Below are 121896 nucleotides of genomic sequence, written 5' to 3'. Positions count from 1 at the left end.
TTGCAGTAACAAAGGGGAAACTTGCTTCCCGGTTCTGGTTAGGTATTGCTTTTCTCTCATGTACTGAGCATAGGAAAGCCTGCAACCTTTTAACCTCAGCCAGAAAGTAATCTTGCATATATTCATCATGTACCTGCAACATTCAGGCATCTACAACAAAGGGTTGTCCCTTCCAACCCCAACTATCCTATAGGTGTTCAAGGTCTTGATTGTTGCTGAAAACTTGTATTAAGTCATAGAATAGTTCGGGTTGGAGGGGACCATTAAAGGTCATCCAAGCCCCCTGCAGTGAGCAGGGACATCTTCAACTCGATCGGGTTGCTCAGAGCCCCGTCCAACCTGACTTTGAATGTTTCCAGGGATGGGGCATCTACCACCACTCTGGGCAACCTGTGCCAGTGTTTCACCACCCTCATCGTAAAACATTTCTTCCTTCTATATAGTCTGAATCTGCCCTCTTTTAGTTTAAAACCATCACCCCTCGTCCTATCACAACAGATCCTGCTAAAAAGTCTGTCCCCATCTTTCTTATAAGCCCCCTTTAAGTACTCAAGGGCTGCAATAAGGTGTCCCCAGAGCCTTTTCTTCTCCAGGCTGAACCACCCCAACTCTCTCAGCCTGTCCTCATAGAAGAGGTGTTCCAGCCCCCTGATCATTTTTGCAGCCTTCTCTGGATCCGCTCCAACAGGTCCCTGTCTTTCCTGTGCTGAGGGCTCCAGAGCTGGATGCAGGGCAATTACATATTATGCAATACAGTATTTTTATTTTCATGAATCAGTTTTAAATGTGCTGCTCTTTAATTTTCTTGTGAGTTCCTTTTCATTGGGAAAGGCACATGGGTGAGTTCAGTTTTGTTGTTGTGTACTACTATTTTAAATCCTTTCATTACATCAGGTTTATCATGTTACAGTTCCACTAAGGCAGTGCTTACTCCAGCCTCATGCTGGTGCAACACACACCTTTTCTTCCTCCCTCTTGTTTTCCAGTTTACTTGCATTGCTTTATCCCTGACCACTGGGCTGATAGAGGCATCCAAGAGGATACTGAACATCTTTATACCGACCGCTTGCAGCTCATCACAAACCAGCCACTTAAAGTTTCACCTTTGTGCCCAAAATACTGAGTGGGGTCAGCAGTTCCTACATCATCTTCGCTCTTTCTGGTTCTGAACAACTGATGTAATTCTGCATTTTCTTATAACACCAGCACAAACACGTAAAATGCTACCTGTATCTCTCCCAAGTTAATTACACTGTATAGCCCAGTCAGTGCAATGCTGTGCCAGGCAAAGTAGGACAAGGAATTCTTCCTGATTTCAAAAGAAACATTTCATTTTCACCCCCACCTCTCCATGGTTTCCTTATCTCAACTTCACCAATTTGTTTTCCACAGTGAAAACTTTTCCTGTGAAGAAGGAAACTATCTATACCTATGTATTTAGCTACGTTACCTCACAGTCCTTGTAAGAAGCCTCCCAGTTTCATGAAAAAAAAAAATCTTGCCAAATCTCCTAACAGGGACTAGAAACATAGATAAATTAAATTTTTGGCCTTTAGTCTGTCCTAGGTGACTCTTAAATATGCAGGAATATAGTAAAATGTTTATTTCCATGGAACTCGGATAATGGATTACATTAAACTCTGGTAAAATTTGGTTTTGCCATGCAGTAATCAATCACAAGCCAAACAAGATGAATGGATGCACACCAGACTAACTCCCCTCGTCTCCTGTGTCATCGCTATTGCTACAGAGATGTACCAATTGTGAGATGTATTCCAGTCTCTTAGTCTGGAATACAAATGTCTACATGCAGATTTATTTTGAGATCATCCTAATTTATAACGAATTTTGACAGAGTTCTCTCTCCCCACCCAGAAAAGAAAAAGAAGGAAGAAAAGCCACAGGAATCCCACACCTGCAACTACAACTGCAGTGTAGCTGGGACATTTGCCCCTGACAGTTTGCCTGTATTAGATGTAACTTAGCATTTAAAACTGCACATTAATCAGTATGAGTGCCCTCATGCAAAAAAAAAAAAAAAAAAAAAAACTTTTTATAGACCAGCATCCAAACTTATTTCTTCCCTATCAAGCACTATATCAGTGAAAGGTCTCCAAATCTGCTCTAGAGAAATGCCCTGAAGAAGGCAGAACTTTGCTAAGAGGTTTTTTTTTTTTTAGTTGTTTCTGCAATAGAGTGAGATGGGCTAGTACCAGGAACAAGGACTGAAGCATTTGTTAATGCTTTGGACTGCTTAATGTTGACCGTATCCTGTAAAAATGAAAGATATTCAATGCAGAGTTTGAGATGAATCAAAAACTAAGGTGGCAGTTAGGCAGCAGACTCAACAGACAGCAGGATATCTTTGATGAAAGAATCAGACAAATCTTAACAGTGAGATGAAGACACTACATGAACGCTCATTTTACGATGAGGTGACTACGGCATCATAAACGCAGTATTATAGAGAAGAGTGCCCTGAGCACCTGGGTAGATGCGTGAAAAACATCTGGTTTAAAATTACCACCAAGCATGCATTAAGCTATTTGCCAAAAATCCTCACGCTCATTCGCAACAAGTTACACTATGGTGTTTCTTGCTTTAGCAATAGCTCCTCACCAGCCTCTGTTCTTACACCTAGACATGCAATTACTTCATTAACATATAATCATACTAACATTAAAAAAGCCAATTAATGCTCCACACAGTGCAGTTATGGTCTGTTTGCAAGCTGATGCTTTTGTCTGTATTTTTCATAGACCAGCACTTTCATGACAGCAGTTCTAATCTCATTGAAGGCTGCTGTTTGTGGGTCAAACACCAATGTGACACATTAATCAAGAGATCCTTCAATCCAGATTTCCCCAATTCATGCCAAAACACACAGCACTGTTCTTCTAAGGAGCAATTCCTGAATTGGCTCACATTGACATCCAAAGGAAGTTTTGGTATCCCTCATTTGTCTATTTTTCTAACTCCTATATAATATTTAAATAATATAAACCTATGTATTCTCTTTGCCACAAAGAGCACGTGAAGACAAGAGTAACTTCCAGGAAATACTCTGAGATCTCCCTAACTATTGTTCAAGCTTCCATCCCCTTAATGTATGGGAAATACAATCTTTTCTAACCAATTTTTGTTTCATTACTGAGAAGACCAAGACAGAGACGCATGACATGATCCAATTTTTGTTATTTTGCAATGAAATAAAATTTAGTTTGGTTGGTTTTTGTTTAAAACAGCAAACGCACCCACACCCCTAGATAAATCAGTTTTATACTACTGAAAAGTATAATTTTCATTAGGATAAATAAGCCTCAACTGGTCTGCAGTATTTATTTACTAAACCATGGCAGAAGGCTGTCTCAGAAGATTAATTCATTTTCTTTTAAGACTGTCTTCTCTGTTCAATGCATAAACAAACAGTATTGATCAAACAGGTAAAACCACAGACTTGGTATCGCGATATGCAGTCTGGAGTTCCACGTGTGTTTTTAAACACGCCCTTTGACGCACTGAAACCAGGACGCCCTTTTAACATTCCTTCAACAATCTGGCCAATTACCAATCCCTGCTAGATTCTTTGTCTTGAAACACAGGAACATTTGCTTGCTATGGCAAAGAGGGAAGTTTTCCCATTGCTATCCACATTGTAGATTTGGAATACATACCAAAAGATACCTGGGGGAGAGTGTTGGCTGGGTTGGTGGTGGTTTTGTTTGGGGTTTGTTTTTCCTGCATTTCCTGAGTATAATTATCCAGATGAAAAGAAGGAGTTATGGTCTTCCTGAATATAGCTCGCTCTCTCCTACCAGTGCTGCTGGACCAGAATAAAAAAGAAAGTTGTATTTTTTGGTTTTCTTTACAGCTCTGTAATAAAACAATTCAAACATGACATTTCTGAGGAAATTTCCTCCTCCTCCTCCCCTTCTTCTCACAAGATCTTCAACCTAATCCTTCATCCTACTTGTGAACTCTTTAAAAAAAAACCTGAACACTGTTCTTCAAAACCCAAGTGCAACAGCATAGGTTTCACCTTTGTTCCATACCACACCTAGACCTTTAATATAAAGAGCGGCAAGACAGCATGAAAGACTCTTCTCTCATATTTACATAATTGAACCTTCCCATTAGAGGTATTGCCTTCTTTCTTGGAAAACAGAGAGTATTAGCATTCCAGGGAACCACAAATGCAAGTATTTGATAGTACTACAGCCCACTTTTTGCAGGCACGTGCACCGTTTATCCCAATACACAAGCTAAAACAACACAGGCAATTTCTTGTATAATATTGGATTTGTTATATCCACCCTTAAATACACATTCCCTCCACACCCCAAAATAAAAACACATCTCAAAGAAAAAAAAAATTATGTGATCTCATTGCAGGAAAAATTACAGTATCTTCATGTCAAAAATTATGTCACTTGAAAGAAGAATCACATCTCATTTGTTGACCACTAGCCATCTCTAGTTTCGTACAGCAAGTAAGACAGGAATCATTTGTCAAGACACCACAAAACCCCAAAAGTTTATTAAAAGTGTTGATGTCTTCTGAAAAATCACCAAAGCAAACAAACCACAGCTCAGCTTCAGAAGGAATCAAACGGCCTTCTTCTGTTTCTTACTAACACAGATGTGCACACTTAGGTTTCACATACCAGTTAGACCCACTTGTAGGTACCCACACAAATTAAGGGGGAAAACTTAGCACCCTGGAAATAACAGGGTTAAAATTTTGCTTAAATGTATGCATGCATGCACTAGTATTTTAATTGTCTCTCCACTACAGGTGTACAGATCAGACTAGCTACAGCAAATACTGCATACTTACCACACCATAGAATAAAATCAGAACATAATCAACTTCATGAAAAGCGGTATCTTTCAAGAACATCAAAAAGAGATTAACACAGAATAGTATTAAAATCTGATTTTGCAAGTGATCTGGGAAGCAAGAAAAAAAACCACTAGCACATTCATTCATTTCCTTAAACTCCAAATACTTGATAACCATCTCCAGAACCTACTTCCATAGGTGATAATTAAACTGTCTTGTTTTTATGGCTGCTTTCTTCTTGAATCATTGAGCTACTCAAAGGAAATCAGAAAGCAGAATACTAAAACCTACAGCAAGTGCCCAAGTGTCTCAAGCTTCTTTGAAGATCTTTATGCAAGTGGCACACATCTTCTATACTTCTTATTGTGGCTATTTCTTGTCTGCTAGTTTTGCCCACAGAATATTTTATCCCAGTCACTCCAATTACCTTTCTTTTTATACACAGATATTTGGGAGAGCAATGAAGCCCATTTAGAAAGCTGCATGAGGGCTGCAGGTTACAGAGCTGCGCTGTGCTGCCTGGGGACTTCTGCGCACCTGCCCCAGGAACAGCTAAAAAGTGAATGATTTTTGCACCAGTTTTACTCTCCTCCCATCAGACATGTTTTGTGGAAAGGTTCCCCCCACACCATTATCCACCCACTTCGTCCAATACAGGTTCCTGTGATACTGCAGGGAGCTGAAACGAAAAGTAACTACAATATCAGATCGTATTTGAACTTAGAAGAAAGTAACTTTGAACAAAACAGGTATTTCTATAGTTTCGGTGGATCAGACCCACCTAGAAGTTTGGTAATACAATTAATAATGCAGCAACTTCCTCTTTTTGCAATTGAATTGAAGCATGCTTGTATCAAAAGAGACTATTCAGGAATCCATCGTCTAATATAGCTGCGAAAAATCTTTTGGTGTTGCTTTCTAGGAAATAGGCATAACTTAACACACACCAAAAACCCCACACTTTACCAGGAATGTTTGCATAAACTTTGAAAAATTTTAACGGCCATAAAAAAAGAAAATCTGGTTAAGCATTCCATCTTTCAATTGATTCAACACTCCTACAGGAAATAGATCCACATTCACTAAATATAATAATAATTGATTTGAAATACATATAATGCATCATGGTATATACTGAGAAGAAAGAATTTGTGTATCCTAATAAGCATCCATTTATATACACTCACACACACTGGGTACTTGAAAATAAACAGCATTATTTGAATAAAAATGTACTTCCAACAACAGAATTTCTCTATTAAATCCATGTTTATTGCTTAAGTTTTATCACAGTGGAGATTAAATTATGCTTAATCATCCGGTCAGTGCTTTTGTACCTTCTTCAATGCCAAAAAAAAATCATTTAAACCAAGTCATTCATACACTCGAAATCTTGTTACCATCCCACCATTCATCGCCTCTGTGTGCTCCTTTAGTTGCCACGAACTGCAAGATTGTAAAAAGGTATAGCTAATACACTTATTTATAATACCATTTTCTTCAAGTATTCAGAAAGCAGTACAAGTAGCTGTACTGTATATTAGAAACATATCTGTACTGTTATTTATTGCTATAGGATAGAGGCTCCTGATGGAATGATAGTGAAATATTGCATCACTGTGTATGAAGATGATCTCAGCATCCTGTAATCATCACAACTCTTCCCATGTTAGTGAACAACACTAGGTAAATGGGTTTCTTTCCTTTCTCTTTCAGGCATGGGATTTCAAACTACAAATAAATAAAGCATACACTCACAACGTGTGTAGTGCAAATTCCAAGTAAACAGAATGACATGGAGATAAACTCATAGTTGCCAACTCTGGTTCCGCAGGGCAGTTATGATTTTATGCCCAGCGCCCTGCATCCCCGCCCTCGGTGCACACCACCGCCAGCGTCCCATGTCGGCGACAATGATTGAAAGAGATTGTTGCAGGGAGGGGCCGTAGCAGGGGAAGGGGGAAGACGACCACCTCTGCAAACCTCGCACTCGGGTGGCCAGGCTTCACCCGCCGCGTCCCACCGGACCTGGGGAGGAAGGCTGGTCGCCCACCCGGAGAGCAGCCTCCCGTCCCGCATCGGAGAATTTGTATTGGCAACTATGTGAAACATGGATTGCGTGGCCCAGACTAATAGAAGGTAATATTTTTCCAGATACAACCATTGAAAGAGAACATCTACAACATAGCGATTTAGAAGGAACTTAATAATAATGAGAATTAATAGGGAAGACATTCAACTTTAGGGTGGGGGGGTGGTGGTTGGTTGTTTTTTAAACAAACCCCAAATAGTGGTTTGATTCTGCTCAGCTCTGGGCCATTACAAAACCTTCTGCATTAAGCACAGGGCTAGATTTTCTTTTTGTTGTTGTTGTTGGTTTCGTTTATTTTTCTTAATTATGCAAATCTACTTCCCACACAGCCACATTTTAAACTGAAACAGAAGTCCCTAATATTTTCATGGCAGAAATTATATATGCAGAGTAAGGCAACAAATAAAATTTCATATAAATTAAAAATTAAGACATATTGTAGACTTGCTCAAGACCCTTTCCTCCAAAGTACTGGTAGTGAGCATAAGAGTCATGCAGCTTATCAGTAAAAGGAGTACATATTTTTGCCATTTTTCTTCAGTGCTCATTTTAAGATTATTTTTTTATGCCTGTGTTCTCAGTCCACAACTTGCTAGTTCTTGCACAAAGACTGGGAAAAATTGTTTTTTAAACAGCATTCTTACACAAAGTGTTGAACCTTCAACAAAAGAAACACAGAGCTAGCACTAAAGTTCTCTCAGCTAAAAGATGGCTATATTAAAATAAAAAATAAAAAGAAAAAACCTCTGCAAATAAAAAGAAACCTCTCCTCATTCGGGACACACACATTTAACTTTTAAAAAATGAAAATTCATAAATATGGTCATTGTGTAACTTCAGAGAATTAAGGCTTCTAAAAACTTCAGTGCCAAAATAACCTCTCTGCATCAGTATTAAGAATAAAATATTTTCCATTTTAGGTTGTGCTTGCCTTTTTTTTTAAAGACTTTTCTTAGTTCCGTAGAATTTTGTCACATAATATTACATACTGAGGGGAGTGTTAGAACTGCTTATTGAGGTTTTAAGTAGTTGTTAGACTAAGTTACAGCGATAAAATTCGATTACTGATCTGATTCATTACTACTTTACATGGGGCAGTTGGCTCATTTCACCTTTTTTTCATGCTTAATGTGGCCATTTCTTCTATACTTGCCATTTGGTATCCCATTCTGGTAATGTCCATTAACAGCGCTATGTTCATCATTTGACCAAAGGTGTTTGCTTTGTTTGCGGATAAATTTTGTTATCCTGGCCAAAATATAATAAAGTAAGGCAGCACCCACTAGTACAACAAAGGCAATATCCAGTAAGAAATACTGATATAAAGAGATGCTGTAAACAGCGGCACGTAGATGTTGGGCTCCGTTATGACGGAGGATGTAATTAATCCAGTATACAGTTCGGTTAACGGGATGACCAGGTTGGTCTTTGTGAATCTCAGACAGCCTCTGGGCCCGCTGCCGGTAGCTGCGGGGAAGAAAAAGAGAACGAAAAGAGAAGAGAGGGAAAATCGTCAGCACACTCTGAGCAATGCAAGCCTGCAAACACGTAAATATACTTAAGCCTCTTCAGATCAAAAAGCATATTACTGCAGGACTCTCGCAGCCACCGGCATACAGAGGGCTAAACACGGCAGATAATCTGTCTTGAAATTAGTCCTTACAGCTTGTTGATGAAGAATGACTAGAAAAGCAGACCCGTGCGTGACTAAAGGCAGAAATCCGCCCTCCAGCAAAGCTATGAAGAGCTAAGCTGCCAGAGGGGCATCTTATCTAATCCAAAAATGAACCCTATTGAGCAAGGCACATTTGCTCTTCCCACTGCAGAGTGGCAACATACCCTAAGACACCACTTGCTTATGTTATTGCGCAATTGAATTACTAGAGAAACACAGAACAAAGCAAGAAACTCTGTTTTGATTGCGCAATAGACTATTTCTACTTGGGTCCAGAGTTCAACCTAAAACTTCTTCTCAACAGGCCATCCCCAGCAGCCCATCAGGTCAAATTCCTTCTCTCCCCGCTCACCACAGCTGCGGGGTCAACAGGTTATTTATGCAGGACTTGCCTTTCTACTAAGGATAATTGCACAAGAGAAAGGTGATGCAACAGATGTTAGCAACATTCCCCTTCGGTGCAGTTCTGCTGCTCGCTCCTTACAGGTTTCTCCTTTCCCAAGGCAAACATCGCTTACAGACTTTGCTCCCGTGAAAGCAAGAAGCATTGTCAGCACTGTACTTCAAAACGGCGGTTAGCCCAATACAATAAACCATCAGCTAACACGTCATTATTTTTAATCTGGAGATGGTCTGAACATCACAGATGTGTAACACACAGCAGTTCGGAACAAACTTGTGAAGTGATTGTCCTCACACTTAAGTATCCCTGAGCAAATTTTTTTGGTGGTATTAGAAAGTTATGAAACCCAGTTCATGGGCTTTTACTTATTCCACCTGAGTGGCAGAATTCACAAAAAAACAGACTGGAGTCCTCATATTGATAACAATTTGTTAGAATATTGTCATTGCAACAAACACAAATGACCTTCCTGACCTTAAGAGAGGTAATACTGGCCAGAACAGGAAGATTTTTTTTTTTTAATCAAATCATGGGACTTTAGGAAAGAGTCACTTTAACACCTCCATATTTTTAGCTAGAATCCAAACATGCCACCCTACCATCGTATAGGTGTATTTTGCTCCAGGCCCCTTAGGCAGCACAACAGACTGCTAAATATGGAGTAATCAAGACACACAAAAAGAAACACTGGTCTGCAACAAGCAATAAATCAGGACAGGGTTGTTTCTATAACCTTTCTGCCCTTCACGTGGCAACTGTCACAAGAAGCAAGACAATTGAGTTTCAGTACAGTGAGCAACGAGCTTAGCATCTACACAGAAGCGTTATCAATTGCATAATCTTGTGAAATGGGACAACCATCCAAAGACTTGCCCCAACTGTACACACAAATAAACCCCAACATGCATTTTTTCCCCTTGCACAAAGGTTCTGTATATGCCTATTTATCTCATAACAATAACTTAAAAAAAAGGCAAGAAACAATCACTCATTCCATACCTGGGATCATTAATAACTTTTACTAGGGCTTCATACAATTCGGTCTCAGTGACGGTCTTCCAGTTCAACAATATTCCCATGCCTTTGGCCTGCACACGAGTCATAGTATCATAATGGTCTCCAAAAAGTGGAATCCCCACCACCGGGACCCCATGGTACATGGTTTCAAAAATGCTGTTCAAACCTCCGTGACTAAGAAAAGCTTTAATGTTAGAGTGACCTGAAAACAGAAGAGGCATGAAGATAAAAATATATTTACATCTCCTTAATGTAAATTTATTGAAGCACCTGGGTAAACAACACATTTGTCACCATGCTTCTACAGCTGCAATTCAGGAAGGCAAAAATGAATGCAACTTTTTCTGAAGTTCTCCTCATTAAACCACTTCACTGAAATTTCGCATGCATTAGATGATTTCCTTATACACTAAGAGAGAGAAAATAGCCAACACGAAGAAAATTCTCACGTACACAAGTTGTGTAAAATTATTAATAGAGTAACTAATATACATTGTTTACTCCTGAGTAGCTGCAGGTGGTGACTACAACCAGTTTAGCAGTACATGAGCCAGGGAGAGAGTGTTTTTCCTCATTATTCATATGAAATACAAGCTATTTAATGACAGGACAACTGATGTTACATTCTCTCTAAAGCTTCACATGCCTTACTTCAGGCTACCAAGATCTGACAATAACGATAACAACCTTATGTAGTGGAAAAATGAGACTGCCTCAGAGCAATTTAGTAACCAAAACAAAATCTACCTGGTTTAAAAGTAATTTGCCTAATCAGTACATTATGATAAATACTCCAGCTGACACGCACACACACTGATGCACACACATGCTTAACACATCATCAGCACTCATCATAGCACTGGAACTGTTTTGCAAACACAAACATCCAGGTATCCCAGAGACAACCATAAATATTCTCTGGCCCCTCAGAGCTGCAATATATTCAGCCACCCTTCAACAGGGAAGGAAGGGAAAAACCAACATATGTAGACTCTAACACAGTCTTTACCAAAAGATGGAAGAATATCAAGTTTCATCTCTGCACCTGAGAACCTGGAGTACCTCAGGTTAAACAGAAAGGCCATCAGCTTGCAATGCATGCCCAAGTTTGTTAGAGCTTTCTTTGAAGAAAAAATAAATATGTATGTATTCAGCAGTATGTACAGAGCCCTAAGACTTGTTTGGATGCACTGTGAACAAATTTTGTATGCTCAAGTTCCATGACTCTTGACCAGTGAACGCCATGCCATGCTTTTTCATAACAGAGAAATTAACAGTTAGAGTCATCAGTTCTCCAAAACAGCAGATTCAAGAAAATTCCTACTTATTTATCTTTAATAATGGTTTTTTCCTCAAACTGTATAGCTCCCATGGTATAGAAGACACTTAAAAAAAATTTCCCCATTTACTAGGCCAAATAGTCTCTGGAATAACTATGTCCTTCTCCACACAATTAACTTATGGAAAATATGGCATTAGTACCAGGGAAAGATAATTAGTATCAGAAAGGTGTTTGATTTTATCATCTTGAAATTCTGACTAATTCTATATTCTTGTTCTATGACTTCCATTACAGAAATTATCCTAGATGTACAGCGACTGCTAATTCAGTAGAATATGGTTGGAAGAGCAACCCGAACTTGAGTGAGAACAAGTGATATATGATCAAAATAGATACTCACCAAGGAGGTCATTTTGTGGTAACCATTCTATAAGCTTCGTATTGTTGCCTAAATTCCTTGGTTTGTTTCCTGAAAACCTAAAATAAAAATCAAATTGAAGCTGAGTTATCAAGACCTCCAAAAATCAATAAACTCAAACCAGGGAATCAAACCAAATGATCCATGAGCCCTAAGCAGATCTTCAGTTACATGGGGATGCTGTTTCCTCACTATTACAAGACAACAAAATAGGCTCAACCGAAATGCTGTAAATAGCTAATAACTTCCAACTGCATGTTTTCATCATTCAGTTTCCTTGCAACCTGGCTTGAAATGCAGTGTTTTCTGTTAACATAATGGCAACATAGTTCCTTCTCAAAGCACATATAGCTCTTACCACTGACCAGCAGGAGGTTTTATAACCTCCCTGTGGCTCCAAGGCCTTTGCTTTACTGAAAACTCTGGCTGGTACTAGATAAATAACTCCACCAAGAACATCCCATCAGCACACAAATAATAATCCCTACCATCAACACCAGGCATTCCCTTTCAGTTGGCCAGTCTCCTGTAGCTCTTGATAATTGACACCGTCTTATTTTAAAAAGAGTTACTAATACCAGGAAGGGAAAGGCTGACAGCTCGGGCAAGAAGCTACTGATGAAAAGTTTAGGATCAGACCAAGACAAGTGTATTTTTCTTACTTGCTCAGCTGCCTGAAACCCAATGGCAACATCTTTCTCACCTGAGGTTGCTGGAACAGTTTAGCCCATAAAATACAGGCTCAAAGTACAAACTGATTTACATATTAATGTTATATGCCATTAATATAGAAAGTTAAATATATTCTAAACAGAAAAGTAACAGGGGAAAAAATTACCAGTGACTACTAGAGGATAGAACTGTTTTGTGACAGCTCTATCAAACAACTTCAAAATATTCTGGTTATTAGGGAGCATTAGAACTATAACTTCATAAAGAATCACCTACATATTCCCAATTAAGCAAGCCATACATCTTTACAACTGGCTTGTACATTCTAGACATTGAAAAAAGCCTGTGTTATTTATGCCAACTTATATAAAAGCAAATAAACTGTTACTGGTTTTGGCTCTAACTAATCTCCATAATCAGAAGAGTATGAAGAACTACAAAGATTTTCTTGATTTGCCGGTGACGTAAGACTGCCAAGCAGCACTACCTTTCTCATTTTCAGAAATATCTAGTATAAAAACCACTTGCATCCAACACAGACCATAGGTCAATGATCTGAAGAACAAAAAAAATCAAAGTGAAGTTGGACTCAATTTCATATTTAGGTATTTAATTATGGATCTCAAATTCCCACTGAGGTGACAAAGCCACTTGCTCAGCTCTCCCAAAGACCATGTCTTACACCTAGTCCCAGGGACATATTCCCATTCCATAAATCATGATGGAAAGAAACAGCAGGTGGGTTCCCTTATCCAAAAAGCCATTCAGCAGATAATAGATTGCTGATAACAAAACCAGAACAGAAAAAGGCATAACAAAAGCACACTAGTAAGGAAATGCTACTGAGGAAAACTAAAAATTTTAAAAGGCGGCTTCAACTGAAATTGTTGCTTTCACATTAAAGAAGTTATCCCCAAGAAAAATCCATTAGAATTTCTTTATTTACTACAGAAAGTGGATGCTTCCTACAGAAAACCACTCCAGGGACAATGTGATAAAAGGATAAAACAAAAAAAAAAAAGCAGTAAGATCAACCAGGACTAATAATTAATTACAAGCCAAGTAGTGTTGCAGGCTTCCTAAGAAACAAACATATAGCAGCTCTACCCCAAAGAAAAACTGATGAGATCTTTACTAAAACTACCAAAGGTTCTGTGCCACAGCCTGAAGAATTTCCATTTTGCTGTTCAGTAGTGGGGTTCACTAATTACACACAGCAATGAAAACAGTCCCTAAGAGACAGCGAGGAACAGGATGCTAAATAGGCTGCTAATACAACTCCAAAAGTGCATCAAGTGCAGCAGTCAAATTGTAAGACACTGATTATTTGGAAACGAATGGTTCACATGAAATCCTCAATTATATTCCAGAGCGAAGCCCCATGTGAAGCAGAGCTGACTTAACAGTTCTTGGATTTTTACAGTAAGTTTAGAGAGCCACTCAAGATGTTTTGAGGCAAGAAAGCTTATTACTGGTTTTTATTCCCACAGATTTTTCTTCCTCCAATTTCTCACAGATAAAGACAAGTGAGAAGAGCAACTATGAAAGACTATTTACAGATAAAAGAGGAGAAGGAGTCCAAAAAAGAGAAGAAAATGAAAGATAAAGAGGAAAGAAAACCTAAGGTTAAATCAGCAAGATGTCATTCTTGCTCCCTATGGTGGCTTCTATCAAAAATTGTGACAGTATGTCACAAATGTTATGACCTCAGACTCTCTTCACTGTCCCCAATCCTTTTAGCATATAAACTCAGCATTGGAGTATAACCTATGCCTTCTTCTGCCACAAAAATCATTGTTCCTCCTTATTACCAGGGGACCGCAACTTTTTCACAAAGAGCATCTTTCAAAAGAGTCAGGCCCTCTGTGCCACCCAGACTGTCTATTTCAGCTTCCGCAACTCTAGATCAAGATGGCACAATAGGAAATGAGTATGCTTCAAATCACCCCAAGTACATCTATCATTGCACTTACCTCCAAATAACTCTCTGAGGCAGTCTCGCCAGAGCATGTGCTAACTTATTTGCTATATCTTCTGACAGGTATTTCACTCCAGCTCCAAACGAGACCAGGACAAAGCCATTTTCGTTAGCACCATTCACCCACGTCTGCAGATCCTGTTAAAGGGAAAATTTATACTGAGCACTGCAGAAGCATAGGTAAACCACAAAAACAGATTAAATAAACATTGCTTAGGAAGAACAGTTGTTGGTCCTGATGTTACCTCACAAGCCGAGTTTCAAAAGTCAAACATTTTAGAAGTTAGCAAGTACAATGACTCCATGATTGAGAATCCACGGTCCAGGCTACGAACAGCAAAATTCTTCTGGGTTTGTTTTAGCTTCCATATTAACAATCAGTTTCATAAGACAATTTGCCCTTTCTTAACTGATCAGTTGACACACATTCACATGTTCACACATTACATTTCTAACTCAGCAAAATGTAAATAGCTCTATCTCATAGTATCAGCCTGGAAGTACAGCACAGGAAATACATGAGTGAGGTCTGGGACTCAGCTGTGTGATCTCTAGCCTTAAATAAAGTGAGAGTACTTCAAAAGGGTGGGTTTTCTTTCATTTATATAAAAACACTAAACACAACTTGAAAAAAGCCAGATCTTCAAAAAACACTTTCAGTTTCCACTGCTCCAATATTTCAAGGAGCAAGGAAAAACATTGCATCTGTATGGAAAGCACAGGGTGGACGTCCCTCTTTCTTGGACCTATGTACTTTATCTTACTTAGACCTAACTGCGTGCCTCTTCCACAGCAAGTTACCAGTATTACATTAAATATACACAAGTCTAACAAAGGCCAAAGCCCTTTACATCCTGAAGCTCATCCTCCTCCTGTAATTACTCCAAAATCAAGTCTCTTGCAACACAATTTTTGCTGACTCTCTTGATCCAAGGGCTGCCTCAACCTAGGCAAGGAAGGCAACGATGCCAAAAGCAGAGATCAGCAGTACTGCCCTGCTCCGAAGCACTCAAAGCAGAACATCAATCTCCTGGGGGCAACCTGACAGCCACGCTGTGAGATTCAAGTTTGGAGGCAGCAGCTTTTACAGCAGGGCACCCTGTGACGCTGCTTCTGCAGCCGGGTCAGGTCTCCTGCACAGGGCTTTGGGGCTTTCACCAAGAGATGCTCAGCCCACACGTGGTCACCAGTGGGAGCACACCATGCACAACCACAGCTGGTCCAGGGTTTCACTGCACTAAACACCTCGGTGCCCTGGGTCCAGCCACAAGTAATTCCTTCACAGCTGATGCTTCAGGCAAGTCCCAGTTAAGTTGCAAAGGAGACCCGCAACATCCAAACCCTGGGGCTCACTTGGTGGAAACAGGGTTGGTGTCACTGACGACAAGGCAAGCCAGCAGATGCCACCACCAACTGCCACCAAGACAGCAGGGCTCTGCAGGGTCGGAGGAAAAACCATCCTAGCATACGAGAGAGTGCAGAGCTGCCAGCTAAACAAATCTTGGACACAAGAACGTCATTTGGCTTCGGGGAGGAAATGATGGAACAGAAATAGGTAAAAGCCTCAGTGTACCCTTTGCTTTTGGAAAGGTAGATTTAAATTCTATTTTTCCAATGCAACTGTTGGCAGTAGAAACTGAAAAAATTATACCACTGACATACAGATATGTCAGTCTGCCAAAGAATAACTTCTCTTTCCCAGGATACAGTTTAATCCTGGTCTCACCAAATTTAGGCATAAGCCTGCTCAACTCCAGTACAGCAATAGGAAGTGAGTAAAAGGAAAATTAAGAGCCCTGTTCACAATGCGCTTCTTGTGCTGGTAATAAATAGCAGGCCCGACAGTAATAGAGTAATGCTGTGCTATCGTATCTGAGCACAAAACCACAAAAGCCACCACAAAAAACAGCAGGCATAACGAAGACCTGCACATTACACTGGTGGCTGTACACTAGTCTCTGCTATGCAGCGGAAAAGGGATTTCCATTTTCTCTAGAATCCACACTTCATTTTTCTTCATCCTTTTCCAGCGCACTTTCTTCTCCATTTTTTTCTGTCTGTGGAGAGAGGGGGAAGAAGGGAAATGAGGGGAAGTGTCTGCGACCTGCCTTGAAGCTGAATCATTTATTATGAGCTGAACTTCTGACATGGAAGTTTCCAAGTGGTTTTGTGATTTATTTAAAGTTTGGCCTTGAATTTTACTTAAGGACCTAAGGCATGCTGCAAATGTAATTATATTATAGTCACTTTTACTTAGTGGTTCAACTAGTCACATCTTGACCTGTTTCCTATTTGTTGTTTAAAGCTAAATAGAAAATAATTTTGTGGGCTCCAGGACAAGCCATTCTGAAAAGCAATAAAGTACCATGCTGTAGAAGACAGCTCTCCGCCCATTTGTGACATTTGATCAAGCTATATTCTGAGAGCCAAAGTCACCTGTTACAAGGTGGTTTCCTTCCAACAACTGGAAGAAGCCCAACATTGACAGGCTCTGGTCTTCATAGGGGCACTTACCCACCCTGATACCTGCTGGAGGAGTAGAAACCTGGAGGTTTCTGGAGTGCCTTTTGATGACAACTCCATAACATAGGTGCTCAAGAAGCCAACAAGAGGAGAGACACTCTGCTGGACCTCGTACATGCAAACAAGGAAGACCTTGTCTGGGATGCAAAGGTCGGGGCAGCCTTGGCTGCAGTGACCATGAGATGGAGGAATTCAGGATACTGAGAGGACAAGGAAGACAACAGCAGCATCTCCTGGATGGAGGGAGACCTGGTGACAGAAAACACGGTAAAGGCCAAGGTACTTAATGCTTTCTTCAACACAGCCTTTACTGGTAAGGCTGACCTTCAGCCATCTGAGGTCCCTCAGACCAGAGGGAAAGTCTGTAGCAAAGACGACCTACCCTCAGTGGAAGATCAGGCTAGGCTACTTTTAATGATGAACTGGGCATACACAAGTATATGGGACCTGATAGGATGCACCCAGAAGTGCCAGTAGGTGACCAGGAGCTGGCCAGTATCACTGCAAGGCCACTCTTCACTATCTTTGAAAGGTCAGGCCAATTGGACAAGGTATCTGTGGACTGGGGCAGGGGGAAAGAAAAAGAAAAATCAATTGCCACTTGCATTTTCACAAAGAAGGATCCAGGGAATGGGCTGCTCAGCCTCACCTTAATCCCTGGAAGGTGACAGAGCAAATAATCATGGAGGTCATTTCCAAGCATATTAAGGACAACATGAATGGAGCAGTCAGCATGGATTTACGGAAGGAAAATCAGCTTGATCAACCTGATAGCCTTCTACAGTGAGAAAACTGGCTCGGTGAATGAGGTGAGAGCAGTGGATGTTATTTACCTTGAGCTGAGCAAGGCTTTCCTTACCTCCCACCACAGCCTCACAGACGAGCTGATGAGGTACTAGCTACACAAACGGACAGTGAGGAGGGACTGAGAACTGGCTAAACTGCAGGGCCCAAACAGTTGTGATCAGTGGCAAAGTCCAGCTGGAAGCATGTTTGCTTTTTAGTAAGGACAAAAACAGGACAGCTGGCACTACTACTCAAATATTTCTCATTCAGCCTCGGGAAGTCCTACCCATGAGTACTTACGCTTGGTCAGACACGCGGTTTCTGATCAGTCTGTTCTAGCTGAGGAATGGCTCCCAAGGCTACTGCTCTGGGCTTAATTAGCAATTCTGTGAGACTTGACAACTCTGATGTATTCGCACAATAATCATTATACATCATTATGTAAATATAGAGGAGGTATAAAATATTTCCTTATAATGGAATTTCTAAAATAGTATTCAAAATCCCCATGTATAGTAACAAATAGCTATTAAGTACTTAGAATTTTACGTAGAGGGAAAAAAGAAAGCACCTTTACTACATACCATGGAATTAGAATCACCCTACAAACAGGCTTTTGCATTTTATTGTTGTGCAACAGCAAAGCAACCTGCTTCATGTTATGACAGCTGATTTCATAGCCAAACCTCTGTAACCCTTCCCTTTGAAGGTAATCCCACTGCTTCAATGGAACATAGCACGTACAAAGGGGAACTTAAAATCTTGACAGGCAAGAACAGATCCTGCCATCAGGCTCAAAAGACAGGATTTGTTTGCCATATGAAATGGGATTACATTAAAAAAATCAGAATACAAACTGTTTTGTCTAAACTGAGGCTTATTATCTGAGTGCTCCCTCTCCTTACCCACTTCCTAAGCATGGCAACACACAAATGCACACTCACAAGCTCTCAAACTGGGATCCAAGCAACAGAAGTTTACGTGGAAAGCTTTTCATTAACTTCAGAAGTCAGGCATGCTTCCCCTACAGACAGGCCCACACAAGGAAGAGAAGAGAAGTGAGGTTTGCCCTGCTCCGAGTTGGTCAGGGGCAAATCAGCTCTGATCCAACAGGTACATAACGATTAACCACAAGTGCAACAGGCAGGGACTTAGCTCAGACAGAACAACTGCCTACTTGGCTACCATGGGCTTCCAGACCAGAGCCAGATGATGCCTGGCCAACCCAAATCAGAAGCAAAAGGAACTGAAGTTGTCCTCGAGGTTCCTTTTAGGATGCTACATTAGGAAGAATACGATTTTTATTCCTCACACAGTCAGGGTCAAAGCTGTCCTGTGCTAACCTTGAGAAGATCAGAAGAATTTCAACTCAGCCTGTTGTAATTTGAAATCAACCGAAAGGTTCTTTTTTTCCCCACTGAAATTATTTCTCCTGACAGCTTTTTAGTACAGACTTTTAAACTGAAGATCTAGCAAAACTGAATCCAAGTGAGTGGCATTCATAGGTCTTTGGTTGCAAGACAGATCCGAACGCCCTGGTACAAAGGGCCATGGCACAAAGGCTCAGTATTTCCTTGTACTTTCCTGTTCTTTATGTTGCATACAAGGTATAGAAGTAATACTCACAGTAGATAAAAGCAGGCTATGATGCTGGCACATGAAAGAGACTAAATACTTCCTCAGCATTATTACTATAGCTATGTATGTCACTTAATTAACACATATACATTCCTAAAGTAAACATTAGGAAGCACACCAGCGATTGGGATGCAGGACAAGCAGTACAAAACAGAGGCTTTGAGCAATTCTCACAAAACCTGAATTGTGGCAGAGAACACACTGATGCCACAGGACAATTTTGCTCCCCTACAATTTCAGCCTATCTAGCCACTATAGCCTTTAGTCACCTTCTTACCTTTCTATTCATTAAGGTCATATTAGCCCTAACACCCTAAGTACCAGTCTCAATGAAACTACCACTCCAACACCGTACACTAAAGTTTCACAGACACCTAGGCTCATCCACTACAAATTCACCCCTTATTCTTAAATCCACTTACACTTTTGACCTCCAGCACATTCTGTCTTCCCAATCTAATTACGCACCATATGAAAACACACCGAGTCAGGGTGAGTCATTAGAGCTGCCTTCATTAAAGGCAGCGCTCCCTGTTCGGGCAGCATTTTACAGCTCCTCACTGACAGAAAAGCAACCTCCTTTTGCTCAGTTTAAATAATGTTCAAGGTTCACTGTAAATTCAGTGTGATTTTTTTAATATAAGGAAAGGATACTTAATACTTGAAGTTACTATGTTTGATGTCTAAAACTACAGTAAAGGTCTGGGGAGGGGGGCTATTACATGACAACCTGCATTACTGAGCCTTCCTCAAACTCTTCAAACTTAACTGAACACTTAAGAAAGAAGGAAACACCTTTGACTTCTGCAGTTAATTCAAATTTTACATACACATTGTAGTGACAAGCACTTGTTTAAATGGTTCTCTTTCAGTGACTGTAACAGAGCACCTGATGACTTTTTTCCAAATTCAAGTATTTTCAGTTTTTGTTGTGTAGAAAGCAAAACTCTTGCCTCAATTACTTGGAGTCCTAGCATAGCCAGCAGATAACAGTTGCTTCACTGAGGGTACCCTGCAAACTTGACAAACTGACTTGGCTTTCCCCTTCCAAACCAGGAATCAAACATCAAACAATTTTAACTCCCAAGCCTTGATGTACTTGAAAGCAAAATTTTCAACAGAATTTCCAAAAAAACTTAGATCAGGCACTCACATAACTTGTAGTTGAAGAAGCATTAGAAATTTAATTATTCTTCTTTGTAAGGTCACACTGAAAACAAGCTGATATTACTGAAGTATTAAGCCAGAAACACAGGTGCACACTTGCCAAATTTTAAGACATTTAAACACAGCTGAAAAGTCTGGGATTGGAGAGGTATTTGCAAAAGTGATCTGAGTGAGGGAGGCTGTTTACTCCAGGCTATCTCAACAGTCAGTGGAGAGGCTCATCCAAAGGATAAGTCTGAGCACCTGCAGCTAGACACATCCCAGCTCTTCTTGCCCACTCCCATCTCCTCAGCAGGCACAGGATGACCCCAGATGAGGTTAGCCCACCTGAAAGACAGAACACCTGACAAGTCTGCTATAGCACATGTTCAGTTTCTGAACTGAATTGTGAACTATATTTTCTAATTGAATTTTGTTTTTCATCCAATTATAGCTTTATATACAACCCCAACAAAATATCACCTAATACAGACATTAATTAATTACCATTTTCACTTAAGTGATAAGAAAATTAACGCATGCTAAGGTATGAAATGCTTAAGGGAAACTCAATTACAACACTGTGCCAAACCCTGTCAGGCCTCTGCCTGTTTTCATGTTAACTTCTGTGCAAATGCATGTTCTTTGGGCAAAGTAGTAGAAGAGGAAGAGACTGAAACGATAAAATTCCTTTTGAAGCTCCCTACCTGTTCATTCAAATCTCTAGTTTCATTTATGTTGACTGACTGATCCTGGCACACCAATCCCAGAAGAGGTACCAATTCATCTTCGACCCTATTCCACATCAGATGCGCTTTCTAAACTCTTTTAATAAACGATAATTAAATGCACTTACAGGCCTCACAGAGGTATGGCACTTGCACAGATCAAGCAAAGGCAGTCAGAGCACTACTATGCCCTTCCTTACCCAGAGCTCCCACACAGCAGGGGACTGGCCTTGTGGCCATTTTACCCCTCTCGGAAGTTGCATGCTTGCTTTTAAAACACTGCATTAAGTTTGTCATATACACTGTTCAAAGGCTGCCTAAGCAGGCTTCATCTTCAACATGGGTAGTATTCATTGCAGTGCAAGCTTTGCACAGGAACAGACACTACAACCTTGCCTTACTCTCTTTTCCAAGTTTGGTTGCCTACGAGTAGCAATTTCTGCATGACATTACGTTACAGAAGAGTGAAAGGTTTTGAGCATGTACTGGTCTTTTACCAAGGATCTCCCTGTGCTTGGATATGGAGAATAAGCACTTATTGATCTATGCTGTACTATAGGTGTGAGGGGAGGAGGAGGAGGAATAAAAAAATAAAGCTTTTTACCATTCTCAGACAGGAATGCTATTGTGCCAACCCTACTATGTGAGCTTTGTTCTGTTTGATTTTCTAATTAGCTATTCTTAGCAGGCTTAGATGCTAAATGCACAGCTGTGACTATAGAGTGAGGACCCAGCTGGCAGTAACCAGTGGTGCCTAATACTGAGCTTTGTTTCAGATAAACAAAGTACACAAATACAAACATAACCGGGTTTAATACCCGAAGCTTTCCCTGTTCAGCTGCTCGATTCAAATGTGTAATAGCACAAATGTCTCTTCTTTGAATATGGTTGCAAACCACCATTCCCCAATGGAGAGCACAGGCATACTATGCAACTTTACTACAAAATGCTGCTCAGAGTGGACAAAACCAGATCTATTTCAAAATAAATAAATAAGAAGCCACATGAAGTGATCTTTAGAAAGGAGATACTCACTGATAAATAAACAGAAAGGTACACAGACCATTTTTATTAGTGTCCTAACTTCTCCGGCATTTTCTAAATAGTACTTCCCTCATGTGAAATATTTAAATGCTATATTAATACATTTTTAACCTCATTTCAAATTTTACTGAAAAACAATGTTTCAGCACAGGCATTTAAAGGTCATATAGATGCCATTATGTGGCCATTACTATCACTGAACAGAGTCTTATCATATCATCTGAATCATATAAAAAAACCATGTCAGTCTACAGCAAACCCAGAGAAACACCATCCCTTTAGGCAAAGTATGCTGCTTGGATTTACTTGCCATGAGTTTCTAAATCAGTTTCCAACCAAAAATAGGGTTTGTTTTTTTTTTTTTTATTTGCTCTAACAAGCAAAGGACATGGGACACCACTGCAAATGCCCGACTGCACAGAGCAGAGGATGGCTCGCACCTCCCTGACTCAACACATCCAGCTGCCTTCTGCTGGCTCAGCCGAACATCTCCGCATCGGCTGGCGCATGTGTCACACTCTGAAGGTTATTTTTCCACTAACTAAATTCCTGCCTTTGAAAAGCAATGGCCACAAGGCAAATGTGCTCGTCCCATTTTATCAGGGTTGGTTCCTTTTCATATCAGGCTCAGTCAGTTCAATGAGCAGCCACTCCGCTTCCAAGCGGGACAAGATCCTTCCCCACCCCACCATTTCCCTCTGGGTTAATTGCAAGTTAATTGTTCTCTTTTCTCAGGTACAAGTTGCCACCAGCCACCAACCTCCTCTCTGTTACAAACTTGTAACTAAACATATATTTTTCTGGTCTCTCCTCTCCATTTATTCTCCTGTCTGAAGTCAAACCAACTTCTAAAAATGAAACAGAGAAGGTGGGGTATTTGTAAAGCCTCAGTAAATTTATATCTTGTCTTCCCTAGATATACTGATCTTGGCTGTCCTGCACCATATACTATTAAGATGCTGATAAATCTCATTCTGTTAATGAGATCTACCATACACAAAGCCCATGTGGTTAATATTCACATTATGTTTTCATATTTTGTAGTCTGCATTAGCATATAGAATAAGATAATTCCAAAACAATACTTTGTAGGCATGAAAAAAAGCATACTCAGATTATGGCATCAGACAAAATTCCCCTATTTTCTTGCTGGTTAAAGCCATGCTAACACTCTGTTGTGAAAGACCGGAACTGTTTTCTATTAGGACCCCAAGCACTACTAAGTGCACTGTCATCCCATGTTAATCTAACAATGCTGTTGATGAAGTGCTTCTTCAATAGTATTAGACACAGATTCAGCTCTGTTGAAATACAGACTTTTTCCTTTTATGTTTCTCACTAATTATTTTGTGTATATATATATACACACACACTCTGCATATTTGGCTTATCAAAATGCATTGGGGGGGGAAATGTTTTTAAAGCCTTATGAAGCTTTTCAATGTCTAAAATGTTGCATACTCCTGTCCCTGACCTCTACTGCCTTTTCCCATTTAATATCCAATACCAACAGAATGTTTAAGGCCATTTAACTTTAAAGAGGAATGAAATTCAGACTCAAAAACGCAGGCAAGAAATACAGTACCACAAGCCTTTGTCTTTTCTCCCCTATCTCAGCCGTCTCTAGAGTTACAGGCGTATCCAATAAAGCCTCCGAGAACACAGTCTCCCTAAAACTAGAGGTCGACCAGAAAACTGCCGCGCAAGTACTTCCCTGATGCAACATTCTCCGTCAAAAATTCATTACTCACTGGACCTTTGGCAAGCACCCTGGGAAAGCAACCTTGCCTTTCAAATGAATGGAAGATAGTCGAAAATAAGAGGCTTGCCCTTCAAGAGAGGTTATTAAAATCACTGCATAGAGTAGCAGGTGCAGCAGAGGTATCCTCAAATCCAGGATTCAAATTAGAAACCTTGTTGACATTACCCCAGAGGCAATATTCTGTTAAAAAATACAAAAAACCTCATTCACTTTGCTAAGCATGAAGCCCTGTCCTATAACTTGCAAGCATACATAGTAAAGTTTATGATTATTAAACATAAATACAAATGAAGGTTTTGCCAATCCTCCTACACTTTCAGTAACTGCATATGTAGTAGAAAAGCTGTACAAGTAACAGTTAAGAAAAGACAGTTTTAAGTATGGAGACCGTTTTTACTTACTCCTTCTATAGAAGATTGGGTCAAATTAAATTACAGCAAACACAGTAAGAAGAAAACTCAGAAGTAGTGAATTTTAACCCAGACCTCTGCATTACAGATACTCACAAATAGCCCCATCCATAAATCCACATTATAAATTAATTTAGGTGGGAACTTTTGGTTTTTGTTGTTCCAGTATGACACCTGTGCTCTGTGGATGGTCGGAGATACAATTCTAACCTGCAGCTTTGATTTAATAATGGCAAATTCTTCTTCATTTCCTCTTCAGATTAAAGAGCTTCTCTTTTTCCCTGGAGCTTACCTCCTCCCTTCTCTCTTTTTTTAATATTTATATATATACATGCATATATATGTATATACACAGATATACACAGACATAATATACATATTTTTATACAACATTTATGTATTTTAAACAGGCCATCAGTCATCACCCCTTCTTTAATAATCTTAAGATCAGCTGGCTTCTGAGCCTGTGTTGAAGTGATAAGGTCTCACATCCTTTAATAAGACCTTCCTAATCTCCCCTTCTGCTCCTCCACTTGGTTGGGGTCACCAGAAACTCAGAAACTCCTAGGAGGGCCCCATTTACATGTGTTTGTCCCCCCACCTTCATAGGAAAAGCAGAAAGAGAGACCAAGCACCACAGCAGCACTCGCTGAGCAATTCCCCGTTTTCACCTCTTCCAGGGCCCCTGCTCCCACTGGGTCTGGATGCAGGATGAATCCCCACAGCAGCTGCCAGGTATCCTGCCTCCACCTCCCCAGACCAGGGTTATCCGACCCTGGCACAGCATGCTGCCATGCAGCATCCCCTGGGTGGGCTGCATGCAGCCTGGGAAAAGTCCAGGAGATGCAATGGAGCTACAACCAGCAGCAGAACAGCAGGTGAAGGCTAATACTCAATTACAGAGGTGTACCACTGTGTTAAAAAAATAAATCTACTCAAAAGTCTTAAAAAATAAAATAAAAACATTAGGACAACATTGTTAATAACAAAACTTCTGATCAAGGTGCTGTTGTGACCTACAAGCAGCTCACTGTCAGGATATGAAAGGAGACTTTATTTCAGGTCATCTGTAAAGTAAATCCACTGAACCTGGGCACTGAAAAAAGTTACTGTACACCAGGTTTCAGCCAGACATGAATTGACTCCCTGAAACTATGATTCCCTTGAAGGCAAGCTTTTAACAAGAATAGCATTATTTGGAAGACAGATGCTTTTTTAGGCAGAGAAGCTGAAGATAAATTACTGATTTTCCCAGCACTCTTCAAAAGGTCAGGTAAGAGCTGCTTGAAGCCACACCATGGAAGAGGTTACATACCACCTTCTCTCAGCCACCAGCACCGAGGCAGGGAGCCAGGCACAGGACCATCCCTTCTCCTCCCCACCCGTCACATTCAGTTCTTCCTCAGAAGCCTCCATCCTCTCCTGGAGGCCCCTGCCACAGACACCTCGCCGCCCCAAACAACGGATGCTGTCTAACACTGACCCAGCCACAGGATATATAAATGCCCAAACAGATTATTAGCGAAACACGAATTATCCACTTCACTTAAATAACCTTTAAGCAGCTAGAACATTTGAAAAGAAACATTAGCTTGATTATTAGTTTTTTTCTCAAGTCAGTAATAATAATAATTAGGCTTGTTGCTCTTAAACATCAGCTTTGAACACATCCCAGTTTCCCAAATTAAAAGTATGCCTTTGGAAATAAGTTCTTATCTTCTGTTTCTCTACATAATGTTAGAAGTTATCCTACAACATGCTAGAGAAGTAGACCATGGAAAAAACACTAGCTCATTATTTGTCCTACATACAGGTCAGTCTTACAAATTTGCAAGTGACACTCACAGTTAAAGCACTGCACATTACCAAAGTCAGTAAGTCTTGTTGATTTGTGCATTCCAATGCAGAAATGATGAATTAGAATATTTAAAACCAGAAAACCTGTTTATGGTAGTAGCTTATATTAACCTGTTTGATTTTTTTGTAACTAAACAAATATAGTACAATAACTTCTGTTGCTTTTAGCTTTCATAACTTGACCTATGCAACATCCAAGGTCTGAAGCTTGCATTTTCCATTGCCAATAAACAAAAGTATTTGACCTGAATTAAAACCACCTCATGCTACCATCCATGAACCAAGTAAACTTGCTTTTTGATGGAAAGCACAGGCTTGCTGAAGAGGTTTGGTGTTCATTCATCAGATCGCTGGATGCCAGCTTACGTTTAGCATGTGTACTTGGAGGACCTGCCTTCGTGACCAAGTTTTACTGGAGATACTTAACTGACTTCTGTAATCAGCCCTGCATCCTCTTCCCCTGTGTCTCACACTACACAGGTAGACGCTAAGCCACTTATCTTCCCAAATTTAAAATGCAGCAGTACAGCAGGAATAGACATGGTTCGTCAACCTAGCCATACTGGAGCATCTGAGACTGGAGACTATGGCAGTTTCATGACTGTGGGTACCTGAAGAGCTCAGGCAAGGCTTACTTGTGCAGCAAAAGATTAATTTTCGGGGTGAGGAAGAAACTGTATGCCCAAATATATTTCAGAGCCAAAATACATGATAATATGGTTCAGCACAGAATTTACACAGTGCCCCATAATCTCCATCATCCTTAAAAAGACTTTTTGCCTCCCCAGCTGACAATCACATGCATTTTAAAAACAACTCTAGAATTGCTTCACATCACCAGAAATTTACTGTCAAAAGTAGCTCTATAAGAGCTATTTCCCAGACTTAAAAACAAAATGATGGTGCTATGCCATGTGCAAAAATCTACTGCTACAGTCTGCAAGAGCTTATAGACAGTGTCCTTGAATTTGAATGAAGGAGAAAAATCTGATCTGAGGAATAAATATGTCTCTTTACTCTTCCACCTAATTTTAAAGCTAAATACCAGCATCAGCTAACACACACATAGTAAACACAACTGTCAGCAAGCCTCAGGAAAAAAAAATTTAGTGAGGATATTTCAAAGCCACCAATTTGTTACATAAATCTAGATCTATATAACAACAAGATTAGATAAGAGATCTACAGGGAGGAGTAAGTTACTGTAATTAATATTTGTTGACAGCTATGGCTGAAAGGACAGCTTCTACTTATGAAACGGTAACACCCTCCCTTGTAGCATAAGTTAAGTTTACTCAGGTACAGAAGAATTAAAAAAGTGAACTGTCATTTGTTTCTTTTCCTGTCAAAGATAAATGGCATTCAGTCCAAAGTACCAACTCAAGATCAGCATTGAAAAAAGCATAGTGTTACACAGAGGTAGTTATGAAACTTCAAAAACTGTACAGATATGAAAAAGAAGCATCAATTTACAAACTACAGGGTATGCGTCATTTTAGTTTGGGATCTTTTTTTGTAAACACTGACACAGATTATCTCAAGTACAACTGTATCCAAACTGCAGGATCCAACCTATGTCCCAAAGCACCTAAATCATCAGCTAGTTGATGGAAAGGAACCACTGTTCAGCTGCTTTTCTTGCAGCAAAGATGCCTGCTCATTTCAACTGCCCTCTGCCCCCTCCTCACCAGGGCCCAGGTATTTCTTAAGGCAGCTGCTTGTAGCACCCCATCAGGTTTCTACCCTGATTCAAGGGCATATCTTATCAGGCTGATTAATGCCTAACTACATAACAACCTAGTCACAGGATAGATATGCCACAGCAGAGGTTTCCCCATTGTTTCTTAAAGTGTATGTTACTCCTAAAAGCCAGCTTCATTCAGCTTCACAAGATCCCTCCAGAGAAGTGTAATAAGGAGGAGGCAGAGGAGACTTTTGCTTCCCTAATGGCCACTGACAGTTAGCTGGAAAATAATGCCAGGTAACACCGTACACTTAATAGTTTAAGTCAGCAATGACCTTAAAGACTTGATATTTGGTCTGTCTCTAGCTTTTGATCTTTTAAGGCTAATTCTGCTCGCACTGTCCTCTATGGAATTCAAAGTACATTCTTTTTGGAGTTAACTATACAAACTCTGGACTCTTTCCCACATGCATGTAAGATTTTTATTCACTTAACGGTAATGGGTGCAGCCACATTAACCATCTCCTAGTCTTTTACAGAGCACACTATTTATGGAAGAACCTTCTAAATCGATGCACTTTAACCAATGGAAGTAGCACATTAGCTACCACAGAAAACCATTTCTAACTGTGCCGTGTCTACTGCCTATACTGAGCTCTGCGAAGCAACCATCAGGCCTTCCACCACAATGAAATACAGTGACACAAGCTCTGCTCAGCTCCATCCACCTGCAGCAGGGATCAGAAGAGCAGAAGGGAGAAAACATGCCATCGTCTGGCATTTCAGTCACTGACTGACATCTCTGTAAAGGGCAAGACTAACCCTGCTATGCCGAGGAGAAAGCTCCCAGCTGCCCGCACCGTGCCGCAAGGCACTGCAGGAAGCTGGGCAGAGGGGTGACCTCCAAAGGACCCGCTGCTCTCCTCACCGGCTCTTGGCTCCTGCTCCTCGGCATGCTGATCACCGCAACCATGCTGAGGGACACTGCGTCAAGCCCAGACCAACATCGAGGAGCTGCTTTAGAATGAGAGCAAAAAGGAGGATTGGAGCCTGGTGAAGGCTTCCCAAGGCATCTGGGCAGGCTGCAACTCGAATACACATTTGCAGTTTGCGTACCACAGCCAGGTGCTGCACACTGCAGCCGTAATTGCTACAGAGCTCAGCAGCAGCTAAAAATCATGCCCACCACACGAGCTAACTGCATAATCAGCTACTGCTGGTTTCTGATCTGTGCCCAGCAGTTAAGGATACACCCTGGTAAGGCCAGTTCCCTTCACAGGTGACGTACGAGATGCATGGCTAAGACACAGTCCCTGCAGGGACTGCAGGCTGCCCCTACCTGAGCACCGTGCCAGCAAGGCAGGGCTCTGCATATACGCTGTGCACGTTTCAGCAGCTTGACTTTGGCTACGTCTATTGCGGTCCCCGACCTGAGCATCCCGCCACGAAGCACATCACTTAAAGCCCTCCAAAATGCCAAGCACTGCTACAGACCCTTATGTCTCCTAGCAGACACCAGCAAGCATTTGGTTTGCAGGTGAAATAAAGCTTCCAGCGTAACGACCTCCAAAAATCTAGTTTACCTGCACCAAAAATACTCTACAAAGGGAACCTGCATGCACTAAGTGGGAATGATTGGGGGACTCGGAAAACCTTTCCATTGCCCTGAGCCTAAATACTAACATAAATGGGACAGAGCAAATCAAGAGTCAGGTTTGTTTCCTCTCACACACACCAGTGCATTCCATGACACAGACATTCAGCACCCCCTGATATGTGCTACCTTTAAAAGTTGTGTTTTTTCTAACTTTTCTTCAAAGAAAGTTTAAGGAAAACACACAGTGCTGACTGAGCAACCACATCCCCTAGACTTAAACAACAGCCATGCCATAACAGTTTCAAAGGCCTTGACCTTTGTCTCCTCTTTGATTGTTTAATTATTACTCTCTACCTTTTCTTTTTAAGATATTACTTATAAGCAGAAAAGTAGAGCTTTTCAGTTATGTGTAAGTATTCCGATTTGGTTAAACAAACTACTTCTTCCCCCCCCCCCCCTTTTTTTTTTGCTTCTGGCTTACCTTAATGCACCAGGCTAAAAGCTTCAGAAAATAAGTTAGCAAAGGTACAGCAATCAGAGATGCAGCAATAGCTGAAAACAGTTGCAGCACTAGCATCCAATTTTATTCTACCAGAATAAAGCAATAGTCATGAATGTTACCTAACTGTTCAGTAGAAACAAGCTGCCCAATAATTTACCTACAATACATACCACAGTGGATTATGTGTAACAGGTTAGGCATGGACAAATTATATGATAAAAGATGAACACACTGTCTCTCTCACATTCAATCAAATCCTGTGCTTAGACCATTGTAAGAATGAATTACCCAGTGAAACTGAAGAGACAGTAAATAATGTCTCAGTTCACAAATAACTACAGGGTTTTTCCCCCCCCTCTGCAGTAAGTATTGCCAGCATGTACTCTACCTACAGGTCACTGTCAGTCTGGTTGTATTAAACATTTTAGTTAACATTCCACTTTCTTGCATCTTAAGATGTTTTAACGGGTTAACATCTGTGTTTCCAGAGTAAATTTAGAAAGCACACAAAAATATATTCTCAAAAGGCTCCAAATATATATATTTATATATGTGTGTACAAATACATCTCTATATCTAGACACACACACATCCCTATAGCACAACACTGAAAGAAAACTGCTCCTTTCATTTTCTTCCACTCCATTTTATAGCAAAGAAGGTATCTGCTTTTGAGGACAGTTAACTTTTTACCCTAAAGACCAATCTACAGAGACAAAAAATAGATAATGTTGATGTAGTCTCCAAGTTTATCATGCAAAGACATTTTTCTTCTTACAGAAAAATAAAATATGCGTTTGTAAAGTGAAGAGCTGAAGCTCAATCCAGCCAGCAAGGTTTTCCTGGAGGAAACAGGGCTGAACTTGGTTTAGAGAGCACAGGGCTACCTTTAGTCTGCTTTCTCAGGATCTCCACACACTTTCTAAACACAGACACATCAATGTACACACAGGAAGAACCAGTTAGAAGCAGCACTGTTATGGTCACCCACGATGACACCTTGGAGAACTGACATGACTATATGTTGGGATATAACCACTAGCATTTTCAGAGTGAGATGCAAGTGCCTGCCTTCATTCAGCTCAGATGCATTTAAAAGTTGAACGGGGCAGGAAAAAAAAGATGAGGGAATTGGCTCAGTGCTCCACATCCTGCAGCCCAAATCAGAGAATTTTCTCATGTATTCTGACTTGGTGAAAAAAGGTACTGCTAAGTCAAGACACTACCAACAGTGCAAAGAATAAAGAAAACCACAAAACAAAAAAACTCCAGCCTTCCACAACCAATTTTCAGGCTAAAACAAATGAAAAGTGGGCCTGGCAATTTTCATTGTAAAAGCAAAGGCTGAACAAGGCATTTTTAGAACCAAATTGTGGAGCGCTGCAGGTCTACCTACCTATTTATCACCCAGCCAGAAGCATCCATTAATAATTATCTCCAACTCAAGATCTATTTGTTTATGTATACATAAATAGAAGTGTAAATGACATGGTTTTCTGTGAAATTTTGTTTTGCCTGTCATTTACCATTGTGCTGCTGAACAGAGGCATTCTTGGATATCCGGTATCAAAGATCACACAGTACGCTGAAGTAATCAAACTTAATCATTAATCCGTGCAGCCAGAATTTCTGGAATCAATCCAGTCACTATCACTATTTCAGTCTGAAGTTCAGTACCTGATGGCTAGGAAGTGTGGAATGAAAATTCATACCCAAGTACAGTAGTGGTGCCATTTATGTCAACTCACATCATCTCCATTTTCTGGCCTATACACAGTTTCTTCATGTTTATATACACCTAGCTTTAAAGACATTTTTACTTATCAAACCAAGGGAAGCAAACGCTCCATAAAACCACTAATACCATGAAATTAGATAGCATAACCTATCAGCAGGCTTCTTTAAGCATAAGCAGTATTCATCCGTTCTCCCTTCTTCCCATTTTAACCCACACTTGGTTAGAAGCTACAGATGTCGTTTCCAAGATAGCATGCACTGGTTTTTCCTCTACTGTACCATTAAGCGCCTTACTCAAAAGCGAAATACTTCCTGCAACCACATAAAGATTCATTTTGATGAGTTTGTGTCCAACAGTTCCCCTCACCACCACCCCAAGCTACTTCCAGTGACTTCAAGGGTACATTTCTTCAAGCAAGAGACAAGACACTGGATCCCTTTTGAAAATTCATTTGAAATTCACTGCTTAAAAACTGCCACTCATCATATGAAGTCAAGCAGATACCACAGAAATTACTGTAAAGCTCAGCAAACCTTACTTCTGGCAGAGGGCTGGCTGGTTTGGTTAGGATTCCTCCCACATAAACAACATTGGGTAGCGTAGGTCTCGGAAACTCCAGTGCTACGTCAGTACAAAGCATCCACAGGCTGGATCCATGAACCAAGTCATACATGGACCGTTCTGGCAGAACCTTGTATTTCTGCATTATCCTTTCATATTTTGGCAGAACCAAAAAACTGACTCCAAATCTTGAAATAAGATAAACAACAGTATTTTTAATCCTCTCAAATAGGTTCATGTGATCTGTGAGCAGCGAGTTAAATTCTGGAACATAAGACAGGGGAGCTGGAGCACCCACTTCTGCTGGATACCAGAGGCCAGTGGAAAAGACGGCATATTTAACCCCTAAAAGATGAGCTATAACAAATCCACACATCTCATTGGGATCTACCAGGAGCAGGTCAAATTTTTCCTGTTTCAGGGCATGCATGAGGTTTCGGTTGCCAACGATCATGTCACAGTTCTTGGAATAGTGGTCCAGGATATCGAACAGTTCGAGGGCCGTCAGTCTCCCAGAGAAGATGCTCCTCATCTTGGACTGGAGAAAATCATCCGAGGTGCTGCTGTTAAAGATCCCTGGGTAGCGCTGAAGTCTGTAGTGATTAGATGGAGGAATCTCTCTGCCCTCAGAGAGGAGAAACACTGTCTGGTGACCTTGGTCATGCAAGGCTGAGGCCAGAGTCTTGAAAATATAAAGATGGCTTTCAAACATAATTGGCGGCACAACAACAATTTTGGCAGCCCTCGCTATCCCGACAGCACTCCACAGGAGAATGAAAGCTGGAGCGTACGGCTTCATAGCTGAAATGAGAAATAAAAGCATTACATCAACAGAAAACAGGTTTGTATGCTACACGGGAATTTAAAGGAGTTATTATGTAGCTGTCCCACGAAAGCTAATCACATCTCCCTATTTCAAAAACATCTTTGCAGTGGTCACAGGGAACAAGAGAGCCACTCAGCTTCAGAGCACATTTGGTAATGCTGGATTTCCAGCAAGGTCTGCCTTTTACCCTCCCCTCCCTTTCCATCTGGCATTAAGGGTAGACAAGATACTTCTTCCAACACAGATACCGAGATGGCACCTGCACTAAATGGCAGGAAAACCAACTGAGACAGCAAGGTTGGCACCCTCCATGGAGATACCGCGTGCACCGCTTCCGAATTATATATAGACACACCATCCAAGAGCTCTAAGTAAGAGCTTGAAGTCAGCTCAAAGCAAGATCCTACTACGTTTGGGATTACATTTAAAAGTACAACTGCATTATTGTCCTTGTAATGTATTAAGTGAATAAGAAAGACGCCAAGTTCAAAGACCCAAAGGCTAAAATCCTGTATTTATTCACACCTGAGACCCAAAGGACACACTGGTGATTTTCAGTGCATAGGATATAAGATTATTCTTCTATAAATACAATTCAGTCTTGCCCCTTCAACTAGAACTCCTAATATGTCCATTTTAATTTTATAGTTTGAGCACACCATACTTCACATTATTGTTAACATGGTTATGAGCACTTCTACTGCAAGGTCTTGCCTGATAGCCACCCACAGCTTTCAACCTGTCCTTCACATTGCAACTCTCTATTCTGATTTAAGGATAGCATTTTCTGCTGCTTTGTTTTCATATCAGCCAAAGGCAATAGAGAAGATTTTTCTTCCTCCTAAAAGGACATACAAATTCATGCAATGTTTTTCTTTAGTATCAACACTGATCAGACACATGGGGGTGGAAAGTCAAAATTGGGCAGGAAGATGAGAACCAACTTAACTACTTTGAGCTTTCAAAAATTACACTTTGTGTATGAGAACAAGTGAAACAATGGGAGTTAGTACTACATACGTGAACATTGCAACTTCCACTGAAGCACTTTTAGACGTACTTGACTCTGAATCTACTTAAATCAGGACTTGAGCATGCACTCAAGCACAAACTCTAAACTATGCCGAAAACCCCACTTCCGTCCTACACACACACACACATTTCCTGACAGTAGCAGGCTGCTGGGGAAAGGGAAAATACTCCCCCCCCCCCCCCCTTGTTTTGGCGAGTAAAGCCTATAAAACACTGTATGCACCAGATGAAAGCAAAGCGCATTAGAAGCACAGGAAGGGCATGTCAGAAAGCTCCTCAGTTACTTTAACTCTCCTAGGACAGAGAAACAAATGCAAGCCAAACCAAACAATCTGCTCTTTTCTCATGCCAAACCAATCCACGTGGAAACCCGAGTCTGTTGCAGTGTCCTTTATCAAAAAGCACAACAGAAGCAGATAACATTGCTACTCAGTCCTTGTTATCTCCTTACAGTGTAGTCTTACAACCTTCCAACAACTGATTGCTCAGGACTTTTTTCTTTAGATTTTTTTTCATGTTATGCAGATTACCAGCTCACCAACAGGGCATCTCATATTTGTATTGCTACTACATAATACTGAGCTTTCTGGATGATGCCCCAATTTTCTCCTACTCCAGCTTCTGCAAGTGGCTTGACTTTGAACCATTTATAAGCATGCACCAAGCCCAAGTGAAGCTGGAAAATCACTACAAGGTACATTGATCATTTAAATCAAGTTCCTTGTGTGAAAATTTTTCTTACTGATTTGAAACCTCCTCCACACTCGTCTTCAGAAGGTGTTAGCCACTGCCTAGGAGATTACCAACCATCACTTAGAGAACTCTACCCATTTTAAATTAATTACCACCAGCAGTAGTATGTGCACACGCACATATGTATGCACAAAAAAGTTGATTAGGGCAGATGCTTTTTTTGTGGGTTTTGCTTTTTTCTTTCCCAAGACACAGCCAACAGCATAAAGATGCACAGTAAAACCTTACGGTACCCATGGGCAAGTAATCATGAACTAAGACATGGAGAATTTATTGAGATCTCCACACCACCACCACATTCACAGGCTGACATAGTGTTCTGGGAAGTACTCAGAGGCTTCACTGTTTCTGGGCACAAAGCTCAGTTTTACAGAGATAACACTTCAGGGGAAGAGGGAGGAAATGACTTGCTGCAAATATTACCAGTAGTATGAGATCTTCCCTATACTGCACCATTGTCTGACATCAGGAGAGATCAGTTTCTTTTTTAAGCTGCTTCAGTTAGGGTGATGGGGATTACCCTAAAAGATCTCCTCCTCAGCAAATAGTAGTAGTTTAATTGAACTAAACAGCAATCCTATTCACTTTCCAAAGCATTCTTACTACTCAAGAAACAGCTTTCCTCCCAGCATGAAGGCCTGACCTGCCAGCAAGTGTAAGGTATTAAATTGCCTTTTTAGTTCAGTCCTTTGCTTTCACTGGAGGCTTCTAGAGAACCGCAGCACCCCACAGAGCTCAGCGGCCCTCCCAGAAGCTCCTGTTCAAAGGACATGCCAGCACTGAGCCCCGCTCACCATTCCACTTTGCTCCCACCCGTAAAACACAGGTTTCAAGCCGCAGCAGAGGGTTGTACAACTGCAGAAGTACACAGGCTTGGCATAGCATTCAATATTGGTACCAACAAGCCATGCTCAGCTATCTTCAACAGGGCCCCACTGGAGGATAACATTCATTAGGTAAGTGCGGTTTTAAAAAAAATAATTAAATAATGGTTCGTCATTAAAATATCCAAGAAAAATGATTAATCACACTTGGAAGTAACCCATTATTGATTACATCTCCCTATGCTATAAGCATTCCCACGGTATTAAGTTACTGCTCCTGTCAACAATAGCAGTGTTACAAAACCATGAATGGAGGTGTAGGATTGGGAAACTCAAACAGTTAACATTTCTATCAGTGGCATGAATCAAAGGTACCAGGAGCCTAAGGGCTAGTCATGATCCAGGCATTGCCAGGTGCAGGCATGCCAGCTGTACTTTTATCTCCTAACCCAATACAGGCCCAGAGCATAGCGCAGGAAGATACAATCCTTAGCCCTAAGGCCTATTTTCCTCAGCCAGGGTTACACACATGCCACCAAAAGCCATGGGAGCTACAGCTGTACTTCACTGGGATGATGACAGGACCACCCCACCACTTCCTATCCCCACCCTCACCAAACATCAACCTTTTAAGCAGAAATCACATTGGATATTTCACTCTTTATGAAGGTACTATAAAGCACTACCTACCCAATGTGAAAATCTGTCTATATAACTACAATCAATTTACTAAACATTAATTTTTCTCCTCTTGAGGTCTATCAGCATCAAGAGACAATACAACACACTTCACCAGGAGTCTGTAGCTTGCAGTATCTTCAGAACTGATAATACATTTTTGAGAAGTGATTATTTTTTTTATGCATTTTCAAAGCATCTTCCACAGGTACAGGAAGAAGTATGTACAGGATCTGCCAAGCCATAGAGAGATTAAACACGTGATGCTATTAGAGAAACAGAGATTAAACACATGATGCTATTAGAGAAATGCCAATTACATAGACATTTTTACTGAGAAAAATGGCCTTAATTTTATATTGAACTTTGGCAGGAACCTGCAGGATGAAGCCTCATCATTTCACCCCCTGGCCAGTCAGAAGCAGGGAGCTTGGAAGGTTTGTATTTAGCAGGAACAAGGGCAATATGTAACAGCACTATGTCATCACGAGCATAACTCCCATTTGGCAGACTGGGAGGGGGGAAGACATAGGTGGTCAGTACCATCAGTAGGGCAAAAACATAAAACTACACAAGCTCAGCTCCAGATGCCCCTTCACTCCAACCGTCCTCAGCAATGAACTCCTCCAGCACATCAGGCATTTCCACCAAGACAGGGAGAGCTGCGGAAGCTTGCCTATTTCAATGGGAATTTCTGATTCGGCTCATCCCCAAACAGAACGAGCAGCACCTAGGCAGAGGGGGCTTTACAGGGGCCAGGAAAATGAGGAGGTGGTGCTCGGCTGGAAGCCAGCTAATGAAAACCAGGGCACAAGGACTCTTCCCACTAACTTCCAGTCATATTCCAGGGGGGAACTCCCAGAATAAATCACTTGCCAAAAATAAATAAAAAGGATCAACGTCCAACACAACTGCTTTCTGTTTCTGAATACCAGGAGCATGAAAAAGAACTCTCAAGTGTGCTGACAGAAAAAAAAGAAAACCCAAAGCCAGAGGAGGATGCATTTCTTCAAGGTTGTTACCAATATAAAACCATTTCCTACCTCTATCTTAAGTACTTCTGCTTAGGATTTGCCTCCATTAAATAAGATGGTTTCAGTGTCTGAGCTGGTATATAACATCCTTTTATAATAGAGGGTGAAAAGAAAAATCCAAATTTTCTCAAGTTTCAGGAAAAAAAAGCACCAACACCCCACAAAATTACCACTGAACTGAAGCCATTACTACTTTCAGCCAAAAAGCCCTGAAAGCAATGGTATGGAGAAAAAAAAACAGATGCAGAGTGGCTTTGTATGAGTGAAACCAATTGCCAACTGCAAACAGTTCACCTATTGGAGTGCAGCAAGTTAAATATTAAAGAGGTTAAACATTAAACCTATACCAACAGCTTCTCATAATGACCTACATGTGTTTTTTTCAAATGAAAGAGAAAGTATGAGTTTTAAAGTGTGTTACAGAAAACCAAATACATCCACAGAGAACTGCTGGAGGGATCTTTTCAGCTGACCAAAACAGTCCTAAACACCTTTTTTTTAAGAAGTATTCATCCAGAAAGACCAAGCAGGATCTAGAAAAAGTGTGACTACACAAAAATTGGTGACTTTCAGAGGAGAAAAATAAGAAGGAAAATCCTTCCCCCCCATTGTTCACAAAGGCCTGACACTTGAAAATTGGGCAACATCGAAAGAAACTGAATGGCATTTACTTTTATATAAATTGTATGAAACTCTTATGTTTAAATTAATATTATAAAACTAAATACAGTTTATATTTCAACCTTAAAAAATGGTTTTAAAATAATGCCAATTATTAATTTATGTAACAGTCAATTACAGTACTGGAATACATACCAAAGATTAGATTTAATGCCAATCCTTAATAATCTGCTAATCACTCTATAATTAAAACTTTTAGGCATGTTTGGTGTTTTCTTCTGCTTTGTATCACTGGCTGTCTACCTACTATTTCTGAACCTCACAGAAGTAACCATTTTCAAGCCAGCAATACCATTGTCAGCGTTTTCCTCCATTGTGGTGAGATCTAGAAGCAAAAGAGGCTCTCAAGCACCTCCATATGCAGCACAGCTTGAATTCAAACTGCACAAGTATTTATCACTACTCAAAAAAGTAAACAGTTCTTACATACTTACATGTACCATAATGATAAAGAGTCTTTTTTATTCATTAGTAACACATAACACTCCCGGCTTCTAAAGCAGCAAACGAAGTTTTACAGAGATTGAATTCAGTGATGCTATTAGTTTTTTCAAGTTCCTCCCTTCTTTTCAGCCTTTCTTTAGATTTGCTAAGGTTTGTTGAGTTTACCTGGGCAGTTTGGTCGGAAGACTGGGACCTCTGCCTAGAATGGTGCCCTTCATACCCAACAGCAGCGCTGTACTGACAGCAAAGGAGCAATCCTTCTACCTGCTGATCACTCTCACCTTACCCAAAGAGCTCAAATTACTCATTACAATTTAACAGATACCAGGACACATTAAAAGGAGCAGGCTGACCAACTAGACTTCCACCTCTGCAAACCCAAGCATTGATGCTAATTAGCACCAAAATGACTATGCCCAAATGGAAAGCTAATCATGTGCATCACAGGAGTATCATTATCAAAAGGGCAGAAATTTGAGATTTGTACGCATTTCAGCAAACGGTGCTACTGCAAACTGCCACCAGAGTTCTGGTAACATGCAGATTTATTACTTGATCTTGCTCAGAGTGTTGTCCTCTCTCTTCACTACCAGTTCACTACACAAAGCTCAGTATTTTAGAAGGCAGAACACAAACCCTGCTTTTAGGGCTGTCAACTCCCCAAAATTTCACATTAGTGATCTCAGCCAATTAGAACAAAAGGCAGAAAAACAGAAGACTTTTTTGGACTGAAAAGAAAAGATATTTTATCAGCAACTAAACTTTTAATAGAAGTTGCAAATCTGATGCAGTTTCCACATAGGAAGAGGGGATTTTGACCAGCTCTTAATAAAAGGAAGCATTAAAGAGGAGAAAGAAATGAGTACGGATCTCAGATTGTTATCTGTGTTATTTGGTTTATTGAAGCTCCAGTTCTGCCCTGCCTACTCAAAATCCCATTGGCATTAACTTATTTTATGCGCAAATCTGTTTGCTTTAGCTGTTATTAAACACAGTTTTACAGATAAAAGCATGGTATCCAACCTTCACAGACTTGTAAACATTTCAGTTAAACAAATACAGAACCAAGCCCTAGAATGCTAGTTGCATGACCAAAGGCCCTGTAAGCAAAGCATTTTATCAAGCCTAAGATAGCAAGGAACGACTAACAAAAAGCACTTACAGTTAGTATAAAGCTGAACAAGGCAGAAAATATTCCAGGACAAACAAAAGCTTCTCTAACACTGCTTACAGGATTATTCAGTGATAAAAATACATGCACCCAAACCAAATCTCAGCTGTATCAGCCACATGCAAGCAGCTGGTATTGAAGACAAAAATACATACATACACACAAGCATGACTGCAATGCATTGATTCCAAATTGGGGAAGAGTGGACAGAAAAGAAGTAGTTTTTCTTTCTATTTGTGACATCCCCCAAAACACCTCTTGAAACAATACAAATAATTTCTCAAGTCCCCCTCAAGACATTTTCTTTAAAATTTAATACCAGTCCACATCAGTATCTTTTTGTGAATCACGAGAGTAAGGAAATGCTACCTATACGAGGAAATGCACTGATCAAATTATGTATAACAATGTATCTCTGAAGACAATCAAATTATCACCGACACAGGAAGATTTTAATTAGTGGCATAACAGACAACAGTAAGAAAGACTACCTTCTTCAAGCTAAAAGTACAGCTTCACTCCTAAACCCTTTAAGCTGGCAATTGTAAACTATGTTCTTAATCCATAATACCGCTTGCTGTACTCTACATATTCCGTAGGTAATAGGAAATACTACTCCACAATCCTTTAGGAGCATTAAAGTAAATCAGGCCCATAAGCTGACTTCAGGCAGCAAACTGCAGTTTAAGATTAAGAAGCAGTTGCTACTAAGCAACCCATGTGCTTTAAAACAGATGAAAGCATCAGAAACGTGTGAACGCACAGAGCCTTGGAGCAGCAAGCCATTGTATTATCTAGGAAGGGACTCTGATAACAGGCATTGCACAACCTTTGGATTTATATTTTTACATTTCTCCTATCACACATCTTGTTACTAATTGCTGAGGTAGTGCATTCTATGATTGTCATTTTGTGTCGCAATGTTTCAGAAAAGTGGCAAGATTTAGCTTGTAACTACAGGCTTTTATTACAACCAAATGAATAAATCAAGAAATGAGTAGAAATCTTAGTAAGAAGTCTTGTGCACATAAACAAGGGTAGGCTTTTGCATTTATTTTGTACAGTTTCTTGAACAACTACATCCTTCCATTCAACGACTGAAGCATTTCAACAAGGACAAGAATGTCACATCTACAGATAAGAGAGGAAGAATTATAGGCATGACAATGTCGCTGTAATCATCTGCCAGAGACTTACTGTGCCAGTTATGCAAACAACAAAGGAGTTATTAAGAGCGAGTCAAAAGGATATGCAATTTATGAAACACCTTTTAGTAACAACTTATTTGTGTAACAGCTTTTATCAAACACTGCAGGATTTGACCTAAGTTTTTGCACTCATGAGCTGTGGAAAAACAATTTTAAAAAAACCTCACTCAAAAGGCAGCAAAGTAGAGAAGAGATACTTCTCTTTCAAAATATAGGTTTTACAGTTAGTACACAAAATATTTTCAACAAACACGCTAGCAGATAGGTCTTTTTTAACAAGTTACATGGGAACAGATTATGCAAGGCATAATGTCCTATTAATATGAATTGATAGCAAGTAACCAAGGTATAACATTCTTGCTAGCACTTTGCCACTGGCTTTCTAAAAGAAGGACTTTAAATGAGTCTTCGCAGTTATGGAAAACCATCCTAAACTTCTGAAAAGACTGATTATATCTAGGAAGATGAAAGATTTACAAAGATTGCCTTTGTTATTCTATGAATAGATTCTAAATTTAGACAAGATTTCTAAAGTTATAACAGTAATACATTCAATCTTTTAAACCAAGTCACTTATAAACCATAGCAAGGCCTGCATACTTTGGGATAATACTGCAGCATTGACAGCAACAGTCAAAAAGAGATTTACCTGAGGGTAAAGCCTAATTAAATGTTTTCATAACATGAAGTATATTACAACAGGGCAAAGGCACATCCCCCTTCACATGACTTACATTTCTTAACACTATGCACTAGAACTGAGCAAACAGTATTCAGTTAAAAATATAACTGTATTGAATGTCACTATTGTACCAGTATCTGTTTTCAAGATTCAGTCCAACTAACTGCATGAAAGTGAGTTTCGTAAACATTTTACACCCTATGAAACACTAATGTTCACAGACCTACCAGATAAGGTAGTTAAACCAATTCAAAATGCCTCAAGAATATATTTTTAATAACCCAAATCAAAGTAAAAAGGGCAAGAAGACCAAGTTCTTCTTCAAGTGTTTTAAGATCCTTATCATCTATAAGCCTTTCACCTTACATAGTAGGGATTAGCATTTGCAAATACTAGTCTACCTGTCAATGCTTTGGTAAAACTGAGTGCTACTGCAAAATCCTTCTGTGAGGCTTAGCCAGGCCTAGAAACTCTCCATGAAGAAAAACCTCATCCTTTCTGCCACTGGCCTAGGTCCAAAGCAGCATAGCAAGACCAGAACAGGCTACCAGCCCCAGCACCTCAGCAGCTGCACTGTACCCCCAGAACTAGGAGCAGGGGAGAAAATGGTGTAGAGGCACATCACTAGGACAGCTCAGGTCAGGCTGTGCTTATTACTTCGGGCCCCACACCAGAGCAAAGCTGACCACGTACAGCACAGGGCGCTGCAATGGAGCTGATGGGCCATTCCCGACCTCAGGACAGAAATGAAGCACAGTACAGAAACCTGAGAAGCAAAAGCCTGCTCCGAAACCTAGGCACCTTCAACCGAATGCAACCTGACTCTGTGTGCAAGCGACTCAGATTTCTCCACATTGGTGCTATTATGCAGGTCTTGTCCTTGCTGCCCATGGTTACTCCCCTCCCAGCACCTTGGCAAGGTAAATGCTGACTACATATAATGAAAAAGCCATCTATTTGGAAGTCAGACACTTACATTCCTTGTGGAGAGATTTGTCTAGTCTATCCAAACCAACGTGAGAATGCTTTCTGACAAATTATACATCTTCCTTATGGCTACTGTGAATTCACAGAAGACACAGTATTTTGGTATATAACATACAAGCCCCTTAGCAGAGTCCCCTCAACTTCTGGAGACCTTTACTCAAATACCAAGATCTGAAAGCAATGTTTCTCAACCTGCTACAGCCATTTTGCACCAGAAAGCAAGCAACTAGAAATAATGTTGTGACATCGAGGGGTGGGAGTATTAACACAGAGAAGTCAACAGGTTACTCCACATTTCCCAGAGACGCCAGTGCCGTGTAAAATGTTATTTACAAACTGCTGGCCCTGCTCCTGCTGTGGGACAGCACACTGCCCAGAAGAAGCCAGTAACACAATAACTTACCGCAACATGCTTCACACTGCACAGTCAAGACCTACAGGAGTAAGTGCAGAAAGGAAAAGAAAAGCTTCTACCTGCAGAAAGGAGGGGACACAAGTGCCACAGCAGCTGATGGAGATAAAGATGCCTCCACTGAGGGGTCGAAGGTGCCCAGGAAGCCTTCTCTTTCACACTGGCATCAAAAGACAGGTTGAAATACTGGCTGAATGAAGTATCAAAGAGAAAAAAGGAAAAAAACTGTCCAATTTTAAACCCTTTTGTCAATGACAGATTCTCCTTTGATAAAAGGACTCTCCAAAGAAGGGGCTGGCAGAAATTGGAGAGCACAACTTTGTAGTAAGCTTAATTTGTTGGTGTAACAAACACAAACTATACTTATACACTGCCATCACACAAGCATGAATGAACCTCAGAATCTGAAACAACATTAGTCTTAAACACATTTTACTGGGATTTTATTTTAACTTTAATAGTTGTTTGGAGGGATGCTTCATTTCTCACTACAGCTAGCTTCAGCTTGGTACAAGCTCTCCCTGGTCACGCCATCACATGACACCTAGAAGCACTGAATGAATTTCTTTGTTCCATTTCTGACTTCATCCTATAGCAAATAACTACATTTTAACAAGCCACACAAACAGAACCACAAGGGAAACTATAGTAGGTTTGTTTCTGCAATGGGAAATACAACTTTATTCAAAGTTAAAATACTTGATTTAATAATGTTTTGCTCTTATTCAGCTCAATTAAAATAGCTAAATTGCTCAAGACTGCAGCAACAACACATACTCCAACAACATTGAGCTTGTTCAGTCTGTTCATCATTAGGTTCTATTCTGAAATTTAGAGGTAGGATTTTTCTAAAGCAAATTGTCTTTCGCTTTCAGATTTGCGTTTTGTAGCATCTGCTTTGAACTATGCCCTAGAAGAATTTAGTTGTTAGAATAAGGATAGAAGTGCTGTATGTAACAGCTTTTCCCTCTGTGTAGTTTAAGCCTCAGACTCTGACTTTATGAGCAAGACCACATCACTTAGAGTGAGAGGCAACAAAAATTAACTCAGGAACCTTCTAAAAAGTGCAGACTACACTCCTGTAAGGGGTAAGAAAAGACAGGTTTTTCTGCAGTGGTTGTGTAACAATTTTTAAATATGCAGAGACTTCCTGCCAATTTCTATTATCAGTAGTTGACTAAGACTGGATTATAACTTCAGGAAGGAAAGGGTCTAAAGATAGGGTTTGTGGATTTTCAAAGACAATCTGAGGATTAAGTTAATTTTCAAATATTAAAAAAAAAGACATAGATCCAAAGGTTGCAGAGGGTCAAGATAAAGGTAATTCACAGCTCTAAGACTATAATTCACAGAGGATGATCTGGGTGTAAAGCCAAAACAAATCAATAATAAGTCATCTAAATGCACATCAAGTGCTTCTCCATGTGCACGTGTCTGTTCCTACCCACTGAAATTGCACTTTCTGGGAGATGAGAGGATCCTCCTCCACTTGGAAAGCAAATAACTTTTTGAACACTATCACTATATAATACCAAATATCCGATGGGGGTTTATAACAAAAGTGTGTTCTCTTAACTGCAGCCCTGCTATAAGCTGTCAAGTTATTTTACTAGTAAGTAGCTCAATGCAAGATTGACTGCTTCATAAAAAGTGTAGTTGAGATTAAATTATTTGGAATACTGCAATCTTCTTGAGCATACCTTCATGAAAATAAAGCTAATTGATAAATAAGCTAAACAATTACCACAGTATCAAAAACCAGAGTAATTAAAGATTCATCACTATGAACCATTAAAGAAATATGGCAGCTTTAGGTTACACTCTTAAATTTGACACAGAGTACACCACACTTGGATCTATTTTACAAAATTCTCAACTTAGAAAGAAAAATTAGGATACTCATCAACCATCCTTGGGCAAGATTCAATCTGCGTCCTCACAAGATTCACACCAACAGCTCACATTTACAGACTTTCAGGCCCCACAAGCAATGGATGCCCCAAACACTAGACTGGCCTATCCAGCCACATTACTAAAAACCACCTGAAATTTTCCACTTCAGAGCACTGGGAAGAAAAATGTGTGTAAACAAAACTTCCCACAAGTATTTTATGCTCAATTTCTTATGAGATACTTCTGCACCCAGGAAGCAAACACCATACATACCAACAAACACCTCCCAAAGTTCAGTTTCTTTGAACCCAGGGACAAGAAAAAAAAACCACATTCTTCCAAGGACCAGCAAGGCTTAATCAAGGGTCTAGTTCTCCAACAAATCTTTCTCGGTATTTACAGTACACTGGTGTACAAGTTTTATTTAGACTACCATGACAGTCTCCTCCAAGTTCACTCAGGCATAAGACTCTTAGTGGAAGAGAACCCTAGAAGAACGCAGAAGAGATTGAGATCTTTCTTGCCAGCAAGGTATGCAGCAGCAAGATTCCCATGGCCTGTAGCTCACTTAAAATATCAGCACAGCAGGCTTCCCGTGTGAAAAACTGACCCACCTCTTACCCCACAAGAACATTTGCAGCCAGCAGTACCTATGGCCTACAAGCTATATACACAATTTCAGCTGGTGCCCTGAGGATTATCAGGAACAGACACAAGCCTGACTTGGGAACCAGGCAGCAACCTCATAGAAACAATAGTTTTCAAAAAAACGGGAGCGATCAGAGCATGCATTTGTTTCCAGCTTAGCCAATCCACCTTGTCAGATCTCCCCATTTAGCTTCATAGCCAAATTCCTGGGCTATCAGTTTGCCATTACTGGAGGGAACAGTAATTGCAGCTTAAAACTGGCACAAGAAAGTCTTTTCCTTTGGAAGAGTAGTGTGGCACTGGAAAAGGTTACCAGAGAAGACAGGGAACCTCTGTCCTTGCAGGTATTCGGCACATGCACGAAGAGCAGCCACAGCTAACCCGATCTTATACTGCCAACAATTCTGTATTGAGTGGAAATTTGTACAAGACCTTCCAGAGACCCTTCTAGCCAACATTTCTGACCTACTGACTCCGTAGGCACCAGAGTTGGTTAATCCTTTCACTCCCCCAAGGGCAACTCCTGCAAAGGCAGTGCTGCCTGCAGCACTTACTCTATCCTGAGTACTGCCAACGCCAAACCTCATCTGTGAGCTCTTCACTTGCAGCAATCCTCTAGCCAAGAATGCTCTTGAGAAAGATACTGCTACCAAGGTCCAAGTTTAACATCTCAGCACACCCATGTTATAAAAAGTGCTTTTCAGCACCTGTTTGCATTACAATAAATTGGCAGAACTGGCTTCCCAAGCAAACTTAAACAAACATTTAACTACTTGCATACAGCATCTACATTCTCTAACAACTATGCCATTTAAAAAAAGCACTAAATCTAATTAATCTGAAACAGATACAATGTAAACTACTACCACAGCTCAGTAACAGCTTTCAAAGTGAGAAGGGAGAAACCAAATTAAGTGCTCACTTGAAAGAATATTTCATTGTAGAATTCCCAACAGTATGAAACATTTATGTATTTGGCACAAGATGTCCTATGTTTGCATTCTTATTCCTAAGTCTATTTGCCATGTTTCGTCTTAGACAAATAATATTTAATCAAATTGTGGTAGGGGGAGGGAAATCATTATTGTCCACAAAACAAAACAGATACAAATTAGTAACTAAATCTGCATTCTCAATTAGTTCGAGGACAGGTGTAGCTAAGAGGAGAGACAGACAACCGCATCCACAAGAGCAGATTCCCTCTCCAGGCACTGCACACTGCAGAAAGCGCATCCCACTACTCTGCTGGGTTTGACAGCTGCAGCGGGCTCCTCAGCCACACTTCCCACTTCACCTCAAAAGTGAACTGTGCATCTACATGTCATTTAAATTATTCTCATGTTTAAAGCAGTATTCTGGCCAAAATTCCTCTTCCTAACCCAGATTTCATTCAGAGAGATATGCTTCTTTGATCCCATTCATAGTGTAAGCTAGGAAATACCTGACTTCCCTCTGAATTTGAGAATTTCTAATTTTAAACATTAAATTGGGAGGACAACAATGATGCCCTGAAAAGAAAGTTAAAGGCAAGTAAGTAACAACACATGAGTACTGGCCACAGTGGGTTTTTTTAATGCTAGTACTTTACTTTTGTTGAAAGTTTTTACAGTTCTTTTTTCAATACCTTCATTTTATGAATTGGTGTTCTCGGCATTAAAGCACGAAGCTTTATTCGTTTGACTTAAGTAACTTCCAACATCCAGGAGGGGGGGGAAATCAAATTCAGCATATGTAATCGCACTTTAATCAAAATCTTCACAACTGAGGCCTTGAATTTCAGAATTTAATGTCTGAAGGTTGGGCTCCAGCTACACACTCAATCCTCATGTGTAACAAATGTATGAAATAACTTTCTAAACACTGGTGTTGATGTATGGGTGAAAACAATATCTCTGATAGAATACAGTGTCTTAATTTAAGGAACTCAGAAGGTCCTCCACCTTTTATGTCCACACTGCTACCTCCCCTTAAATACACTGAAAGACAACCTTGAAAATTTTTTGGTTTGATATTTAAAAGCACAATGCTTCACCAGGGCATCAAGGCTCATTTCCAACTCAGTTCAGAATCTAAAGCTGACCCAAGATTTCCCATTAACTCTCTCTTCAGTTATTGAGTAGGAAGGGAAAATAGTCTTAAGTCACTTATTTCTCATGAAGCTGAACCATCCATTCATAGGAGGAAAGAAAAGCATAGAGCAAAGAAGAAAGGTATACTTGTTCCCCTACACAAATAAAATTATGTGCATGACAACTGTCCTACTTAAAAGAAATTGTCATAACAAATCAGGTTACAACTACTTTTTGCAACTTTTAACTGTATAATTTAGAAAACAGTTATCTACATTGTCTTTCAAATCCCTTAAATCATAACTATTACATTTACAGTTTGTAAAAATGCAAAGTTTGGTAGTATTTTTTCCATTTATCATCACTTCTTCCCATATAAAAACCACCTTTTTGAACTGGGCTAGTAGCTATTCTATTTCTAAAAAAGAAAAAAACCCACAATCTACTGATCAAAGAGTTCAAGACTTAGCAAGAATATAACAGTATTTAGTCCCAGGTATAGTCAGTGAGGTGTACTGTTTCTCACAGCTAAACATTTAAGTTATTCCATAAAACCACAGGTAGTGTTGTCAATTCTTCCCATATTTAGGAATTAAGAATATACACAAAATTCTATATTAAAAAGTAAAAATTTCAGAAGCTTCCAAAAAGAAGGACTCACTACTACTCCAACACATGGGCTCCAAGTCAAGAACTGTAGCACAAAATCTTTCATTTAATTAGCAAAATAAAAAATAATTCAAAAATAGCACGGTGGATTATGTAACAGCAAAAAGGAGAGCCGAAAATTATTCTCCTATTAGATGATAAAACATTATGAACAAAAATATTTTAATGGACTTGCAATGAAAAATAAAGGTGATCAATTCCCTAGAGGTTTTCTTGACAAAGCTACAGACAACGTAAAGACTACTTCATTTCAAGGAGTATTAACAGGACCTCACACACTGAGCATTTAAGAGATATATATCCCAAGCATCATAAAACACTACAAATATTTTGTCAAAGGCTTCAAGAAACCTCATGTCACAAATCTTGGAAATTCATTCCAAGCATAGTTTCCCTGGGAGAAAAACCACAGCACATTTCAGGACACAGAATTATATTAAATGGTTCTAGTGTGTTTTACTTACTGGAAAACAGGAAGAGCAGCCCTCTACAATGCCTATTCATAAACACTTTGAGCTGTATCGGAATGTCACTTTTCAGCCCAAAGATACTTTCTAAAACAAACAAAAATGATAAATCCACACTGAAAATTTTTCAAAGAATAAAAATCCCAACAAAAGAAGGTGAATGATTTCAACTGCTTCTAATGTATCAGCATTTCTCAAACACAATCCTATTCTCTTCTTAAATAGCAGTCTATAATACTGAAACAGACATAAAAGCATTTCTGTTCAGAGTTAGGATCTGGAGAGAAAAAGTATTTCATTTAGTAAGCATCTCTTGAATATGATCTTACAACAAATATCTCAATAGCTTTTAATACCATAGTGTGATTTTTCTAGTAAGTAGCTGACAAGGGACTCAACCAAGATGGAGTAAACCAAGATTAATTCTCAGAACTAATCTAAAGGAAGCAACCTGACTAAAACAACGATGTGGAAAGAAGCACTTTAAAGAGCCCAAAGTGGAAAACACAAAGGAAAGTAGGTGTGGGCAATAAAATGCTTGGCAGTTAGTCAGAAATAACATAGTTCATGCTCAGGAAGGTCAATTAGAAAATAATCAAGTCAGAATCGGCATTGTTGTTACAGTTATTGGTGTAATTAATTACAAAACATTTTTGAAGTGGTAGGGGGAGTGTTGCAGCAAAACACATCCTCTGTAGAAGTCTCAACAGGTACAGAAATGGCCATACACAAAGCCATGCTCAGTGTCACTCTTTTATGCACGATGAGGCTTAACACAGTACCTTCTCACCCAATGTCCGCACATGTAGTAACACACCTACCACATGAAGACAAGATTGATAAGTTTGATTCTGCCCCCCCATTCCTGGGAATAAAACATATTGCTAGAAATCAACTAAGTCAACCTGTAGCAAATTCTATACAGCAGAGAATTATGGCAGGTTCTCTTACTTTTTCTTTTCAAACTAATTAGACCATGTTGTCATGATCCACAGCACCCCGGCATTCATCTCCTAACCCTATACAGTTCCTCCAAGTGAGCAGACTAACACATTTCATTCCAAAGGGCTGATTTAGATATAACAACCTTTGAAGTGTTTTAGATATGATAAATACGGCGTCAAAGTTTCAAGAACATGGTAGTTTGACTCCCTGCAATTTCTCTAAACCATAACTAAAACAGCTAAGTTTATCATACAGTACCAATCCAGAGTCACGACAGAGTCCTGCCTTGATCACAGGCCAAGCCCAAGCTGTAGCTGCAATGGCTGCCAAAGAACTACAACAGCTAGTAGCCATTCACTAAGTTGAAGTTGCCACCAGTGTGTAAGACCAACCCACTGCTTCATTACCACTTCCTTAGTGAGTCAGCTGCCCTCCACTCCACTCCCACAGGCAAGGAGAAGACTCTCACAAAGCTCAGGTGACACCACCCTGCGCAGAATGAGGATACAGGGATTGTCTCAGGTGCCCTCTCCTCAAGCCCTCGTAAGTCCCATAGGCTTCTCCATCCAAATCCTGCTTTCAGAACAACACAACTGCTTAGAGCACTCTAAGAATATAAAATGTAAGGCATGTTTACAAAGTACTCTAACATGATTCTCACCTTGGAGTCTATATACTTAATAGAGGCATATCACAAAAAGTTTTCTTTTCTTGCTTCCTGCAAGGAGCTTATGTTGACGACAAATGTTGTGCAAAAGGCAAAAATAAAATGCAAGCATCTCAGACCAAGTACTCACTTCTTTGTACCTCAACAAATATTTTCACAACAGCATGAAAGCCATCTGAAAGAACATAAGACTCTAGCACGAACTAGTTAGTAGTTTTGAAAAAAACAGCCACTGCAGTATCCCATGTTCAGCCTGGATCAATGACCAAAACAAAAGAACAAAAACAAGGAAATGTGAACTAAAGGTTAATTACACACTACATTGTGTTGCTGTTATAAAACTAGCTCAGCTAAAATATATAAGTGACCTTGTGTGATAATTGCTTGGAAAAACAGGCAAGCAGCTTCAGATAGGAAACGTGACCATGACGATTTTTAGAATAAATGTCTAGAAACAAGGGATATTACTCCCAAAACTAAGTCATTTAGTCATAAGACAAAAAAACAAAAATACTACTTTCAAGGTGTTTGCTTTGGAGGGGGGACACCTTCAAGGATCTCTACTGTTAAAGTTACCACTGCTGCTCATCCCCAGGCAACTCTGCTGAGCATGCAAAACGGGCTGCTTATTTTTTAATGATTTCCTACTGTTCCATAGCCAGTACTAAAACGAATATGTAAACAAGTCATAAAAGACAAGATACCATTTAATATCTGCTTAAATACCACAACTTTATTGACATATTGCCTTAAAAGTCTATGCTGAACCGTTTTCCTTCTTTTTAACCCCACAGGGGAGGCACAGCAGCAATTATGCAATGTTCTTCCTTCAAAGGCAAGGCAGCTTTGATCGAAACTCAGTTAAACATTGACGGAAAGCACACCTAGGCTAAATTCTCACATGAAGTTCCTCACGTTACACCTTCGAGTTTGCAGCCGGTAATACAAATATTTACTGGGTATCCACAAGCAAATGTGGCTGCCCTACTTACGTAACTTTGGAAGGGCTGTCGGCGACAGCCCCTCACGGCGATACCAGGGGCCGAGCAACCGCTCCGATTAGTTCATGTAGAAGGGGCAAAGCGAAACGCAAGGCTGAACTAAGCCGAAGTCGGTGTCCGAAAGACAGCGCCCCCCCCCCGCCCCGGGGCCTGCGGCATCGCCTGCCCCATCACCCCGCTCCCGCCACGTACTGTCACCGCCTGCTTCATCCCCCGAGCTCCTCCGAAGTGCCTGCCCTCCGCTGAGGAACGGCACGAGCGAGCCTTCGCCTCGGCCCCGGCCCCCTCCTCCTCCTCCTCCTCACAGGACTCGGGGCGCTCAACTTCCTCAGGGCGCAGCGCGGGCACCTGCCGGGCCTCGGGCGGCGGCGCGAGGCGAGCCCGCGCCTCTCCCCGCTGCGGCGCCTGAGGCGAAGGGCGGGCGGCGGAGGGACCGCCCGGCTCCCGCCCGCCCGCACAGGTGCCCCGCACCGGCGGGCAGAAACCCTCTCCTACGGACGGTCGCGCTCCCCGCCGCCCCCAAACCCCTCTTCTCCTCACAGCAGCGGCTCAGGGTAAGGGCGGGGAAAGGGGGGTGTCCTTTTCTCGCCCAAAGATGTCTCCCCTCAGCACCCCCCGCAAGGACGCGGCGCTTCCCCCCACACGCTCCCAGGTCACACCGTCCCCTCCGCGCCGCTCCCCTTGCTCAGGGACACCGCATCGCCACGGCCTCCCGCTCCCCTGCGGCTTCTTTCCAGTCAGTCCACGGCTCTATCCCCCCTCCCCGCCATCGCTCTCCCTCCTCCCGCCCCACCGCACCCTCTCCCCCAGACTCTCCGCCGCGGGGTGATGCAAGGCGCCCAGGGCTTCCTCTTGCGTTACGGGAGGGAGGGAAGGAGGAAGGAAAGAAAGCAAGAGGGGGGAACTGAAAAAAAATCATCAAGGTGAAAGGAGAGCCTACCACCTCCCCGCCGCCCGGGCAGGGACCCTCCGCCCCCCGCCTCAGAGAGGGGCGGCGGAGCCGGGCCCGCCTCGCCCCGCTGCCCCCGGGGGCATTCCCGAGCTCCCTCACCGCTCTCCCTTCAGGGCCGTTTCTCCACGTCGCTGCCTCTGGTAACGAGCCGAAAAGCGGAGCCAGCCGCTGGCCGCTGCTCGCAGCTCCGCTTGCCGCTCTTTTCCTTCAGTCGAACGGGGGCTGCGCGGCTCCGTCCGGCCCGGCCTGAGGCCCTGCTCCCGCCGGAGCCCCTCCGCTGCGGCGCCGGGAGCGCCGGGCCCGCCTGTCCCCTCCGCCCAGGCTCTGCTGCACCTGCTGCGGCGCCGGCCAGGGAGAGGAGAGGGCACCCTCGGCTCCGTCCTCCCTCAACTTCTCATCACTTTCCTCTGCCCCGCTGCCGTCCCGGCACCCCACCGCCCGCATACACCGGCGCTGCCGTCGACCCCCGCGGAGATACTGCCACCGGGTCCCTCGCTCAGACGAGGAAAGGCTCCCCTCACCGGCCCGGAGAGCTGCCGTCCGGGTCCCCGCTCGCCCTCCCGCCCCATGCACTGCCCCGGCTCCCAGGACAGCGGGGAGCTCCCGGCGGGGCAGGTCCCCTGAGCCCGCCTCCGGCGGGGTGGGACCGGGGCCGCCCTCCGCCAATCAGCCCGGGCGCGGCGGAAGGCGGGAAGAGGCCCTGCCCCTGAGGTGCTGCGGCCGCCCGCCGCCGTCTCTCATGCCGGCAGGCCGCTGAGCACGCTGCCCTCCGCGCTGCGAGGCGCGGGGGATTTACGAGGCGCAAGCTCTACGGGAATCTTCACCTCCGCCTGCCGCAGCCCTGAGGGGTACGCCGACAGAGCCATGCCCTAACGTCAGTCCTCTGTTTCCAGTACCAGCTGGCTTTGGTTAAAAACAAAACACCCAAGCACTCAAAAACGCCACAGCTTTCCCCCCTACCCCTTCATTAATACATGCATTAATACATAATGTATTAGCTAAATACAGTTGCGTAATTAATCCCGACTATTAAAGTGATATTACTTTCTCCTCCTGCTAAACAAGCCACTCAGATTCCTACTGCTCCAGTCCCTGCTTAGAGAAGGCTGACTAAAAGGGATGCAATCCACCTGTCCTCCATCATCCTGGAAAAAACCTACCAGCAGCCTTCCAAGCTATCACCTGACAAAGGTTTAAATACTAACGGTAATTCTCCAATTAGCTTTTTGTGTTTGTCCTTTAGGTGGGGGGAGGTTTGGGTGGGGCTTTTTTTTCTGTTATTCACTTATTATATAATAAAAGTGTAATTTCACAGCTGATAGACAACAAAGTTCTTCAAAAGAAGAACATTTGACCCCCACCTGCCACACACTTTTTAAAATCCAAACTTTACCCCTGCTTACTTTTAAGTTACAAATTCAGAAGTGGTTTATGGACCCACCAAGGTAAATGCTTCTTTCACTGAAGTTTTTGTAACGATCTTCAAAGGAAAAGAAGTTTCAGACAGTCTTTCTGATTTAACAGATCAAGTTACTCCTTTAATAAAAGTGAAGGTTTAAGTTTCATCAGACAAAACAAGAAAGTTAATGAAATTTGAATGATAAGTTAATTAAATGCATGATAAGAAAACTGAACATAAGCTTTAACTTGATCTTCATTCTAGTAAAGATGGCTTAGAAAAGAAAATGAAACCTTACTTTCATTCAAATCAATCCAATTTATTTGGGACATAGAACTTCTCATGATATTCATTATAGAGCCTTTTAAAAGCTCTTCTGTTTGTCACATATAAAACAAATCATTAAAGTTTCTCAAATCTGGTGCCCCATTTGACATCTAGTTAACATTAAATTAGGTGTTAGGTTTTAGCAGGTGATACTCAAATCCTACAAGCTAATAGTGGCCTTTGGCTTTGAGGTAAGTATTGAGCTTCTAAAAATGAGGTTCTGAAGTTAAATGTCTCAGAATCAAGCATACAGACCCACCATTGTGTTGAAAGTTTTAGTTACTTCCAGGTAAAATAAATTTAAAACTGTAACGCCAATTGAAGACAGTAGGTAATCATTGCATAAATTCATCTCCTTTGCGTATCTGAACTACTTTCTTATTCCACTGGTAACTCATTTAGTAAAATCCAAATAGAGCAGAACCATTCTTAGGTTAACAGTGGGCTTAAGTCTAGATTTGAACCAAGTGTAAATTTTATTCAGGCTTCCCTGAGATATGTTGGTATCTCCTCCATGTTTACGCGTATTCTTTTTGTTTCTTGGGTCACAGCTTTAATAAAGCTGTTCTTGCTGTGGAAGTAGCAATGCTGAAAAGTAGCAATTGGTGCAATTATCTGAGGAATTTTTATTAAAATTATTTATCAGACCCTCGTAAAAAAAATTAAGAGTCTTTTCATGGAATGTTGTACTGCAAATGTCTCACAGTGATGGTAGTATTTTGAATTTAACTACTGTATATTATTTAATACTAACTCAGGAGAGAACGTTACTTCTAGGAGCTTTTATATTCATCCCCAAACCTTCCACCTTTCCTGTCAGCAAGTCAGAGTTGCTTGATTTTATCAATGTTCTGCCTTCCCAGTTTCCTATCTTCAGCAGACCGACATAAGTCAGGTAAAACAGTTTATTGAAAATTAATGTGTTCAGAGTTAATTATTTCCTCATAACATTGTACATTTATTGTAACATGACCTAGTGATTTTTCTTTGGTGCAAATATTTAAACTCAAAGTATGTGGTATTGTCCTGTCTTTGCCTGTTACAGTTACATGCTGTTGCAAAACTTTTTTTATTTCAAACTCCAGATATGCATATAATTTTGTATTTAACAATTCTGTATTTCTTTCAAAGACGATCTTTTTTCATTTGAAGCAAGTACTGAAATGTATGGTACCTAAAGTTACAATAGCACCTGCTCTCAGGGAGACTGACGTTTGGATTGGAAAAGTATCTTCAAACTTGAACACTCAGTTAGTATCATCTCCGTTTACTGTTTTCTAGGCAGCTAATCCTGTAATGCATTTGTTTTCTTTGACTAGTTCGGGAAAAGCAACTTCAAATAGTGACTGTAGTTGGATATCTTCTCAATGGTTTCCTGGTATAGAAGACTCCAGATGTACTAAATGTTGATTGTCTTGCCTTCAGTGTACATTTTAAGTACGGAGATACAGAGCAGTTTGGGGTGAAACCTTCTAAAGTTCCATATCACAATAATTTTCCAAAGTAATTGAAACCAGAATTATTAACTTGTGTGATACAATTATTAATGTGTAATACCAAGTTTCAACTTGTCACAATTTAATATCTCTTGGAAATACTGGGCACTCCCAGAGACTCAACTTATGGGGTCTTGGCAGACAAAGTAGTATTTTACGCCGCAATATTGATGTCTTGTACATGCCAGCTCCAATCTTTTATTGCCCGACTTGATATTTTAATAAACAATATAGTGATGTTCATGTACTTCTTTTATCATTAAAGAGATGCAAGTGAACCGTAGATTGTTTTCGGAATAAGAAGTGTGCAAAACGTGAAGTAGTTGGGTTTTTTTCTGTGTTTAACTGTTTGTTGTATTTGTTACTTGCTGCATACTTATAGCAACCCAGCTGTGGAGACAGTAACTATAAGATTAATTATTAATTAAGCTATTATCATAAATCTAAGGTATATAAGGTATACAGTCCAATACTGAAACATGGCATTTTTGTTCTCCAGTAAATTCCAGAATGTAACACAGAAATTCTGTGTTGCAAAAATTTTGGAATCTTGGAATTCCAAATTCTGATAAGGAAATCAAATTCAAATAAAATAATAAAAAGTCACAAAATGCCATAAATATGAAGCATTTTTAATTTTCATTAACGTTTTACAGGGCTAATAAACACTTCAGAAGTGTTTTTGAATAACCTTCTATTGTTGTCCAAAGGGACACCTTCATATTACTTTTCAAGAGAGAAATTTATTTCATTTGCTTTTAAGTCGGACACTGATGTTGTCAGTGGTTTTTACTGAGGAACAAGAAATGCAGCTTGACATGGAATGTTTCTCTGAGGGATTCAGAACTTGATTCTGTTGGATGAAGGCAAGAGTGCAGCAGTTGGAGAGCACTGTTTCCTGTTGTGTTTTCCTCCCACTAGAGTTTTTATCACACTCATAGGAATATAGAAATATTACACTGTTAATTCCAGATTTGTGTTTCTTCAAATCTACTTGATTGGACTGGACAGTGTATGTAAGTTAAATTGAAGATTATGTCCCTCCTGCTTTTCTCCTGATTTGCGCTGGTCTGTTGGCAAAAGAGAGAGTAATTTCTCCAGCAGATTTCTGGACCACGATGGTCCACGTACAGTTCTTTAAGTGTTTTTTTTCCTAGTGCCTTGATTGTTTTGACTATACGTGCACATACTTCAAGGGTTTCTACAGAGCAAAGTAGAATTATAACCTTCCTTGTAAGTCATCTAAGACAGTGTTAGCTAATTTTGCTTGTTAATTGGTATGAGATCATAAGCAGCCAAACTAATTTATTTAAAGAAGGTTTTTTGTTCTATTGCCTTACCAATTTGCCAGATGGAACTAATCATCTGAAATGTATATTACCTATTTTAACTGCAGTGTTACCAGACAACCGTATCTTCCAGATCTGCTTGCCATGTCTTGTGGCCCCGTTCACAGATTCCCCATAAACACAATAAAGGTGTACAGAAGAGTCTGCCTTTGCTGTAGGCAACTGTTGGCCTTATTATCTCACATAATTGATGCTAACACAAAAGTAGCATTTATTCTACCTATATGGGTGACACCCATAATTGTATATTACAGCTATGAATGGTGGTTCCCAACAGAAAATAACTACTGTGTGATCACACCACATTTTGTGGATCTTGTAAGTGTGAAATGGTAATTTGTAGTGAACTGATGTATAGCTGGGTAGCAGCGGAACATGGGGTGTCCCAATCAGTTTTTCACTTAGAGGAGAAAGCTGTGATGCAGCTGCAGTTGTTCTCTCAGTGCAGCCTGTGTGCTGACAAAACATAATGTTCCATGTCCTTGAGCAGAAATTTTAACAAAGGAAGAAAGAATGATTTATAAACAAACTTAAGTGCGATCTCATCTCTTATTATTCCTTGTCTGGCAGTACTGTAACTTTTTGAGGAAATTTTTGTCCTGGGTGTTTGTTGACCATAGGCTCAGAGCATTTTCATGTAGAAAAGTGTTAAAACCATTAATGGCACTTCACTGTGCCTTGTTATAAAGGACATACTGTGGTTAGAGAAGGCACAGGGAAGAGCACTTAAAGTGTTTAAGGGGATTGAGCAGAGATGAGTAGAGACTGAAGAAGCTGTAACTCGTCTGTCTGGAAAGGAAAAAGCTGAGGGAGGATATGGTCAAGATTTGCAAAACCGTGAAGGGAGTAGAGGCGAGAGATACACAGCTGTTATTCACTAGATCCTGTAATCCAAGAACCAGGTGACACCAACTGCAGCAAGTATCAAACCAGATTGAACAGGTGAAAGGAAGCTCTTCTGGAGAAGCAGCTGACCTTGATTTTTCTGATTACCCCAGGAAGTTACGGAGGCAGGCTGTTCTAGCAGCTTCAGGAAGGGAGTAAGCAGCTTCATGGGCAGCAAGTCTATAAACAGTCATTAAAGGTAGGGATTTATCCTCTAACTGTTGAAACACGATAACTGAACGTCCTGGGTGAGTAATAAGGGAATTGAGTATAGGATATGGCTGCGCTCTCTCTGAAGGGCATTTTATTTTCTCGCTCTTAAAAACGGAGTAGTGGCCTAGAGGGGCTTTGTTCACCCATGTGGTATTTCTTGTGTCGAGAATTCTCAACTAGAGAGCATACAAACTCATGAATTGAGTTCTTTTTTTGTTAGTTTTCAACTGATTTAAAGAGAGTTCTGTATATGAGATTGTAGTTGGAAAATCTAAAGACTCTTTTTTTTTTTGTTTTGTTTTTTTTTTGGTCTTGTCCCCTGGTAGTAAATGGAGGGGTGTGTGTGTGTTTGCAAAATTTGGTTCTGGAAAGTTAAGCTATATTTATTCCTGAGCACTTTAAAGGCTTAAGGCAGTATAGATGTTAGGTTGAACTGTAATAAGCAGGTATGAAGTGCTAGGTGTGGTGTAGATGCTTGTTGATTGAGTAGGGTTTTGCTTATGTTACCTTTTTTGGTGACTTTTTGTCTGTTTGTTCTATACTTACTTATGATTCACTGAAGCCAGTTCAAAACCTGTGCAACTCTCTGTATCATTCTCATGTTCTAATAGTACTCTTCTGACATTGCACACTCAGTTGCTTTTTAAATTGTATAATAACCACTTTCTCCTTATGCTTTTAAAAAGAAATGCAGAAATAGCAAGATGGATATTTGTGTTCACATTCTGAGAAAATTGTTTGCTTTAAATTCATTTTCAGAAGAAAAGTCATTAAGTATATAAAAAATCTGCACATGAAATATCATGACAAGGTTTTATTTATTATTGTTTCTATCTATAAATTTCTCATTTCTGTTGTGATGTTTTCTTTAATTCTTTGGGAGTTGAAATTAGAGCTGAAAATTGGAAAGCCACTGGTATCATTCAGATGAAGGTTTAAATGCCGGATGATTGTTATATCTCTGATGAAGCCGATTCCTATAAACTCACAAACCATCTGTGTGGATTTAACCTGGTTAAAAGACTGTATTTTTAGTTGTAATTAAAAATGTTTTCTTACTTACAAATGTAATTTGTTATTTCGCAGGTTTCTAAACTATGTGCAAATAATGCCATTTATAGCCAACCTTATTGCTCTTAAAATTGTAGCCCTTATCTTCTTTTATCTCTTTAAGCTTGAGGAGGAGAACGTATATATTAGTGAGAGTCTTCTGTCATTTTAAAATATCAAAAGGTATTTGAAGTCTATTACCTGATGGGGCTTGCTTAATCTGATTAGTTTGTTAGACATGAAGAAGCAATTACAAAATGCTTTTAAATACTTAGCACAGTTTGGAGCTAGTGCTAATTTTATACCTAACCAATGCAAGTTGCTTCTTCAGAACCAACTGACATTCTTCTGGTCCATATTATCTACATGTCTTAACAAGTACTGAGTTCAAAATCTGACTGCAGAGAGAGTAAATCAATCCAACAAGATGCCTGAATGTACTTTGTTTTTATGTTTCTTGATAAGTGACTTTAGGAAGTACTGATTAGGCTTGCAGATACAGTTATAACTTAAATCGTACATAAGGGTAAGCTGTGATTGATGTAACTTTCCTGTGTAAGCACAAAAGGTTAGTAGTGTGTGACCATAAATAAGATAATTAACAGTGCTTGGATACTCTACTAAAACATGTTGCTGTTTGAAAGCAGAAAAAAAAAAGGCAACAAAACAAACAAGGGTATTACTCCAGCAGTATTTTATTATATTTGGTTCTTGCAACATTTCTCATTAATAAGAGCACAGCCTTACCACACCTACTAAAAAAAAAAAAAAAAAAATCCAACCAAAACCAAAACCACCAAACCCAAAAAGCTCTGTTAATCTTGTTTGTTCTCCTTACCTCATCTGAAAGGCAAGAGTAATGAATAGAGCTAAGGAGTAGAACCTCAATAGGGACTCAAGGAAGTAGTTAACTGAACTGAGTTCTAGCTGGTCGTTTGATACTGGGACAATTGACAGGGGTGTGGTATGGTGTGTGTGTGTGTATGTGTGGTTCAGTTTTCTGTTTTCTAAATGGTTGTTAGGAGGGTATTCATAAACTTAATTGTAGGCTAGCAAAAGCTTGACAAAACAAATAGTTACTAATCTCCTTTAAATGGAGTTCTGCATGTCCTCTCTGTCTCATGCAGGTGGGCAGTTTTCCTTTTTTCCTTCTCCGCTCCCCTCTTTGTCAGAGGTAAGGGAAGGTGGATAGGCCATATTGGGCTCAGTGTTGTATCTTTGTGGTCAAAGAAGACACTAAGCAGTAGGCTGAAAAAGTTTGCTAAGCACCATTGGGGTCTGCAGAAAAGAATTCAAGTCCTTCCTTCCTTAGATGTCTGAACACATTTTCTGTCTCCTAGGATGGTTCTCTAGGTGCGTGCTTATAGGTGCTACTTGGTGAACTAATAACGACTGTAACCTCTTGTACCTTTTCCATTTGTTGTAAAAGTACTCTGTTTTTAAGATGAGCTTGATTAAGTCTATGAAGGACATTGTAGGACTGAGTTCCTGCAGTAGTAGGATAATAGTCTCAAGCCAGGAGGTCCCTTTCAATCCTAAATTGCTGATTAGAGACTTATAAGACCTGAGAGAGCAAAAAAACAGAACAGGACTTTTCAGCCTTCTTTTTGGGACATTTGCAAGGGGTGCAGGGCAAAGATTGCGAGTTCAAGCTCCAGTGCCAGGTGACAATTTAATATAAATATAGTCTTGCTTATATACAAAGCTAGGAGAGGTAGGGAACAGTGATTTCCAGCAACTGATATGAAACAAAATAATCCAACAGTATGATTAATCAAAACTGCTAAAGTAATAAAGTATGGCCACTGGTGCAAGTCCACAGAGCATGGAGAGAATACGGCGTTTGAAGTGCCATGAGCATGTCTCAACAACTCTGCAGTACTTTGGTAAGTCAGTAACTTCTAGTATTAAATTGTTCGCGACAGCTTTGAGCCTTCACTAGCAATGCCTGTTAATCTTGTTTTAACTCTTGCATTGGGTGTGATGGGAAGCATGCCAAAATTGCTCTATTTACCTATCGCATACTGAGAAGTTGTTTCCCGATGTTTGGGTAGCCACCACAACATCCTCACGCCAGGTATTCAAAACAAATTCCTCATTTGTGTATCTGTGTGTTCCTTTCTGCAAACATTATGATGTCCTCTTAGAATGTCATACTGGAATCACCACCATCCACCATTTCAAAAATCAGAGGACATGTTTGTGTTTCATCTAGAGAAGTCTTTCTGGAAAGTTATTCCTTTTTGTTCTTCGGTTTCTACAGTAATAAACACCTTCACAGAATTTTCTTGTCCCTATTTCATCTTTGTGCATTCCTGTGCATCTTAGGAACTATTTGCTATCTTCCTTGCTTTTAAGCAGCCCTAGTAGTAAAAGCATTTTGTCAAGCCCTCTTCTGAATGCTGCAGACGCCTTTTTTTATCTTGCACCAAATATCAGTCCCTCTTTCTTCATCACATCTACATGCTCCAGGCATCATAGCGGGTGCCATTTCTTTCACTCATATCTAAGAAATGTATCCATACTCTGCAATTGCACCCTCAAAATCTGTTTTAGAGACCACAGCCATTTGCAACTAAGGCTGTCTCTCATTTTTATAACTATCCCTTTTGGAATACCTGCGGTGTGATTTTACATTGCCCCTTCTGTACAAGTGGCTTTACAATTTCTTACAAATACAGTGTGTAACTATTCAAATATTAATTCTGTACTGCTTTATCTGTTTTTAAGAGCGTATCTGGTACCATTTCCTAAAATGTTATGTTTTTCCCTGTTCCTCTTCCACCTATTTTATGTTGTCCGTGGGCTTACAGCAACCAGGAGGCTTGTAGGCCTGAATGTAGAGAATGATTCATTTAGGGTAGGGGGTCTGCTTTGGAACAGAGAGCAAATTGAAAGTCCTTTTCTCTCCAAACTGTTCTCATTAATTTAGTTTTCAGTGTAGCCCTTATATTTAGCAGGTGAACTAAATACCAGGAGAAGGATGGGAAAGAAACTTCTAAGAAGATCAAGAATCCATTTCTTTCCAAACTAGAGAAAAGAATAGTATTAACAAATTAGAACTCTGACAAGCTATAAAGAGAATTGAAAATTGTAATTGTATATGTAATATGTCTATAGATACTGGAAATCTGTTGGTTTGCTGTCTCCCCCTCCCATTGATGGCGTACTTACCGTTTTTCTTTCAGGTCAAAGGTCTCAAATGAGTAATCATATGTATACTTGTCCATGTTTTTTTGTGAATATCCCATGCACTAACCTTTGACCTTATTTCGTACGTTTAATAGATTTGATGTAATTCTGAACAGCATAATGTCAAAAGCCTGTATTAAAATGAGTATTAAATAGACCAAGGAAATTATTTTTAAACAAGTAGAATATATGTGTCACTGATGCTGATATTCTATAAAAACTAACTCTAAAAAATTAGTTTTAAACAATTGCAAAAAATAACTAATATTTTGCGTTATTGAAATGTGTTATACTGCCTTTTCAAATACGCATTTTGTCTGCTTTTATTTTCCAGGTATCTTTTCCCTGGAAGGGAAATTGGCCTTGTATTAATTCTTTCAGTTTATTTTCTTTGCGTTGTCTTTCTATTAATACGTTCTCAAATGTAGTTGTCTGGATATGGAACTGCTCAGCTTCTATCTTGCTTGTATCTATGACCTATGGAGAATTTCATTAATCACTTCTAATAAGCATGGCTCTGTATCTCCTACGCTGATTAATACTTAAGGTTTTCTTGAAACTGCAGTTGCTTTCCTGTAACTTTACAGTTAAATGTTGTTGTAATCATGTAATCAGGAATCCTAGCCAGATGCTATGTCTAAGTTACCTTAGTTTCCTTTTTGGTAAACCTGCTAGAGCAACTCAGTTTGTATCTTGTTTTTTCTTCTAAAAAAGTGGCAAGCGTACATTTTCTGTTCCTTACTTAGAGAGTAAGATGGACTAGATGTATTAATTTGAATGCAGTGAGGGCTTACTTCTTAAATCTGAAGTCCTGTAAGATCTAGAACCAGAAAATTCGAGCTTTATTTTGTTTTGCTTGAAATGAAAGGAGGAACAAGAGAAGAATTTATTTTCTACCCAACACTGGCATCTCTGCTTAGAAACAGTCAGTTATTATGTAACCCCATCTGTGCTTATGAACTACCAGGGAAACCAAAATTGGACAGGAACAGTAGCACGGATAGAGAATTGCTGACAGAGACGTGTTGGCCCTAACTTGTGATGGAGGGGAGAGCAGACGCACCATTTCTCAGTACAGAAATCTTCTAGCTCCTCTGCGGTCCTGTGTTGATGCCGTCATATAATGATACATTTCCTGTGTTTTCCTCCTCATATGCTCTTCTTCTGCAGGGCCTCGTCCTTTACTGAACCTTCAGTGATTTAATTGAAGCTATTAAGTGTCTCTCACTCTGTGTGTTTATATTAAAGCTCTCTTGGGAACCTTGAATAATATATTGAATGTTTTCCTAAGGGAAATTGAATCTCCTTAGTTTCATTCCAAGACTGTGATAAATATATGCAAGAGGATCAAGATGTTTGGAGCAGTGACCTGTTACGCTTTCATTTGTCCCATTATCCTATTAATCTAGCAGGAATGACTGAACACCAGCCAATCAAAAGTGTTTAGGGAAGAAAATCTGTCACTTAATGAATAATCTCTCCTACACTGTAGTTCTACCAGCTGTTTTGAAAGGTTGGTTCTTTTATTGGTAATGTATAGCAAAGCTTGATCAGTTTGCAGTTAATGTAATTTTTCTTTTCTCTATGGTGAGAGTTTTGGTGGTTTGTTCGTTTTGTTTTTTCTTCCCCATGCATCATTATCAACTGAGATTTTTGAGTTTGTGTGCTGCGGATGGAGAAGTGTACCAAATCCATTACAGAAATGTTTTGCATCTTGATTTGAATATTTGGAAGCCTTAGTGAATCTTTCCTCTGCAGAAGAGGGTCTGCTGCTTCATGTTGCCCCTGTAGAAGTTTTGGAATAAAGTTCTGGAAGTTCTGTGTATCCAGAGTAGCTGCAGAGAGATCCTTGAGCATGGGAACCGTAAAATAATTTAGGTTGGAAGGTATGTCTGGAGGTCATCTAGTTTAACCCCTGTCCAGAGCAGGTCATACTAGTTCTGGGTGCTTAGGGCCTGACCGCTTGAATTTTGAACATTTCTAAGGATGAAGATTCCGCAGCCTATCTGGGCAACCTTTTCCAGTGTTTGACCACGCTTATGATAACAGGTTTTTTCCAGGTATCTACAGATTTTTCCTGTGTTTGGCCTCTGTGTACATTGCCTCTCATACTATCACTGTGCACTTCCAAAAAGAGCCTGGCTCCTTCTTTATAGCATCCTATTAGATAGCTGAAGACAGCAATAAGGCCTCCCCTCAGCATTTTCTTGAGATACAGGATATTACAGAAGCTATTCATCTGCATTCTTTCCATCTTTGCCTGAGTGTGGATTTTGGGCGGCAGTGTGCAAATATCCCTCCACACCTACTCAAATCTTGGACCTATTTTGTAAATCTGGGTACAGAGGGGTTTACGTGGAACAGAAACAGTGATTCCCAGCAGGACAGTGTTTGGAGACAGAATTGAAATCCGATGTTCTTGACTCAGATCAGATCTCAAAATCTGCAAAGGTTGGAGGGAAGACAGAAGTGGTTTTTCCCTTTGATTTATTTCATACCTGTGAAATAGCTGAGAAAGCACTCCTGAAGGACCTCATTGCAGAGGAGGCAGTTTGTGGGATGCAATAAAAATTAAAAAAAAAAAAAAAGACAGGGTTAGTGAAAATAAAGGCATTGGTAGTAGCAGGGCACCACCAAAAGTGAAGTATACATGATGCAAATGCAAAGACCAGACTGGAACAACTACTGTGTGGTGGGCAAATGGTCACAGAAATCACTGTGTACATCTTAACGGGCTCGGGCTTTCATGGATCTAAGTCACAGAGGAGCAGGAAACTACTTTTTTTTTTTTAACTCCACAGTAATTTATTTGTGGACAAGATAAAAGTAACAAAAGAAAAATACAAATATTGCAAGAGAGGAGTTATGAAAACCATTGAGTTGCATTTCTCTAGAGCAGTGGGGGAAGATTATTGGTAGAAGGGGGAGGAGTCGTTTGCTTTTCAGCCACTGCTTTGAATAATGAAATATTTATTCCCTGGGAGAAGAAAAGCAGGAACAATAGAGCTGTGTTTATAGAAAAATGGTCATTTGTCCAGACTCTGATTTCTGGTTCATCAATACCTCTTTGTGAGAGGTACTTCCCTGAAATATGCCTTTGTTTTGAATGGAATGCAACCAGGGCGTATAGTGCAAGGAGTCTCAGTTGGACAGGCTTAAACAAACAATAAGACAGTGCAAAGGCTGACATTAAAATGTATATATTTTTTTCTGTGCCCTGTTCTATTCATTACCTGATTAAAGCACAAGGCGAAACAATACGACTTGAAGCTTCCAACCATATAAATTGTATGCCTGTACAGCAATGCTAGATGTTTTTTTTCACTTAAAACAAAATACAACATCATTCAAAAGGCAATTGCCAAGCTTTTCATACTGTTTGTTTGGCGAGGTTTGAAATGATGGAAATAACCAGCAAAGCTCTCTTAATTTCTTCATAAGGACAAACACCAAGTTTTTCCTCTTTTTCCCAGACCACTGAGCCCAGGAATCCAGTGTGATACTTGGAGGGGATATGACAGGTGGTCACTGAGATGGCTTTAGGTCACTTTCAGTGTAATACATCTATGTTCTCAAAATGACATCTGCTTGCCCAGAGGCAGCACTAGTTTATTTTCTTCTCTCCATGCCCCAGTATTGTTTGTTGAAAGCAATTAAGAGCTAGGAATATTTATTAATACATTGTTGTTGGTCACATCCCTGTTGTGATGACAGTGTGTGTTAAGGCTTCCTTTCTCTGTCACAGAACCGCAATGTGGCCTAGTCATAGCAGAAATTTAGGATTGGTAGTTTAATGCCATATGGGATATGCTTCTAGTTTGATTTGTTGTACCTTTTTTTTTCTTTCCATGCTGGCACGTTGACCTTGGCTGGTATTTTGACGTTCGTTGTTTGATTCTTTTTGAAAGCATCATCTAGTGGTAAAAACTCACAAGGAGATTTAGGAATAGGGTTCTGTTTCTGCTTCAGTACTTTCTTTCCGTGGTACATCTGTCTCTCTTGGTTTTTCCCTTGCTAAAAATAAGGCTCAAGAGCGTTTCCCAGGATTCCTCTCCAGCCTAGCTCACATTTGGAAACCAATTGACTGCATCCCACCTCTGTGTTGCTTACTTTTGCCAGAAGCTTAAGTAAAATGGAATGATCACCCAGAATTGATCTACAATAAGTATAAAAGACGATTGCTGTGTTTCAGTCAGGTAAACAGGTGGTACTGTACCAATGGAACCATGTATCTCCTCTAGAGGCAGATTAGCCTGCAGCAGGGCTAGACAGAGGAGAGCTGCTGTTCTGTCAACTGTTTGGATTTTTTGAGTAAAGTGATTCATGTGTATTTTTGATACAACAAAGTAGTAAACAAGATGCAAGGATATTGCGATCTCCCCAGCAAGGAGACAGGTTCCAGAAAGGTGTCTTCCAAGGCACAATGTGTGCACAGCTGAGAAGCAAGATGTGAAATAAGGCCAAGGACGGCACTCAGGGGAGAGATGGCTTCTGCCACCTATTGTAAAAGCAACAAGTGCCATAGGATAGAATGATAGAAATGACCAAAAACCAGAAAGTAAGGAACTATGTGAATGGTAAACCATGGAGTATATGAATGTGAAGGCAGTGAATTAAAAGCAGCTGAATACAATAGTGGTTATGCACGGAGAGTTCATTGAGAAGTCAGGACAAGCCATCAAAGCATTTGTGAAATGACTTGCACATGTTCATAGCAAGGTTGGCAATAGTTGCTTTATTGTATCCATATGACAGCCTGGTTTCAACAGTATGAACATCATTATCTCTGCACAAATAATCAATTTGTTCTGGTCACTGAACAAAATACAAATATATGCAGCCCAATGAAATGAGAAATGTTTTATTTTGACTACTTAAATATAAAAAAAAATTAGGGTTTTTCTAATGAAACAGAAGAAATGTTTATGAACAGCTAAATTTCATTATCATAGATGACCACAGTGAGGAACAGATGGTGTCACACCTTGCTGTCTTGCCTGGATCAAATACTTCGTCTGAGTAATGGGTTGTTGAAAATCTATCCCTCCCTCCCAGAATAACACTACCTTCTCTTCTTGTCATCACCATATTATAGAGTACCAGAGCCTTCTTGCAATTTCATTAAAAATATAAAGGAAAAAGTGTTTTTTGATGATCAGTGAGTATTCAAATACAGAAGTGCAGCATCTTAACAAATAAATCATGAAAGACTTATCCTATAGTATGGTATGACCTGCTCTTTTGAGTGTTTGGAGAGGAAAATAGGAGCTTGAGCTTCTTTAAGTAGGAAGGGGTTTGAAATCCTGTCTCTTTTTTGACCCAGGAAAATGGCACGTAATTACTAAGATTAAAATAAGATCTGTAATGTTGTTGATTCTAGAAATATTTTCAGGCTAACCTGCATTCAGTTTTGAACAAACTGATACCATGTTTCTTGTATAATGAAGAATCAACAATGAAAGAAAAAAGTTGCTGTGTTGTCATTACTGTGCTGCCTGCAATACATCTAAAATGCAGGGAGGCAAAACGCTCCTCGGTTTTATGCTTGCCTATCACAGCTATTTGTTACAACAGAGGTATAACACAGAGAGAGAGATGTGAACTTAGACATAGGATTCATTGTTAGCATAAAGATTTCAATGAGTTCTGTCATAATACTGTAAAATTGTATTGCCAGATATCTTCCAGGCACAGATGTGGAAAAGGGTGAAAGACCCTGTAGGTACCTCCTCCTGTTTGAGTAAGGTGCTGTGGTGCAGTTGCTTCTCTTTAAAATACGTAGCAAGAGAAACATTACCAACAGGCCTGTTTCTATCTGCTGTGGGATAAAAATCTCATAAACTTTTTTTAAGTCGTAAAAGAGGGTGTATTCTCACAGCATGAAACTTTGAGCTATCACCAGATCTTAATTCTTGGCTTAGCCATCAGAAAGGATCAGTCGTTTCTTGGCAGAACAGATGGGACAGAGGCAAAAGCTGCTTGAATAAGTCAGCAAAGCAGGTAATGAAATGGTGTCTTTACAATATGTGACGAGTAAGGACACGATACTGATAGTGACTCAGAAATTCTTTTGCAACCCATGATGCACTGTGTTGATTAGAAATAACCCTCAAAAACTTGCCTCCAAATTATAGTTAGGTGTGAAATATCACACAAACCTTAAGGCATCTGTGAAACAGCGTGCAAGCATGATGATTCATGTGGTGATTGTGTAGTCAACTGCAACGGTGAATTCTGGACAGGCGCTGCTGAAATGCTTTTAAGTTGCACAGTAAACACATGAAATTAAACTTATGTTGCATGTGACTTCTGATGTGTAATGTGTGGTTATAGCTTATGTTGATAAAACCGTGTACGTGGAGTTGAGCGAGTAGTCCAAACAGTAAGAAAGCATTGCAATCTGTTTCTTGAGCATCAGTGATGAGATTCTACACAGCAAGTGTCACGCTTCTACTTAGCTGGAAACATTTGCAGATTGTAGTACTCCTATATATTCTGTGCCTAGTGAGTGGCTATGGCGCTTAGCGCAATTAAATACAGTGTTAGGGGTGCTCCAAACAAATTTCTGCATGATAGTAGTTGACTCCACTTTAAAATTATATTGCAAGCTTTGCTAGGTCACTGAACTTTCTAAGTGCAGGAAACGGAGGTTTAACTAACTCTTGCATTATTGATCGTTAACATTGTCTAATGGGGGGTTTAAAAAGGACTGTGTACGAAAACAGACAATGACTCTTGGACTAGGATCTTTAAGGCTCCTTACCACAGAGGCAAAAACCTGTAAACCCTCTGGTCCCAGCCTGTAGGTGTAAGTGTGAATGAAAATCTAGGCTCAGTTTGCCTTCTGACAGTCAGATACATTTCCATGCATTTTATGTTTCAAAAGAAATTTTAAAATATTAGTACATTATCAGAAAATACTTTGTTTAAAATGAATTAACAGTTTTTCAGTGAAAAAATCTATGTTAAAGCTTCTGACCATCTTAACATCCCCATCAACTCTTCTCATATATATACACATTTATATTGTATTCTGATACTGGCTTCAAAACTCTAGCATGTAGTTTCACTACAGTTCTGAGCAAACTTTGCAACAGTGTTCACAGACAAGAATATATACACACACACATACACATGTTCATTGCAGTATGGCACCTATCCAATCTAACAGGTCTTTAGATAGCCAAGTAATGGAAAGGAGAAGGTTTCATTATGAATCTGGAAACGTGGGCTCTGTCTAGTACAGAGGATTTGTCACTTCCAGCTATGGACTGACAATAGCGTTGCAGTTGTTTCACAAGAAGGGTATTAAATGTTTTCACTTCTGGTGTAGCTCTGATGAAAAAAAGTGACCATAAAGGTCTGTTGAAAATTTGGTGAATTTATATTGTATATTTATTGTGCGTATTGTAGAGAGGAACTGTACAACATGACGCCTTTTCTTTTCCAGAGGACTTAAGCAACAAAATTTAGCAAGACTCCATTTATGTTAGTTCTCATGTCCTTTCAGTAATGGTCTGCCAAGCACAGTCCTCAGAGAATGGTTCTTGACCATTAACATACAGTTGCCAGAAAGTACAGCTATCCAGGAAACTTCCTTTGGCTCAGAAAACAACTAACTCTGTTTCTTGGTGCTGTAGGTGATGTGATTTATTCTTGGGGAAAACACTCCATTCGGCAGCCAAAATGTTTTTAAACAGACAACTTATTTTCAAAGACATACTTAAACAAGCAAGGGGGACCAACTGTCCTGACTCTAGAGAGAGGATAGGGTTGATAATAAAGATTAAACAGCCATCTTTTTTTTTTTTTTTTTGTGCAATGCGTAGCACCACCACCATTTGACTGATGGCATTAGCAACATAAATTACATCCCATTGCATCTGATATCATGACAGTATATGCCAGGAAAGGAAGCACAGAATGAAAATCTACGGACTGAAACACGGAAGATGAAAGCGCAGTAAGCAAAACCTGTTGTGGAAATGCATTATACGTAGAACATTGCTGAGGCAGGAACAATGCAAGTAAAATGTAAGTACACGAACCTTGCAAAAAAAAAAAAAACAAACCCAACACTAATTCCTATTCCAAAATTGCAACATCCTAGTAGATGAAGCCTTTAGTAAATAGTCATGCTATTAGAAAAAATGAATGCTAAAGGTTGGAAGATATAATACAATACTATTTTTTTAAAAAATGGCATCTGAAGGCCAGTGTTATGTAGTGTTGCAGTGTCCAATAATGTGCTAGAAAGAGTTAATTTTTATACCAGCTTTATGAGATGGGAAGCTACAGTTAATGCTCTGACATCCCTGTTGCAGACTAATCCCTTGGGTTTTAGAGGTTATATTTACCTGGTCAAGTTTGAGCTTGTTTGGGGCCTGCAGCAATGTAGATTGGCCCTGAAAATCCGGGAACCCTACTGGTATTCTGCTCTTAGTACACCACACACACACAAAAAAACCAAACAAAAACCAAAACAAACACACACACACAAAAACAAACAAAAAACCCAAACAAAAACCCCAAAACAACAACAACAACAACAAAACCAACCAACCAAAAAACCCCAAACAAACCACCAAAAAAACCCAAAACAAAAAAAATCCAAAAAGCAAATAAAAACCCCAGATGAAAACCTACTCTGTAAAGCAGAATCATTTGTTCTACCTAACATTTCATATACTTGCAGATTCTGATCAGGTTAAAGACAAAAGGAAGTAATTTATTTAAAGCCTTGTGTGTCAACAAGGTAGAGGTGGAGTAATGGCTTGCTCTCTTCAGTTCTGTACGTTTGCAAGGCAGTCAATTAATTTTGTGTAATTTCTTATTTTGGCTGAGTTGATTTTCATCTCTGAGGTAGTGTTTGCAATACCTGACTGGTGCTTGTGCCATAGTGTGGTGGTTGATGAATAACCTAATTTCCCAGTCATAGTTGTATGGATGCTTTCTTTATGTTTGTCCTTTCTTGTTCTGTGTAATGGCTGTCAGATTAAGTTGTTGTTGTTTTCTTTATTTTCCATAATGCTGCTAATCTTCTGTTAGAAGGGAAAGATGTGACACATTCCCATGAGTCCGATCCCACTGTAATGCAGCTAGGCTAAAAGAAATGTCGGCTGTCCACTGATCTGACTGCGTGAGCTGATAGCTTTTAGAAGACCAGGCTTATTGGCAAAGATCTTCCCAAATGTGATTTTAGTGATGGCTTTATTCAGACTGATATAAAAAAGATATTTATTGATATTTCAGAGAGAGAGTTGTTATGCAATATATCTACACATTTCCATTTAAAAATGGATGAACCTCCAGAAATACTTCATGTGTATCATTGTATGCAAATTGTTTAATTTTCTAACTGTAGATTTATTCTAATGAAGATGGGACACATCCTAGGTGGATTAGTATTCCTCTTTATGTACAGGGCAGAACTCGCATGTGGCCCCATTATAAAGCTTCACATTAGGAAAGAGATTTTTGCATGCTCAATCATCTTATTCTGGTATTTTCCAGTCCGTGTGAAGTCACACAGGTGACCTTTTACTGAGTGAGTGCATGCCCAAAGGTTTGCCTAATAGACGGCTTTACCTCTCCCTACGAGCCTTACCTCTCTTAATCCCTAGCCCATCACAGCAACAGAATTACTTACTTAATTTATTGTGAAAATCTTTGATTGGCATAGCTTTTTGGACAAGTAGCTGTATATCTTGCTCCAAAGAGCCTATTTGCCATATGAGGCACTGCCTCAAAAGTGCGTGGCAATTCTTAGGGAGAACACGGATGTTGTTTTAGAAATGTTAGTAGGTTCAACCTAAGGATTTTGGGCAGGATGAGTTGGATAAGTTTTTGGGGAATGCACTTTCCTCCTTGCGGTAATTTCAGGAACAGAACACTGAAATGGATTTTTTGATGTAAGATTATACATTACATAGCATTTTCAGCATGTGGTTCTCCAGATAAGTTGTAGGTCCATGGTCATTAGGCCTTTGGTGTGAGATGCTTGCATGTGTTTAGATACGTATACACACATATGCAAGTTTTTAGTGATTTTTCATGTTCTTTTTCAGAATCACTTTAGTCAGAGTTGTTGGTAATATCTTGGTAGAAATGAGGAAAATACCTTCATCTGTTCTTCTTCAAGGCATATCAGCTGTGAGGGAAACACTGTGAAATGTATTTACAGAAACCTACTAAGCAGAACGCTGAAATGCGAAGCATTGTCCATGGGTGTGTGTTTGGTGTGGCTTTTTTTTTTTCCATTCCTATGCAATTTATCCCTTTTTGTTATACTCAAGATATCTCTGTGCCACCTGCTTTTTACTTGGTCTGTTTTTTCTTTACTCTTCTTCCAGTTCTACCTATCTTGCTTTTACTTGATTCCATTTTAACTTGTTTTATTTACAATTCCTCTGTCTGTTGCAGATTATAAATACGTATGTATGTATTGATATACGTGTATTTAAGAAGATAGTCTTAATCGAGAGATGGATCTGGACCCAAATGTTCACTCTTTCTCTCCTCTTCATTCTGAAACATTCTGGTGAAATTAGGATGATAATTTAAGCATAGAATGATGAAATTGGTGGTGACTTTTCTTTGTGATATACCAAAAGGACTTCAGTGAGGCTTAAATACGGGCTTAACTCTGGCTCTCTGTACAGGGCAAACTTCCTGCTTATAATCCATAATTTTAAATGTTACCTCTTAGACTTGGCAGGGGAAGGAAAGGGTTGTTGATATGTGATACGGTGCAAGGAATCTTACAGTAACAAGCTCATGTGACGTGAGCCATGCTGAGCATTCAGATTTCCTCTACAATATTCAAGGACATCAGGCACTGGGTACTGCATAACTTTCTCTGGGTTTTTAATAACCCTCCAAGTCTGTTAGTCTGCCAGTCACCTGTATAGAGAAACTCACTTTGAATCCCAAGGAAGATCTGAACAAATATTTCAATTCTTTTTATTAAAGGTATAACAACAAATGTTTGGTAAAGACAGTTCTCTTCTTAATCTTCATGGTAGACGTGCTTACTCTGAGGCAAAAATCACCGGATCATGTCATAGCCTGATATTTGCCTTGGCAATCAGTGCCATCCTAATCCATTTACAGTGGCTGGGCTGGATTCTCCCCCAGACAGGCCTGTAAATGTCAGTGCACTGATAGGCATCTATTCTAGATGTGTATCTAGCTAAAGCAGCTTCAGTTTCAGAGGCATTAGCTTTTGCCTACCTGTGGACCACTGGATTCGGGAGTATACTTTGGAAGCCATTTGTGTGTGGAACGGAGTATTGTGAGGAAGAAGTCAAAGATTCACTATTTATTCTTTGCATAGGTACTTAGGGGGAAAAAATAAAAGCTTAATAACATATACATAACTTCTTTCCACCAAAGAATGGTTTTCGTGGGAGGGACGTATAAACGATGCATCAAAATGAAAATACAAATGCCACGGACCACCACGGCTCCATCACAGTAATTTAAGTAATCTATAAGAAGTTATAGGAAGTTTTCAAAAAATATTATTTCCTAGTACATTTCCCCTGGGAGGAATAGCATCTTTCTTGCCTTCCTTGACACAGGAAGTTGGCTGCTGTCTGGCTTTTGAGGTACGTCTTGAAAATATAGAAGTAGTGAACTGGGGACCTCTGATGAAGCAGAGTGTTCCAAAAGCAATATATTAGAAGAGAGCACTATCTGAATTTTGGCTCAGAACATCAGTGCACTGTCCGTTTACGGTATAAGTTCACAAACTCTGGGTCAGATAAAATCACTCCTGGACTTTATTTCAATGTGTGTACTAGGTCACACTTAAATCTGTGCTATTCCACTGACAGATAAGCTAGGGATCTCTCTGCTTACTGAATGGCTATAAATGCTAAATGAAGCTCCGATGCATGCTAAGGCTTATCATGGGATGAATATGAATCATTAAGTCATACCTTACCTGTTAATAAGTGAATGTACCTTAAAAAATGCTCTATGTTGAACGTATATATATAATCAAAACATTACAGAACGAAATACTGCGGGAGAGGGCACTTTAAATCATATTGGGAAATGTGGTATTCTTAACAGCATTTTGCATCAAATGGAGCTTCAGGGTTAAAACTGATGGCAAACATGGTAAGATCAGGACGAATTGACCCATTCTCTACCTGTCGTCTTTCATTTTTGTGAACCAAAGTTGTTACAGATTCACCTTAGTCGGGTAAAAGGCTGCTTTGCCTCACCACAAGAGCATAAAACAGCTGAATGAATGTGGTTCCATAAACAGAAGTGAAACAATAGGTGAGCACAACCTTCAAATTATTGGGCTACCAGGAAGTGAACGAACAAAGATTTTAGTTTCTGGGAGTATTGTAGAATTCAGTCTGAAATTTTTTTTACTCTTACTGACTTAGGAGAGATCTGAAAATGGTGGTTTGTGAGAATCCTGTGGAACTTCTGTAAGGCAAAGTGGTTTGATTCATAAGAAATTAATATGAGTATAATATGAGTGAGAATCCCTAGCATTACATATTCCCAGTGTATATCCATTGATGTTGTGCTTTGGTACAAATGTTTTTAAAAAGCATTGGACTTGGAAGTTTAATTATGTATTGAGTTGGTACTCACATACTTATTAAAGTCTGCCAAGCTTGAGGCCACCTGAAGTTTCCATGACAGAAAAGTGATCCTAACAATGAGTAAGTCAAGGTAATTAGAGTAATGTGATAAATCAGGCTAGCTGTAGCAGAGACTGTCTTCCCAGCATGCTGCCATTTGCTTAGTCACTGCAATCTTTTGTAAGAGAAGTATATGATCTGTATCGGGATTTTTCAAGTGAAACTGAAATCGTGTGTGACAAGTACCTTGTTAGCAATGCTGAATTATCCTTACTGGTTTTGTATCGGCTTTCTGGTTCACGTCTCTGCAAAACTGTAGTCTATGAAATAATTTTAGAAACTGCTCCAGCAATATATTTTGAAAGTATTTCACGTAAGAATTGTACTTGCCTACTTCCCGCCCCCCCCCCCCCAAGTGTTACTGCAATGCAATCATAACTTAGGAAAGTCTTAATGTATTTCTGATAGAAGCTACGTTTTCATGCGTAATCTGTTTTGCTAACTCCGTGTACTTCTGTGTATGTTGCCTTTCTGTATGTAAATTGTCAGTAAAATAAAAAAAATCATAGCTTAAGATCAAAAGGCTCCAGGTCACAACTCGGGAGATGTAGTTCCAGTTTATTCCTTTGCCAAATATTTGTGAACTCATTCAGATTACTTGATCTTTTGCTGTCTCAACTTAATGCCTTTTGAAATTAACATAAATCCACCTATTTTTTCCTAAACTTTATCCATCCATCTTTGAGGCATAAAAGATAACTACTAATTTTACGTGTTCTCCTTAGCAGGTTTGGGAAAGAGTGTCATTCAGAAAAGCTATTGAGGAGAAAAATGCAAAGGGTTCAGTTCCAAAGTAGAGATTGTATCATCATCTGTGCATTGAGTATTGATTCCTGGCAGTGTGTGATATTGAAAAGAGATCCCTAGACAATCAAAGTCTATGTAAACTTTATTGAAATGACCTTTGCAATATCTGCTTTCAACATTAGAAGATAGTTACAGATATGCAACTACTTCATAGTCTGACTATTAAATGGCATTTATTTGTTTAAAATATAAGGTGACCAAAACTAAAAGTCTGGAGTTTAGAAGTTCTGTTATTGGGAAGAAAATTTGTTTATAATATTATATCTCAGACTTTCTCTGAACTATACAGTTAAGGAACAATTTGTTTTAACCATATATAAAATCTGGGTCGGGAGTGTGGTCAAAGATGTTCTTTTAAGCCAAGTTAGACAATGGTAACCTTCTGTGGTATTAGAAAACCCTCTCTGTGCTGGAATGCTTTAAGGAAAGTTGACTTTGTTGTTTTACACATTTACACAGAGCCACTACCGACCTCGTAGCAGCTCTTTCCAATGTGTTAAGCCCTGGTGATACTGGGGTACTGTGTCGAGCTGTGGGCTCCTCGGCACAAGAGAGATGTGGACATACTGGAGAGAGTGCAGCGAAGGGGCCAGAAAGATGATTAAGGAACTGCACCATCTTTCCCGTAAGGAGAGGCTGAGAGCGCTGTGGCTGTTCATCCTGGAGAAGAGAGGGCGCAGTGGGGGTCTTTTATCAATGTGAACAAATACCTGCAGGGAGGGTGCGGTGAAGACAGGACCAGGCTCTTTTCAGTGGTGCCCAGTGCCATGAGCGGAGGCAGTGGGCACAAACTGAAACACAGGAGGTTCCTTCTGAACAGCAGGAAATGCTTTTTTACTGTGAGGGTGACCGAGCACTGGCACAGGTGGGCCAGAGAGGCTGTGAAGTCTACTCTGTCAGTGTGTCTGATATGTGAGGGAGCCACAGCACCAAAGTACCCTCAAAAGGCATCAGAGCATAACTTCCAGAGGTCCCTTCCAGACTTGGCCATTCTGTGTTAATGATTGATGAACTATGACATTGCAGGGCCAAATTAGTAATGCTTTAATGCTTTGAGATCTGACTCTCTGACATAGCTATACTAAATTGATGCATTAGCGTAGGGAAGTGTGACCTAGCCGTTATGCATAGTTAAAATAGTACTAGGAACTTCTAGTTGAATTATCTTACCTTTCTGAATCTGTGTGTAAGTTGGTAGTTTGTCCAGCTATATAGTTTGGCCTCTTAATCTTTAAAGGGCAGCATCCTGAGTTTCTGAGCAGGTGCCATGACAGCGGGGAAACCTGGGACCATATTCGAGCAGTCTGACTGTAGGGGCATGCTCTGGCCGTGTCCGTGTGTCCTTCAGGACAGGCCCAGAGGGCACACGAGCGCTGTGTAACACCCCACTCCCTGCTGAATGAAGGTCAAGGCATAGGAACAGGGAGGCAGTTCTAGAGGATGCAGCTGGACAGCGAGAAGAGCAGAACTGTGAAGTTTGTCAAGAGCAGTGCTCCACACAGTTTAGATGCATCCCAGGACAGATGGGATGTATGGAAAACCTGGCTGTTCATTTTGCTGATGACATAAGAGCTTTAAAGTGCTGTTTGGAAAGTCTAGTTCTAATCTAGTTCAAAATCAAGATACAGCTTTGTTTCACTTTTTTTATATGTTTTGTATTTTAATCATTGCAAAGTCTCTTTTTTTCCCAAGTTACTTGTATGTTTACAGAGAAACACTTTTTTGCGATGCTTATCACGTGAACAAATGAAGTTGCTCTTTTGATGAAGAGGGCTGATGTCAGGGCAATGCAAGTAACTCCTTAGTTGCTTTTGTCCATGGAGCTCTGTAAGCTTTCTCTTTCATTAACTTACTGTGAAAATTCTAGGTGTTCTTCCTATTAGTATGAATTTCATGCGTTGTCTAGGCCTCTAAAGAATAATCATAAGAATCTGATAATCTAATGTGCAATTGAAATCTAAAACCCCTCCCATTTAATACTATTTTATATTTTTCCACTTTAATGGCGTTTTTTTAGATTAGCTTAAAAGCCTTTTGTTGTATCTTTTCCTTGTCTCTGACTTCATTAGGTCATTAAACCTTTTCAAGGTTTTACAAACAGCAGGCTTATTGTAATGTCACTCATTAACCAGTCATACGAGCTATTAAATACCCACTTGTCATTTACACAGTACTGCTCTTCCCAAGCAGGACTATGAGAACCCTTGACTTGACCCTAGCTATGGCTGTATACAATAAGTATGTGGCGTTTATGCCCATTTGTTGAAAGGTTATTAAGTGAAGAATACAACTCTAAGTGTATTTATAAATACATAAATATGCTTAGTGACGTATCGTAGGAAAAAACCTTTAAAGGTCCCTTCCAATCCAAACTATTCTACCACTGCGGTCTTAAAGATGTGGCTATAAGATTGGTAAGTAATAATGCTATGAAGTAACAAAAATCCGTTGTATAAATCTTTAATCCCTTGGCATTGTATTAGTTCTACTTGCTGCTCTGATCTGTGACAGCGTCCAAATAGCATACATAATAGGTAACATACTGGTTTTTAATACGAGTCACAAGCATGGACTCCTAAGATGCCCTCAGCCTTCCCTTTAAAGTCAGAGACTATAGAGATTTCTTACCTTTCATGAGAATGCTCTCGACCTGTCTTCTAAAGTCAGGGTTTAGTCAGATTTCTTATTTTTCAAATGCATCTTCTGCAGCTTTGGCTATATAGTTGTTATCGTTTCATTAAAAAGGTCATGCAGAGAATTGCGGTGGGTTTTCTGGGTTGCTTTTGCCAATTTTTTTACAAAATATTTTTTTATATTGATTCTTCCAAATCTTTTTTTATGATGATTGCAATAGTACTAAACACTCTTAAATATTTTAATCAGTAAAGGAAAGGTGAAATTTCACTCATATCCATAGGAAATAATAGGTATTATTGTTATGATTAGGAAAACCCCAGAAAGCACTATTTAGCCAGGCTGTTTGTAGATAATGAAGAGTATTGTTTAGTTTTCATTAGTGCAGTTGTTTGTATAGAGAGTATTGTGGTACTGCTGCCTCGGGTGCCTGGTTTCATGATTTCATGCTCACGTTGCTTCTTATGTAGTAGACTTCTCTGTTGCATATAACAAATTTGGGAAGTTCAAAGAACTGATTTTGCACATTCATTAAAGGAAGCACTTCACACTCGCACAGACACCAAATGTGCTTCTGTCTCTTCTTGGAAAGAAGAGAGGGTATATACCAGTATCTTGTGATAGTATGGGAGAAAAGGCTTTTTTTTTTTTTTTTTTTTTTTAAAAAAACTTAGAAAAGTATTAATGAGATCTCATTCAACTGGTCTAATAAAATCGTTCCATGGAACAGCTGTGAACTAGCAGCCCTGAAGAAGACTTCCAAATGAATGTGAATACAGACCAGATACTTAGCAGGTTCCTTGAAATTTGCTCAGTTTGAAAGGTACACTGGGAAAGTGAGAAAATGAGCAATCAGAACAGTGAGATTAAATACTTTGAATTATTACAAATTCTTCTTGTTTCTCAGAGTTCACCAGGGAGGCTCCAGTGTAAGCTAAAGTAAATGACAGGCGTGAGAGTGGAGCAACTTAAACCACTGCCTGCTTTGGTAGTGATAACTTGTTAGCTATGCTACGGGGAATTTTGTTTATGAAGGGATTTTATGACAGCAAAACTTGGGTCCTAATTCTCTCAGGGGTTTTTTTTGTTTGTTTGTTTGTGGTGGTTTTTTTTTCTTCTTACAAAAAATACCCCCTAGTGGTGTTCAGCCCACATAAGAACACAAACATGCTTGGTCTGACACAAATGAAAAGTTTATTTTAGCAGCAAAGGATCAGAGGGAGAAGTGTTAAATAGTCTTTAAAATTTTGATTTCTTTAGGCCTATGCTGTGTGATTTTACAGCTCTGTCTCTGGTCTTGCATATTAACTGTTTTTGAGTTAACTCTGTAGTAGGGAGAAGCAGCTAAGAATGTTGACGCATTAATATAATCTCATATATATATATATATATCTGTCTGTATAGAGACAGACAAAAGTCTGTCTCATGGAATATCTGGACTCGGAGATCCGTCGTCGAGCAAGTCCAAATGATCCTCTGTGCTCCAAAGGAACAAAAAGAATTCAAGGGGCTCCCACTGCCCCGCTCCTCTTTCCCTTCTCAAGGGCACCGAGTGAAGTTAGTTCCTCGTATTCTGCAGAGAAACTTTCCAGAAGTCCGTGGCAATGCAGCACCAGAGAACAGTGCACTCCATCTCCAGCCTCCTGTTGCACCTCCCTCCCATTGCTCACTCTAACAGGACTGTTATGACTGCCACAAATTTTCTAAAAACAGATCCCAGTACTGCAATTTCAAATACTCTGGATGTACTAAAACATATGCACAGTAACAATTATTTGTGGAACAGAGTGACTGTTAAAATTGTAAAACAATTTTCATGTCGGATGAGTTTAAAACAGACAGAAAAAGAAACATCTCCTATTTCTCCCCAACAAATTAGATTCTAATGTGAGGTCTTTATGACTAGGTCCCTTTGTAATTAAGGTATTTTATATTTTTAGGGCAAAGTTTGATAACTTGCCTGTACACCTGTTAAAAAAACAACAGGCTTGGGATAGTAAGATTGAAGTAAAATTAAGAGTCTGGGAATAGATCTAGGTTTGGTGAGGAGTCCTCCAAATTGTTAAAAATATCTTATTTAAAACTCACTAAAATGTGGCTTAGAATAACAAGAGATATTCTAACTTTTCTAATCAGCTCAGACAATCTGACTAAGAATGCTTAGTTTCCCATTTTTTTCTGACATCTGATGGTGACCTTGAATATTGGCAAAGCTCCTTCTTTTCACAAAAAATAATTACTTTGCTACTGCTGTGCAATATCCAGCGTGTCGGACCCTGCCTTTGCAAGGCTGAGCACATTCTCTGCACGTTCAGAATTGCCCCTGGAATAATCCCGCCTCCTTCCAAAGCCTCTGCATATCCAGTGTCCGGGCCTGTTATTCCCTCTGCTGCCACGCTGGGTACTGGACCAAGCAGAGAGAGAACATCAATCTCTTCTGGCTGTTGTGTTCCTTAATGGCTGCTGCTAAGTCTGCAGTCGAGTTTGGTATCTGTGGTTTAAGCTATAACTAAGATGAATCCTTAACAATAAAGATAGGTAGGTAAGCAGAGGAGGAAAGAGGTGATAAAGAAAAGAGATCTCTATTTAACTCGGCAAGGCTTCTAATGCTCTATCTAGAAATGTTACAGCACTTCTAGGATACTGTTGTTTTTTAAGACAAACCTCTGAATAGCTCAGTGACCCTGCCCTACCCAGGATTTTCAGCTGTTGGAAGTAAGCAAATAAAACTATGGCTTGAAAGGTGTAGACTGAATTTGACTATTCATAACCTGTACTTTCATGGGTGTTGCCACTATACAGCTGAAAAGTCCCTAAGGGATATTATCTCATCTCTCACGTTTCATTCTTAACAAATTGTATTTCAGCTTTGTGTTGCATGGCTTTCCCTTTTCAGGTCTAGTTCTGGGAGTGTTTGAGATACCACTATTTGGAACTCTGCTTGAAAGATTAACAAGTAAATGTCAGAAATAAAACTATGTTACTTCCACTCCTGTTGTTAGCAAGTTTTGGTATTCCCCTAAAGTTACTGGCTGGGAGCTTTGCTGTGCTCCTGCTTCTTTTGCTTTCCTCTCTACAAAGTAACTGATAGCCAGACCTGGTTATCTTGCAAATCCTGTTGTGAGTCATGTTCACTTCCTCACAGAATCTATATGCCTGAAGACTTTCTCACAGGATTAAGGAGCCTGGCCTTGGCCAGAAGTTGTCTCGCTCATCTATGGTCCTTTGTCTAACACCTGGTAAGCAGGTGTGTCATAGCAGGAACCTGTAGAAAGGTATTTCTCTGTGAGACTCGACCTTGTGCAGTGGGGCAGTGTAAATTCTCTGGGGTGTTGGTAAAGTGTGGTTGGTTAGAACTGAAATGACATGCTATAGGGACTAAGCTATCACCGATATGAGTAAGATACTGTGTGCAGATGGTGGAATCGGGCACTTTAATCTCCTCCGACTTGCTAAGAAGCAAGTTAGTGAAATACTGATTGCCTTTCATTTCAATATAGTTTGGTTGAAAAGTTTAATGTTCTCTTGGCTTACGCGGTTTTGCTGTTACACCTGTAATTGCCGAGGAATTTTTTTTTGTTGTTTATTATTCTTTGATGTCGTCCTAAAAAGATCAAAAAAGAGAATTGTATTGATCTGATGAGCAGGACAGTCACATCTAGGAGAACAAGCTCTACATAAGTGTTTGATTTTCTGAATAACATACCTTTCACTTTCGATCTTGTTCCCATGCAAACTGAAAATAATGTTTGTGTTGTATAAGCAATTTCTCAGTCTCCTATTCCTGTTAGAAGATACCAACAAAGTCTGTCAGGGGATGTACAATCTACTGAAGGCTCACAGTGGCCAGGAAGGTGCTAATGGGCTCTGCAAGTCCCAAGCTGTTGCAAAATACCCTTTCTAGGTATTGTGTTTGGTGGAAGAAACATTAAAAAGGAAGAGGCAGAATTATATAAGAAACTAAGCAAGAATGAAAGTGAACTTCTAGCTTTCCTTGTCTGTGGAAAGGCCATCGGATTTGGGGTTTTTACTGCCTGTGAATATGCTCAGAGTCTGTTTTTTAAAAAACGGTGACCCTTCCTGGGACCACAAGCTGGTTTTAAAACTCTGTTAAGTGCCAGAATATTGCTGAATGAAGCTAGGCCTCCTCTGTTACTATCTGAGAGGTGTTTGTTATACTTGCCTGTATGATCAGAGACATACCAAGGCAAAGCTGATTCCAGAGGTACAATAGTGTTGGGGGAGAGAGGTGCACTGAAAAGAACAACTTCATTTCTCGTGTGTGAACAAATAGGACTTGTAATCTACTCTTCTGTCTGTATAGAGCAGAAAGCGTCATCACAGGGCTCAAGAGCATATAAACTGCAGCTTAAGGAGTTAATGCGTTCACCTGGGCTGCCAGAACTGACTCAGGGCATGCTACTAGCCCAGGGCAAGCTATGTACATAGGGCCTGTCTATGTGATCTTCTGTAGCATTTCCAGATCCTTGACATTGCAGATCCACTGGAGCAACAGTGATAAGACTCCAGAGGTGTTTTTTCACATGTGAGGAAGCAGTGTGAAACAGTGTTGCTGCACTACTGGTCTTGGCAGAGTTATTTAGCTTAATTAGAGTGAAGCTATATTATCAATGGGGTAGGAATACCCCCACCCCACCCCCCCAAAAAAAACCCACAAACCAAATTAAAAAAATTACCAGAGGGTACGAAGGTATGGGTTTCAGTGGTGCAGTACTTCAGGCAGGTGAGCTATACCGAGGCATTTTTCTTTCTTATTGTAGACTGCATAGCTTTCATTTGTAAACTTACATTTTTCCTTGATTTTTTTTTTTGGGGGGGGGGGGGGGGGAGAAATGAGGGAGATAGTTCTAAAGATGATTAATCGTAGCAAAACTAGAACTGTTTAAACTTTGCTTGTTTTCTGTTGGATACTTTTTTCTGTACTGGGTGAGTTTGGGATGTTTGCATTACCACTTATGTTAATGCATAGTAATTAATGAGTAGAGATAATATTCTGAGATGCAAGATCCCATTTTAATGAGTAACTTATTGTACACTTGATGATCATTAGCAGAGATTAACCTATCAGTCAAAATCCAAAGTACAACTCATGATTTTGTACATGGCAGCAATGCATCTCTGATCTTGACTTGTAATTTTTTTATTGATCAATATACACATTTATATGTATTCATCCAAAATATGGGTGTAGCTCATTTGGAAAAATGATTGTGCAAAAGTGTCATTTTCTTTATTTCTACAATCGCAGCTGTCTAGCACATTTAGTTTCAGTGAACCTGATGGTCTCCAACCAGAATTCAGTTCACAGCGACAGAGTTAACTCAGTTTCAGTTACAGAAATTACTAGTGCTGCTAAAAGGTAGGCAGATGTTAGTTGTCGTTTGGACGAGTAGCCTGGTGAAAACCACAGATCTAGTCGATCCTACCAGTAGGAGCATGACTGTTAGGACAACTGCAGCTTTTCTGCCTATGTTTACTCTCAGGACTTTAGCACGAAACTAACTCGTGTAATACTGTACTAGTCATGTCATCCTTGTGCCAAATCAAACAGTAGATTTCAGGTTTGAATGCCAGAACTTTTGTTTCAGGTGGGAAGGTTTGATGTGAGGATGTTGAACAACTTGATAGACTGTGCTTTAGTTGTTATGTTTAGTTAGTAGGTCCGGGGCGGTTAAGGGTGCCCTTTGGAATTTTCACTGCTCAAAAAAAGCAGTTGAATGAGACTTGTAAGAAATTGGGAGGATTGCCTGGAGGGAAGGTTATTGCAGAGGGAAAAGAAGCACAGGCCATCCTCACAACTTGATCATGCTGCTACACAGGCTAAAAGTGACTGTTATGGGGCGGGGGGGAAGTAAAGAGGCAGACAGTAAGAGCCAGATTCGCAAAGAAATTAAGAATATTGAGAGAGATATCAATAATGTGTCTGAGTACTTAAAACCAAGTATTTATTACAATATGAGATTGCCTAGGATATTAAAGTAATTCATGTAGGGCTGGCAGATGGCACGAGACCTAGAAGAGATGTGTACTTTTCTACAGTGAAAGTTGGAAGTTGAGCAGGAACTCCCAAAATAGCTTTAGGATGCCTAATTGAATCATAGCCGTGCTATCCGCTGGTTTCAGAGAGCTGGATATCCAAACGTTTGGACAAATTAAGCTTTGGTTCCTGTTGTGTCCTACTGTGGTCAGAATTTTATTCTTTCAGAGTTTTGTTCCAGCTCTGGGATGCATCTACAATACGTAACATTATGGTCCTACAAGACCAACCTGTATAAATGTCACTATTCCACAATTTGCTTCCGCTGGGATAAGTTTGGACCCTATCTGAGGTGTTGTTTTATTACCGATTAGTTGGGGGAAACAGAGAGAATGGGCTTAGGTGGTATATGTTCAATATCATAGCTGAGAAATTTACTGTCTGATCCCAGATGGGACTATTAAAAGATGCTTTATTTTTCCTCCAGTCTGAGCTGGTCAACTTCTGAGCTGTTCACCTTAATTTAAGGTCCAGAAAGTTTCCTTAATATTGTATAGTTATTTTAAAAACAGTGTTACTCAAGTTAATAAAAAGTTATAGTTATAGCTGCACTCTTGTTCCAAGCACAACTGGTCATGTGTAGGATAGTGGAAAAAATGATGCATACTGAATTCTTAAGTCCTAGTTGTTTCCAAATGGTCCACATTAAAAAAAACAAAAACATTCATTCTGAAAGTTCAGTCATGCATGCACCCTGGAACTGCTGTCACAGCAGGAAGAGCCTAATTTGAACAGCTTGAGTAGCGTGATTGCTCACAGCATTGCAGCAGGCTGTAGGTCAGCCCTCTCAAGGACTCACAGCAGCATTTTGTTTAGGGTGCTTTTTTTTTTTTTTTTTTTCTTCCAGGGAATTATGATGTGTAGGCAAGCTTTTCTTATATGGTCTGTAGTAATAGTATTCAGAAAACTTAAAATAAAAAATATATATTTTAGAATGCCTGTTGTCTTAAAAGTCCTTTCAAAAGTAATGAAATTGAATCTTCCAAAGCTCAGTAGCAGGAATGTGGTGATATTTTGAAAATAATGAAAGAATGCAAGAATTTATTAGAAGCATTCACCTTTTTTTCAGCTAAATCACTTCTGACTATACAGCATCTTCTGTCCAACAATTCTATTTCTGCCTAGATGAAAACTATAGACCCATTTCTGCACTCAGCGGTAGTCACTAGGCAGCGTAACGTGTAATGTTTGTGCATCAGAAATACTGCAGATAGTGCCGCTAGACTCAAAATAGACAATGATGGATGGATGAGAGACAAAAAAAGAAGAGTTTGCATTAGTTTTTGACAGCTATAAGTTACACTTGTTAATTTACAGTAAGGTTTTACAATGCACAAAGTCATGTTTGCATACAAATGGGATCCTTCCCTCTCCGTTCCTTGCTGGGGAGTGTATACCAGCACCTCCAGTGCATATAGAGGCAGGCTGTGGGAATGGGGGGAAGTCTAAATAATACCGTGAGTAATAATAGATGGGGTCTAAGGGAGAATATCAGAGTGAAGTAAGGACCTTATTGCTGCTTTTCAATATGTAAAGGAGACTTACAAAAAAGACAGAGAAAGACTTTTTACCAGGGCATGTACAGGACAAGGGGCAATGGTTTTAAACTGAAGGAGGGTAGATTTAGATTAGATATAAGGAAGAAACTTTTTTTTTTTTTTTTTTTACGATGAAGGTGGTGAGACAGGCTGTCCAGAGAAGTTGTGGATGCCCCATCATTGGAAGTGTTCAAGGGCAGGCTGGATGGGGATTTGAGCAACCTGATCCAGTGGAAGATGTCCCTGCAGGGGGGTTGGAGTAGATGATCTTTAAAGGTCCCTTCCAACCCAAACTATTCTATGATTCTGTGATTCCACGCATCTCTTAGGCTACTCTATCCAGCCTGTGGGCTGCCTTTCTGAAATAGGGTTTTCTCTGTTTTAATTATAAATTTTACCATAGTCTAATATTGGGTACTTGGGATAGGTCAAAATTGCAGAAATAATTAAATGCAACTACATCAGTGATTACTGCTGATACCGATAATTTATGCATTAATCACAATTATGTCGTATTAAGGGCGTGTGAAGTCATAAGGTAACAATTAAATGGAGATAGTTTCCCCTGTAATTAAATGGGCATTATTACTTTTTATTAAGTACAATTTGAACCCTAAAATGGTCGGAAGCGTTTCTTCACAGCTGTGATTATGCATCTTAACAAAGCGTCATTATTTTGGTTCTGGAAGGTGTCTGAAAATGCAAATGACAGCAAATTATGCATAACTACTTAGTCTTAGAAAAGCAAAGGTCTGATTTATGTCTTCATTTCAGTTCAAAAATGTTCGAAAAAGTTATTTGAGGAATAAGCTAGCTTAGTTCATGTTTGCAAGACTTAAAGGATTCAGGCGGTATGATCAAGTTGTAAGTATGTAGAATACTTTATCAATGTAAACTTTTCTAAAATGTCTTAATTATTTTTTAATACCTTTTGGGGTATTAATTTTTTTCTGTAGCAAGTTTCATAGGCTTGCATCTTATGCTCTCATTGTGGTAATAGCAGATAGAGCTCTTTCTGTCTCAAAAAAAAAATAAAAGCTCTCATTGCAGAGCTAATACTGCTATACCCTCCTGTGGGAATATATTTCTATACCTCTCAGTCCTTACAGAGAGTGTCCAGCTGAAAGTTATATAGCCTGTGAAAGTGGGGGAAAAAAGTGGCCTCCTCTCAGGTTTTCTTGCTATTAAACAAGTAATGCCCTAACATGCAGATAACCAATGACGTCCTCGAATTATGTGTACATTCTCTTTTCAGGCAGTGGAAGAAGCAAATAATAAAGACGACCCAAAGAACTAGCTGTGCTGTCAGCACTCCGCAGAAAGCATGCATTAGTGTTATTAGGCAGTAGCTACATTTCTAAAGTCCAATCTTTTCCAGCCTAACTCAATTGGAATTGAGGTTGCTGGGAACAGGAGTTGGCTATGTAGTTAAAAATAACACCTTGTCATTTTTCTACTTTTGCTCCTTGGATAGGAAAATACCTATCATTCAGAAGAGGCTATATAAGTAATATTCTATACACAAGTACTTATCTGTCTGGGTACACATAATATTATAAATAATAATACATAGTATAGAAAATGGCACGTAGGTTTTAAGAAAGCTGAGAAGGTAATTAAGATGGATAGTCGATATTTCTGTAAGTAAAAGGGTAATCCTCTTGGCATCACACATTTAAAAACAAGCAACCATAGATGTAAGTAAGCAATTTTTTTTTTAAGGCATAGTTTAGTAAATGAAAATACAGCCTTGCAGTATTTCATCTGCCACCCTAAATAGATGTATAGATTTTAGTTGTTGGGTTTGTTTGGGGGTTTTTTTGGGTAATAATTAGGACTTGACCTTTTGTTTGCTCTGATACTTGGTCATGGACTGGGGGGCTTAGGTGATACAGAGATATCAACTTGTGCAGAGGCCTGGGTGGGGTCTGAACTTGTGTTAAATCTTCTTGTTGCATCAGTTTAAGACAGGATTGACTTCTATTATCTTGAATTCTTAAATTACTAGAGTTGTAATGCAAGCTCATTTGTATTCTTCTGATTCATATTCAATCCAGCTAATTCATATTCTTTTACTGATCATGTAGAGGCCATACCAACAATTCAAAACAGGGAAGTGTTTTCTAGAAACAATGCTGCTGTAAGTATTAATAGAATCCAGCTCAGGTGTGCTCTGCATCACATCAGCCCAGAATTCCTAGCCATAATAATCTACTAATACTCAGCATATTGCTGAGGTAGCTGCTGCTGTGTAATGGGGAGCTGAATAGTTCTCAGCTGTATCCCTAGTTAAAGGTGATTTGCCAATGCTGTTTATAACTGTTGACCCAGTAAAAACAGCCAGTGGCCAAAACCCAAGATTTGTTCTTCATGGAGCACGATCAGTAGAAGCAGCAGTGAGACTTCTGTAGCTGAGAAGAAGAGCTATGCTGAATACAAAAGCTGACCATGCAGACTGATGCACAGAGAAGAGCAGTGATCAGTTCACTCTGTCCTTGGGTGGTGGTTGTGTTCTTTCATTAAAAGTGAGCAGCTTGAACTTTTTAATGTGCCTGAAAGGCACATTTGCTGAATGTGTTTCTTGGTTGTATCGTTACATCTTAAAGAAGTGCATTTGGAAATGATTTGTGTTACTGGCACAAGGGTCATCTGAAGAGCTTTAATAACTTTCTTCTAAGAAGCTTTAAAGCCATGACAATAATGCAATCAATAGGACAACCACATTCGTTTTTGAGATATTTCTGTATGTAGTTCTTAGAAAAGGGCTTGATTCCATGTTTTTAAAAAAAAAAAAAGGGTAACTGCTTGCCTTCATTATGGAGCTATACTAAGTAACGCGAGTGACCTGAAAGGAGTTCAATACTCTCAAACTTCAGATCTTTTTATAAGGAGAAAAGGGGATCGCAAGAAGAGGCGTGGATAGCGAATAGCCCTGGAAAAGAGGAAGCCTGCAGATAAAAGTGGTAAAGGAAAGCTACATGTGTTTTTCCCATAAAAGTTGATATTATTTAGGAGTAATAGAGAGGTCAGTTTTCTGATGTGTGGCTTTTTTGGTAGAATACATGCTGTCTGTAATTCTAATCTGACTTGATTTCTAATCAATCGTATTTCAGTAGATTGTCTCCTGTTCCCCCCTCATCCATACTGTAACTTTGACCTGCGTAGTCCAAAAATAGCTCATTAGCTGAAGAACTGTTATATATAGAATATTGTACTTTGTCTCTGTAACTTGGACAATCGCTTTTTATCATAGCATTGCTTATAAATACATTTCAAATGACTTTACCAATGCTAAATCAGTTGGGGTTTTTTTCACCGTTGTATTTGTCACAACGATGTGATCATGAAATGAGTTTTATGAAGCATGGCAAGTCAGTAGCACTAATTTATTAGTAGTAAAAACATGTCAAGCACTGAGTAATATGAATGAAATAAGAGAGGAATTCTGTGAGAAGCTGGTCCATCCTGATACTTACCAATGCAGCTGGATTACTGTCTAGTCATTTGACTGACGCTTGTAATTCAAGCACTAAGTATAGACTAGGATTTCTGCTCCTTAGATGTCGTAGGGAGGAAAAACAGCAGCATGAGGTTCTGGTAGAGCAGGATGGTATATTTCTTCTTTCTTTCCCCCGCCAGCCCCCAACTACTTCTCCCCCAAAAAGTAGGGGAAAGACATCTCTCTCTTCAAAATAAATGTCAAGCATGGAGGTAGAGGGTGAGGCTATAGAAATAGGTACTGGTAGGAGACCGCCGTGGAGTATGTTCTTATATATCCTGCTGGCTGTTGATAGGGTGGACCTTGTTGTTTCCTTTGTGAATAAATGCTTCTTGAAAGTAGGTGTTTCTCCATGAATAACAGCTGGCATATTGCCATATAACCTGATATGTTAAAAGCTGAGCACTCCTTTCTTTTTCACTGCTTTGTGAAAAACACCCCCTACTAACCTATTTGTTATTTTAGAGAAGCTGGTATCTCTCTCTACCACTGTTCTATTTTTGAAACTGAGAAATACTGGCAGCAAAACTTTGTTTGCAATGGTGTGAAAAGTTTGTTTCAACAAATAAATCTTTCTGAAGACTCTGGGGGAAAAGAGAATTAATGATCAACTCCACTTATATTAGGAAATATCATAAAACTCATTAATGACAGAAGCAGCATCAACACTATTGTGTTTTCTTTCTACTCTATTTTGCTTTTTTCTTATCCAGTGCCCTAAACCATAAATATAATTTGTTTTCTGAAGACTTTGGAAATAGCATATATCACTCAAGATGTTTGTTGTACTACATTTGACAGTTCTATAGACATGCAAAGAGATAGTGAAGTGGAAATCTATTATTGCCTAAAAAATATTTTGAAAGCAGAAAAGGAACACTTTAATGAAAGATATTAGTCTCTAGGGAAAAAAAAAAAAAGTGTGATTTCTTATTTTTAAATCATTTGACTGACTGGGATTACTATTGTTTTAATGCCTCCCCACTTTTATTCAGCTGGGAAAAAAAAAAAAAAAAGCAGGAAGGATCCGAGTTTTCTTTTAAAGCTCCGAAGTTAAGAGAGGAAAAATCAAATGAGTGTATTCCCATTTTGATTAAATCCACCCCAGTGCCAGGAGCTTCAGCAAGGCAAATGTGCTATGTGTAGTCTGTTTGAGTGTGTGCTGATTTTGGCTGGGATAGAGTTAATTTTCTTCATAGTAGCTAATACGGGGCTGTGTTTTGGGTTTGTGCTGGAAACAATGTTGGTAACAGAGGGATGGTTTTGTTATTGTTGAGCAGTGCTTACACAGAGTCAAGGCCTTTTCTGCTTCTTGCACCACCCCACCAGCCTCCTCGCTGGTAATTCTTGAGTCTTGTATGTGATGAGTGCTCAGAGTCCTTTGCCTGGGAGGGTTAATGCCTCCCTCCAGAAGTTGGAGATTTAAAAAGTGTGTGAAGTGAAAGTGTCATAGAACAAAATGCTTTGATACTGCACTGGATTTTTGTGTCTGACAACAAAGAAATGCATTCATTGTATATAATGAATTTCTCTCACAGTTCTGGAAAAGCTCATTGTTTATTCATGAAGGAAATTCAGTAAGGCCTGGCTAATCCAAGCATTTCTTTTATTTAATTTCTTTCCAAAAGGGATGTTTCTTGTCTCATGAAATAGAAAGATTCATAGGAAAATGTGTGTGGCTTGCAGAAGAGAAAATGAATGGGAGATGCAAAGTGGGTATGTGTTTAGAGGAATTTTAAATCGGACCAGGTTGTATTTTTCAATTGCATTTTTTGGTTCTTCATGATCACTGATGCCAATATCATTTGCATTTTAATTTTCTTATCTGCATTGTAACTGGCCCCTGGTTCTACCAAACAGTTCAGATATAAACTTTTTTTTTTTTTTTTTTAAGCTGGTAGGGCTGGGTCCAGTGACAAAAACCTGTAATTTGAGCCTTCCAGGGAAGAGTTCTGGTATGGGAACTGGCAAAAGCCCAGAAAGCTGTAAAAACCAGAAAGACTGGCAATGTGTATTAACAAAAGTTAAAATGATGATGAGAAAAAGAAATGATACAGCAGGGGACAATTCCTGGGCTTTACCATTTTCATATTGGGAGAGCTGGTTCTTAAACTTTTTCTCTGGAAACATGACCCTGAGGTTATACAGCCGTTATCTGCATCGTTTTAATGACCGAGGAACACCACTTCCATCAAGTAGGAAGGAAGAGGTATATGTAGTAGGTGCCGTGACCTCCAAGCCGCTTGGCACAGTGCGGTCTGCCATTTCCTGGACTGTGACTTTGTGACGGGTGCACATATTGCCTTTTGATTTGTGCCCAAGGTAATTTATGTAGCAACCAGCCTGTCCTTTTGGGTTTTTTTACCAAGTTTCTTCTTACCTTGTATATTGCCCTTGAAAAATTAAAAAGCCTATTAGATAGCTTAAATAATTTAATTAGAAGAAACCGAAGGGCCGGAACTCGCTTTAATCCTACTGAAATGAGAATAAAATGCCAAACTAAAGGAAATTTCAGCTCTCCAACACTTCATCCTGACAAGGTTCTAGTCCACAGTGATAAAATTTTCCATTCTCAATTATTAAAATCCACTTAAGCAGCAATTCACAAGCATTATGGAACACTATTATCTACTTTTAATAATTTGTTTCTGAGAGCATGTTATAAGACTTCAATGTTAAAGGAAATGAAGCCAATAAATGCTGATTTTTTTTTTTTTAAATTCTATTTTTTTAAGGCAGCAGTGGAGCCTTTTTCTTATTGACATTGTTAGTGCAGCTGCTTCTGTTTTGATTTAGAGTTATTGTTCAGTGTAGCTGAGAGAGTGAACCGAGACACTGACAGTGTGGGAGTATGCCTCAGAGACAGAGATATCAAGTGAGCCATTTGAGCTGGTTATCAATTGTTAATTGTCTACTGATCCTTAAACTAGATACCTGAACTGAAAAGACCACTCTCAGCAACAGATGCAAATTATATGGATCCTGTAGGTGTGCAGGCCCTACAGTATAAGTGGGATACTAAATTTTTTATTGCCTATTTGAGCTTTCATACCTAGGCGGTTCTCCTAGTGTGGGCCTCCAAACCCAATGTTGTTCTAAATCCACCTGTAACTATAGTTTCAAAACAGCCCAAACCAACTTCAAATTAATCATCCGTTCACAAGCATCCATAGCAAAACTGCCCAAGTCATAGTGATAATCATTGGGAAACCCACTTAACTGAAGAGCTGGAGATCTTGTAGATCTTTTCCCTAAACTGGAAATTCTGTGTGCCATTTCAGCTATGCTGTTATAATACTTGAAGACAATACAATGCTGCTCTTGTTCATGAAGGTTACCAGCAGTGTTGTGGTTGAGGTTGTTATTGTTTGGTGAAGGAGTTATTTGTATTCAACACGATACAGATAGTGTATTTAATGATCAAACTCCTCAGAATGTCACCTGTTTGCTTGCAGTCCTATGAGATAATGTGCTTGTGTTGGGAGTTTGTAGTGCCAAGTCGGGAGCAGTCCTGGATTTATGTCTGTGTATGCTTTTCTTGATTATTGTGTATGCCAGAGGAGAGAAGCACTGCTGGAAACATGTACCATGATGTTGTTTGGTGACAAGATATATTGTTCCCCTAAAATGAGCCTGTTTTTTTTTTTTTTTATTAAATAAAAAAATTAAGTATTTGGCCACCTGTACGTCAGATTGTTTTGGACTTAACTGTGATAGCTTAGGAGAAGAATGGGAGCAAAGAGAACACCCACTCAAAGGGATGGATCAGGCTATGATCTTTAAAGCCACTGTGTTAGGGTGGAGTAAACTTCAGTAGTCTGAGTCAGTCTCAGACATCGATGAGTGGGCCACTTCCCACCCTTGGACGTAATTCTCTTGCTGCAAAGGGTGGTGGCCATTCTTAAGGTGAAGACATAAAATTACGTGTCTCCTCTGGTTTTTTTCTTTCCATTCTCTCAAATGATCCCTTAATCATTGTCCAAAAATTTTGCACTGGTACCTCGCCTGTCCCACAGTAGTCTGTCACGTATGAGCCAAAATAGTTTGGTATTGGCGCTGCTCTTCGCATTACAGAGATATCTGGGGACAGAATGTTAAATCTGTGATCCTTCTGGGTGCAGCAGTGCTTTTTGTCAAGTCACAGCACGTGCTGCTGTTCCCTGCAACATGGAGACCCTTTCCTCAGGGTACATTAAAAATCTATACAAATAAATAGATACCATTCCCTGAATAACAACTTGATGAATAAAATAGCAATTTGACTTAAACCATGTGGATTTTCTTTTTGTTTGGTTGGGTTTGGGCTTTCTAGGTTGGTTTTTGTTGTAGGGTTGTGTGTTGGGTTTTTTCGTTTGTGGTTTTTTGTTTGTTTGTTTTTTGAGAAGCCCTGGATGAAACACTTGCACTGCATCTCCCACATCCCCTGTGGTCTGCTTTTTCTGAGGTTTACGTATAGATGTATTCAGTACTCTGGAAGTTACCAGCTGACATGCATTAACTATAGCTTAATGTTAATAATGCTTTCAGTGCTCACATTATAACATACTAAATTTCTCTATCCCACCTAGTATCATAAACTCTATTGTCTATTTTCGTATTTCCAATTGTAGTTTTATGTTTAACTGAAAGCCAGAACAGTCTTCTGGAATATGTTTGGTGTTTTTCCGTGCCCCCTCCCCCGCCCCGTGCCTGAGATTGCAAATGCCAGCCTTGTCTGTCTTCTATGTTGCCTTTTCCAGTCTTGCATAATGGAATTGCAGCAATTTCACCAGTTGCCTTATTTTTGGATTCAGTGTATCCACAAGTCCCCTTCTGGAGACAAACCCTAATAAGATAATTAGGGACTTAATTTCCTTGCGTATACTTTGAGATAAGACATTTGGCTAGTAAGGGATAGTTTCATTTCTGCTTCAGTTTGCATGTTTTGTCTTAATGAATCAGCTGTATTTTAGCTTGGCTGAAGACATTCTTCAATCCTTTGAGGAGATCTTGCTGAGGAGAAATCTCGGCAAGAATGCAAGCAATAACTCTTATGTCCTGTTCCTGATTACATGCTATTTCATGCATCCACGTAAAACTTCCTTGGTAGGGTACTCAGTAGTGTCTTGCTTTTCTTTACAATCCAGTACATGTTGTCCACAATTTGGTGCTTGACATCCCAAACAAGATTTTTCATTGAATGTTTCTTGTTGTGGTTCTGTTCCTGGTTTTTCATTCTGTAATACCTGTGTTTAGTCAATGCGTGTCTCTGCAGGCCTCTTCTCTTTTTAAATGATGACTGGCTTTTGCTGCTTTATACAATTTGTAAAATCAGGTAAGCTCTTCTTGTCTGTGTCATAGCCACTTGTATCTTCAGTCAGAAGTGGGACCATCAATATGAAACTTACTTATCTGTACTGCAGGGGGGATTTTACTGGGTGTAGGGTTCATTGTTTTCTTGGGCTTTGTTGAAAAGTAGCCGTTAATATCTAGGGTGTCCTTTTTTAAGTGTCAACTTTCCAAACTTTTACTCTAGACAGTCTGTACTGTCTGTCCTTTTATGTATTTTTTTTCTTTATCTCTAACTGTTAATTAGAATATTGAGTTTCTTCCCTCACCATAATGGGCTAATATTTCTCACAGATTCAGATTTTAAAATAAGCAGACATCTTTCACAAGCCTTGAACTGATGCCCCTGTGATTTATGATAGTTTGCTAAGAGCCCCTTAAAATATGGTAGTAGTTTGTTCTTATCAACAAAAGCTGCAAAACTGTTTCTTTTGAAGAGAGATAAGTGCCAATCTGCTAATTGCCTTCCCTTCTCCTTTGATCTTTCTGGCCAGTTTTTCTTAACATTGCAGGACTTCTCTGAATTCAGAAATGAAAGGAGGTGTCTTCTAATCAGTCTTAATGCTCTGCATAATTGTTTTTCCCCAAAGAAGCCACTTCATAGCTCAGCTCAGCAAATGTGTTTAAAAACACAATCTGGGTTATCTAAACAATAAAGCAGCCGGATGTCCGGAAGTCCTTTCCCTTCCAGTTTTCTTTCAAAGGCAAAACTTAGGAAGTTAAAGCAGACTTTAGCATGTATGTTTGGGTGGGTATGAGAGATTTTGTAGCTCATAGAATAGTATATCCTGTTCTGCTTGTACCCTGGGTGGTGAGGATACGGGCCATCGATGGGTTCCACTAAGGCACTGTTGGCCGCCTTGCTTCGGCATAGGAGTAGGCGATTAAGATGAAGTTGCAAAGCTGCTGACAGATGCGCTTCCTATCATTCATCTGACCTGAAGAGAGACTGAATCAACAGAATCAAGGTCTCGGGGCTCCTCACTGCAAACAGCTACACCCTTCAGAGTGATACCTTTGTCCTTCAGCGTTTGTTCCAGTGCTTTTGGAAAACAATAGCCTGAGCATTAAAATAGCACAAAGCATCTAAGTCCTCCAGAGAAGTGGAAAAATACAAATTTAACATAAAATGATACAGCATTGTTGTCTTTTTATCCTTTTGTCTTTCATTTCAAACTTACTTTTTTTTATTGATAAGGCTATTCCTTCTCTGGCTGCATCATTGTGTTTAACTGCTTGTGCTCTGTTTTGCGTATAAAATTTTAAACCTACGTACGCACAAGTGCCTTCCCTACCGCAACTGCGGAGATACGCAATCCACTTCAGATGTCATCAGGGATTGCAAATAAAAGCATGACAGCTCACAACTCGGAAGCTGATCCTGTTAAATCCCTGTCTGGTCCAAGCCTATCCATTGAATTTCATCTACAGCTGTTTTCCAGCTGAGATTGGTTGAAAGCTGTTTCATTTATAAATTACTGCAAATCCCAAATTATAAATGCAAACTTAAATATAGGAAGAAAAAGGAAAAAAACTAAGAAAATCTTTCATGAATGCACCTTCTTATAGGTGAAAGACAATTGTGGGATTACTGTTTTGCAATCTAATGAGAGGTAACGCTGCTACGTGGTGTCTTCTCTGGAAACAGGGAACGCAAGTTTGACAGGTAAACATTTGTTTTGCAGAGTTCCTGAGTGATGGGCAATGAATGTTCCATACACAGCAGAGCAAAATTAGGTGCAACTTCCTTTGTAAATAATTATCATCTGTCTTTTAATAGGCTATAGTTATCAAGTACAGTAACAGCTTCCACTAAGTGGGTATTGCTTAGTATAAGTAACAATGACCTTCCTGTACGATTATGTAATCTCTGTATTATATGTATGAAATCAATACTATGTGTCATAAGGAATGCTTCAGCAGTGGCACTTACCAGTTTATTGCTTAAAATTGGATTTACCTATTTGCTATTTCTTATAAGTATAAAAAGGAGCGCTGTTAAGATTGGAAGCGTGCAGTGGTGAATGCACCCGCTATACTTCAGCGAGATGGGTATCTAATACTGCAGATGAATGTGCTTCTTGCACTGGTCCCTCACACTAAGCATTCTTGTTACTTAAGCATTTAACAAGAGTGTAAGTCACCTCCAAAAAGAGTCGTCTCCTTATAGCTCCGTTCTTGGCTATCCTTCAATACACTAAAAATCGTGGAATACATAGGATGCTGTCATTAAAAGAGACTTCTATATCAATACTATTTACCTAAACAATTTGAAGTAATTTGACATTTCCCTTTCTGTGGGGCAGCTAGCATCTCTCTAGTGGAGTTAATACATCCCCTCCACTGTGAGTACTGTGGCGCAGTTTTCAGGAGCAGTGTGGCACTTGGGTAGTTTTCTTTTTCCTTTGACAGTGTGATTTTCTATTTGCTACTTGTTTTCTAATAGGATGCAGTCTATAAAGCAGACTTTAGTCAGTGAAATTGATGCAAGAATGAGAATAGTGTTACTTGCTCTAGGCATCACTCGCATGAGTTATGAGTTACTTAAATGCATATTGCTTTTGTATGTCCTTTTCTTTTGTGTGTGTATGAGAGAGACAGAGGCAGAGAAAATTGTCAACCAAAATTAAATTATTACTTTACGTGTATACCGTATGATGTTGCTAATGGGTTTTAAGTTGTAAATGCGGTATGTATGGTTGCCCTGACTGAAGTCCTGTTTCTATCATAAGATGATCCAGTGGAACAAATGAAATGCTGGTATGTATTGTTGCTGTTCTGCTCTCTCTCTCATGGTACCACATCTTTTAAATTTCCTGGCCAATAACTATGTTTTGCTTTCTTAAATAGCGGACGGTTATTCACCTTAGGCTGTATCTGAGTTCGAATGCTAGGTAATTTGGATTATTTTTTCTTCTTGCAGAATTATGAGAGTACGCTGAAATATATCCCTGCTATTTTGTTACGCTACCTTGAGGCATTTCTTTTGTTACATATCCACATGTTTCTGTCCATCCCCTAAAGAATTTTTCAGAATTCTAAACCACTGTCATAGGGACCAATGTCTTCCCATGTGGCTTTATGGTTTGATTTTTTTTTAATTTTTCTTTTTTTTCTCTGCAGCGGGACACAATAAGAGTTTGGATCTGATAATTAAGTTACCAAACTCCCATGGTTCCTTGTCTTGCAGTTTGTCTAGGTTACTTTCAAACAAATATTTGGCACAGGTGAAGATAGGTTGCTGACACTTGTTTCCAGCTGTGAACGCAGACAAGAAGTCTGCATGTTTGAAGTTGCAGCAAGCAGGCATGGTGCTGCCATTTTATAGAGCTTTTGATGCCTCGTAATACGAAAAAGGAGAATCAAGATGATGGTAACTTGCTAGTTCTGTTTGCAGAGTAATTTTCAAGAAAGGCTGTGCTTTTTTGTGATTACTTTAGTGTAAGTTAGTGGTTTAGAAATGGAGTAACCCCACCTGATGATGTCATTTTGAGTGAAGATTCACTCAACTGTCCTGGCTGGTTCTTTTGTTCTTACTGGGTTAATTTTTCATTAATGTTGTCAACACTTAGTTGAAGATGAAGCTGTAAATCAGAGTAGGTTTCCCAGTACTCTTTGGCACTGGATAATGCAACAGACGTGTGCATCACGTAACATATTTGATTTCTGTCATCTTCATAATGCCAATGTTGGGGAAAGGGCTTGAAGAGGGAGACTGCAGGAGAATGAACAAAATTGAGCTTAGAGAATGAAAGTGGTTACAGATGTTAAAGGTCACTGATGGCTTTGACTTGATAGAACAGGAAAATAAATTTTTAAGCGGTGAGTCTCTCGAGCACGTTTTGAGTGTAGTGATGAGAAGGGGGTTAAGTGGTGAGAAGACAGAGTCTCTTTGATCCATACAGTCTGGTAGCAGGCAGGCTATTTGAACACAAGAGGGGTAAAATACTTTTAACTCCTTTCTCCATGTAATTGCAAGTAGAGGATGCAACACTAACCTGTGCACCTCCCTGTAGCAGCATTTCCAAGTTGGCTGCTGACCTTCCTTCACAGCAGTTTGTAAAACTATCAAAACACGGTGATTGAAGCCCTTCTGAAATCTCCTGTTTAGATGCGATGGCACTAAAGGGTTTCTTAATAGATAGGGATTTTTGCTGTTACCTTGATAGCTGTGTGAATAACTGACCCTTGCATCTTTCTTGTGCTCCATGATGGCACTGATCACAAAACTACAATGATGGTAGGGATCCTCTTAACATTTTGACCTCTGCTACTACTGTTTCTGCCTTTCATTGACTTGTCACTAGAAGCAGCTTAGGGGTGCCTCCTTTTTGTTTGCTGACCGGTACCTTGGAAATACCTGCCTTCCCTGCACAGTCCTCTGTGCCTGGGATTGAACTGGCAGGACTCCAGCGAGAGCAGCCAAGTCCGGCAGTAGTTTTCATTACAGAATGGGAAGAACAGGAGGAGAAGAGGGGTGGCTTTAGGGGGCAGGCAAAATGACCGTTGCTTCTCATGGCGGGGAGATGATACCTAGTTGGAATGATTCTGATGCAGCAGAGAGCATAAATATACAAAGGCTGATCAGTTTACTTATAAAGCAGTACAGAACTGATTGAAAGAGTAGTTACACACACTTCCCTATGAATTATAAAGCTAAGTATCTCTGTGGATCTGAGACTGGTTTTGTAATGAACATCCTTTCTTCACTGTAATATGTCTTGTCATTTGCTTCAAAAAAAATGTTTGTGCTGTGGGTACGATCTACTTCCAGACTTGCTAACTAGTTAATAAAATGCAACATCTCTCTGGAGATATAATGTACAATGATAGAAGTAGGGTTCTGTAGAAATATACAGTACCTTTAAAAATAATTTAGAAAGAAGTGCTTGAAAGGAGGTATATCCTGATGACATCTGTTTTTTCAAATTCAAATGAACACACAATCCTACTTTTTTGGGGGAAAAAAACCCCAAACTGACAGGATACATGAAGTCTTGTTAGAAGTGTATGAGCAGGAGGAATAGAAGAGTTATCCTGTGAAACAGCATCAGGCAAAACTGAGAGTATCAAGGTGGTGGTCTTTTTAGGGGATGAGGAGTGTGCAATTTTTTTTTTTTTTTTTTAAAGGACCAAGGGAAAACCAAGTGTGATTCAGGGTATTTTGGAAATCTTGATTAATTTTGTGAATTTGATCTGAAATCAAACATTAATGGTGTCTCTTTGACTACTGGCACTGGTGTCATGATACCCACTGCAAACCTGTTACAAATACTGGGTCTACTCTATACCATGCCATTCTGTACTACCACCGGGAAGTGCTCTCTGGTGCTTTGTAGTTTATTTCCCAAGAACTTCTGCAATTTGCAATCCTTCCGTACTTCTTTAATGCATCTGTTAGATTTCTATTTTTAGGTAGGTTCACCAAAGCATTGCCAACTTGTGTCTGTAACTTCAGCACAGAGGAATGCACTTTTGGGTGCTGCTTTCAGTAGAACAGGAAATGTGAGTCTGGAACGAGGAGAGGCACAGCCTTCCAACTTCACATCAGGTGGTTCTTCCTTCAGTTTGGGCTTGTGCCGGCAGGGTTGCTTAATCACTTTGGCGAATGCTGTGACTTACTTGAAAATGATCTGTTGTGTTTTGTGTCTACTTCTGGGTTATACTGTTCAGTACAGATGTGGTTTCAAAAAAATGAGTTTTATTCCATAAAATTGATTTTCCATTCCCCCCTTCTATTAAGCTATGTTTAAGTAAACTCTGTGTAATCCTTTATGGTGCAGTTTTTCTGTGTAGCAAGAAAAAAATGCTAAGTGTATAAAAAAAATCTAGACCTTTTTGTCCTGCGTAGTGTAATCATAAATATACATAGGTCATAAGTATTAATTACAGAAAAAAGTGATAGTGCCATCTGTTGTTATAACTGCTTGGTGCTTTGCATCCTAAAACCCTGCCTTGTAGCACATGACAGTATCTCTTCTTTTAAACAGCTTGATCTGAAATTTTCCATGTATTTTTGTGTGCCTGTGGCTAGTGACGTTACCATTTTGGCTATGATATGTAGGCCATTTGAAAAGGGAGATCAGGAAGAATTTGCCAATGTTAAAGAATAAAATGTTAAGGATCAGTAAAGCTTTACTACCTCTATTCTGAAAAGCAGGAATGTGGCATCTGATAGAGAAATAGTTTATTGGAAAAATACATATATTTCAGAAACATGGCAGATCTCTACATGCTTCATAGAGACTTGTTAGAGTTTGGAAACTAAATTCTGCTAAGATTGTGTGCTGTATATACCACAGGCCAGGGCTGCAATCATTAAGAAACTCTTTCCTGCAATTTAATCTCCTAATAGGTAGAGGTGCTTGTGACACTGATTGTTTCTGGAACTGAGAACCCCAAGAATCAGTTTCTGCCTGTAACTGAAGACTGTACTGTAGCATATGCATACAAAGGAGCAAAAATAACTTAAGTGCTCTATAATTCATGTTTGAGTTTGCAACATTAACATTCCTTGAACTACTTCCTGGCGGTAATGCATGTCTATTCTCAGGTATGTACCTGTTCTATTCTATCCTTAGTATGCTAAGGAAATTGATTGTAAGAAAATGAGGGACTTCCTGACTTCCTGCTATTTTTCACAAAGTAGAAGAAAAACTTGAAGGTGCTGAGATCTTTCCCTGTTATCATCAGTGTCAATCAGTTTCTTGCTGGTACTTTGGTGCAATTAATATCAGGAACCTAGTGCCAAAAGCTCTCTTTTCCAAATGGAGAAACGAAAAGGAAATTATTAAGAGGGCATGTCACAGGGATTTGTCATTGTTTCTGAGGTAAGATTATCTTTCATGAGGTTTTGCTACGGAAAATTTTCTTTATGGGGTGTGTGCCATCATAATGGGTGACACTTAGTGATTGTTCTTCTCCTTGTCTCGCCCACTGCTTCTAGTACTGTTCCCTATGGGCTTGTGTGCTGTGTGACATTCTAAATCCCAACTAATCAAATAACAATTAAAATTACTAAATGTACGAAGTTTAAGATTATGTCTAAAGGCAATTAACTAGCTTTTTTTTATAGGTAGGAATTTGAATGGTGACTTTCTGTTCCAAAGTTTGTATGCAGAACAGGAGCTCAGAACGGGTTCATCCGTCTTAAAGTTGTAAGTGTCCTCCAAACACTTGCTACGAAAGTACAGGGATCGTATCCCAATGTGGTTTCTCCAGGCAGAGCAAAAGATAAACTAGTATGAATAATCCATTCATAATGTTAGAGATTCCAAGTGTAAATGAAGTGCTGTATTTTAATTGCAGCTGAATTTTACCACTGAAATAATATGTGGATAGATTTTATCTTGTATCTGGAATTTGCAGATTATATCAATCAGCAAGGTATGTTTGAACAACAAACAGTTTGATGTTGTTGTACGAGATTCTGTAGTTTGTGCTATATGGGAGGTCATACCGTACCTTTTTCTCCTCCTGACCCGTGAATAAGAGGTGGGAAGGAATAAAAATTAGAGTAAGGATTATGTCCAATAAACTGCTAAGAGGTAATATGGAGCATTAGGGAGTCAGCCACATTGACAACTTCGGCATGCACTTTCCATGGAAAACCAGGGTTTACATGTACATTTATCTGGTAAGATATTACAGTATAGGAACTGTATCACTTACCTCTTGCTTTGATACCCTTTGAATTAAATACAATTTTATTTTAAAAAAAAAAAAAGGGTTCAATGACTTAAGGAAATATAAATGATGCTGCAAGGCATTCAGGAGAAAATAAGAATGAAATTTGGAAGTCAGAATAGTGTAGCAATGGATGAAGGTAACACAGGGCACATCTACGCCAGCTGTGGAGGAGCAAAAGCTGGTCTTGCATGCCAGCTAGATGCAAGCTAGCTTCAGCCTGGAAGCTCAATCTGTTGCACTAGTAAACTTATCCCGCTGCCACGATAATGTGAAGCTGGACTCGACAAACTGCATGCTGTGCTGCTTTGAACCAGGTGATTGCACAGGGAAAAGAGTGTCTCTGCTAGCTCCGGCTACTTGCTTGCAGGGTCACAAGGAAAGAGTGAATGCAGAAACCTTTCTGTTCCTCGGTCAGCCACATAACTAGATAAGACCTGTGTTAGGGTAGAACTCTGTTGCAGAGCCAAAGTGAGCTTTTTTTTTTGTGTGTGTGTAATAAATATTGGAAATCTTTGTACTTCCTCCCTCTCCTATTTAAGTATTTAATACACTCACAGTGCTGAAAGACAGCTCTCATCCCTGAACATCTCCTGTTTTGTAACTCTGAGACAAATAATACCACTTGCATCAACCTGACCTTCAGAAGTATTTGTGAGACACAGATTTTAGTCAGATTCTACGTGGCTACCTAGTGTTTACTGCGTAATTAAACTGTGGCTTCTATTGTTAGCTTTATGCAATCATCACCTGAAAACATACATACACAATTCTTTTTTTCTTTTTCGCTACCAAAATAACTGGAATTGTTCTTCTGAGTGGTATGTGGGTCTTTTGTATCCCCGTATTACTACCCTACATTGTATTCTGTTACACTATTGTATCCAGTTGAACTTGATGGAATACATTATGCAAATCTGTGACCGCTTCTTGTGTATCAGCAAGAGAGATCTCTGAAACGTAAGCGCTGCTGCAGAGTTACTGATTGAAGTCAGACGCAGTCGAGCACTAGCACAGTCCACCCTTTGTGAGAGGAAAGGGTGTTGTGGATAGTATGGAGCCTTAACTGCTAACTTATCCTTAATAATGCAAAGCAATTAAAACCTGCTGATTTTAATGATCTAATCAGCAGTTTGCAGTGACCAAAATAGGTGATGTTCTCTGAGAGCGGGAATGTTTGAGAGGGTACTGTAATACATACGTAGCAGTGCTGAGGTGGGAGGAAATCAACTGATGGAGTGTCAAAGGGACAGTCCAAGACTTTTGGGAAAATGGTATGTTAGATAAGCAAGGAAAACCATGCCACACCAGCTTGATCCTGTGTTCTCTTTCTTATCACTGGACAAGGATAAAAAGTAAGGATGGATGCCATTAGGCAGAGAATCATAAGACTGCAAGACTAGAGAATGGGAGTCAGAGGAGAGGTGGCAGGCAGTCCTCTGTGGGAGCGCAGCAAAGGAAGAGAGTTATCTTGGGAAAACGGGAGAGGCAAAGCTAGGGTTGTGCAATGCACTGGAGCTGAAATCATGGCTGCTTAGGATAGGCCTGCTTGATTTCAGCTGAACAGTGCCTCAAGGAAGCAGATAGGGCACAGAGTACATGCACAGCCGAGCTTGCCCGAAACTTGGTTTGAGCCATCTGTGGGGGCCGTCATTGGGAGTATGTGATGATGGGGAAAATGAATTGGTGCTTTTCATTTACAGGCTGGCAAGTCACAGTTCTTCTGTTTATTATTCTTCACCCAAGCTGACATGCTTGATGTTGTATGTTTGCAGTTAGGGATGTGATAACTGGATATTTTTACAAGCCACAGCTTCATTTGCTGTTAGGTGAACACAGCTCCCCATTGAGCCATGAGCTTATTGAGCTATGGCATATCATTTACCATGTAGTGGCATAGGCAGATACTTCCAGTGCTGCTGCCTTTGCTAGATATTCAAGTAATGTCTGAATTCTCTAATCTGGCTAGGAAAAGTAAAACACTGGTTGCTGTTGCTGTAGCACATCAGTGTTTAGACTCTTAGTGTCTTGCAGTTGCTACCCTCGTTGATGTTGTGGTGAGGTAATTTGCAAAGGAGTTAAATTGTTCTTCGTCATGCGCCTCCATACAGACCTACGCCTATTGTGTGGGGTGTGGGATCACATCCCAGTATTGAGGTCTGTATGTATTCCCCAGCCTGGAATGGGGATGAGCCTTGAATATATCCTTTCCTGCTTCCCTGCAGTGATCCAAGTTCTGTGTACTCTGCTGTGCCTTGAGGACAACTGGGAGATCAGAGCTATACCATGTGTCGTTGATGCCACATCAGCCTTGCTGCCTAGACTGCTACAGAGAGATAGTGCTATGAAGGCATCACTTTTGCCTCACAGCTGAACTGTTGTATGCTCCACTTCTGTTCTTAGAGTCTACGTTCTTTCTATCACATATGCATCGATCCCTTTTCTATCCCACATGCATCCTGTCGTTACACTTCACATCCCTGCAAATAGGAAAGAGGTGGCAGAATCATATACGTGTGGCTAAAACACTGGGCTGAGTTTAGGACTGAAGTAGAACAAAACACTCCTGCAGCAGAAAGCAAGGAAAGGAAGAGATTTGTGACTTACGTGGTCTGGCCCTCCTCCTCATCCCAGGCTGAGCAATAAGCCTGACACAAACCTGCATTCTCAAGGCCACTGACAATGCCATTCTCCATGGGCTTGCTGAGGTTGAAAGATCCACATATCAAAAAAGGTTATTTCTGTCTCGTGATGAAGTTTGAGATGACTTAAAGAATTAATTCAGGATTCTAAAAAATAAATGACAGTTTGACGTCCTTGCTAAAGTTCTTGGGGTGACTTCTTAGTGACCACATACCCCGAAAAGATGATGAAAAGCCCCTAAATACAGGAACATGCCGTATTGAAAATGAGTTGGATGGATGCTCCTTAGGCCTTGTGTGTCATTTGCTTATTTATTTTTTTTATGTACTGTTGGACAGTAGTTAGGCCCTAACCAGCACTGATTTAAAAAAAAAGCCTAACCTTTGATTTGTTAACTACTTGAACTATTTTGCAGAAATACAAGCCACGGGTTTTATGGCTGGAGTAGGGCACATTCATAAGACGTTTACAGGGAGGGTGTACTTCATGACGAGCTTATTCATCACTCAGCTTGAAGTCCCTTCTTACTTTTCCAGGACAGCATGTCTTATTTTCTGAGATTTTACAAAATAGAAAGTACGGCGCCAGAATTTATGATTACGAAACTCTAAATTGTATGTCAAAGCGAATGTGGAGGTGACAACGTTGAAAAGGCATAAACACTTAGAAATCGGTTGGCAAGGCTGCAGCTAAATCATATTCATATGTTTACACCAAACAAAATGTAGGACAGTTTTCAGTATCCTATAATTGTTTTCTCGGTCTTCTGAGCTGTCTTAGGTCATGAACAAGGTGTTGTGTTCAGCAAACAAATTTGTTGCAAACTCTTTTCCTCCCAACTCATTAACTGCTGTTAACAATTGCAACATGTTTGGTGATTCACACCCACCTAAGTGGTTAGCCAAAAATAGTGGGAGCGGGGGAGCTGTACAGAAAAGGTATGATAAACTCGATGCCCTGTGTGGATCAGATGCTGTCATTTTCAACAGTTGTCAAGCCCAGAGGTGCCCAGAGGTGTCCTAGGCTTTTGACAAAAGGTTGCTGAAATCCGTCGCCCTTGCTCTTACTTTAGCAGGGGGTTCATCTGCTTGGTCCACTGAGCAGCTGTAGTACCGAGGAGACCCTTCATTGCTCTGAAGGCGGATAGCGCTCTTTTCTTTGTTTTACTGAGTGTTTATCAGTAAGGTAGCCTATGTATAAGCACAAACTCCTCAAGAGTATGCAAATCCTATTGGGATGTAAATTAAGTGCTCGTGAAGAAGAACTGATTTTCTTTCTGTTTGTGTGTCATCTATTTCCACACGTATTAGAGGAGGCTTATTGTGGCTTCAGAATCTCATTCCACAATGAAGTAATGTTCCTGAGAAAAGGACAGAACTCTTTGGCATTCACATTGCACCAGTGTCCTCTTTCTGTAGAAACTTATTTCCTTGAGCACAGACCAGTGCTTGCACTTAATGTGAAATGACATGAATTGCCCATGCTGGGTATAAGTTATAAACAGCTCCAAGGTCCCATGGCACGTTCAGTTATGTGGAGCCTGCCAGGTTGCCGCAGAATCAAAACTGTCGAGTGTGGTTCTAATTTTAAAAGTTGGTTAGCGGTCTCAATAATATCAAACTAAAAACCTTTGGGGAAAGGTGGTGAAATCATTCTTGCCCTGAGCAGCGGGTTTATATTCCCTTGGAAAGTGACGGTCTCTGAATTTAGGCTCCCATAACCTATTTGAGGCCGTAACCAGCCCACTGTGGATGTGGAGGACCTACCCTCATTGCTATCTTTCTGCTCCCACGCAGTGCATGATGCTATCCCTAGGAGAAAGAAATCGGTCCTGAATGTTTGGGGAGCTCAGGCCAGGATCTCAGGCTGACTGCACTTGCGTTTCTACACACACGCGTGCGCGTATGCGCGCACACGGGCAGAGGCTTCTACTTAAATGCTTGTCATTCTTCTGCAGTTTATTGCAGTAGGCTGTAGATGATGCTGACGCTCAGAAGCCTAAAGAATGTCTTAGCAACACGCATTCCCTCCCAGACAGTCGGAGTGGGCTTTTACAGGAATGTATGCAGACCTCCCCTGCCGCTTTATCTTCCAAAGAATACACAATGTCTGTATTGGAGATAACTCACATAATTAGGCACGGTTTGTCTTTTATAAAGGGAGTGATTATATTTTCAAAACTTGGTAGTTTCTTTTAAGACCATGAACGTATATACTGTTTGATATTTTGACAGAATATTGATCCATAACAAGTGTTTCTGACGGTATTCTTTAATGCAGTTTAAAATGCCGTTGAGTAGCTTTAGTTGCCAGAAACAGCTGCCCACTTCAGCAAGTAGGCTGAAGGCATTTGTTTTAACTTTAAAATAAAAAAGGGGGAAAGAAAGAAAGAAAAAGTATTGACTGTAGTTGTAGGAGTAAAGCTCTGTGCTATTCAGTAATAACTGTTTATGAAAGATTTCTTCTGTTTACTAAAACAAATGTTACGTATCGTGGAGTTTGAGCTAATTGTTTAGTTCCACCGTACAAAAAAATGAGTAGGTGTCCTGGAAGAGAACTCTATGCCAATGTCCAGACTGGAGCAAATGAACTCAAAAAAATGTGTGTAGGCCACACGGTCATCTGAGGATTTGTTTTTATTTTTCTTAGTCTTTCTATGTTGTTCTGTTGTCTGTATTGTGATAAATTGTTCTTCTGTCAGCAGGATGAAATATTCTGAACAGCTGATTTAATCATGCATTTATTAGATTCTATTTGCTTCTTGAAGACTGGAGAATTAAGCAATCATGGTGATAAGCACAGCTAGAAAGCCTAAATAGGTAAATAGAGGGGAAAGAGAGGCAAAGGGGAAGAGATAGGTATTCCAGCCTGTTCCCCTAGAAAAACCTTACCTCAGCAGTCTGTACACATCCAACCCTGTAACAAGTTGAAAGGTCCATTAGGACATCTGCCTATTTGCATACTTTACTGTGGTGAGGTAGAGCAATTTGTTTCTGCAGCTGCATAGTTATTATATTGCTGGAAATAACCTTTGCTGTCACCCTCGCTGCTGTTGTCTCACAGGGCTGGCGGCGTCTGTCCTTTACCTTCTTTTATTAACCCACTTATCAAATTCATTACTTATGTCCCTTGACTGAGATTGCCTGTGCCTTAAAAAATACATGAAGCAGGGGTAGAAAGAAGTAGAGAAAATACTCAGTGACATTCCTCAGCACACTGTTTAGGGACCCTGAATAGTGACGCAAGGACCCAGCAGTGTCATATAGTAAATTGTGGCTTCTGTTGTACTGCTCATATTCTGATAACTCGACTGCATTTTCAAACAAGGGCCAAGGCTTAACCAGCAGTGATTTGTTCTGGGTTCAAGCACAGCTCCATTGTTAAATTTAATTTTGATCGGGCCAAATGCAATATGGAGATCAGGTATTTGTTCTGATCTTCAGTGTTTTGTATTGCTTTGCTAGCCAGTAAGACCAGCCACTGCGTTTTGCTGCTTCATGATGGCAACAATGCAACTTCTAATAGCAAACCCCACATTAAAATACACATTAAGGAAATAAATACAAGTGTGCTGACACTGGAGCAAACAGTGGGTTGCAGTAAAACACCACGGTGCTTATGCTAAACAGTTCGTAATTCAGCATGCTATCTCTCCAAGTTGGAAAGTCAATTTTACTGCAAATACTTTCGAAAATGCCAAATAATAACTTTAGATTTAAGTAGGGAGTGTCTGAGTCAGAACCCAACCATCACCCAGGAGGGACATCCAAGTAAGAATTAAAATGATCGCGTAATAGTGTCGGTGCTCTCAATCTTTTTATTTTTGCGCTGGCTACAACCTGCACGGTAGTACTAGTGGTTCTTGGAAGAGATTAGGGTGTATCAGCCTTTACCTGCTGGGGCACTGTCTGGCAAACCCCTATGCTCTGGTTCCCAGGTCATCCAGATCAGACGCTTGCCTGAGAGTACTGTTTCTTCTGTCATCTCGCATGTCTGGAGAGTTGTTCATGGGTTTGTTTTGCACGGAGGTCACACCACAGAATACGTAACGAGGTCAGGTTGCAACACAAAGTCGGGATGCTGTCAGGATGTGCATCCAGTATCCGGAATCTGCAAGCATTCCCTAATCTAGACGATGTCATAGGAAAGGAATGACATCCCTCAAACACGTCACAACTCTCCAAAACAAATTACCGAATGTCTAATGCAGCGTATGCTATTGACTAAGAGATCTTCCAATGAAGGTTTAAGCTGGATGTTTTTTCCTTTTGGAAGAAAGCTGCTGGAAGTGCCAGAAATTTGTACGTGCTCTGTGGGTGTGCTCAGGTGTACAGCAGACTGGGATGCAGACCAGTGGGTAATGGGTGGGGCATCGGAAAGAAGATTGTTGACATTTGCAGATGTCGGAGCAGAAGGCAGTGTGTCATAAAGCAGCATGAGAGAGAACAGGGACACATCTCTGTCCACCCAAGACTAAAGATTGATTTATGTAAGTGTGGGAGAATGGTAATAGGAGCTAATATGGTGACATGATCAACGTGGGTGTTACAAAATGCATAATAAGCCATCCCAAAAGCACTAATAAGTAGGAGGGAAAATTTTGACCTGCAGCTACACCCCAGGGAATAGTCATTCATTATTCCTGAAGCTACCGCTGGTGAAGGCAGATTAGATTCTAAACTGCTAACGAAAAATCATGACAACGTGGGGAAGCTATTTTTGTGTACTGTTTTCCTTTTCATCTGTTGATTCGCTTATTTTAGGTCTCTCTTCTTGTATTTCCGGAAGGAAGAAGAATGTATGACTATTGTATTAATCTCTAGTAACATTGTTGAATATGTGCCAGTTTATACAGTATTTAAGAACAGGTTTGAACAGAAACCTCAAACATTTACAAGTTAGCTTTTTTAAGTGTGATCTACCACTCCACCTTATAGATAAAAGAGCATGTGCGTGTTGTCTCAAATGCACACACATTCTTCAGAAAAGGCTTTAACATCTGTAAGAGCTTCAGAAATGGTTTTTGCAGTTATAACCAAAATTGTGTTCATTTAGCAGCTTTACTGCTTTGTCCTTGTATTGCTTTCCCAGTGAAGAAATAAATATAAAAATCTTTTCTTTATGTTCCTTTGATAAGTACATGTGCTGTTTCCCAGATTACCTGGGGGGGTGGGTATAATTATATCATTCTAGACATGCAATGAGTTCTGTACCCCATGGACTAAATGCAACATTCATATTCTTGCAAATCCTAGGATTTCCCTTACCATAATTTTTGTGCACGCTTTTGAATCGTATAAGGTATAGTTCTGTCAACTTATCAGATCTGTTGAAAAGCTTTCCTTTTTTAGGAAAGGGCAAGCAAAATGCAAACTAGTTAAACATCATGTGATTTATGTCCTACTGGTGGAAAGCATGTGTGTGCTCCCATATGTGTATTTGTAATCATCATCGTTTTTTCATAGTCCTGTATTGGGATGTGAATTTAGAACGTAAAGAAACAAATCGCACTGTTTCTGTAATATTGTTTTACGAGGGGGCCTGTTCATGTAAAAAGTACAGTAGATTTGAGAAGTGTCAGAACAGAAGTTAGGAAAGAGCTCAGTTTGCACAAAGGCTGTAACCGTGAAAAATTATTTCCTCAATTTTTAAGAAATGTTAAGCGTCCCGCATTGCTTCACAAAGAGAGGCAGACGCAGCATTGTCCAAGATGAGGTCTGCTATAGTTGTGGTAGATGACAGCATTGAACTTCTTTCAGCCTCTGTTAACTAAGCAGCTCTTGAGCTAAAAATCAATGCCCAACTATTTATCTGCTTCCTGCCCCTGTTCAGGCTGAATCTTGGAAAATATTCTGCACGTTGGTAATCTGTAATCCTTCTCCATGGGTTCTCATGCTGGTCAAGACTGGGAGTTTGTCTTTCATTGGTCTGAATTCATGGTTTGTGAAGCAGAATCTGTTATGTGTTTTACAGCATAATACTCAAAATAATTTCTTGTCAAAAACTAGTACTCTTTCTCTTCCATTTCTGGAGAAAACAGTGTAACCGTTTTTATTAGAAAAAATGGATGAACTCAGTATTGGAGATTTCAGAGCACTGTAGCTATAATTATAGCTTTGTAAATGTTAAGTATTGATACTTGTTTTGCAGTAAATTGAATCTGATATCACTAACAGCATTCTTCATTGACTTAAACATTTATAGAGGAGGTACTTCTGCTGATGAGCAGTTCAGCTACTTAAAGTTTCAGTCATCAAAGTTGCTGTGCTTGTTGTGCAGTGTGTTGTAGCTGAATCCTGCAGCACCCTTTTCCACATATTCCATTTCATTCTGCCCTAGTGATGCATATGTCATTATAAAAAAAAAACCCTTAAACTAATAGTATCTTATTTGCTTTAATAGCAGAAGTAGGAAATTAGTGTATAAAGAACTTATTTTTAAAAATAAGTTTGTTTTATTTAACATTCTTTACAAGTACAAAGTATTGACTGAAAACAATTAAGGGCAAACTCAGATGTATTCCCCACGCAGACTTCACTCACGTAGGTGGTCTGAGGTAAGGATTGTAGATTGTAAGAAAATATGTGAAGAAGTGTCGAATGCTAGGAAAAGCATCTCAGACTGTAGGGATACTGAGCTATTGAAATAAAGCGCTTTTGGAATCTACAGGAAAGCCATAAATCCTCTTTTTTAGAAGTCTCAGAAATAATTAGACAATGCTTATTCCAAGGTTGCATTAGAATACTTGATCCTACTTCTAAGGAAATGGGTAGGCTTGATTACTTGGACTTATTTCTATCATTCTCTTGAATCTATAACATGCAACAGCTGCTTTATAAAGTTGAACATTAAAGAAAGTGTTGGTTAGACTCCTTGTCTTGAATTCTAGCTTGAATATACTTGTGGCTGGTTTACACCCTCTTGCTATTGCTTTAACAATGCTCTGAAGTTTAAATAGTGTCTCTGGTCTTTAATGGATGTCAGGAGAAACACATTGTATCTTCATATTGCTGATTTGCTTTATCAGTACAATTTTAACTTGTTCATTAATGAAAATATGAAGTGAGACAGTTCATAGGAGAATATCAATAGTGACCCCATTGCCATTTCTACTTTCAAGATCTTCTGTTATCATCTCTTCTTTAGGCAGTTACTGCTCACCCAATATTTCTTGTTGTAATCCTTCTCTAGTATAATTATTTGTAATAGAGTATTACATCAAAGCCTGAGTTAAGCTAAATTAGATTTACTGTGTTTCCTTGATTTCCTTTGATGTTATCACTGAAATATTCTGCTTTATAGATTCTACATTTACTATATTCTTGTTGTATCATGCTACCATTGCACCAATAGGGGGTTAAACGTCTTTGGTAGAGTTTTGTTGCAATTTGGTGTTCTGATTCTTTCAAACTATTCCTTCCAAAATACTGGAGGGAATCAAGAAAACTGTTGTGTGGTTTTTTTGTTTTTTTTTTTTTTTTTAATTATCCCTCCATCTTCCTGTTGATTTCCTTTATTTTATTTCCTAGGAAATTTCTTCCATATTTACATCTTTTTACCTTTGTACCTAGTAGTAGGATGTTAAGATCTCTAAGACTAAAAATGCTTTACAAATATTAATGAATACATGCACTGTACTTCTGAGAGGCCACAAATATTATGCCAATCTTTACAGACTACTGTCACCACCAGCTACAGTAAGTGTGGCTTGTGATGGCTTCAATACAAGTATTTACTTTGGTTCATACTACTATCTTTATGGCAGCTGACAGGTTCACAACAAGGAACAGTGTCTGGTTTTCATCCAAAACCAAACAGCAAACAGATTTTTTTTTTTTTTTTTATTTAATGTGCAAACACAGAAGGAAAACATGCAGTTGTCCTGAGGATACAGTCTTCAGTGCCTATGTGGCCATATTAGAGAAGGATCTTAATCTTTTACATTGATTTAAGGGCATATTGCCACGCATTAGAATAGCTCCCAAGTTTGACCTACTGGAGAACATTTAAATGATATCTTTCCCCTTTGATTTTCAATTTGAGAAGTTAACTAAGCGATCTAGCGACAAGAAATTTAAGAAAAATTTCAACAGCTTTGTCAAATTATTGCAAAAGTAATGCGTTTGTGTGGTTATACAGCTAGCCAGATTTAATTTGAAAGATCAAGAATGAACTGTCAGTTGGGATGCACAAAGGAGAAACAATTTTTTTTTTTTTTTAGATCACAATGATGTGCGTTGAGAGACAGGGGTGGGCTATATATTGTCCAATTGTAAAAGGTAATGTAGAAACTAGTAAGTTCACAAACTTTACTGTATTTTTAGAGCGTAAGATGAGGAAGAAATTTAGTGCGTACATAAAGCTATATAAGTTTTAATTACGGCGCATACTTGTTAAAAAATATACATCAACTTCTCTGTATTTTTCTATAATGGCTGTGATGGGGCCATCTAAAGGGTTTTGTGTTTTAATTAGCCATTCTACACTACTTGTTGATTTCAACTGATCCATATGACTAGATTCAAAATGAAACTTGTCTGTGATGCTTTTTGCGTAGTATTTTCCCATTAATCAAAGTATCAATTTGTAGATGGGGATGACGAAAAGAGATTCGGCGTATCCTAACTTGTGCCAATATGAGAAATACAATTGGTACTCAAAAAGTCTAGGCTTGTGCATTCACCCCAAAATAGCATGATGGAGTAAGTGTGTTTTATGGGTGTTTCTATTCTACCTTCCGTTTTGTGGAAGACAAGATAGTGTTTGGAAAAAAAGTAGTACCTCTATGAGACTTTAAAATTAAAGGTCAAAGAAATCCTGGTACGTTCCGGTATCAAAGCTTAATTGAATTTTCCTTCTTTTAACCCATCAAATAGCAAAAACAAAACATCTGTTCACTCTAACGCATAGGCTTCCTTGCATTGCATTGAGAGAAGAGCTGTCTCCCTGACTCCTCTCCACTGCCCTTGTGTTAGGCAGGGTTGAGGCAGACAGATTTTTGGCTGTATTTCCATCTCCAGCATACCAGGGAGTAGTGTCAGCAAGTATTTCAGAGCACTTCGTTGTTTTGTTCAAGAGGATTAAAATCTGTACATAAAATACCAGCAGAAGTAAGAACCATATTGGACCTCTTAAGAGTTTCATCAGGTCCTTGTCCTTCTTGACTGGATTATAAAAATAAGTCTTGTTAAAACTTGTAATAAAAGTTCAGTCTGGTCTTAATATGTAATTAATGGAAAAACACTTCAATTTATCCTATGTCAACTATTATTTCTACAGCACTCTTGTACCATTGCATTACTCAGGCTATTCATGTAGAAGATATTGATTTAGCTGCCCTACCTTGCTTTAAATTTCCAGTTCTGATATCTGATTGCTCCTTTTATATCTCTCTGTGAAAAGCCAAGTATGTGCAGAGAATTCTCGCTGAGTAGGCTAGCATGGTACATTTTGGATTTTACAAAGTCACAAATGTCAACATCACAAATATTCTACGCCCCCATGCTACATAGAAGAAAGCTTATTTGTGAGAATAAGTGATTCTATTTTACAGTCTATTTCTTGGAATGGTTTAGATATTCTGTAATTCAGAAATAATGGAGCAAGTCAAAATACTTGAGGGTAACAGAAGTTTCCTAGTAGAGTAAACTTTTGCTCTGCTAAGGAGTAAGGATAACGAACTTCAAAGGAATATAGAACGAGGTTCTGGCTCCTTTGTACGCTGATTAGGTAAGATAGGTGTGTCCTTAAAATTAATTTTGAGTGATAGTGAAGCTCTCTTTCTCTTGAGAGCACATGAGAAAAATTGATTAGAATTCTTTGTTATAGTTGCTTTTAGGTAGCTCGCTGCATATATTGGATGGTTGTTGGAACCAGGTTTCACAGTATGTATTTAAGATAGATAATTCTCAATGACCTCTTGTTACAGAATACTGCAAGACAGAACAGCACAAGCCAACCTTTGAAAAGAGATGTATCAAAATCCTCTGCATTTTGAAATGAACTTTAAGGTAATTCCAGTCATGTGAGGCAGCAAGAGATGGAGAGAGAAGTTTTTTGCTTCCAAATCAGCTTAGAGATCTGTCAGTACATAATGTCTACAAGGAAAGAGGAAGAAAAATAAGCCAAGAAGCATTACTGGTGTGGTATGCAAGTTTGCATATTCTAAATAGTTTGCTTTATGCCCATTTCTGAGGCGGGCTTTTCAAACTCGCGGTGTTTTGGTTAGATAACCCGATAAACACACACAAACTAATTGACAATTAAGATGTCCTTCAGCATACATACATTTCTAAAAGAGACAGCCAGTCCAGCGCTCTAGGTATATTTTCATATGGTGCTTTCCGCACTTCAGCTTCCTTTGCCCCTTCCCTCGCCTGACAGCCACGCTGCAAGTGATGACTTTGAGCAGTTTGACAAACCTTGTTGAAGACTGAACGCGGCCTTCACAGACTGCAGTGTTTGCAGGGGCTAATGTTTCAGCCTATTGATGCTATCATTAACACTGAAAAGTCAGAACAAGTTTTCACAGGCCTCAGTCAACGCTTTGTATATTTGTATTATATGTATATTTGTCATATTTGTATATTCATAACTTCATATGAATATACATTGGTGCTCTTGTCAATACAACAGCTTCAGAAAAAGCCAGGTCAGCTAATTTTCCTGATCCATCTGAAAGTTAACCTGGTGGAAAAAAGGGAAAGCAATCGTGAAAGAATTATATGAAAATGATCCTGGCCTTTGTTTGTGGAATTGTTTTGATGATGTTGATGATGATTTTTTTTTTTTTTTTCCCTTTAGGTTGTACATGTTAATAGGGAGGGAAGAACTGCCAATAAAGCTAAACCAGACTAATGGTCTTTCAGAAGGGTCGTAGTGAGGATGCAACGCAGAATTGAGTCCTTATATTGAAATTTTCCTTAAGCCATTCAGTACAAAACCTGTATTTGTACTATACTGAACTCTCTTGTAGTAATAATTCTTATGACTAGGATCTTCCAGTGTAACAGTTGAGGTTAATTTAGTCATTAAATAGAAAAGGAAGCAAGGTTTGGATATAGTTTCCATTATTTGAATCATCTTTTATCACTTTTTCAGTTCTGCATTAAATATTTTATGTATCCCTTGACAGTAAAAAGTCATGAGAATATGATAGTTATCTGCCTAAAAATATAAAATAAAGCTCTTCATGCTAATATCGTGTGACATCCAGTAAACATTTCGTTAACATCTCTTTTAAATGGAGGTTATGTTTTGTAGGTTAATTAGAAGCCTAGGTTATCATTTGTATTGCAGTGACGCCCAAAAATCAGAACTGAGACCCTAGCGTGCACGCTCTTGTACGTGGCGAGACATGGTCCCTGCCTTCAGGTACCTCCCATCTAATTAGAAATGATGTATAAGCATGACGCATTAGAGGTGGGAAAGATGAGATTGCGGATAAGAGTAATTGACAGTATGATCAAGTTAGGTTACCCTTGTGCACGGAGCAAAAGGCTATAATTATCGTAGCTGTTACCAAACACAAGCCTGAGGAATGTCTACCCCACCACCCAAGAACCAGGGCCATACGGAAAGGTTGCCAGCTGACCAAGGCAGAATTTATTGCTCTTCCAAGGTTCCTGTTTCTCCAGTTGATGGCAGGGAAGGGATCCCATAGCATTACTCCAGGGTAGAAATGTTATACTGCTGAACAGTAACTCTAATGGCTTGTCAGAACTGGCGCTCAAAGATCTGAAGTGGGACTCCTGCTATGCAGCTATGAATGAAGCAAGTCTATCAATGAGGAGGGAGGAGTACTTCAGAGATTATGAGATTAGAACTTCAAACTCCAGAGAATTAGTGTGAAAAATGTTACTTTACATTATTATTGCACTTTCATAGTGCAGGAATGCCCATATACATCAAGCCTTGCTTTACCACATTTAATTTTTTCTCCCATCTTGTTGTATATATGATCTTTAAATGAGCAGATTTAAGTTAATGGAGTTGTGCATCTCCTTTAAAATGATTATTCACTTCCATTTATTTCTACCTAATTAGTGATGGTGAAGAACAGAATGCTTACAACAAGCCCAAGAAAGTTAAACCAGCTGCTTAACAGGAAGGATGCTGCAACGTGCCTATGATATTTTTCTAGATACTTGTGCTTCGATGGAAAATGTCCTGTCAAAGTAGGTGGTTTACCGTTGGTTCCTATGGTATCAGAATTGGTAGTTTTAGAGACAGCGTAGACGTTCAGTGATCTTAAGATGAGGTTTGGTCAGTACATCCCAAACATGCACAAGAAGAACAAGTGACTCTGGTATCTGAAACTAAGAAAGGAAAGGAAATCATAAGTAATCTTAGAGAGCATTTAGACTCTTTACATACCACTACAATGATTATGAAAGAAAAACATTTTATGAAATACAAAAGGCAAAAAAGGGTTTTCGTTTGTTTCTCATCTGCTGATGACCAAATGACTGCAGTCATCAGACAATAACCCATGGAGACTGTTATCTTCATAGCATTTCCCATATCCTGCTTTACAGTCTTTATTGGGAGAACAATCTTCTGTATTGCACTCTTTCCTTCTGTCTTTTTGCTGTACGTACTCTTGGGTATTCCTGCTGAAATTCATTCAGAAAAACTTCCATTTTGAAGTGATTTCCCCCACCCCTCCCTTACCCCAACAGATGTTACATAGCCTAACAGTCTTTATTCAGTGGTTTCCACAGGCACCTTTGCTCCTCAAATAGAGTCATACTTTCAGGCTGATAGAAGCAGGGGCTGCTTTGTGCTGTCACTGCAGAAAATGAAGTTGCAAGGTAGCACCAGAAAGCACTTTCCACTGTATTAGTGATAACTGCTAGTTTGGGACATACCTGTGATGACCCATGATAGTCATTGCCACCATATTCTTACAATTGGTCGCTTATTAAAATGCAGGTGTGATGAGTAATTGTTCAGGTGAATGCAGAAAGAGAGATGGTATCTTATGCTTATGGTATGGATACAGAGACATGAAGTCGCAGGTCTGCTGCTGCTGCTCATCAGCCTGAATCCTTACAGAACCTTAAGGCAATTACAACTCGTGGAGGACCTCTAGAGAGCAAAAGTAGTATGTATTCCTCTAGAGAGAGCAAGTGAGTCATGTCTTTATTGTCCTGTGTTTGTACAGTACATAGAACAGTGAGTCAGAATGCACAGCGTTATCGTGGTAAGAAATCCATAGGCGTTGAAGGGGTTTTTTTTGTATTTACATAATAGTTGAGCTTCCTTTTCCAAACCTAATTTTTACAGTTCATGCATTCATACAAATTTTTGAATTGTGTTCAAATTATTAAAGTGTCTGAGCACTTAAATAACCTTCTTCTTTAACTTTGTATTGTGATTGTTCAAGAGTTTGGATGCTAGATGACCTGCACTGGTACTTGGAATTCCTCTTCATGTATGGCTAAAATTTACAATCATAAGTAAATGCCCAAGGATTTCAGTGAAATTAAAACTTACATTAACCATTATCATCTAAGTGTAGTTGGCATTTAATAACCTATCAGTCTTCGTTGTTGTTGCAGCCTTGGGATTTAGGAAGGATGCATCTTTGCAGAATGCCCATTGCATACATGACTGAGAATGTTTGTATTTATTTCTTGGTCTTTAATGTGCCTATTTCAACTCCTTCATGTTTTTTTGGTTTTTTTTTTTTTTTTTTGGTATGGTAAAGTAAATGATATACTCAACTTTTCAATTTATATGTTCTTAGAAGATTAATAACATTAATGATTATAAAGTAATCAAAATGCTGTAGAAATGAACTTTGCGAATGGTCACACTTTACACTTTTGTCTGACCTTCTTCAAAGTCCTAAGTAGCACCAGTTGTCTTGCAATAAGTTTTCTGAACAATTAACTAACAAATAGCATAATGGAGCTCTGAAATGTTTGACTACGTACAACTAACTCCAGATGTTGAAAGTGATTTTTTTTTTTTCTTTTCTTTTTATCCTCTTGCACATTTAAAACGAAGTAAAACGTTTGGGAAAAGATGAGTGAGAACAAATGTAGGGGCACTGGCTATATATGATGAGCGATCATGATGTAGTTTTCTTTTGAAAAATAAGCAGACTAATCTTCACGTGCTGTCTTTGTGGTCATCTAGCTTTAGTGTGTGAAATTAGAACTTTCCTGGAAGCCTGAAGCTTGTAGACTGTGTGATTAGAAGGCTTCTGTTCTGTTGTAAGCTATAAGTTGAAGCCAGTGGTCAGCAGTGAGCCTTTGGCCTGCCATGCGAGGTCTTAGAGGATGGTCTGAGCCTGTGGTTCACTGGCCTCATGATTCATAGAGAGGAATCAAACAAGAAAGCCAATAGGCTGCTTGATTCCTCAGCAGGGAGAAAACAAGGCCTGTTAAAAGTTTGAGGAGGTTTATTCATTTGAGCGTTGTTTGTTCAAGCAAGCCCCGTTGTATCCTTGCAGCTGCTGGGGCACAGAAATGGTGGTCGCCAAGGTGAGCCCCTCCAGCAGGTACGCCTTGCCAGGCTGCCCTCCGCTGCCAGCTCTCACCTTCTGGTGAATGCAGAACTCTGGTGGGAAGAGTCAATATTCTGCATTTTCTTGCATTTTTAAAGTATTATTCTGCCCATTTTATTCCTCTTCTGTCATTCTTAACAGGGAGTCAAAAGTGTACTTTCTGTTGAACTGATTCCAAATAAGGACAATATTTAACAAAGTTCCTCGCTAATAGTATTCTGATTAAGCAGACATCTGCAATATCTGTGTACATATGTTCCTGTATTTGGTTTGTGGTAATTTTATTCAGAGATGAGCACTTGCTTTTTGTGGTTTCATGAAAATTGTTTGTGTTAATGTTTTGACTTATAGGTAAACAGATTAAATACTGAAATGCTTAAACTTGTAAGGACTTTATGAAAAGCTTTAACATTGTGGGTTAACTTGTCTTGGATTTCTCAAATACATTAACTTTTATTGAATGACCTGTTACTGAGACATCTGAGAATCATTACTTATTTGCTTTTCTATATAATTGTGGCCTTCAAATCCAGAATAAAATTCACCAAAAGTCCTTATTATGAACAATCTATTATTTTCCCTAATAACACCAGGCTGACATGTCAGATAAGCACCTGTGTACTGAGAACAAGTGCCAGAAGTCTATATTAATGGTTTCTTGGATATACTGAAATTAGCGCTACTGGACAGATATAGATTTGGAGATGAAAGATAAATTTTCCCCAAGTAGGCAAGGATTTCGGGGTTTATTCACATTCTGCTGTAGTTCCTCTTAAGGCTAAATTAGTCTATGTGGGTTTTTTACTGCAGGACTTGGGTATCTTTCAGCACTCATTCCAGGTGATGAGGAGCCAGTGAGAGTATCTCACTATGACATTGCAGTCGGGCAGATGGGTGAAAAGTGGACAGTAGTTTAGAGGATGTATGAATAAGGGGGCAGGGATCCCTTCTGGCCTTTAACTCCACTGAAGACTATGAAACTGAAGAGAACAACAGGACCACAAAGCCATATTTTAACTTCTTGGTCATGACTGTAAAGCCAGAATTAGTTTGCTTACTTGACTTCAGTCAAATTAATACAAATATTGAGAGTGCACATGATTAAAAAGGCCTGCTAGAAACAAGTTAAGAAATTAAAGGAAAACTATGCTTTGTTCACTTGTACCGAGATAAGTTGATTAGAAAAAGTTGGTTTTATTGACACTTTCTAGGATATTTTATGAAGAACCTTCATGCCTTTTTACACTTACCTAAAACATTACTTCAATCACATATTTTTTCATGTCTACGTTAACATTTTGAAAATGTATATGCAGCTATACGTAAGTCATTCAAAGAGAAAAGAGCCAAATTACATCTTCAAAGGAAAACTTCTCCTGTTTCAAGAATTATTTCTAATTTGAATGTTTTACATTGAGCCTATCCTACTATTTATGTACTTCAATAGCTTTTCCACCTGAAGATGTCAGTATTTTACAGCTGTTGAACTAAACCCTAGTGAAATAGATATGTAAATGATTAAAGGCCTGAAAATTGTTCTTGTCAAAATAAATGCCTAGTACTCTTTCATTTTAATATGCTCTTGAGAGAAAACTACTACTGTTTAAATGATTCCTCTTTGAATGCACTTCCTATATTCTTTTTCTAATTCCTTATTTAATTTGCTGTAGAAGAACTTTTTTGTGTTAAGCTTTAAAAAGCAGAAACGACGATTATTTAGCACCTGCTAAATATCTTTGATAATCTGAAATTATATAAAAGCTAAAGAACCTAGAGGGAGAGAAGCAAATCTGGAAGGCTGCTATCAAATATTTTATGAAAGCTGTCAGGTTCTAGAAGATAATCAGCTACCAAGTAGCTTGTCCCTTCAGTAAGGCATCTCATGGTAAAACTGAGCAGGCATATTGAGGTAGAAATCGGAGAGTAAAGATAATCTAGATTTCCTTTATTTAAGCTCTATTTCAAAGGAAATTTATTTTCAACCAGTAATCTAAATATTTTTATTTGTGATGCAGGGTACAAATAATGTAATTGTTATTCTTGGACTTTTAAAAGACAAATAAATCTGTATAATTTGGCATTTTTTGTAGACATCGTGGCTATGCAGAGTCACAGAAAAGGCAAAGGCAGAAAAATCATGGTCAGGTCCTCAGTCAGTCCTGCTAAACTAAAGGAGCGGTTTTAGTTTTTTGATTCGGTGTGCAGGCTCT

General features: G+C 39.6%; 1 protein-coding gene across 1 annotated transcript; it reads right to left on the bottom strand.

Moving 5' to 3' along the window:
• Positions 1-6175: 6175 nt before the first annotated feature.
• UGT8 (UDP glycosyltransferase 8) lies at positions 6176-52928 on the bottom strand. The gene is made up of 6 exons (XM_082316390.1): positions 52499-52928; positions 32334-33157; positions 14376-14518; positions 11713-11789; positions 10013-10232; positions 6176-8402 (listed from the first exon to the last, which is right to left on the bottom strand). The coding sequence occupies exons 2-6, from the start codon at positions 33153-33155 to the stop codon at positions 8039-8041; spliced, it is 1626 nt and encodes a 541-aa protein (XP_082172516.1). The 5' UTR covers positions 33156-33157; positions 52499-52928; the 3' UTR covers positions 6176-8038.
• Between the last annotated feature and the right edge of the window lie 68968 nt (positions 52929-121896).

The sequence above is a fragment of the Platalea leucorodia genome (genome assembly GCF_965183815.1).
Source record: "Platalea leucorodia genome assembly, chromosome: 6".
Taxonomy (NCBI): domain Eukaryota; kingdom Metazoa; phylum Chordata; class Aves; order Pelecaniformes; family Threskiornithidae; genus Platalea; species Platalea leucorodia.
The sequence above is the reverse complement of the archived record's forward strand: the minus strand, read 5'-3'. Positions and strand labels throughout refer to the sequence as shown.

Excerpts from the sequence above, each read along its gene's own strand:
- UGT8 (XM_082316390.1), bottom strand. The coding sequence starts at position 33,155 with ATGAAGCCGTACGCTCCAGCTTTCATTCTCCTGTGGAGTGCTGTCGGG. Across the intron at positions 14,519-32,333 it reads CAGCCAGCCCTCTGCCAGAA|GATCTGCAGACGTGGGTGAA; the intron begins GTAAGGTTTGCT and ends TCCCTTTAACAG. Across the intron at positions 10,233-11,712 it reads ACCACAAAATGACCTCCTTG|GTCACTCTAACATTAAAGCT; the intron begins GTGAGTATCTAT and ends TTCTGTTTTCAG.